This window comes from Panulirus ornatus, chromosome 45, assembly GCF_036320965.1.
Source record: "Panulirus ornatus isolate Po-2019 chromosome 45, ASM3632096v1, whole genome shotgun sequence".
Lineage (NCBI taxonomy): Eukaryota > Metazoa > Arthropoda > Malacostraca > Decapoda > Palinuridae > Panulirus > Panulirus ornatus.
Window position 1 is genome coordinate 3,571,325 of NC_092268.1, and position 144,179 is coordinate 3,715,503.

The 144,179-nt window shown below is 38.9% G+C and overlaps 6 protein-coding genes across 9 annotated transcripts in view; 5 read left to right on the forward strand and 1 right to left on the reverse strand.

Moving 5' to 3' along the window:
* The window catches only part of LOC139762828 (organic cation transporter protein-like), an 11,348-nt gene extending 336 nt beyond the window's left edge, over nt 1–11,012 (forward strand). Inside the window, exons 2-13 of one of the 2 annotated variants that reach the window (XM_071687981.1) lie at nt 24–116; nt 1,377–1,518; nt 1,998–2,091; nt 2,824–2,927; nt 3,125–3,279; nt 3,686–3,854; nt 4,922–5,060; nt 5,454–5,542; nt 6,284–6,543; nt 8,533–8,717; nt 9,486–9,640; nt 10,516–11,012. In XM_071687981.1, the coding sequence (XP_071544082.1) occupies nt 35–116; nt 1,377–1,518; nt 1,998–2,091; nt 2,824–2,927; nt 3,125–3,279; nt 3,686–3,854; nt 4,922–5,060; nt 5,454–5,542; nt 6,284–6,543; nt 8,533–8,717; nt 9,486–9,640; nt 10,516–10,621 (1,680 nt within the window). In that variant the 5' untranslated portion in view covers nt 24–34 and the 3' untranslated portion in view covers nt 10,622–11,012. Of the gene's footprint in view, nt 117–1,376; nt 1,519–1,997; nt 2,092–2,823; nt 2,928–3,124; nt 3,280–3,685; nt 3,855–4,921; nt 5,061–5,453; nt 5,543–6,283; nt 6,544–8,532; nt 8,718–9,485; nt 9,641–10,515 lie in introns of both variants that reach the window. The other variant, XM_071687980.1, reaches the window with a different exon arrangement.
* A 5,250-nt stretch (nt 11,013–16,262) lies between these two features.
* Nucleotides 16,263–29,465, forward strand: LOC139763011 (glutamate receptor U1-like). Of its 2 annotated transcripts, none has more exons than XM_071688547.1 (12): nt 16,263–16,385; nt 19,760–20,307; nt 20,492–20,637; nt 21,116–21,209; nt 21,509–21,661; nt 22,426–22,573; nt 23,275–23,426; nt 25,023–25,174; nt 25,850–26,159; nt 26,279–26,437; nt 27,356–27,505; nt 28,164–29,465. In XM_071688547.1, exons 1-12 carry the CDS (start codon nt 16,307–16,309, stop codon nt 28,323–28,325), a joined length of 2,253 nt encoding a protein of 750 aa, XP_071544648.1. In that variant the 5' UTR covers nt 16,263–16,306; the 3' UTR covers nt 28,326–29,465. The 2 variants fall into 2 exon arrangements, with proteins under 2 accessions (XP_071544648.1, XP_071544649.1); XM_071688548.1 differs by lacking the exon at nt 16,263–16,385 and adding an exon at nt 17,771–17,865.
* A 992-nt stretch (nt 29,466–30,457) lies between these two features.
* Nucleotides 30,458–65,666, forward strand: Tbc1d8-9 (TBC1 domain family member 8/9). Of its 2 annotated transcripts, none has more exons than XM_071687982.1 (24): nt 30,458–30,597; nt 31,648–31,820; nt 32,369–32,545; nt 32,682–32,778; nt 33,832–34,018; nt 35,744–35,820; nt 36,967–37,020; nt 37,573–37,656; nt 37,993–38,113; nt 38,940–39,157; nt 40,725–40,825; nt 41,595–41,707; nt 43,140–43,296; nt 44,523–44,726; nt 46,358–46,616; nt 47,422–47,537; nt 47,840–47,967; nt 50,330–50,518; nt 51,916–52,113; nt 54,384–54,555; nt 58,376–58,516; nt 60,794–60,970; nt 61,118–61,206; nt 64,472–65,666. In XM_071687982.1, exons 1-24 carry the CDS (start codon nt 30,554–30,556, stop codon nt 65,024–65,026), a joined length of 3,831 nt encoding a protein of 1,276 aa, XP_071544083.1. In that variant the 5' UTR covers nt 30,458–30,553; the 3' UTR covers nt 65,027–65,666. The 2 variants fall into 2 exon arrangements, with proteins under 2 accessions (XP_071544083.1, XP_071544084.1); XM_071687983.1 differs by having other exon boundaries at nt 58,379–58,516.
* A 12,715-nt stretch (nt 65,667–78,381) lies between these two features.
* LOC139762831 (N-acetylated-alpha-linked acidic dipeptidase 2-like) lies at nt 78,382–106,662 on the forward strand. Its single transcript, XM_071687985.1, has 18 exons — nt 78,382–78,548; nt 82,850–82,968; nt 84,201–84,302; nt 85,483–85,639; nt 86,228–86,348; nt 88,400–88,545; nt 89,759–89,948; nt 92,044–92,134; nt 92,388–92,572; nt 95,267–95,386; nt 98,232–98,314; nt 99,073–99,201; nt 100,092–100,171; nt 101,139–101,229; nt 101,886–102,144; nt 103,560–103,644; nt 104,001–104,093; nt 105,225–106,662. Exons 1-18 carry the CDS (start codon nt 78,543–78,545, stop codon nt 105,424–105,426), a joined length of 2,259 nt encoding a protein of 752 aa, XP_071544086.1. The 5' UTR covers nt 78,382–78,542; the 3' UTR covers nt 105,427–106,662.
* A 2,782-nt stretch (nt 106,663–109,444) lies between these two features.
* On the reverse strand, nt 109,445–132,142 carry LOC139762830 (transitional endoplasmic reticulum ATPase-like). The gene is given in 17 exon segments (XM_071687984.1): nt 109,445–110,477; nt 110,641–110,768; nt 110,771–110,795; nt 112,173–112,367; nt 113,027–113,140; nt 114,857–114,984; nt 115,776–115,872; nt 116,057–116,206; nt 116,393–116,586; nt 117,886–118,066; nt 119,678–119,784; nt 121,583–121,702; nt 122,463–122,604; nt 125,958–126,137; nt 127,599–127,733; nt 128,078–128,312; nt 132,013–132,142. Coding segments are annotated over 17 exon segments (2,382 nt in total). The 5' UTR covers nt 132,024–132,142; the 3' UTR covers nt 109,445–110,237.
* Nucleotides 132,143–133,591: 1,449 nt separating this feature from the next.
* Nucleotides 133,592–144,179, forward strand: part of Ublcp1 (Ubiquitin-like domain-containing C-terminal domain phosphatase 1) — a 10,658-nt gene continuing 70 nt past the window's right edge. Inside the window, exons 1-6 of the mRNA XM_071687986.1 lie at nt 133,592–133,991; nt 135,458–135,516; nt 136,971–137,108; nt 138,562–138,735; nt 140,017–140,175; nt 140,761–144,179. The exon at nt 140,761–144,179 is cut by the window's right edge and continues 70 nt beyond it. Of these exons, the coding sequence (XP_071544087.1) occupies nt 133,835–133,991; nt 135,458–135,516; nt 136,971–137,108; nt 138,562–138,735; nt 140,017–140,175; nt 140,761–141,027 (954 nt within the window). The 5' untranslated portion in view covers nt 133,592–133,834 and the 3' untranslated portion in view covers nt 141,028–144,179. The remainder of the gene's footprint in view (nt 133,992–135,457; nt 135,517–136,970; nt 137,109–138,561; nt 138,736–140,016; nt 140,176–140,760) is intronic.

The window sequence follows — 144,179 nt, forward strand, 5'->3', positions numbered from 1 at the left end:
CTCAAACAGCTCCTTCCTTACAGTTGGGGTCAACATGATCACGCAGCTAGACCAGGTCCTCACCCACCTGGGCACCGGAGCCTGGAATATCCTCACTTTCAGCCTTATTTGCTACAGTAAGTATACATGAGTGAGAGAGAGAGAGAGAGAGAGAGAGAGAGAGAGAGAGAGAGAGAGAGAGAGAGAGAGAGAGAGAGAGAGAGAGAGAGAGATGTGTACTAACTTACACCCACATCAGACGAGCTTCTGTCATGAGGTAGGCCCGTCCAGCGTGTAGTGTAGTGCACAGGGTAATCTTTAGTTGCGAAAAACGCGTCGTGCGAGTTGTCTACTGTCAGGTATACCGTGTGAGATGAAGAGATTGTGGGCGAGACAGATGGACTGGAACATGACAGCCACTGAAGTGCTGGCTTACTAAGCAGTCGTCTAATCCTTGCAATCATTGGGGCAGATGGCACAGGTGAATCTACCTCTGTGATGTGAGGCAGGATTTGCTGAGCCACGATGAAGCTAGTGATAATTAGCTGACGAACACCTAGGCCATACCTGACGTGACAACTCTACCGCATTGCCCATGTCATCAGCTCAGCCACGCCCTCCTCTCATGTGATGATAAGATAAACTAATTACCCTAGAAACCAATATGTTGTGCGTCTTTCATGCACCGTGACAAGTTGTAGCTTCTGTCTCACATTTAGGTTACTATCATATCAAACAAGGTAGTTATATTAAAGGTAATTACTGGTATAAGAAGTAAATCTACTCTACACTAACTAGCTTCCATAATTGATGTCTCAACCCACCCTCCTCCCACTCACGAAACAGCTTAGAGTAACTTAAAATTACCATGCACAAGCTTGCGCGCCACGTCGTAGTAAGCTGTGTGTAAACCTACACTCACACCAGACTTGTGGAAGGAAAGCTTTCTCCTCTCACGTGTGTTAACGATGATTAGCAGGAACCTCCTTATCTAGTCGTACACTGATGATGCCCACATTTTACCTTGAGATAAGGATAATATCTGAATCAGTCTATCGCATTTTTCGAAGTGGAAAGGCACATATTGCTTTACCTTCCAAATATGACCTGTGTTACTACAACTGAAATTCTGATTTTCTCCCACTGTTCATTACTCCATTTCTATTCTTGTATGTCATCTTCAGCTTCAGCTGACCCTCTCCTTCTGACTGGGGGCAGCGTATGTGGCTCATCCTTGCAGGTGATTATGACCGTATTACCTCAATACATATTTACGTCTCCACACAGTACTAGCCGGCCAGAGGGCACCACCAATGCTCGTTCGTCCATCTGATGTATGTCAGTGATGGCCATAAGAGCCGGCATATCATAACATGTGATCCACTTACTTGTTACAGATGCCTTTCTGCTGGTGCCCCATTCTCTGGGAGCGGCTTTCCTGGCACCCAGGGTGGACTTCGTGTGTCGGGATGCAGAGATCCTGGAGGTTACTGCCTCAGCCACAAGAAACAACCTTACCTCAGACAGTCTCGTCCTCCAGTAAGTTGTAGCTGAAGCCTTCAGCACCCGCGCTCCTGATCCACTCGAACCGTCAACTTATGGAAAGTTGGAAGTTCTTTGATATGTTCCAGGGTTTCCAGTTATGTTCCAGTGACCTGAAGATTTCTCATTGATCCATGTGTGTGTGTGTGTGTGTGTGTGTGTGTGTCAGTCTCGTGCTAACGTATGGGAAACTGTGTTATCTTGTAAGTAGGTCAAACCTCCCAAACATTATGCCACGTAGTGACCCTCACTGTACGACAAGTTAGTGTATTGTAAGATGGCTCGAAGGTGCTGCTACTTACAATGATCCTAGAAGTTTGGCTTCGTAACCCCATTGTAGGCAGGGCTTGTGTGCCTACTGCCCTCATTCTTCACTATTGTACTCCTCAAGATGCTAGTAGATTTATGGCGTTACACGTTCACCCAAAAGAAACAAAATCAATTACACTAACGACCGCCATTGTGCTCTTCTGCAGGGACCAGTGTAGCTACGTAGTCAACCAGACAACGGTGAAATGCACCACCTGGGACTTCGACAATTCCACCTTCGCGTCCACCGTCACCTCGGAGGTAAGGTGTGAGCAAGTTGGTCACATGTTCAATATCTAAGTGACAGAGGCAACATGTTGAGGAAATATATGTCGAGTCTCGACTGGCTTAGATGAAGACTTTCCTAAAGATAAATACAGTTGTTTTCTTCTTCTTTAAGAGAAATAGGACACAGTCGAAAATGGAAATAGTGATAGCTATATAACAGTGCTGTATGGGGAGTGTGGTAGCCTGGAGCAGGCCAGAATGTGTTATGTGGTTAGTGTGCAGTGGAGTACTGAGGTGCTGCTGTGAATGATGAAAACATGAGTGTCATAGGATGATAAGGGGAGGAGGAGGAGGAGAGATGTGGCTTGGAATACGTCAAAATAAAAACCATCATCTTGGCAAGTTTTTCTTTATGTTGAAGACTGTTTGATGACTACAGTCACTGACAGAAATCCACATGTCTGGGCCCTTGCTGGAATGACTGGGTGAGCGTGTCTGCTGGGTCTGTTTGATATGTTATCAGGTCGATTGTAGCCCAAGAGGGTATGATAACAGCTGAACTGGCTATCTGTGTTCGAATGTACATTATAACGAGACGAAATTATGGTAGTAAAATTATTTTTAAACTTTATATTAATTCAGACATGATAACTTCTACTTGATTTACTTTTTAGATAAGTTTACTCGTAGTGCTTGATGAACATAACCTGGAGTTGTTCTTCATGTTCATCATGAGTGAGTAATGTTCATGTCTCCCTCGTACAGTACCAGTTGGTGTGTGATAGAGAGTACCTGCGAGCATTGTACCAGAGTATCTACATGTTTGGTATATTTTCTGGTGCATTCTTCTCCAGTTATTCGTGTGATAAGTAAGTCTTTCTCTTGTACAGAATATGTTTCATTGTCTATATGTTATACTGCATGCACGACAGGTCCTATAATTGTCTATATTGCATCCCTTGGCTGTAGGATCGTCTGGTAGGATGTCTTAGGTCAAGCTAGGTTTCATCCTCATTATGAGATTCTAAAGTCATGATAAACATAAGTATATGTTCTCCTACTTCAGGTTTGGACGGAAGATCGTAATAGTGGTTGGCGTGTTGCTCTGTATAGTATTGACCCTTTCATCCTGCTGGCTACCAACTCTCTCGTTGATATTGATCTCTCGTTACTTCGTAGGAACCATCAACTCCTTAATCCACAGTGCTTCGTTCGTCATGGGTCAGTAACGCTATAATGGCGAGCATGTGACACACTTACGATCAAGTCTGCAATAACTTTATAACCGTCAAGTTAATATGTGTAGTTATTCCCAGGTGAGATATGTAACAAGGAAGCAATCCCAGCCATCATGTAACACTAGTGGTAAAGTAACATTAGTGGTAGAGTAACACTAGTGATAAAGTAACACTAGTGGTCATAGATACTTCATTTCCAGTGATCCATGTCAGTTTCTATGTTGTAATCCATAACATGATTATATTTACAACCCATTATGTTGTTCAGCTCCTCATTGTGTCTTCACTACAGATCGGATGGATGGTTGGTGGAGGAGGAGGCACGTGCGTGCGTGCGTGTTGAGAGATATGTCACGTGTTGTTGTTGTTATTGTTGTTGTTGTTTGCAGCGATGGAGCTGGCTGAGCCCCGGGTTAGAACAGTGCTGGGTTTCATAGTGGGCGTCATGTGGGCTTTGGGAATCCCTGCGTGGACGGGCCTGGCTTACCTCCTCCGTGAGTGGCGTCTACTGCAGTTCGTTGCCTCGTTACCCGGACTTCTGATGCTGCCGTTGATCATGTGAGCAACGGTGATGATCCTCCTGTTGTGGTAGTCAAATGACGACCCCGTTGTTGAGGTGTTAGTCTCCTGTTTATGAACGGGTTGTTAGGGACGCTCCGTCTCAGGTGTGTATGGTGTGCGACGAATGGCGTCTTTGATGTGTGATGATGCGTATTCTTCTCCTCTGTGTGTGCTCATCTTTCATGACCTCATGCACGATAGATAATCCCATATATCTATTGGTAAGTGCCTCATTCGATCGTTGCTGGTGTTTATTTGTTTCTCATCATTCTGATTATAGAAATAAGCATGACTTTCTTCACGAAGCAAACGCAACGCTATCTTCATCACACTTGATCAAGATTGTCATCTTAGTCGAAAATCACTTTAAAAGCCACTGGGATCTCGCCTACTTCCGCTGGTCCTCGAGTCTGTAAGTCATTCAGTGATGTGTTGATATCTTTGTTATCCACTCGACCTTCTACTGATAAATCATAGATAAAATGATCAATCTAAAACCCTTATCGCAAGGTCTCATTCTGATCTCGAAACCTTCACAAGAGCACGCCCGGTACGCCCCTTCCTTGAGCACGCCCGGTACGCCCCTTCCTAGAACACGCCCGGTACGCCCCTTCCTTAAGCACGCCCGGTACGCCCCTTCCTTGAGCACGCCCGTTACGCCCCTTCCTAGAACACGCCCGGTACGCCCCTTCCTTGAGCACGCCCGGTACGCCCCTTCCTTGAACACGCCCGGTACGCCCCTTGCGTATACACGCCCGGTACGCCCCTTGCGTATAATAATGTGGCTATTGACTCCAAAATCAAAATGACCTCAAATATCTCAAAAACTATCGTTCACATCACAAATATATGAGTTACTGGGGGTCATAGTTGACAGTTTTCATCCAGTAATGTAAACTTATGACTTAACATGACAGTTACAGCTGTAAACTTACATATGGAGGTTTACTGTACACTGGTGCAGGGGTCAGAGGTAAACCCAGTGTGGTACAGGGGTCAGAAGTGGTTGAGAGGTCAGGGGTGGTACAGGGGTCAGGACTAATGAGTGGTTTGTGGTCGTACAGGTTTATTGACGAGTCACCTAGATGGTTGATGGTACAAGGACGACATAGCGAGGCCCTGAAGGTACTCCGACGAGCCTCACGCTTGAACAAGGTCCCACTCCCTCCTGAGGACGAACTACTGCAGATGATGGCAAACATGGTGAGGAACAAGTAAATATATACACTACATACACACTCATCTGTTTACATGTTACTCCAGGACGCCTTTCAGAGCGACCTCATAATTAACCCCAGGACGCCTTTCCATGGGTTCCTTCAGCTCCAAGACTGTGCCAGGCAAATAACGGTTCACTCAGAAAGAGACCATCATTTCCCTGCTGCTGGAAGTAGCGCAGTCTTGGAGTACAGGATCCTATGGAGAGACGTCCCAGGTAGAGCAAGAACTCCTTACGTGTGTGTGAGAGAGAGAGAGATCCTAGTGTGACTCTAAACAAATATAGAGAATCTATATATATTGATGTCTATAATGAAATGCTATACTTAAGGTAATGATTCAGCCCCTCACCTCACTCTCCACCCACACCGCCACCAGGTTCCTCCTGAAGAAGGCGCTTCCTCCACCACCTCCACGGTAACATCCACTATTCTCAAGTCTCTGCGGGAAATCACGATTCTTGTGAGGTAGGTCATCAGTGAAGGGCGTGTGGCGTGACCTGATGACCCTACATATGACATCCAGGAACTCACATATATTGAGATTATACGTAGAGATGTTATGAATACGTCACATACAGAGGCTGTGGCGAGTTTTAGATCAACATAATGAGAATGTTTTATTCATGTTTGAATTATTGTTACACTAAAACTGACCATCGGTGTATTGACACCAGAACATGACCATTGTCACGTATAGACAACCCTTGACCTCTCACTGACCCTGATGCTTGACTACCCTTGACCTCTCACTGCCTCTCACCTCACATTACCCCCGACTTCTCTCTCTCTCTTGTTAAAAAAAAGATCATTCATCGTTCAAAACTTTTGCCATGAATGTAGTTCTTGCATAGTGACCATCATCCAGTTTTACATCAACACAACACAACCACAACACACCTGTACAGTAAGTAATGACCTCACATATGAACCCATCTCCACACACATGTCTCAGGTGCTTCCACTTCATCAACTTTGTTCATCAAAGAATTGTATCCACACGCATCCTGTCATCCACTTCATAACCTTCAACTGATCCACGCGATGACGTAAACCTGTTGACCATAACCTGACCCAACCACTGACCTACATACATCTCTCTGGTCACCACAGACCACAATAGTTATATATATAACCCTCATAACCCCATCGTACAGAAAGTTGTTGTAATACAACTACCTCACACAACTTCCTTACAACCCACGACAGAACGCCAAGACTACGTGCCATTACTGTGATCCTCTGTCTTGACTTCATCATCCTCGCCCTTGTGTACTACGGGCTGTCCCTAAGTGGTGGAAGCCTGAGTAACGACCCATTCGTCTACATGGTCCTAACTGGTCTGATGGAGATCCCTGCCTACACCTTAACCATCCCAATTGTCATGAGGTTTGGTCGACGACTGCCATCTGTCGTTAGCTTCATGACCAGTGGTTTCATGCTCATATTCATGGCCCTAACACCAGCAGGTGAGCAACGTCCCTATACTGCCTCCCTGGCGCTACACACACACACACACACACTACTGCCTCCCTGGCGCTACACACACACACACACACAGCACGTCCCTATACTGCCTCCCTGGCGCTACACACACACACACACACCACGTCCCTATACTGCCTCCCTGGCGCTACACACACACACACACACACACACACACACACACAGCACGTCCCTATACTGCCTCCCTGGCGCTACACACACACACACACACCACGTCCCTATACTGCCTCCCTGGCGCTACACACACACACACACAGCACGTCCCTATACTGCCTCCCTGGCGCTACACACACACACACACACCACGTCCCTATACTGCCTCCCTGGCGCTACACACACACACACACAGCACGTCCCTATACTGCCTCCCTGGCGCTACACACACACACACACACCACGTCCCTATACTGCCTCCCTGGCGCTACACACACACACACACAGCACGTCCCTATACTGCCTCCCTGGCGCTACACACACACACACACACCACGTCCCTATACTGCCTCCCTGGCGCTACACACACACACACAGCACGTCCCTATACTGCCTCCCTGGCGCTACACACACACACACACAGCACGTCCCTATACTGCCTCCCTGGCGCTACACACACACACACAGCACGTCCCTATACTGCCTCCCTGGCGCTACACACACACACACACACACACACACACACACAGCACGTCCCTATACTGCCTCCCTGGCGCTACACACACACACACAGCACGTCCCTATACTGCCTCCCTGGCGCTACACACACACACACACACACACACACACACAGCACGTCCCTATACTGCCTCCCTGGCGCTACACACACACACACAGCACGTCCCTATACTGCCTCCCTGGCGCTACACACACACACACACACACACACACACACACACAGCACGTCCCTATACTGCCTCCCTGGCGCTACACACACACACACACAGCACGTCCCTATACTGCCTCCCTGGCGCTACACACACACACACACAGCACGTCCCTATACTGCCTCCCTGGCGCTACACACACACACACACACACACACACACAGCACGTCCCTATACTGCCTCCCTGGCGCTACACACACACACACACAGCACGTCCCTATACTGCCTCCCTGGCGCTACACACACACACACACACACACACACACACACAGCACGTCCCTATACTGCCTCCCTGGCGCTACACACACACACACAGCACGTCCCTATACTGCCTCCCTGGCGCTACACACACACACACACACACACACACACACACACAGCACGTCCCTATACTGCCTCCCTGGCGCTACACACACACACACACAGCACGTCCCTATACTGCCTCCCTGGCGCTACACACACACACACACACACACACACACACACACACACACACACACACACTACTGCCTCCCTGGCGCTACACACACACACACACACACACACACACACACAGCACGTCTCTATACTGCCTCCCTGGCGTTACACACACACACACACACACACACACACAGCACGTCCCTATACTGCCTCCCTGGCGCTACACACACACACACACACCACGTCCCTATACTGCCTCCCTGGCGCTACACACACACACACACAGCACGTCCCTATACTGCCTCCCTGGCGCTACACACACACACACACAGCACGTCCCTATACTGCCTCCCTGGCGCTACACACACACACACACACACACACACACACACACACACACACACACACACAGTCTAATGTACCACCATCACAGGTCGTAACTACATCATTTGGTTCCTAGATCCTTAACTACACCAGCACGTGGGCTACCACTCCCCCGTTTTCATCATGTATGCATCACTACATCTGGTCGACATATACAATGAACCAGAATAACTTGACGTAGACATAAATGTGATATGTTAATAATGAAACAAATAACGAACCATTGAGGTTCAAATTGTCTATCAGTAATGTGATCGTGGTTGACAGCTTACGGCTGGGTTGTGATGACCTTCGCTATGGTGGGCAAGGTCACCATCTCTGCTGCCTTCCAGATCATCATCATCTACTGCAACGAACTCTATCCAACTGAGGTTCGAAGCCGGGGCTTCGGGACTTCATTTATGATGTCTCGCATCGGCTCCATTGTATCACCTTTTATCATTGACCTTCTGGTAAGTCCGCCTGCGGCATGATGTACTGAACACCCCACACTGTACCTGCCGCCTGCGGTATGTTGTAGTGAACACCCCACACTGTACCTGCCGCCTGCGGCATGACGTACTGAACACCCCACACTGTACCTGCCGCCTGCGGCATGATGTACTGAACACCCCACATTGTACCTGCCGCCTGCGGTATATTGTGCTGAACGCCCCACACTCTACCTGCCGCCTGCGGTATGTTGTACTGAACGCCCCACACTCTACCTGCCGCCTGCGGTATGTTGTAGTGAAGACCCTCTACTATACCTACCGCCTGCAGTACATTATAGTGAACACCCTCTACTGCACCTGCCGCCTGCGGTACATCTTATGATGTTATTAATTTTCAAACATGTCTGCGGCTTTCACTTAGGCGTGTCTCATACCCTGACAACGCATCTCATCTCTGTAGCTCTGGGATCTCCTGTGTTATCTAGTCTCCTTATCTCTGTAGCTGTGTGATCTAGTGTTATCTATCGTCCGTATTGATAGATAATGATCAGAAGATAACATTGTTTATGCCCTGCTGTTCATACCATGGTTAACTCTGCTCTGTTCAACGTCTGTTCCACGTCTGTTCAACGTCTGTTCCACGTCTGTTCCACGTCTGTTCAACGTCTGTTCCATGTTTTGTTATCTCTTCCATCTAAGGTTCTGTCACACATGAGACAAGACCAGATAGTAGCCTCGATGTATCATGTTGTTCACGTTTTCTTTATCATCCTTCCATGTGTGTAGGGGCGGAGGCATCCGTGGGTGCCCTCTGTACTCTTCGGTGTCGTCTCCTTGGTGGCAGGGGCGTCTACCCTGAACTTGCCAGAGACTAAGGGAACGACAATGATCGACACCATAGCCCAGTTCGAAGCCCCGAGTGAGAAGTCACCCTCCCGCAGGTCAGTGTCTCTTATCATCACCACTATCATTATGGAATTCACGTGACTCCTTCCTCTCTCAGGCAGCTCTTCCACAGGTCAGGTTGCGCTACAGGCAGGAGGAGGGTAATCCAGGACTCCTTCAGAGCAAGAAGTTCCTCAATTGTATTCTCTGTCTTCGTCTGATGTCGAAGGTAACACACTCCACCAAGGCGAAGTTCCTCATGTGTTCGACGCCCAGATCGCTAAAAGTAGTGTGTGTTTACCTGTTTGTACGTACGGGGAGGGGGTTGTACACTGGTGGGGCCCCATCTCTTGTACTGTACGAAGGGAGTTGTACACTTGTGGGGGCCCCATCTCTTGTACTGTACGGGGAGGGGGTTGTACACTGGTGAGGGCCCCATCTCTTGTACTGTACGGGGAGGGGGTTGTACACTGGTGGAGCCCCCATCTCTTGTACTGTACGGGGAGGGGGTTGTACATTGGTGGGGCCCCATCTCTTGTACTGTACGAGGAGGGAGTTGTACACTGGTGAGGGCCCCATCTCTTGTACTGTACGAAGGGAGTTGTACACTTGTGGGGGTCCCATCTCTTGTACTGTACGGGGAGGGGGTTGTACACTGGTGAGGGCCCCATCTCTTGTACTGTACGGAGAGGGAGTTGTACACTGGTGAGGGCCCCATCTCTTGTACTGTACGAAGGGAGTTGTACACTTGTGGGGGCCCCATCTCTTGTACTGTACGGGGAGGGGGTTGTACACTGGTGAGGGCCCCATCTTTTATACTCTACGGGGAGGGAATTGTACACTGGTGGGGCCCCTAATCAAGGCCATCCCTTTACATCGCCTTATACTCCACGAACCTGTCTCACTAATGCATTGTTTACCTCGTCCACAGTTACTGGCTGAACATCAAACGTAAAATGTCTCGCGTCCATTCGAAGTCTGGATACGTCAGCAAAGACAATTCCCCTACATGTGATTCTCTAAAAGGTGATCACTGACGACACTGCGACAGTGAGCAGTGTCAGATCCTCCCTGCTGGTCAGCAGGCCCGATACAGTGAGCAGTGCCAGATCCTCCCTGCTGGTCAGCAGGCCCGATACAGTGAGCAGTGCATCCCCCTGTGTGTCGCTCACAGACAAGAGCCTTCAAAAGAGGGCGACCAGGACGGTAGTAATTCTCCCCTCCTGTATAATCACTCTCTGAAAGAAGGAATACAGGGAGCCATTACTCGTAACCCACAACCCACAACCATGTTATACTCATATACGTATATGTTCGAGGTTTGAGGTGATGTTATGATTTTGTTATAGTTATTAGAAGTTGTGTTTGGTAAATGTATCATCTGACCCGATATTTTCTACGAGATATTAAACCAACGTCAAATATTTACATTTCTTGTCTTTGATTTACCTTCCCATCCCTCTATATATGATATTATCCCTCCATATATGATATATGATCTTCTGGATATTATATCTATATTTCATGTATGTTTTAACTATAAATCGAAATGACATAGATTTCTGAACACCTCAGTCCATGACGCGGGAAATGGCGATCAGGTATAATAACAAATAGTAATGATAATATGAATAATAATGAGAGAGAGGAGAGAGAGAGAGAGAGAGAGAGAGAGGTTTAATGAAGCAATGTTTAGAATCATTATTCCAATTCTCAGTCTTCTGTTTAAGCTTAAACAACCTTAATGACCACCTGAGACCCCGAGGTCATTATACCCAAACAATCGAACCATCGTAGTGAAGATAATTGACATTATTATCTGACTGGCCAGAAAAAAAAAAAATTATATGTTACTTGAAATGATTTTACGAATTTGGATCTGAATTTTTGAAAGTCAAGTTATCATAAGTCACAAAATTTCCAATTCTGATAAATTCCAATTCCAAATAAGTAATAATTAGCAAGCACAACTCTCACAACATACAACACATCTGGTTATATTCTTTCATTTTATTTCTGTGTGATAAATAAATGCAGATTCTCAACATGAAAATGAGGTAATATAAGGGAAAATGACACACACACACACACACACACACACACTGAATTAAATGCCTGACTACTCAAATGCCTTGTTCATAACCAAGTCACGTTCTTATGTCCCATCCAACATCAAGTTCCTCACCTTTGCGTTGTCTTTTATAATCTTTATACAACTTCCTTTGTTGCTATGTGACCCCTACCTTACCTCCTGTACCTTAGCCATCCGGGCCTCCTCATCCTCCTGCTAATATTTCTATCATAGTTGCTCTACGACCACTTGGGGTCGTCTTCCTCACCTCGTATACACCTTCACGTACATGTATCAGACAGAGAGAAAATGAGATGACATATATCTCGGCCCTGACTTCACTATATCTGACGCTGGTGTGGTTCTTAGGGCAGTGTTGGTGTGTGTATATATTATCATAACCCATGTTGTTGCTAACTGTATCTTGCCGTCTTGGTTGTCACTGCCTTACCTCGGCCTCCAACAGAGTCCTGTATCTACCAGGTTAATGCTGTATCTACCAGGTTAATGCTACATCTACCAGGTTAGTACTGTATCTACCAGTTAGTACTGTATCTACCAGGTTAGTCCTGTAGCTACCAGGTTAGTACTGTATCTACCAGGTTAATGCTGTATCTACCAGGTTAATGCTACATCTACCAGGTTAGTACTGTATCTACCAGGTTAATGCTGTATCTACCAGTTAGTACTGTATCTACCAGTTAGTACTGTATCTACCAGTTAGTACTGTATCTACCAGTTAGTACTGTATCTACCAGGTTAATGCTGTATCTACCAGTTAGTACTGTATCTACCAGGTTAGTCCTGTATCTACCAGGTTAGTCCTGTATCTACCAGGTTAATGCTACATCTACCAGGTTAGTACTGTATCTACCAGTTAGTACTGTATCTACCAGGTTAATGCTACATCTACCAGGTTAGTACTGTATCTACCAGTTAGTACTGTATCTACCAGGTTAGTCCTGTATCTACCAGGTTAATGCTGTATCTACCAGTTAGTACTGTATCTACCAGGTTAATGCTGTATCTACCAGTTAGTACTGTATCTACCAGGTTAATGCTGTATCTACCAGGTTAGTACTGTATCTACCAGTTAGTACTGTATCTACCAGGTTAGTACTGTATCTACCAGGTTAATGCTACATCTACCAGGTTAGTCCTGTATCTACCAGGTTAGTCCTGTATCTACCAGGTTAGTCCTGTAGCTACCAGGTTAGTACTGTATCTACCAGGTTAATGCTACATCTACCAGGTTAGTCCTGTATCTACCAGGTTAGTACTGTATCTACCAGGTTAATGCTGTATCTACCAGGTTAATGCTGTATCTACCAGGTTAGTACTGTATCTACCAGTTAGTACTGTATCTACCAGGTTAATGCTACATCTACCAGGTTAGTCCTGTAGCTACCAGGTTAGTACTGTATCTACCAGTTAGTACTGTATCTACCAGGTTAATGCTGTATCTACCAGGTTAGTCCTGTATCTACCAGGTTAATGCTGTATCTACCAGGTTAATGCTGTATCTACCAGGTTAATGCTACATCTACCAGGTTAGTCCTGTATCTACCAGGTTAGTACTGTATCTACCAGGTTAGTCCTGTAGCTACCAGGTTAGTACTGTATCTACCAGTTAGTACTGTATCTACCAGTTAGTACTGTATCTACCAGTTAGTACTGTATCTACCAGGTTAATGCTGTATCTACCAGGTTAATGCTGTATCTACCAGTTAGTACTGTATCTACCAGGTTAATGCTACATCTACCAGGTTAGTCCTGTATCTACCAGGTTAGTCCTGTATCTACCAGGTTAATGCTACATCTACCAGGTTAGTCCTGTATCTACCAGGTTAATGCTACATCTACCAGGTTAGTCCTGTATCTACCAGGTTAGTCCTGTATCTACCAGGTTAGTCCTGTATCTACCAGGTTAATGCTACATCTACCAGGTTAGTCCTGTATCTACCAGGTTAGTCCTGTAGCTACCAGGTTAGTACTGTATCTACCAGTTAGTACTGTATCTACCAGGTTAGTCCTGTATCTACCAGGTTAGTCCTGTATCTACCAGGTTAGTCCTGTAGCTACCAGGTTAATGCTACATCTACCAGGTTAGTCCTGTAGCTACCAGGTTAGTACTGTATCTACCAGGTTAATGCTGTATCTACCAGGTTAGTCCTGTAGCTACCAGGTTAGTACTGTATCTACCAGGTTAGTCCTGTATCTACCAGGTTAGTCCTGTATCTACCAGGTTAGTCCTGTATCTACCAGGTTAGTCCTGTATCTACCAGGTTAATGCTACATCTACCAGGTTAGTACTGTATCTACCAGTTAGTACTGTATCTACCAGTTAGTACTGTATCTACCAGGTTAGTCCTGTATCTACCAGGTTAGTCCTGTATCTACCAGGTTAATGCTACATCTACCAGGTTAGTCCTGTATCTACCAGGTTAGTCCTGTATCTACCAGGTTAATGCTGTATCTACCAGTTAGTACTGTATCTACCAGGTTAATGCTACATCTACCAGGTTAGTCCTGTATCTACCAGGTTAGTCCTGTATCTACCAGGTTAATGCTACATCTACCAGGTTAGTCCTGTATCTACCAGGTTAGTACTGTATCTACCAGTTAGTACTGTATCTACCAGGTTAATGCTACATCTACCAGGTTAGTCCTGTAGCTACCAGGTTAGTACTGTATCTACCAGTTAGTACTGTATCTACAGGTTAGTACTGTATCTACCAGGTTAATGCTACATCTACCAGGTTAGTCCTGTATCTACCAGGTTAATGCTGTATCTACCAGGTTAGTCCTGTAGCTACCAGGTTAATGCTACATCTACCAGGTTAGTACTGTATCTACCAGGTTAGTCCTGTAGCTACCAGGTTAGTACTGTATCTACCAGGTTAGTACTGTATCTACCAGGTTAATGCTGTATCTACCAGGTTAATGCTGTATCTACCAGGTTAATGCTACATCTACCAGGTTAGTCCTGTATCTACCAGGTTAATGCTGTATCTACCAGGTTAATGCTGTATCTACCAGGTTAATGCTGTATCTACCAGGTTAGTACTGTATCTACCAGGTTAATGCTACATCTACCAGGTTAGTACTGTATCTACCAGGTTAGTACAGTAGCTACCTTAAGTGGTCGAACAAAGTGTGGAAATTATCATCTGTTACGTGGATAATGTAATTGTCGATTTTATCAACAAGTGTGTGTGTGTGTGTGTGTGTGTGTGTGTGTGTGTGTGTGTGTGTGTTGGCTAGACGAGAGGGATGTACGTATTCTAATCATAGATTGTCTATACTGTAGCACTAATGATAATTTGGTTATCTTGAGTTATATAAACTTTACCTTGTAGTGCAATTAACTTAGTGATAATATTCTATGAATCGAGAGTCATTCATTTATGTCAGTTTTATATCAATCAAGCAGCAGTCATATGAAACTGTCATGCTAACTGTATCATCCATGACATATGACAGTGTCAACATGTCATGCTCATTGGCTGAGGAAAAGACGTAGTTTATAACTTTATCACTAAGTTCAAAAGTTCATTCTGTTCAGCCGACATTTCACTGCCAGAAATACTGATTGAAGTGAACTGGAAATTTGGATCTAAAGTTCTGTAATTTACGAGAATATCATTAAGAAGAAGGTCATGAATTGAACTTTATACAACCGTTTAATTCAGGTGAAGTTGGTGTAATTAATGATACACCTGGAAAGTCAAGTGTTAATTGTTAAGTGTATGTCTATGATGTTAGGCTGGGGGATAGTGGGCAATTATCCCCAGCCAGGCCTCGACTCTGGGGTAGTGAAGTTACTGGGGCAAGCACCCCAGACAAGACCTGGGGGAGATCAACTTGAGACAATATATGTACACTAAGTGTAGGATCCTGGGGTTGCTGGGTCCATGATGGACTTATACAGTGTCATGGCTTCTTGCTCCTGTAGGTGAATCTATTGAACACCTGACCCCCCTCAGCTCGTGTTCACAAGTGAGGAACCTCATGTACCCCCATCCCAGGAGAAGGGGAATGTACTTGGAAGACTGTGGCACACGGATGGACTGCCATGGATATGTATATATATATGAATATTATTCAAACGACATTCCCTCACATCTCCACAATATTATTCTTTCATTCAGTTTCTAGCCAAACGTATCATTATGTCTTGGATTAATTTTCCTAATGGACTCTCACTAAGTTATCTTTTCTGCCAGACGTGTTATCTTATCATCAAGATAACCTATCGTCCCGTCGCATGTCTGTGGAAAACTGGTGAACTGGGAAATCTAGAACCTCCAAATTGTTACTGCTCCCTCCAGCTGGTGTGCATGACCCACTGCCTTCCCTCTTCCCTCCAGCTGGTGTGCATGACCCACTGCCTTCCCTCCTCCCTCCAGCTGGTGTGCATGACCCACTGCCAGCCCTCTTCCCTCCAGCTGGTGTGCATGACCCACTGCCAGCCCTCCTCCCTCTTCCCTCCAGCTGGTGTGCATGACCCACTGCCCTCCCTCCTCCCTCCAGCTGGTGTGCATGACCCACTGCCAGCCCTCCTCCCTCACCTTATCATGATGGTTGTAGCATCTCGTCCTCCCACAGGTACTTCACATCATGGACGACCTAATTACTTTCCTGACGACCTATGGAGCGTCACACCTACCGACAAACGCTTCCCATTTTCATGCCGTCAGCGAGCGACCCCACGAGCGAGGAAAATCGAGGTGTGTGTTGGTCGCTGGTGTAACCATCGCAGAATATATCTGTTCTCATTACTGACATCTGCAATGTTGGGATGTGCGTGGTGTATGATCCTAGTGGTTGTAACTTGTATGTGTTGTATGATCCTAGTGGTTGTAACTTGTATGTGTTGTATGATCCTAGTGGTTGTAATTTGTATGGAAGTGGTCATCACAGTGTATGGTGTATTGCTATGTAGGTCAGGCCTGATCCTGTATAATTTCTATCAGTAGAAGTCATGTCGACCGTGTCAGTTTGAGTCATTGATAACTAATCCACTTTTTGGACGACTGTCACTCTGGCGGAAAAGGTGTGGTTGGTCACTTGCCACAGGCAGTGTGGTTGGTCACTTGCCACAGGCAGTGTGGTTGGTCACTTGCCACAGGCAGTGTGGTTGGTCACTTGCCACAGGCAGTGTGGTTGGTCACTTGCCACAGGTAGTCCAAGTTTCTTTCTTGAGAAGATCGTCTCATGTCGCCTCCCTCAGTGTTTGTTGGTAAATAAAGTGGCTCCAACAGTGCCACCAGTGGTGCGTGTGTCGCCCACCTACACTGAACACACCCCCACCCATGTACACACGGGGGGGGGGGGGCCCTCGGATCATCTTGAACACCTGAACTGGTGGTTCAAGGTCATTCGTGTGGTTGACATAACGAATGGTCGTAATGGTAGTTGATAGGTCGCCTCCACACGTGACCCTCAGACACATTGTTGTCACTGACACCCTCAGCCACCTACCCTCAGCCATTAGCCTCAGCCACTAGCCTCAGCCATTACCCTCAGCCACTAGCCTCAGCCACCAGCTTCCCTGCATGTAGTAACAGCATGGTCACACAGCTGGACCAGCCCCTCAGCCTCCTGGTGTGAGGAGGTAAATAATATAAACAATCTAATATCCTAAGATTCAATGAAATATAAACAAAAAATATTTTGACACATTTTAAAGTTTTGTATAAACAATGAAGAATTGGAATATTTTTTCGTAAAAGGTTCAGTAAACACAGAATTTGGGGCTTTAGTGAAATAACTAAAGTCGTCATTTATGTGTATTATCAAGTGTCATCATATGTACTAAGCCATCTTGTGATAGATCAAATAGAAATAAAGATAACTGAATAAAGATGACCCACCATGGTGTTAATTGACTACAAGTGAACAATTGGTGATTCTTTTAAGCTAATGAAATTCACGAAGTTTATAGGAACGGCGAACTTGACTATGTACTTAACATGTACAACCAGAGCAGTAAGAATATTTCATGGTTGACATTAAAGGGTTTTGATGTGATTGGCTCGACAAGAGGGGGTAATTCCTGTACTGGTAACACTGTCTGTAGCATGTATGAGGTACTAGTGCGGGTGTGGCAAGACTGGCTCGTCATAATAACACTTGCGGTGATTACCTGAACAGTGAACCACTCACTGCTTCCTCCCTCTCTCTCTCTCATACAGCAACTGGACACTGGTAAGTGAACACATATATCCAGTGATATCTTCATGAACTACATCACATACTGACATACATATATACATGTTGAGTTCTGTTCTTACGTAGAATCAAACGACTGTTTTCAACATTTCCTCCTTTTCTCAAACAAGATAGAAATCATTTGTGGGTAAGATGGGGTCAGATAACTTCACTATACTTTCCACAATGTAGTAACTTGTCTTCATACATCCAGTGACCCGACCTTTAACTGTATGGTTCATACACCCGTTCGACATCTACATGGTTCATACACCCAGTGACCCCTCCTCATCTACATGGTTCATGCCCCAGTGAAGCTAATACGTCGTCAAATTATACATCATTTTGGACTAATAGATATATAGACAGATAGACAGAGAGATAGATTCTCGATTTTTGAGTCACTGAAGCCGCCTCGACCCATCACCAGCTGATCATAGTCGGGTTTAGTGTTTCGAATCGTTTCGTTATCTTCCAGAACTATGATTAAGTCTGCGTCAGAATTACACCCTCCCACCCTCCCTTGCCAGGTTCCTGTGTTAGTTATATTTACTATATCATTATGGCTATGACCGCCTCTCCTTCCTTCCATGTCTGTATGTTCTCATCGTCTCAATATACATTTGTGTCTCACGTATGATATTCAACTTTCGTTTTCTTCCTCTTCTTCCTCTTCCTCCTCGCACTTGATAATGAGTCATCTCTCAGTCATGGTTGATATGGTTGAATTACCTCTGTGATAACACTCTCTACAATTATCTCGCCGGCTTCGCTATGAGTACATTTAAGAATGTACAGTGTGGAGCTGGTTGATGAAATGGTACCTAGTTTAGGTTAAGGTATTATATGTTAATGATATGGTATTGAATTGGACTTTCATATGCACGTGATATCATGGCTAACAAATACAGACGCGTCTTATCTATATTTCATCCCATACACTAGTTGTTTTAATGTTTTGGTTTCTTGTACGCAAATTTCTATATGATTTCTAGTTTTCCTCTGTTCTGAGTCTTGCCATGTAGAAGCAATCGTCTCCTCATATAATTTACGTCATGACACAAGATTTACTCTGTTCAACCCATTTACATCCATTTACATTTACTGTAAGTTATCTCGGGTTGATTTACGTTTCTGTCTTTCGAAAATTGCTTTCATCTTCACTGAGTTTGATCTGGAACTTTACCTGGGCAAAATAACTAGACTATAGTGAAAACATGTCACAAAAGTCTCTGGAAATTCAATTTTGTTTTATAATCAAAACGTAAATATATACGAAAGAAGGAGAAAAGCATTGATGCCTCTTAATTTCTCGTTCTTCTGTTAAACTTTCTAAAGTTACCAACTGGACGTCCTTATAGTTTTGTTGTATCTCTTGGCGCCTGAGGAAAATAGTAGAACTTTTCTCGAGTGGTATATCTTTCTTGCATTTTGTTAAACTTCAACTCCATATTGTAGGAAGAATTGTAAGATCTGATATTCGATCCTACGTGGATGTCAGTTCACGTATGCTGGAAATACCTACAATATAGGGTTCCAAACGATCAACTCTGGCCATAATGGTCGTTCACTCATTTAACACAAGCAACATGAGACGGGAGGGGGATATGTCGTACAGTATGAGACAGGATGTTGCAGTGTGAGACTGGATGGGACAGTATGAGACAGGATGTTGCAGTATGAGAGAGGATGGGACAGTATGAGACAGGATGTTACTGTATATTGATACATATAACTCAGCCCCTTCACCATAACTCATGGGTCTGACGAATGGGTCAGTGACTTCACCCTTATGGGTCAGGTCAAAGGTCAGGTCGTCATTCCTAATGGTCGTGATGAAGGGTCGTACTGTGGTGGTGTTTGTGAGGTTAACGAAGAATGTATACACCAGGTTTCAGCTGGAGTTGGTCTGAGGTGAGACTGGAACACGTGATGGTGACGCAGCTGGTGATGATGATGGTGACCCTGACCTGGGCAGCTGGTGCGTGGGGCTGGGCTGTGACCCGTGACACATCCTGCGTGACACGACCCACTGATGGGTCCACTGTGGCCGACCCAGACCAAGAAGGTTGTCTGATGGTTGTTGACAACAAGAGGACATTATACAACAACCTGAGTGATCCTCACTCAGGACGTGAAGTGGTTTATGCTCATCAGGACGAAGCAGATGGCAGCGTAGAGGAGAAGGTCTTCGTGGGTCCGCCAACACGAGAAATGTGGAGGCTGAAGCGACCCGGAGGTGAGTCTAGCCAGAGGAAGATGTGGTCCGGTCCAACAGCTTCTGTGAGGGTGAGGAGCGAGGCGAGGTGGTTGAGCCAGGTGATGGTGAGTGTAGTACGGCGGGAGATGAAGCAGTGTGACCTGGTTGTGGCTTATGATGATGGCTACAGGGACCTGGTTGTGGTGGAAGACCTCCTCCAGCTGCCCAACCCTCGACAGGTGAGTGTGGACAGCAGGGGTTCATCTGTCCTGTTTCTTACATCATGAGAGACTCGATATGTAGTGTTGATTGGGCTGATCTGCCACCAAATACCCACTCTGATTGTGTTGACGAGTATTGGAGAGTAGATACTGCTCCTCCTCAACCTCATTAACGTAAGTATACAGGTAGTGTACTCATCAGGTGGTGAACGTGAGGACGACCGACGACCTGCTGTGGGTCGTGTGGGTGTCGTTGGGTTGTCGTGCTTACCTGTTTCTCTTAGACGACCCAGGACCACTCCTCACCTTCGTCAACATACATGACGACCACTGGCATTACCATGGCAGGTGAGGGAGCTGTGGTTTCGGTGCATTACACATGACAGGTAGAGAATGAATGTGAGTAGATGTGGCCTTTCTTCGTGTGTGATCAACTATGAAAAAAATATGTATATATTCTTCTACATATAGGCTCAGCGTTTAAGGTAGGCATATACTGAAACCTAAGATTTTATTCCATTGCTTTATATGAGTTAGAAATAAAAAAGTTTATCTCATTCTGGTCACTTATCATCACCCCTGATTTACATGTCTGTGTAGCAACTGTGACACACACAAGAGTATTATCCAACTAAACGTTTTCTTTTCAGGAATAACTCTGACACTGGTGTAAAGGAAGAAATTATGCAGTTCTTAACCTATTGAGTTTTCCAGTGACCTAGCAGTAACTGTGGAACAGTTCTTTGAATATTCACACATCATTTTGATGTTCACATCTTATGGAGAGTATGCACATTAATTCATATTTTATCGATACCTTCCTCAGGTACGTATTTGTAGGACTCAATATACAACAGCTGGAGGATCTAGCTGTATCTAAAAAAGGCAAGAAGACCGAGCATTTAGTGGGAGCAGTTAAGGTAACTATTGCACACTAGCGTTAGTTTTATGTTTTGACAAAAACCATAGTCTACCAAAAAGTTTTTCGTTTTTTATGAAGTCTTATTAAGAGAAAACGAGTTTATTTAAGCATAAACCTAAGTAGATTGAATAAATTCCGCGCAACAAAATGCCTCAAGAAATAGATTTAATATTATGGAATCGCAGTGTCAGTAAACAGTAGAAGAGTTCTACAATAAGTAGTTGGCTTCATACTTATAGATAAGGAGGAGGTTTGTGAATGAGCCAGTCTTACAGTAGTGCACGTTACTGCCTACAGTCTAGCAACGAAGGGGAGTGGTTTTTCTACATGAACCTGCTGTACTGGGGTCGAGGAATTGAGCGCATCGCTACATGGCGGCGAGACAAGTTCACCTCACAAGTTGACCTCTTCCCTGACAAGCTGTCTGACCTCCGGGGAGCCGTTCTTAAGGTAAACTGTCTGTGGTAATACCACGGTGACCTTCACAACCCAAGTATATGGCAAGTTATTATAATGCCTACAACATATTTCTCACGGCCATTGACTTTAATGAATAGATTTTGTGAATAAAAGTTCTTAATACAATACACTCAACAGTAAGACCTGCAATGTAAATCACATTGATTAGAATTGACTAATCTTTGTTATGATAATGTGTCAGTTGTCCAAGTGAGCTGCAGTCAACATAACCTCGACCAGTGGTAAACATCTGGCTGCTGCTTCCCACGGTTTCTTTGAGATCCGCAAAACGAGGATTGACCGTTATAACACATTTCTTCTGTACAATGATAATGTTCACTTATCTCATTTTTTGTCTTTCTCTCTTCATAGAACCTTTCCATCTTTAAGAGCGGCGTCTACCCATGTCTGAAAATGAAAATAATCCTTTTTTCTTTTCTTTACATCTATTACTTTGCATCCGAGATGGTCCTGAGTGTAGCTATGTTGACAATCCTTTATATAGAGAATGAATACTGGGGAATGTTTGTTATTGTGTTGGAGAAGGTAGATTGGACATGTTGTGATACTTGACCTGGTCTTGACCTGGTTTCGGAGGTCCCAAGTCCTGACTTGACCTGGTATCTGTGGTATTTCCCCGAGTTCTGACCTGCCCCCGTTGTCTGGTACCTTCCAGGTCTGACCTGACCTGACCTGGTGTCTGTTTTTCATTCCCATTTCCTGATGTGAACCTTGTGTCTGTGTTACCCCCACAGGTCCTGACCTTCGTGTGGGAGCCAAGTATCTTCTACTTCAGGACAGAAAACGGGACGCTCCTCTTCCGCTATGGTGTTGACATTGACCTGACCAAGACCTTGTCTCACGTCCTCAACTTCACTATACAGTTTGAGGAACCGCCCAACGGTAAAAGGCTCATGACCCCCGTCCTGGACACGTACCATACACAGCCACAATAACCTAACCTAACCTAACCTAATTATAGACACATTATAGCTGCTGATAGATTTGATAGTTTTCAGTATATCTTAAGATATTTCCCCATGATGTTGTCACACACACACACACACACACACACACACACACACACACACACACACACAGACACACACGTCAACAAACTGGCTAATCATAACCATATGATCATCATGTACCAGCCATGTGTATATGATCACAAGGTTTCCACAACAGTTGTGATTAAACTATTTATGTTACGATCACAGAAGGTCACACACTGATGGAGATCAAGAAAAAAAATATAAGACATAATGAAGAACAAATAACACAACTCGACTTTATAATGTTATAATTTCTTAGACTCACGCACCACATTTTCCATTCACAATATGTATCAAATCCTTGTTCTGTTCAGAGAGAGCCCAGCCCTCGGGCAAGGTTGTAGAACCAGGAAAAGCAAATTTAGAATCTCCAGTGATTGTGAATTTAGTAGTGAAGCAATAGCAGTAAAGTAACAGTAACAATAACAGTAAAGTAACAGTAGTAAAAGTGGTAGTGACAATGTTGTTGTTGTGTGTGTGTGTGTGTGTGTAGGTCATACCATGTAGGCTTGACCTGTGTTACCCAACACCTCTGAACCTTGACCTCAGACGAGCGATGGGGCAGACTGACAGAGAACGGGAGCTTCACTGGCCTCCTGGGTCAGGTCAACCGGAGCCAAGCTGACGTGGGGGTTGCCAACCTTTATGTGCCACAGCGACAGGTCAACATCATCGAATACTCAGCACCTTACGACACAGAGGTAAGACCATGTTTATGTTTACTTACGACACAGAGGTAAGACCATGTTTATGTTTACTTACGACACAGAGGTAAGACCATGTTTATGTTTACTTACGACACAGAGGTAAGACCATGTTTATGTTTACTTACGACACAGAGGTAAGACCATGTTTATGTTTACTTACGACACAGAGGTAAGACTATGTTTATGTTTACTTACGACACAGAGGTAAGACCATGTTTATGTTTACTTACGACACAGAGGTAAGACCATGTTTATGTTTACTTACGACACAGAGGTAAGACCATGTTTATGTTTACTTACGACACAGAGGTAAGACCATGTTTATGTTTACTTACGACACAGAGGTAAGACTATGTTTATGTTTACTTACGACACAGAGGTAAGACCATGTTTATGTTTACTTACGACACAGAGGTAAGACCATGTTTATGTTTACTTACGACACAGAGGTAAGACCATGTTTATGTTTACTTACGACACAGAGGTAAGACCATGTTTATGTTTACTTACGACACAGAGGTAAGACCATGTTTATGTTTACTTACGACACAGAGGTAAGACCATGTTTATGTTTACTTACGACACAGAGGTAAGACTATGTTTATGTTTACTTACGACACAGAGGTAAGACCATGTTTATGTTTACTTACGACACAGAGGTAAGACCATGTTTATGTTTACTTACGACACAGAGGTAAGACCATGTTTATGTTTACTTACGACACAGAGGTAAGACTATGTTTATGTTTACTTACGACACAGAGGTAAGACCATGTTTATGTTTACTTACGACACAGAGGTAAGACCATGTTTATGTTTACTTACGACACAGAGGTAAGACCATGTTTATGTTTACTTACGACACAGAGGTAAGACCATGTTTATGTTTACTTACGACACAGAGGTAAGACCATGTTTATGTTTACTTACGACACAGAGGTAAGACCATGTTTATGTTTACTTACGACACAGAGGTAAGACCATGTTTATGTTTACTTACGACACAGAGGTAAGACCATGTTTATGTTTACTTACGACATAGAGGTAAGACCATGTTTATGTTTACTTACGACACAGAGGTAAGACCATGTTTATGTTTACTTACGACACAGAGGTAAGACCATGTTTATGTTTACTTACGACACAGAGGTAAGACCATGTTTATGTTTACTTACGACACAGAGGTAAGACCATGTTTATGTTTACTTACGACACAGAGGTAAGACCATGTTTATATTTACTCTGAGGGTCTGTCTGTGTCCAGCCAGGCCTGTTGTATGGTTGGTGTTGCCAGTGTTGTACGGTGGAATGGAACTCGTCATGGTTCTGGGTGTGGTACCCCTCTTGTATTATCACTTTTCACAGGAAGGAATATAAGGAGGCAAAAGCGGGTTCACCCAGTCAGAGGGTTGCCCACTATGGCGGATCAGGCGAGCAGGTGTTGACGCTGTATATCAGAGCAGTGTGGGTCCTCACATTCCCGTCAGAGCAGTGTGGGTCCCCACATTCCCGTCAGAGCAGTGTGGGTCCCCACATTCCCGTCAGAGCAGTGTGGGTCCTCACATTCCCGTCCCGTTTTCTTGGACACAGTCAAGTTGTTTCCTGGTGAGGTCGGAGCCGCCCCTGCCCAGGTGGCAAGCCCTGGCCTTCCCCTTCCAGAAGTGGACGTGGCTGGCTATCCTGGCGTGTCTGGTCACATCCGGGCCACTCCTCTACCTGCTGGTCCTGGCAGCAGCCACCTGGTGAGTCTTCCAGACACCTGCACTCTTGTGGTTGACTGCTTACATCCTCGAGACACTTCAATAGATCAGTGTTATCTAATGTCAACCTCTGATATGATATAGGGTAGTGGTGAAGTGATATGGGGTAGTGGTGAGGTGATATGGGGTAGTGGAGATGATATGGGGTAGTGGTGTGGTGATATGGGGTAGTGGTGAGGTGATATGGGGTAGTGGAGATGATATGGGGTAGTGGAGAGATGATATGAGGTAGTGGAGATGATATGAGGTAGTGGAGAGATGATATGAGGTAGTGGAGATGATATGAGGTAGTGGAGAGACTGAAGTCTCGCCTCTGTCTCGTCCTTCCTCAAAATATCTCTCGAGGACGTAACATGTCAACCACAAGACCAGTTTTACGTCTTGAGTGACAGTTCTTCTGTAACACTACAGTCACAATCATACAGGGTTGTTACATACAGTCACAATCATACAGAGTTGTTCCATACAGTCACAATCATACAGGGTTGTTTCATACAGTCACAATCATACAGGGTTGTTTCATACAGTCACAATCATACAGGGTTGTTTCATACTAACACCAACAGAGTAAGTACTTGCTGGTGTTGTAAGTACAACATTGTCTCACTCACATCTTCCTACATCTACTAACGTGACCTTCTTAACCCCGCCCCTCAGTGGTCAGGAACTGGTCAGGTTACAGACGCTGACCTCCACCTGCTACTACACCTTCGCAATGCACTTCAGCGAACCACAGATCCAAGTCCCGCAGATGACCAGCACTCGTGTGTTCGTCATGTTCCTGTGGTTGTACACTATGATCCTAACCATCGCCTACTCCACTAACCTGACAGCTTTCATGGTGGTGAGTAAACAGCCAGCCACCATCAACACCATCAAGGAACTCCATGACTCTGACCTCACTGTAGTCGAGATTGGAACCTTCTATGAACACCAGTTAGCTTCAGCCAGCGACCCATACCTCCAGGTCAGACGCTCACATCACCCAGACATCAACCATCATTGTTGTGGTCTTAACTACAGTGTAAAAAAATGGTAATAAATGACTTGTGTTAGTGTGATTAATACATAGTGGCCATCTTACAGGGCCTTACCAAGAAGTTCGCAAGGTACAAAACACCAGAGGAAATATTCTCACTTATTCTGGAGGGCAAAGTGGCATACTTACACAACCGGGGTTACCAGGAGTTCGTCAAGGCCAACAAGTTGAGCAGCAGGGGCGTGTCCAGGGTCAGGATCATGAAGGTTAGTCTAGCGGCAACACGGGGTCATGATGGCCAGGTGTAGAGCAACACAGGGTCATGATGACCAGGTGTAGGGCAACACAGGGTCATGATGGCCAGCTGTAGGGCAACACAGGGTCATGATGGCCAACTGCAGGGCAACACAGGGTCATGATGGCCAGCTGTAGGGCAACACAGGGTCATGATGGCCAGGTGCAGGGCAACACAGGGTCATGATGGCCAGCTGTAGGGCAACACAGGGTCATGATGACCAGCTGTAGGGCAACACAGGGTCATGATGAATAGTTGCAGGGCAACACAGGGTCATGATGACCAGCTGTAGGGCAACACAGGGTCATGATGGCCAGCTGCAGGGCAACACAGGGTCATAATGACCAGCTGTAGGGCAACACAGGGGTCATGATGGCCAGCTGCATGGCAACACAGGGTCATGATGACCAGGTGTAGGGCAACACAGGGTCATGAATGTCGAGACATCAAAACAAGTTACTCAAACCAAACCCACATACGGGGATGAATTAGTACATAATGGAGTATTGATCACTTCCTACACTTATCATTAATCATTATGACCAAACAAAGACTTAAATTCGACTGTAATGTGTTTAACGATGAAACGGGAATGACTGGGAAGTACAGAGATTTACGCAAACTTGTAATTTGTGAAGGAATGGCTGAGTGTATAGATAATATCTTGTATAGATCGTATATTTTCTTGTCTTCCACACTAAACATCATGTTATCCTCACATCTCCTCCTCACTTCGTTTGGCAGTTGTTCATCTAGATTAATTTTCAGCTACAGTACAGGAACGAGACCAGTTTATACCTTCTGTAGTGACGTGATGAGGAGGGATGTGAGTCGACCAATGTCAGCGTTGCCACAAAAGTGATGTTAATCAGTACCAGTGATCCCACAGGAGTGCTTCGCGCCCTACAACATCGCCATGGGTTTGCAGCGTCACTCACCCCTCAAGCGGAGGTTCGACCAGGTCATCGGATGGATCCAACAGAGCGGTATGATCAGGCACTTCTTCATCCAGTCCCTCAGACGAGCAGCTTCCACCAAGGTAAGAGACTCCATAGTTTTCGTAACGATAGAGTCCCCATCCAGCCAGTGTTACAGCGGCCCACGTCTGCTGAGGTGAGTAGGAGAGGCTGGAGACAGTGGCCCACGTCTGCTGAGGTGAGTAGAGAGGCTGGAGACAGTGGCCCACGTCTGCTGAGTATGAGAGGCTGGAGATAGTGGCCCGCGTCTGCTGAGTGTGAGAGCCTGGAGACAGTGGCCCACGTCTGCTGAGGTGAGTACAAGAGGCTGGAGACAGTGGCCAACGTCTGCTGAGGTGAGTATGAGAGCCTGGAGACAGTGGCCCACGTCTGCTGAGGTGAGTATGAGAGCCTGGAGACAGTGGCCCACGTCTGCTGAGGTGAGTATGAGAGCCTGGAGACAGTGGCCCACGTCTGCTGAGTGTGAGAGGCTGGAGACAGTGGCCCACGTCTGCTGAGTGTGAGAGGCTGGAGACAGTGGCCCACGTCTGCTGAGGTGAGAGTGAGAGGCTGAAGACAGTGGCCCACGTCTGCTGAGGTGAGAGTGAGAGGCTGAAGACAGTGGCCCACGTCTGCTGAGGTGAGTACAAGAGGCCATTCATGTTATGTATGAGGCTGGGTGTCATACATGATATACGATGTATAAATGTATGCTGAGTTCAGTTTGTTTACCTGGTCCAGGAGTACAGTGGTGATGCTGGTGACGTAATGATGAGTCTGGCAGGTGAGGGTGGAGTGATGGCCCTCACCTTACACCACCTGCAGGGTATCTTCCTCGTCCTCGTCATCTTCTGGATCATCTCACTCATCGTCTTCTTGATGGAGAAAACCTTCTCTAAATGATCAAACAGCAGCGTCCAGACGTGCACTCCAGCCCGCACAATGTTGTCACACACACACACACACACACACACACACGGCCATTAAGTAATATTAATGTTGTATGAGGAGGTTTTCCGCATTCTGTGACTCAGGTGTGAGACATGGCTCTCTGCATCATCTTCCGCCATTATTCCATGCCTGAATAATTCAATATTTTCGATACTTATGTATGATACTTAAAGATATTCTCTATGTAATATAATAAATGTTGGAGTTCTGTTTCATTTCACAGAAAATCAACTTCGCAAAACCTATTGTCAAACATGATGTGACTGGCTTGATTTGATATCTGAATATTTCTGGCTCAATACTACATCTTTTATATATATGCCTTTATTGATGTAAATACCTACATGCTCTCATACACACATGAAAGTACATATGATAGTTTTAAGTAAATACTGACACAATTTACAAATTTACTTTAGTTAACTATAAATCTAAACCATTTTCTTTTATGCATATTAACAGAAAATGTATTTTTTGAGCGGTACACTATAGTTGATAGAATTGTCACTAAATGTTTTAGAATCCAATTGCTTGATTATCTAAAAATGTCTTATAGATTGCAACCTATTTTCCAAATGGCTATGCAGGTTTTTATTGTAACATATATTTATTTATGAACAGTTGAATAACGATTTTTTTGCCTTATATCCTAATCCATGTATCGTCTAACTTGTTAGCGAAATATTGTTGTCATTTGCCTTTGGCCGTCCGTCAGGGACTGCAGATGGAGTTCTGCCTCCACCTCAACCTGTTAATATGCTAAAAAGACAACAGGCAGACTAGAAGAGATGACTGGATAACCCAGTAGACTAATGGAATGTAACAAGCTATTAACGAAACATTCTCGATATTTGACTTTGTGCGAAGCAAATTTTCAAAAAGATTTTTATCTAAGGTAAAATAGTTTCGTGTGTAATGCATTAGGAAACTCCTAATAACTTCAGAAAGCGAGATTGTTTAGTCTTGTCAGTTCACGTTGTACCAATGTTACATGACGTGTGGTCTTGGTACCTAATGAAGTAACGTCAGCTGGGTCAGGTCAGCACCAAATTCACCTTACAGCAGCTGGTATATGTTTTCATACTCTAGAGTTAACCTAGTCTATCTATATTGTCTTTTATTATCCAAAAACTTGTGTTATTCTTAAATCAAACTATAATGATATCCATTCTGTTGCTGCATCCACAAAGAGGATTAAAGGGTTGTAGTGTGAGTTAAGGATGGTTAAAGATCATACAGCTAGGGTAGTAGACGCCTAGTTCTGCTGTTACACCCGTAACAACTGTAACTAATGTGTGGAACTAGTTCTGCGTGGATCTATGGGCGTGTATGTCGCATCATGACTCTAGATGTTAGATCTGCAGTGCATCATGTACCCTAGCAACCCTGTGTTGCACTAGAGGAATATTTAAAGCCACCAGACAATAATCAGTGCTGTAAAGAGCCCATCAGTTATGTACTGTTGAACTGTATTTATAATACTCGTCCATTTTTCGTCATTTTCATAAAGCTCTGTGTTGTCTGTAATGTATGAGAACCTGATTTTCTCATAGTCTAACATACACATTTTAGCAAGAACCTACAATCTGAAGTAATCAATGATGATGATAATTACTCCATTAACATTCACAACAGATCTTGGGTAGTCGAGTGTAGTAACTGCAGCAGTTTTTGATAAGTTATTCTCTCATTTATTGGTAATCATTTTGGATTTATATGATTTCTGGTCACAACATACATCCGTCAAAATATTCTTACTTCTATAGCGCTTTGATTTTTTGTGAACGATAACTCAGCTGAACATATAATGTCATACTCATACACCATTATATATTACCGTACTACTAAAACATGCACTTATAGTTTAACAATCTGGGCAAACAGATAATTATCGTCATATCTGGGTCTAATTTACGATGCATACAAACAGTATGCTTTTTATAAGTTCCACATTATAAATATATATGATCTACAGCATCTAGTATTGAGAGAGGATTGTAAAATGAGTGTAAAATATGAGTTTGAGATTTTGGTTATTTGAAATTTGGCGGGGTTTGTTGATGGCAACGCCATCTGTCGGCAGGACTGGTAAACTTGATGTCAACAAAGTGAGCCTCCAGCTGATTGTGACGGTCAGGGCGAGCAAGATCGTGGCCACACTAATGATCACATAAACCAAAATGTGGGTGAAACCACAAGAAATCTTGGTGGCTGGAGGATTTTGGTAAGCTTCACTATTGATTAAATCTGTTAGATGAGAGAAAATGGCGGATAAGAACTGTATTTAGGCCACTGTTGTCCACCAGCGTCACCGAAGGTGGGAGGAGCCCCGACTGTGGTTCCTCACCAACCAGTAGTTAATACGCCTTTTAAGTCGTCTAATTCTATGGCGTCCTTGTTCTTATGCTAATTACCGGTGAATTATACTCAAGATGAGACCAGATATCGGGAGTTATAGAGAATATACAGCTATTGTTAGTAAATACAGTTACCTACGCCTAATTAATATTGTACACGTCATTGTTCACGTGCTTCCTGTGGTTGTTGTTGTTGTGAGTAAAGGTTGTTACTGAGGCTTGATCACCTGTGGTTATAGAGTAACTACACACTATGATAATGAAGGGTCCTGATCCTGACCATCACATTAGTATGATCATTATAAGCATTATATCGTATTAAAGAATTTAGCAATTAAGGGTCGTGATCCTAAGCATTATATCATTAGTATGGTAATTAGCGATCAGGATCCTGAGTATTATAATCTATTTGAGAGTATAATGATTAAGGATCATAAGCATTATAGTTCTCTAGAGTTGAATAAGGTGATAGTGGTGAGGGTTATGAATACCAAGGAAAATGTTAGTTTGACTTACGCTAATTTTGTATTTTCTGAATATGATGTACATTACTGAAAAAAAATCTACGTGCAGTTAAAAAGTTTGACAGTATTTCATAGCAAAGCATTTTATGAAATGAAAAAAATGAAGTAAGATTATGAAATACATTCCTACCTTTCCTCAGTATTAGCTGTAATACAACTAGTTAAACAAGTCCAACTGTAGTTTGATATTTCAGTATTAAGTCAGAATGGTAGTATAGGGTTTCCCTACACAGCTACTATTCATGCTCTGCAATCTTCCTTCGCAAAACTTCAAACTAATTAGGTTCTTTTTAAGCAAGTTAACGCTACTGTGCTTGGCAATTGAATTTTGGCAAATTTTCCAAAAATTATATCTTATAGTTTTTTATTCATTTTTCTTTTTTCCTCCTATAGGGATACGGAGGTAGCCAACACATACTTCTTCCTGCAGCAGCGAAAGGGATCTGGAAATGCAGCATCGCGAGGTCTGACAGGGTTGCTAGTGGGAACGCTTGACTCAGTGTTTGACACCAAGCCGCCTCCATATCGAATTTTACACCAGACACCTACCTCAGAATTATATTATAGTAAGAGTAATAAAAAACCAGAGCGAGCTTTTAGGTGGTGTGGGTAGATATGGTTCAACTTTAAACATTGTATAGTAATGAAATATGGGCCTTTGATTATTTCTTTAAAGTCCATCTAAAGTAAGATTAAAGTCAGGTATTATGAAGGAAGAGTTAATGATATTACAGAGTGGTCAGTGTTTACAAGGAGGAATACTAAAGTAACATGAACATACTAAGGAAATGGATGTGGATAGAATGCTGAAGATTATATTTCTAAGTGAGGTTAGTGGCAGAGAAATTGGGTAAGGTGAAATGACAGTATGAGGGAAACTAAAAGAGATGGGTGTCTTGACTGCAGAATCTATAAAAATCTACATGAATTATAGTGTGAGGAGAAGCAGGCACATAAACCTAAAGATCATGCTCTGTGATGGGAGAAGATATATAAAGTATTGATGTTAATTTGTGTAGGTAGATGAAAATCATAATGTAATTTTTCTGAATTTTGGTAAAATTTCATGAGGAGTACTCACAGACTTAATTTCATGATACCTTATATGTTTTAGTTGTAGCTGTGTCTCTGAAGAAGGATGAAATAGATGAGAACTGGGCTTGGTTAGAACGTAACCTAATGTCCATTTTGGCTACGTTTGACAAGGATGAAGATGTCACCGATTTTGTGCGGTGCAAAATTGAGTCTCTTGTTGCCAATTCCATCGTTGCAGATCCATATAGTACACCGGGTAATTATAGTTGGTGGTTGAATTATGAGTTGATAATGAAACTTGTAAATGATATTGGTGTTCTGGTACACAAGATTAACTTTAGATGAGACTTTTATTTATGTTAATCTCACTTATTATCATTTTTATTTCTCAGATCCAGATTCAGAAACATTCAAAGCAATCTCTTTCAAGTTCAAGAAGTTGTTCAATATGCCAGAAGGAGAAAAGCTTGTAAATTACTACTCCTGCAGGTTGGATATATCCCTCAGCATTCTTGTCCAATATTCTTATTAATTTTCTTAGCTTTTGTTAGTTATTTGCAAATGAATTGTATTGTTCAAAAATTTGATTTCTCATGCACATGGTATTTTAAAGTTTCAGTTGTATGACTGCTAATGAAAGAATTTTCAAATTTCACGTCTTCAGGGACTGTCTTGAGGCATTACAGTTGAACCTATAGGTGCCAGATGTGTAGGACTGATCCATAGCAAGAGTATTTTAGAGAAGATATCCATGAAGCATGTCACCCAGTAGCTGTGAAAATTTAAAGTATCAAATGTGTCCCCAGCGAATTTGGCATACTTGCCCTTTACCATCCTGTAGACTTCTTGTGACCTGGGTTTAAGCAAAGTCCTTGCAAATTCCTTTGGCAAGATATACAATTTTTGTATGGCTGAATGGAATGTAAGTTGACTAACCAATGAATGTACATGCATGAAAGTGGTAGCAATTTTTAGGGGGATAATTAAGACATAGTAACTTTGTGCAAAACTGAAACAAAATGCAATAGAAATTTTTGTCAAGAATGGACTAAGTGACATAAGAAGAGGCTTTTTAACTCGTACTAATAGCAACTACAAGGAAGGTCTAGGAATTTTGAAGAATGATTAGTGCTTTGAATGGGTAGTTGACTGCAGATTTGTTAGCTTTTAGTTATCATTTCAAAGATTGAGTGGGATTTAGTTTATTATGTCAGTAGTTGGTTTGTACCATGGTTTTTGGAGAGGACTTGAAACAGCATTCCAGAAAATAGACCCTGACAAGTTGCATATTTCCTGAATGAAGTGATTCTATGTGCCCTTAGTAACTGAATTATAATTTTTGTTAATTTGAGGTTACCCTTTTCATTTGATGTGACTGTGCATGTTATTTCGCTGATTTGTTAAGTAGAGGTAATTTGTTGAATAATTCCGTTATCCCAGCTCTAAACACATGTATTCAATGAAGAAATGCTTGACAGAAGTTCCTTACTAACACAAAAGGCTTATGACTAGTCTATTGCTACCCCTTTGCCTTCCTTGCAGTTACTGGCACAACCGTCTACCAAGACAGGGCTGGCTCTACTTAAGTGTCAACTACCTTTGCTTCTACTCCTTCCTCCTGGGTAAAGAAACTTGTGTCATTGTGCGGTGGAGAAATGTGACGCTGCTTGACTGTACCAATGCCCTCATCTTTCCGGACAGTATAAGAGTTTCAACCAGGGACCATGAGGTATTTTTTTTGTTACTTGGTTGAGAATAGCAATTTATATGCCATCAGTTTGTAAACAGGTTTTACAGAAATCTGGGCAACCTAATTTTGACTTGAGGAAGCAATCTTAAGAGACTTTGTCATACATTAAAGCCTCATGAAACTGGATGTTACTTAGCTAGGTTAGGACTTTGTAAGAATGGCTCCATAAACAGAATAGGCATTAGAAAGATTACCCAAACAGTGATTACCATAAATGAATATGCTGTTTTGTTGCTTAAGATGGAATACTTCTCGCAATTGTTCTGATGCATTTGTGCACAACCATTTTCCCCCTATTATATTGTACTAAATGGCCCCAAAATAAAAGCAATATCATTTAGTGTAACCAGAGCGTTCCTTTTTTTGCACAATAGAATTCTTCTACACGTGCTTTTCATTTTCCTGCAGTGTAATTTTGCAACACTCTTTTGCAATCAGGCACTTTTAGTAGCAGTTATTTATTATCATCATTGTCTGACTCTTGTGATATCAAGCATAATTGGTTTTTAAGATGAGAGTGAAATTAGGTATTGCTTATATGAGATAAATTTGCCAAAGCATGGATGCAATGTGGACAGAATCCAACTGACTAGCTTTTGCTTAGGGCCCTATAAGTTGCTATATACTGTATTCACAAAAAAATCCTAAGGAACTGCATAAGGTTGTTGGTGGCACCTTGGTCGATGAAATGGGTACCTGGCAAGGGTGTGTGATGTCCCCCTAGTTGTTTAGTTTGTTAATGGATAGGTTGGTTAGGGAGGTAAGTGCAAGAGTTTTGCAGAGAAGGGTGAGTATGCAGTCTGTTGGGAATGAGAGGGACTGGGAAGTGAGTCAGTTGTTGTTCGCCGATGATACAGCTCTGGTGGCTGATTCGAGTGAGAAACTTCATAAGTTGGTGACTGAATTTAGGAAAGTGTGTGAAAGGAGAAAGTCAAGAGTAAATGTGAGTAAGAGCAAGGTTATTAGATTCAGTAGGGTTGAGGGACAAGTAGATGGGGATTTAATTTTTAATGGAGAAAAATTGGAGGAAGTGAAGTGTTATAGATATCTAGGAGTGGACTTAGCAGCAAATGGAAACATGGAAGTGAGTCACAGTGTGAGAGAGGGGACGAAGGTTCATTGAGTGATAAAGAATGTGTGGAAGGAGAGAACATTATCTTGGAGAGCAAAAATGTGTGTTTGAGGGAACAGTAGTTCCAACAATGTTATATGGTTGCGAGGCATGAGCTGTAGATAGGGTTGTGCAGAGGAGGGTGGCTGTATTGGAAATGAAATGTTTAAGGACAATATGTGGTGTAAGGTAGTTTGATTGAGTAAATAATGAAAGGGTAAGAGAGATGTGTGGAAATAATATGTATAGGATTAAGCAATGTGAACATCTATGGAAAATAACAAGATTGCTTGAGTATGTGTCGTAGAGAAAAGCTAGTATGGTAGAGTGATATGCTGTTCTAGTAATGCCTAGAAGAGATGTTGCATGACTCCCTCTTTATTAAGTGGGAATCAGTAGATTTAAAGTTGAAAGAATTAAGAAATAGCTGATCTTTTCTGGGAAAACTGAAATTTAATTGAAATGGTTGGAGAATTTTCATGGCCACTTAAGTTTTGAAACATCAAATGTGGTACAGAATGATGGTTTTAAGTCATGGGCTGACTTCATATGAAAATAATACTTTGTAATAATGGGTTGATTTTTTTTTACAGCATTATTTTTCCATGTTGCTGAGGAAGAAGGAGACATATGAACTGATGGAGCAACTTGCTAATATGGCCATGAAACAGTAAGTGACTTGGTATAAAAGATTTTTTTTTAAGTTCTTATACTTATAGTTTTTTCTCTCATTTTTCAATTATAATGATCGACACTTTAATGCATGTAGGGCAACACTGTGCCATCATGATACATCCATACCTTTACTACATATTTGATGCTTGTGTGGCATCATAATAAATCACTATCTATCCCTCTTATTGGATGCCACTGTAGCATCAAAATGAAAATATTACAAGAAATTATTGCAAAAATATTACAATGCCAGATTTGGTATGAAAGATGATGTAGGGCTCATACGTTATATGGATGCTCAGATCGTGTACAGAGAAGCATCAGTTTTCTGCTGACCGTTGTTGTTACATGATCTTAGATATTTCACTTATTCTTGCAAAATTGTATGGTAACTACAGTATCATTATCTATATGTATTTTTTAGCTCAATTCTCTTCATTAGGCTTGTAGCTAATTTATGAACAAATAGTGATAATTACATGGATGGGCAGAGCTTACATAGGAGCCTCAGTTTCTTTCTGATTGTTGCAGGATGAACATAGCTGCTTCACTAATACTCGCAGAATCATGGTGAAGCTGTCATTATTTTTTCTGCTGTTTCATTTAATAGGATTACAAGTAATTCATGAAAATGATAATTCATATTATGTGGTTTACAAAAATAATGTACAATAGTATTAGAATCATTGCAATATCTTTTTACTTCATAGTTTTCTACACTAAGTCTTGACCTAACTCATATAATAATTCAGAAAATCATAAACATAAAAAGGGAAAATGGGTTTAATGTTTAACTGATTAGTCATATCCTTCTACTGATTTTGAGTGCTATCATTGATCTACATAGACAATATATATTCACAGTACACAGATTTTATGTGTGCAGCATGCAGATATGGAAAGATTTTGTTTCATGTGAATGTGTCTGAAAGGATCAATTTAAAAAGGATGGACAGGAAGATACTCTTTGGATAGGTCAGTTTTTGGAAGAAAGCTTGCATGTGTTCATTCTCATTAAAATGCTTTTCGTTCATTTCTTCCTGGGTTGTTTTAGTCGTTTATGACATTTAACATATATTGTAATACCATTAAAAGTACAAGTGAAAGCGCTGTGTGTTAACCTTGTATCACAATGTTTCAGGTTGATAAATGATGAAGAATTCTCAGAAGATAAAGACTTGCTAACCAAAGTCAGGTAAGCTAAAGAGCGCTAGTAGAATAAGAATATCACACAGTGATAGGTTATTTGATTGTTATTGATTTTTTTCAGTAAAATGCTAAATAGAGGTTTAGAATAATGATAAACTGCAGTATTCATAATCCATGGGAATAATGCAGAGAGATGTTATGGGGCACAAACATTCAACTAATCAGCAGGTGTAATATGTGCTCCAGAAGCCCTCATCGAGTGTTTTGAGTATTGCCAATAAGTGTTTTATAAATGTGATGGTACGATCATGATCAGCAACCAAAACATCTGCATGCATCTCTTACAGTAAGGTTGGGAAGGAAACAAAACATAATACAGATTGTTATATGAATACAACACAAATATTTTTTGCTTGGTGTTGCAAGCATTAATGTTAGGTTTATAGCAGTTGATGATGATTAATTACCAAAATGATAAAAGATCATGTATGCTCAGCACTATGAAATGAAAACCATAATACTATACAGTGTATCTTTTCACTCTCAAGCTGAATTATGAAGGTAAACATCATCGCGATGATGATTTTATCTATTACAGCAAGAAAGTGCCCAAGAAGCCATCTTTCCTGAAGCGTGATCTGGATGCCAGAGCCCATTCAGACATGTACCGCAGCAAATTTAGGTATATTCTTTACAGTTATTTTCGTCTTTTCCATAGACTTTTGTTTTCATCTTAATAGTGAGGTAGCATAGCAAGATTAAGTTGTTCTCAGTTGCCTTTTATGACATGCAGGAATTATATGAGGGATGTTGTTTTACCTCTGCCCCCATTAGTAAAAACTCGTAATGATTCTACTTAATTATTTATTAATTCTTTCTTGGCATTGCAACAAACTGTTGTTCTTTGTCTCTTCTTTTAGATGTGCTTGTATAAACATATTTCTGTACATCCTTAAGACACCATTAATTATTTTATGAATCACTTTTTTCTACTTATTACCCATATATCTCTTCTCAGATTACCCCTGAGTGAGAAGCTGGATGGTTCAACAACCTGTTCTATGTGGGCCCCATACAAAAAGGCTTATATTAGTGGCACACTTTTCATCTCTCTCAACTATATCTGTTTTGACAGCAAGGTAATAGTTGTTTTTTACTGTTAATCGATTGACCTTTATATTCAGTAACTTGAGGTGTCAGCTAAGAACCCGTATTGTAGTTGTTACTGTCTCTCCTCTTTTATGAGAATACAAGCAAATTCTCATGTATCACAATATTCAGCATTGCTTCCAACTCCATAAACCAGTAATGCATTCCCAGTACTGATCTTTTATAGCAAAAGTGTTGAAATGAAGATAAGTTTCCATGGTAAGAGGGGTTTTACATTTCATCTCCCTCTGTCAGACTTGGTATTCCCAATTTTGGACATTTTAGAAAAGTAAAAGCATCCAAAAGATGTACATTTAATGCATATAAAACCATTTAGACATTATGTAGATAAATGATACTCATCAGCACAAACTCTAGTTTTTAGCATTAGTTGATGATATACAATGAGTGTCGAGCACTAAAGGGTGGTGGTGGGTGATTGGCTGGTAATGATAACATCACATTGAGCAGAAAAGCTGATTCCTCTGTTGGTCTTTTAATGTTGTCAGTGTTCCTCTTGATTAACTCTTTGCTGAACATGAGCACTTGTCAGAGTGATTGTTTTTAAAAAAAAAAAAAAAATTTCTTGAACACTGTATATACAAAAAACTGTATGCTGGGAACCATACAGCTGGGGATAATCTTCATTCATGTTGAAACAAAGTATTTCTTTAATCCCAAGTTCATGTTTAACTTGGAAGTTATAAAGAAGATTTGAATTGAGAGATCTTTAAAAGAAAGAATTTAGACTTAAGCTGAAAAAAGTTTATTATGTTTAGAGGTTGAACTTTTCCTAAAGCATTTATTTCCATTTAGATTACCAACCTTGTAAGTGTTGTGTGTCCACTACGAGATGTTCAGAGTGTGGAGCGTGTTGACAGTGTTAAGGGCAACATTATGGTGAAGAATGCTCTTTTCATCTGCACTACACAGGCAAGCTCTTCGAACACACTCCTCTTCATTGATGTAGGGGATCGGGATTTTGTCATCAATAAGCTATCAGAGATGTTAGGGAAGAGTATACCCACAAAGAAGTAAGTGCACATTTATTATTACCATTAGAAATATTTATGATGAATTATGGCTTTTATTTTCCAACTTTATCGCTTATTTACAGTGAAAGACTCAAAAAAAAACTGTTTATGACTTAGGCAGGATTTGCAGAGAAATGGCCAGTTAAGTATAATAAGCTTAGAAATATGCCTTGGAGAGTTAAGAGAGGAAAAAGGGACTAAGGTAGTTTAAAAAAGACGTAGGTTAGGAAATATAAGACAACAGTTAAGCTCAGTGGGAATAGTAGTAGGAAGGTTGAATTTGAAAGTAGAGTCACAGAAGCAACAAAAATCAGAGGTGCTCATAAAGCTCTGGTGTTTAGGAAAAAATTTTAGGAAGAGTGTGCAAGAAGCTTGCATAAAGGGTCCAAGTTAATTTAGGAAGAGTAGAAATGGACATTATGTATAGTATAGTTCAAAATAGGAAAAAGGACAGAGTGAAGATGTGAGAAGGATATCTGGTGTTAAAAGCTCATGGATAGAATTCTTTTAGTATGTCAATCCCATGTAGAACCTGTGGCAAATGCATTAGTCAAGAAAATTATTAGTGCTACAAAAGAAAGTACATAAAGGATATATAGACTGAAGATACAGTAGAAATAATGAGATACTATAGAAACATTCTGAATACGGAGGTAGTATGAATGCTGGTGGTGGTGTCACATGAAGAATCATTTTAGTGTGCAAAGTGACAGTATGAAGGTTGTGCATGAGTGATTTTAAGGGTTGTATGTACCGAATCCATCCAATGGCATTAACAGTGGAGTTGATTAAGGTAGACAGACAACCAGCCAACCACCATCCCCCAGGCTAAAAAAAAAAAGATTTACCCCACCTCATACTTCATCAACCTTTACTCTCAGGTACACCTTCCCCCAATAGACACAACATTGACAAATCACATTTTCACTGTCATGCAACCACCATCCCCAGCAACTTTTGCACAGAAGACACTGAGCACCTACACTGCAGTGACCCTGAACTAACCCCACTAACACATATCACATCACTTCTTGACCTTTAATCCCTTTGTCTAGTTTTCTGGGCACTATTGGTGCCCTATAGACGAAGGTTCTGGTAGGAAGTTATAGCACGATAGTAGATATACGTAGAGAAGTTAATGATTCATGTTTGAGACGGTTATTAGTATGCACATAGGAAAACCATAGGTTAGATGATGAGGGTATTGTTAACCAAGAAGGGGATGTTATATAGATTAATAGATATTTGGTAAAATATTGGAATTATGCCAAGCATAAGGGAAGATCAAAGGTGAGGCTGAAGAATGATAGAGGGATACTTTGGCAGGAAACATGATGCTGTTGATAGATAGGCATAGATTATAAGGTATTTGGCTCTCACAGATATTTAGAGATGACTTAGAATTGATCACCCTGCCATAAATAGAAGAAAGTTTGAATGATACAAAAATTGATTTTGATAGAATTATTATTCAGTTTGCTTTGTGAAAAAGTACTTCTACTCTGGAGGTGAAGTACCCTTCCTAACCATAAGTAGATAAGTATCAGGAAAATTGTCTCGCCATCAGCACTCTCCCAGACAACATGGTCCTTGGTAATGCCAGGTATGGCAGCCGCTCCAACTCTGTCTGCGATGATAAGAGTGAAGACATCAGCCTCAGTAGCTTAAGTAAGTTCATGCTTAATTTCTTAATGCATGTCACCTTAAAGTTTCTGGATGAATGATGCCTATAGGATAAGGAACTCTTAAATACATATTTTACCATTGCTTAATGATACTTAATTGATCAACTTTCTTAGGCAAGTTACCACTTTTGGAAATGGAAAATGCTGAGAACAGGGTCGAGAAATGACGTGTTTAAGATCTGAATTGAAATGGGAAGGTTTTGGTAGGCATGAGCATTAGGTAGAAGCATTAGATAGAAGTAACAGGCAGGAACATTAGGCAGGAGCACCAGGTAGAAGTAGTCACTGAAACATTAGGTATGAGCCTGTGCAAACACTATGCTAGAATTGCCCTATGCCAGTGACCTGTTAAGGGTGAGGCACTAAAGGCGAAGAGGTAGCACTGGAGTTTGGACACTAGCTATGGAGACTGTTGCTGTGGCCACCCCCTTGAGGAAGTTCCATTTGGGAATAGGTGTCAGAGATACGGATAGATAGAGAGGTAGATAAAAGGATAAGGGTTATTTTAGTGAACTTTCCAGAGATTATGTTATTATAAGGATATTCAGAATGGGTTCTCATGAGTGTAACAGGGAAAAGCTTCTATAGAATGTAGATAGATGAATAGACCACTGGAATGCTTCTTTAGTATATAATTGCATTGTAGCATAATTTGTCCCTGTATGCATATCCTAGCCAGTAAAAGCATTTATCATTTTTCTTTAAACTGCAAAAAAATATCAAATATTTTAAACACAATTCATTCTTTTCAGGTATAGGCAGTGCATCAGACAACACCTGGTCACTTGCTACAGAAACTCCAGAAGCTGAAACCACAACAGTGCCCTTAAGAGCCCTCTGCACTGGGCTTGAGGAGGATGTGGAAGTTAGTGTTAATGTTAGAAGACTTTCCCAGTGTACAGCAGGATGATGTGCAAGACTTCATTAATGTCATCATCTCTTTTTCTGTCTTCATTTGGAACCTCCTTTCATGCTAATATTCCCATACTTCATAATATCTTCCTTAGGGCTAATGAAATTAGCAGAATTTTAGGTGTTGGAAAAATTAGGAGCCATTTTGACAGCCACAACAATTTGAAACTAGTAAAGTCATAAACATGTAGACCTTTGCTCAAAACTGAGGCTGCCACTTAAATGAGGGTGTACCAAGCAACCCCAGTGGTTGATCCTCCAACTTGACTCTCTATGCTTAGGGATTTATTTTTTTTCAGATAACATGTTCAGAAATGCTATGTATGGTCTCTTGGTATGTTCAAATATGATATTTGGCTATCATTATCACCCTCATCATTTTCATCTGATACCCTCAAAATCTTGTTTATTTAACCCCTCTACTGCAGCAGATATTTCCATTCATGTGTGCAATTATCATAGCATTTTAAGAACATAGTTTTGACACAGGGAATCATAAGAGCCAGTCTCCATGTGGATCATATGATGGATGGAGCAGTAAAGGGTTTAAACTGCATGGTAGCTTAAATGAGCACACACTACATGTATCTGTCTTACATCTTTTTGGGTAACTGAGCTTTGAGGATTTTTTCCTGATTTAATCAGAATATTGGCTTTTGTATGATGGTGCTGCTGACATATAAAGCTTAATTACCATGTCAGAGAACAAAACAAATTTAGAGAGTGGTGGGAAATGTAAAACATTGTTTGACTCGGTGACAGTGCCGAAGGTATTGAATCTTCCTCAAATATCATTAAGATGACTTGCAATGATCTCTTAATATGTTCTGTTACGATAATTGGCTACTTTAGCTGTCCTCGTCAATTTATCCCTACTGTCAGGAGTGCAGCTTGAATCCTCCCATCCTCTTGAGGAACTGGACTTCAAACTCCACTTGAGCACAAATATGAATTCAAAGAATGTTGGAAAAGATAAAGCCATAGGTGATAGCTTTCTCACCAACAACGTTTCATGTGGTGATAACACAAAAAAGGGTCAATAATCCAAGATGAGGCTGATTACATCTTTTGTTCAGGCAAACCCAAAGCAAAAAAATTCTCCGCTGGATGTTTTGAATTTACAGATGAATCTTTAAATTCCAAGTGAAATAGGTAACCAGAAAGATTGTTATACAAGGCTTCTTTGGACATGTCCAATATTCAAGTGAATAATCTAGTTAGAAATTATTTACAAGTGTTGTTTGCTTATTGTTAGTAAATATGAATGCAAGAATTCTATGTGTACTGTTAATTGATGTAGATTGTTTGTTTTGCTGAATATTTTTGTCTGACAGGTCCAAGAACATTTTCAAAGTCTATTTCTCATAGCTGTGCTTTGTAACCAGGAAGAAGAACATGAACAAAGAAAAGAATTCCTTTGGGAGCGACATTGGAGTGAGTATGGACGAGGAGTCACCATGTACCGTACAATAGAAACTCTTCGTTTAGTCTTAGAAGGACTGCCAGATACTGTCAGGAGAGAAGTGTGGATGATATTTTCAGGTTAGTATATGATAAGACAATGACTTGTTTGCTAACGTCTTACATTTTGCGTTTTGCAGTGCAATTTGTCGCAGTAGTTCTTTTTTGAACAAAATGATCATATGCCTTCCCAAGATTGCACAAAATATGGAGGAACCACTTTATATGGATATTTGTTGTTGCATTAAAGCTTTAGATTATGAAATTTGATTTTTTATACAAATGAGCAGATTTTAAGTAGAACATTAAATGATGCTTTTGCACTCCAAGAATAATGGTTTTTGAAAAATGTTATATATGCTTCCAAGCTCCCTTAAATCTTCTATTGTCACATTTCATTGTCATCAAAGTAGGTACCAGAACTTTGTAAATGGCTCCATTGTCAGAGGAACCCTTTAATGCTTCAGTACTAAAAAAAGCGTATCACCTTTCTAATGAATTGAATAAAGTGTTTATTATCAAAGCTAATTCAGGAAAGAAAACCTTACAAACACTTTGATTTATTCCTAAACTTTTCTTATTTAGCAGAGAACTTTTTTAGTTTATATCTGCATTTAGTAGCATTATTTTCATTATTCAAGCATGTAAAAATCATACTGGGTTGCTCCTCTTCTCATCCAAGTAGTGTTACAAAAGAGGAAAGTGTTTGACTGCCATTTCCCTGAAATTTTACATTTAGTAAGGCATTTTTTATCATATTTTCTTATCATTCTTTTCATGTTTTCTTAAGTATTGATTTTTTATAGGTGTATATTGTTTAGCTTGTACTTGTTACTCAGATATTTCTATTTCTGATACTTTTTGGTTTCAGATTTCCATACTTTTAGCTTTCCATTTCCCCTTGCTTACATGTTGCTATGGCATCTCTTATGAGTGTACACTTTTCTTTGTCAGCAGTGGAATTATTGCTTCATTGCTGTAACTGCAAATCTAGCATGCATTTTTATTTTCATAACATTTGTAGAATGTTGTTGGATTGTGACAGTTGAAGGTGTGAAGATGGTTAGCCAAGATTTCGAGGAAGATCTGCTTTAAGCGCAGAAGAGGTGTAAAGCTGTAGATAGATGGATTGCCATAGGTGTTAAGTAACAAAATAGTTGTGATATGTAGTTGTTACTTGTATGTAAGTAGAGAAATGATTGTAAGGACTGCATGTTTTGTAACGTAAACAGTATACATTGTTGTACTTGTTCAATCAGCACAACAAACTGTATTTAAATGATTTAGTAAGAAGTATCCTCTGACAGGTGCCATAAATGATCAAGCCATAAACCCTGGCTACTATGAGCAAGCAGTCATTGCTGGATTAAAACGTGGAGGTCCTGCAAATGATGAGATTGAGAGAGATTTACATCGGTCCCTCCCAGAACATCCTGCGTTCCAAAGTGAGATGGGAATATCAGCTCTGAGACGTGTTCTCTGTGCTTATGCTTGGAGGAACCCTGCCATTGGTTAGTCACAGGTTTTTATTTAGTGTTTTGAAGTTTATCCAGGAATAGTGGGTGGCATGCTGTGTACATTTTCTGTCTTAAAATGATCGCCCTTCCATAAGAAATGGATGCTCTGGAAACTTTCTAAATTATTTAATTTTTTATTATCTGGAGATATATGGGTGGCATGCTGTGTACATTTTCTGTCTTAAAATGATCGCCCTTCCATAAGAAATGGATGCTCTGGAAACTTTCTAAATTATTTCATTTTTTATTATCTGGAAATATATGTTGGATAATACAGATAGATACTGATTACCATTGAGCTTGCAAGTCAGTTTCACTCTTGATGAGCTGGCTAGACTTGTAAATGTTTGAGTTGCTAGCCCAAAACAGAAATTTGGCTTAAAACTAATAGTTTAGCCTTTTCTTTTATCCATTCTCATTGCATAGGCAGTTATTTGTTTCACAATCAGCCAAAATTATACAACTAAGTCTAATTGCATAGCTCAGATTAATAATCACATACATTCATTACTTTGGCTACTTTCTCTGTTCCTTCATTTTGAAAGTAATACAGGAAGAGAGGACTTTCAGCCACCCGCTCCCACCCCTCTTAGTTGCCTCCTACAAGATTCAGGGAATATGTAGGCAATGCTCATTCTCCCACATCCCGTGTCACATGCACACCTATCACCCTCCCACATGTTCAGACAGTGATCACTCAAAATGAAAAGTGTTTTCATTCCATCCTTCCATCTCTAATGTGGTCTCTCCTTCTCCTTGTTCCCTCTACTTCTAACACGTATCAACCTCTCCTCAGTCATTCTTTCCTTAGTCCAAACCATTTCTGCACATTGACATAAGCTCTCTTTCACATTCTTTATTACCACACCTCTCTCTTACACTTTTATTACTTATTTGATCAGTCCATCTCACACCACATATTGTTCTCAAATATATTTCCAATCATCCACACTGCTCTGCACATCCTCATCCATAGCTCATTGCCTAGCATCCATATAACATTGTTGAAACCACTATACCCTCAGACATACCCATTTTTGCCATCCCACCTAATGACCTCTCTTTCCACACATTCTTTAATGATCCCAGACCCTTTATGCCCTCATCCACCCTATGACTTGCTTCTGTGTCCATGGTTCCATTTGCCACCATGTCCACTCTCTAATTTCTCTCCATTAATACTTGCACCCTATCTAACCCTATCCACCCCTACCTTGAATGCAATAACCTTGCTTTTATCCAGTTTCCCCTAAACTTCCTCCACTCATACACTCTTCCAAACTTAATCGCGAGCTTCTGTAGTTTCTCCCTTGAATCTGCCATCAACAAACAACTACTGACTCAGTTCCCAGGCCTCCTCATCCCCTGCAGATTGTATATTTACCCATCTTTCCAAGACTTGTCTTTACCTCTCTCACCATCCCATCCATAAACAAATTAAACGATGATGGTGACGTCACACATCCATACTGCAGACTTTGCTTTACTCTCCACTTTTCCTACTCGTACACATGCTTTACACCCTTGATATATATGAAATGATATAGTTGATAATTGGATAGATCATTTATGAATGTTTAATTCAGTTGTGTTAAGTTCATGTATTGTGATTCTTCTCCCATTAGGTTATTGCCAAGCCATGAACATTGTAGCATCAGTTCTCCTCGTATATTGTAATGAGGAGGAATCCTTCTGGCTCCTGGCAGCTTTGAGTGAAAGACTTCTCCCTGACTACTACAACACTAGAATTGTTGGAGCGCTTGTGGATCAGGGTGTACTAGAAGACCTTATTTTGGATCATATGCCTGGTCTACACACCAAACTGTCAGAGTTGGGCATCATCTCCCTCATCTCCTTGTCGTGGTTCCTCACTCTATTTCTCAGGTAAGTCTTATTTTTAAGGCTTATATCTCTTTCAATGTCTGTTCCATATCTTCACACACATTTGAATTGATTACTGATTATCATATCTATCTTGATTTCTCATCGGATTTAGGTGTGGATTTTATCCCATCCCTGTCCTTCCCTTCACTGTTTTGGGTAGGCATCTTCTTTCTCATTTTTTTCCCATTTCCTCTCATTCTAAGATAAACATTGGCTCTCATTATATTTTCATGGTTTCTTATACACTTTTTAATCAACCATAAACTTGTCTGTTTCTTGTGTCTTCAGGATTCGCTGTCTCAGCAAAAATCTAGACTATCCCAGTCGTTTTCCTTATAAATTCCCCATTATTACAATTCTCCCATCTCTAAGGAGTGCATTCCATGCTTCTGCCCACACAGTCCTGATTGTATGCACATTGTCCCCAGGATAATAGATTCATTGGAAAACTCAGTGGGGGTTTCTTTGCTAATTGACTCAGATAATTGGTACTTCATCATGTGTAAGCTTTATTTACAGAAGTGATTCACTACACATTTTTTTCATGATGGAAGTGAGAAAAGACAGACTTTAGGAGAATTTAGCAACCTAACCTAATTTTTTCCATTTATGTACTGATGCTGATTTGCACAGATTCACTGTGCACTTATTTTTCCAAGAAATCCTTTCACAATACTGGGAGAAGACATATAGCTTTTACATTTGTGTTTACCAGTTTACTTTGAGTTCAAGAAATTTTTCATACAGCTTTAATTGATTTACTGATTTTGAGAATTATTAATATATCTCGATTTTTTCCTTACAGTGTGATGACATTTGAAGCTGCAGTGCATGTTGTAGATTGTTTCTTCTATGATGGTGCTCGGGTAGTGTTTATGGTTGCATTAGCTATACTTGATGCCAACAAGGAAACATTAGAAAGTAAGTTAACAGTCATTCCCCCTCATGATTTTAATAATGGAAAAGATTTTAGGGATCAAAGTTTGATTGATGTAAAACGAATTTTATAGATGGAAATTTCATTAGTATAATTAAAGTGTATTTACAAATTTTTCAGGATTGTAAGATAATAGATTGAGTATTAAGGAAGATTTTAAGATAATAGATTGAGTGTTAAGGAGAAATATACATTCTGTGGACTTAATGGAGAGAATGGCTTTTCTAGCTTAAAGTTTAGGAAAGAGATCCTCAGCCTCAAAGTCTTGTTTCTGTTTTCTTATTAGATTGTGGTGATGAGGGGGAAGCCATGATGGTTCTTGCTGACTATCTTGCATCCATAACTACCCCCAAGTGTCGTTACGGCAAACGTAAGTCGAGCATCTGTGAAGACAAGCAGTCAGAATCTCCTGAGGTGAGGATATCAAATGCTTTGAGAAAACATGTTAACATACACCATGTATTGTTGGGATAGGGACATCCAAAATAGGGATACCATGTATATGAAAAGTGCAACGTAGGGATATCTTATTTAAGTAAAAAGGACTGAGTAGGTCTTGTTGATAAATGAAGAAGACTGTAAAGTATTGATATTGTGGCTTGATACAGGTTTCTTTTTATCAGTTTCTTAACCCTTTCATTAAGAGGAATCACACTTATGACAAGAAGTAGTGTGCTGTGGTGAGCCACGAATGTGGCTTAACACAACACACTATTCTAAACCTCCATGTCCTCATTTAGATTCCAAGCTGATGTGATGTTCCACATCTTATCCATAGATGTGACCTGTAACCTAGGGATGCAACTAGAAATATTCATTACAGTCACCCATAAACCATCAAAGAAAGTTTAACTGCATCATCGTTGCAGGAAGCTAGATATATGCAACAACCATTATACTCATTTAAATAAAATCTCGTGTTATTGTTTATGTTTTGAGTGAAAACTAAATTATTTTTCATTTATTTATGTATAGTGTATGTGTATGTGTATAAAATCTAAAAAAAAATACATAGATGTAAAAGTATGCAAATGATACATATGGGATATGTGGAATCACACCTGGTAAAAAACAAAAATTATGTACTCTAGGTGTATGTGGAATGGCATCATGCTTAGAGGAAAACATATTCCTCATATATGAGAATCTTTGCCACCATTCAGGACCTACCCTGTCCATACAATACACCCTCCCACATCAATATAAAAGAAAGTATACTTCTTTTTTGGTTTTTCATTGATATATGATATAGAGATATTCTGTCAGGGAAAGAAATTTATTAGAATTTTAATTGTTTTGTGTACAAGACAACTACTCAGAGAGAATGCACAAGAAAAAGAAATAATGGTTCCTAGGTCAAATTTACTGAAATTCTGTTATCTGTTTAGTTACTCTGATGTATATGGGGAACAGCATTTAGATAGTGAATGTATAGTCAAGTATCAAAAGTCTTCAGTATGAATTCATACAAACACTTAGTTAGATATTTGAATAGATAAGAAAAACATGATTGCTATAGAGTGTGCAAATGAGGCCGCCTCTTGTTTGCTCCTGTTGCTACCTTGCTAAGGTAAAAAGGCTGTTTATCAAGATTAAGATGCCAGTTAGCCTGTTATACCTGTGACTGAACAGGCCTGTTGAAGATAACCTATCCCTTGACCATGGGTCTTTGTTACCTTTATACTTTATCCCGTTTGTGCAGTTGTGGTCTATGTTGAACCTCCTCCAAACACTTTGTAGACTTTTCCTTATTGACATTCTTTCCACTCATATGATACCTCTCTTTTGCCATTCTCTTCTCTCTACTTTTACCATACCCACATTCTTCTTGTGTACCTCTTATGGTTCCCTTATCCCTTTTTTCTTTTTCGTTGTATCCCCCTTACATCCATGCCATTATTGTACAGTATAATGATATTTGATTTTTTTTACTATGGTTTGATTGTGGATAGAACAAGGGATGTGCATATATTTTAATTATTTAACTTGTCATAACAGAATCTAGTACACTCTTGAGGGCACCTCCCTAATGGATGCAATAGTGATGAGAAAATCAGCTAGTTATATATTGAATGTCAAAGAAAAGAACTATTTCAGGACTGCTCTTGTTGACATTTTATTAGCAAAAGACCATTTGCCACGTATAGAGAATGGGAGTGCAAGTAAAATCTCCTTATTCTCTTGTTACGTACCACCTGAAAAGTCAGTCTCATTTAATTCCTGGAAGCATTTCCAAGAGAAAAGTTAAGGAGCTACCTTCTTTTACACTGATGTTTTTCCTTGGCGGCCATAGGTAGACCACAACACCACTTAGTTGACTGTGTTACATGGTCATGCTAAAATACTATCATTATTTACCTGTTTCCTCAGTAACTATTGTTTTTCCTTACCTCTTCCAGTTTGGTGCTTCTTGCTTTTCCTTGCCTCTTCCAGTTTGGTGCTTCTTGCTTTTCCTTATCTCTTCCATTTACTCGTTTCTTTCTTTCCTGCTGCTTCTTTCCCCTTTGTGTATATTTCTTGATGTAATCACTATTTGTTTCATATTGTCATCTTTATTCATAATAGTTTTGTCTATGTTATTTACATAATGGCTAAAACTGTGGAAAATTTCTCTGTAAAAGGTTTTGTTGGTTATTGTATGGTTTCTGATAAAGTATTTGGAGAATATTTTGCATGTTTCATCTTTTTATCTTTTTGATATTGGAAGTACTCATGACATGACACAGTATTTCTATGTGTTGAGAATCTCTGTTGTAAAATCATTCCATATTTGCAGGTCTTGGTTAATATCACTGACATTATTGAGTCTGCATACCGTGGCTTTGGGTTCATCACTAATGTTGCCATTGAGCGACTTCGGGTGAAGCATCGATTAAGAGTTGTACAGACACTAGAAGATACAGTTATGAGGAACACTCTGCGCACTGTTGGCCCTGACTGCATTTTATCTGAGGAAGACCTGAAGGTTACTATTTTACATATTGCTTAAACATCATTCATATATGATAGAATAAAGTAAATTAAGAGGTTATTGTATTTTTTTTCAAAGAATAATGATAGATTTCTCAGAACTTGCAGCTGTAGCCATTAAGATGTATTTTTCCTCTCTCTCTCTCTCTCCCTTCGTCCTTGAGAACAGATGACTGAGCCTCAAAGGAAAATCTTTGATCGACTCCCTTTGTTCATAGTTTGAGAAAGTGAATGCAAGAGAAGAAGATTTCCAACCCCTCCCCCCTGCCCCCTTTCTGGTGGCAGTTATGAATTTTATTGCATTATATGTTGCAAATTTTGTAATTCATTTTATCTACATCACAGTGTAAATCCTTTATATAATAAGAGTTTTAATATGAGCAGCAAGAAGATTAAACATTTAGTTTTTGTCGTGTGTCCTCTCATGCATGTAGAGCTGGATATAGGATAGTAATTCTTCCCCAGATGCAATGTGTACCAACTGTTTGCATACAATGTGCCAGGATTTTTAGATCCTGCCATCCATATGGGACATGTAAAACCAAGTCCTATATAGATAAAGAATTACAAAACTAAGTTCACAGTAACATATCTAAATAATATAAAAGTTCAGATGTTATGAAGACTCAAAATATTTGAGGAAGAATATGTCTGTATCCCCTTGCTTTGAGTTTAAAAATGCCTGGATGATGTAAAAAAAAAAAGTGTTTTTGAGACATCCCTCAAGAATTCATTGCTTGAACCACTTTTGGCAAGGCACAATTTACTGTTTGAAATAAAATTTGAGATACTAGTCTTGTGAGTGAGAAGGAGAGAGCTCAGAATTTCAAGGTTAAACTTTGTGAAAATGTTTAAGAGAAAACTGAAAAGCGTGAAAAGAATAACTAAAAGAGTGTAATAGCATGAAGTAGGTGAGAATAGGATAAAAGGGAGACCAAAGGTGAGGTTGAAGAAAAGAGGTAAGAGTATTTATGTGAAAGAGGAGATATAGCAAAGGTAATTATTGAGGACTGTGAAGTATCTATAATGATGGGAGATGAATGGAAGTTTGTGTGAAAGGGGTGATGATAAAAGTATTGTGGAGAACTGCAAAGCATCTGTATTGATGAGAGGTGAGCGAGTATTTATGTGAAAGCGGAGATCGTAAAGGTAATTGGGGAAACTGTTGGACTCATGCCAATATTCCTTCAAACCCATATGACCCATTGAACATAGATAAATGGATGATGAACACCAGCGAGATAGCTGAATTAGTTTACTGTAAAGAGGCTACAATTCCTGTAAAGCTTAAAGTCTTTTGTGTGTGTTTTGTATTTTATTGTACATAGGTAAACAAGAAAAGATTAATAGATTTGAACATATGCAAACAATCATTCTTGAATCTGTTTTCAGGAGCTTGTCGTTTATGTCCAAGGAGAGCAGATTTTAGGAGGAAAGGACAAAGAAATTCGCCAGCGCAACAATTCAGGAAATCCTCTAACACGGGAAGGTTATGCTCTAGGATATGAAACATTTCGCCAACTTTTCCTGGCTGTTTCGCCATGGGGCCAGGGTGACAGGGCTGAGTGTCTTGTGACAAGCACATTTAATGTAAGCTATTCTTTAGGTTTATTTCATCGTTGGACTAAATTTGTAATCATGAAAATAATCTTAAGCAGTGATTTTTCTGTAGATTTTCATTTTAAACCTATGAGTACTTGATATGTTTGTGACTATGTTATCAGAGTTCTTGTTTAGGTGATTGAAAAGGTCAAAGACAGAATACAAAGGTGGTTATAGATATATGGAGAGAATGGATTTAGATAGTCACATCTGTACATATGAAAGAAGTAGATTTGACTACACCATATGGAAGGAGTGATGTTGGAGCTAGGTTGGTGAGATACAGTACAGAAAAATGTTTGTGAATTGGGAGGGATAGTCTCATTCAATTAATCTGCAGAAATTGTTTGTGAATTGGGAGGGATAGTCTCATTCAATAAATCTGCAGAAATGTTGAAATCAAACTATGTGAAGGAAGTTTTACATGATTAATTGTTTTCATTTTGTGAGGATTTACACAGGATTTAGGCTAGTAGATTGTATAAGAACAGCTTTATAGTAAACAGTTTCTGAATCACCCATATTGGTTTCCTTAAAATGGAAGTATATTATAGAATATTATAGATACAGATAAACAGGACATATTTGTCTTGAGATAGGGAATAGATATTCTAGGCTGGTGAAGTAAAGTGATAATGAAAAGGGATAAAAAGTTTAGATACTTTTTTCATAGCAGTTTAGCACCAGGAACAGATGAAAAAGTGCCTCATTTGCTCATAATGCACCGAAACTAGAGCCCCTCTCCTCTGCGAAGCTGCTCGGACCTTTTCATGGGTTCCTCTGTGTAATTCATAACATATTGCCCCTGTATGCCACATTGCTTCAAATCAGTTCATCCCATGCACATGTCTCACCCTCCTGCATGTTCATGCCAAGTAACTAAAAGCCACTTTCACCCCATCCTTCGATCTCTGCTTAAGTGTTCCCTTCCTTCTTGCTACCCCCACTTCATACAACTATACCCTCTTAGTCAGTTTCCCCTACCTATCGTCTCCATCTGTCCAAACCACTTCAGTGCACCCCATTCTTTTACACCATCATTGCATTCGCAATCATCCTCTCTCACACAACTTATAGTCCTCAGGCATTTCATTTCAGTCACATCACCCTTATCTGTCCTTCTTTGTTTATGACCCATGACTCACACCCATATAACACCACTAAGACAATATTACCATCAAACATATTCATCATTGCCAACACAGATATTGAACTTTCTCTCCATGCATTCCTTAATTCACCCAGGACCTTTGCCCCTTTACCCACCCAATGATTCACTTCAGCTCCATAGTTCCAGCTGCCACCAACTCCTATATTGCTTCCAGCACGATCTTCAAATAACTCATAACACACACTACCTTTCCACCACACGCACTATATAATGCATAATCATTTGCTAAACCATCACCCAGTGCAAACAGGTTTTGAACATTTCTTGTACAACAAATCTGGAATGATCTGGGAAATATTGCCAGATAATAGTTGTCCATCATTTTTTGCAAACAACAGCGGCAACAGTGTATTAGCTAAGGATTATTCTACCTCTTTTTTAGTTCACTAGAGCATGCAATGATTCAGGATTGTCAGTTATTATTTCCAAAGCTTTAATAAAACAAGAGGATAAAACACATCCTCCAAACCTTTTATCAGAATACAAAAATATTTCTGTAAAAATTCATGTTTTCACCATGAAGAGTACTATTTCATCTTTAACTCCAGAAAAGGTCAGTGTTACTGATTTTTATCTCTCTCTGAGTTTTTGCATTAATTGACTAGTCAAGTAACAAATATTTTCTTTCCTGAATTTCATATGATTGCTTCTTTGTTTTTAAGTCAAAAATCTACACAACATTTTCTTGTATTCATGACATTTTTTTGACAGAAAGATACATTGCACCTGGACAAGGATAGAACTTGTGTTTTCAGATTTATCTGTCCTTTATATATTCTTGAATAACTTTGTGTTTAACAGGCCAATTATGAGAGTAGCTATAGCAACCCAAGCTTGGTCAAGCTCTACTCTAAAGGGATAACTATTAGTTCTACAGGGCTGCTTGTGTTCTGATTGATCAATCCTGGATTTTTTGCTCTTGTTAGGCAGACTCCTGGCAGATGCAGGAAATAGTTAGCTTGTTTTAGTACCTCAGCATCTTTTGATGGTTGTCTGACTTATTACAAATAGGCAGAAGTCTCTTTAGTTGATTCCTGTTAACACTCAGTGTTTGACATAATGAAAAAGATTTTTTCTTTTTTTGCAGATGCTGGATGTTGATGGGTCACATGTGCTAAGCTTTCGTTCTGTGGCATGGCTGTTTGGTGTTCTCTGTAGTAATGACTTTGCTCGTAAGCTACGGCTGTTCTACTACCTACATTTGGCCTTCCCCCCAAGCTTGGATGAAGTAGATAAACCAATCAGAGATGAACAGAATTGTAAGAAGAAATGAGTTTTTGATATTGCTTGTTTTTCTTGCGATGTTGGACTTTCAGTTAAATACCATAATAGAAATGATGATTTTCATACTGAGTTTCAAAATCAGATATTTAATTAAATTTTCAAGTTCTACTAGTTTTATTAGCATTTGTTTGTCAACCCTCTAAAGTTGGTTACTCCACATGTTTGTTTGGCCTCAGTACCCTATCTTTTACTCTTTCAACCACTGTCACTTGCTTCCAGCATATAACCACAACCCTTCTGGTTGCTTCATCCTTCATTCACTTGCTGAACTTTTCATCCACTCACAGGGAAGAATTTCTTATTTTCTTGTACTCGACTAGCCATTCTTCTGTATGGCCATTTATGACTATACCACTAATGACATACCTTACCACCCTCATTGTTAATAATTTTCTACCATTGTTTTAAGTAGATCAGTGAAAAGTCACCCACCTCTCAGAGTTCTCATAGCTTCTGTTTTTCCATTCTGGCTGAAAATACCAACTTTACATTAGATTTTGTATCCTCACCACCTTCTGTCCCTCCAGCCATACTTTACTTAAATTCTCTTTTTTTGCACACGGTACATGATGTCTTCCTTCTCATTCTATCATTGACTTGATGCATTCTGATTCTAATGCTTTTCTGGGATTGTGAATGTGCTAGTTGGATGTCCAAGTCGGTAAGAAAATATGGTTGGTACAAAGGAAAATGGATGATACTCTACGTGTGACTTCCAGAGCAACAGTAAGCATTCCAGGCAGTATTTTATGCCTGAAGGCGTGTATCGACCAGCAGGAGTCATGCTCATGTGAATCCGCTGGGTGTACCTTTCTTTGGAAGGTAGGATTTGTTTTTGCATTACTAGTCTGTGGTTAGTTCACATAGTAACAGAAGCACAGAGCTGAATAACAATCATAGAATGTGGGCATTACACCTCACTTGTTTCAGGATGTGGTCAGGTTTTAAGTACACAAGGGGTAAATCTGCTTTGGGTATATAGTATGTGAGAGATCAAGCGTAGAGGATGTGGAGACACATTTTGGTCTACAGCAGTAGGCATTCTAAAAACAGGATGTGGCTGAAACTTCTCAACCTCTGAATTCTATTACATATGAAAGGACAAACAAGTTTTGTTGGCAACAGGTTACTTTCAGTTCTTTAAGTTATGTGACATAGTAAATTGAATTATTTATCTTGGCATTCATCTGTATGAGCTATGCTTATTTTATATCCCAGGGGTGCTTTTAGCAATAGGGCTTGGAAAGACATATGTTGCATAAACAGTGCTTATAGTTTCAATAGTGATAACATTATTTATTTTTGAGTGGTTATAGGTGTGTAGTATTTTGTTTGCCACATAGACCAAGGTGATATAGTTGTGATGGGTTTTGTAGTCTAAGCATGAGAGAAAATCTGATCCTCGAACTAAAAATGATATGTGGGCTGTGAGCCTTTATTCAAGTCTAGTAGAAGGACAGCAAGTGTTTCCTGAAGAAAAACATTGGGATGGAATCAAGGACTCTAGTAGAGGTGTATTTATTGACTCAGAAGAATGCTGTGGCTTTATAGGTACCTGGTGTACCTGTTAGCAACAATTTGTGCTATCTGTTGCTTCACTTGGATAAATGGAATTTAAAGAGGAATAAACAATTACCATGAACACATTGAAGTAATAAATTTTTCTTTGTTTTCTTTCATAAATGTTTGCTATTTTCTGCATTAGTGAGGTAGTGCCAGAAATATATGAAGAAATGGCCTCATTTGCTGTCATCTAATATGTGTCTTTCATGTGAAATGCACCAAAATCAAACCCCCCTGTCCACTCTCAGGCCCCACAGACCTTTATGTGGTCTTTAGGAAGAATAAGTAATTCATTAGAGTTAAGGAATGGCCCCACAGACCTTTCTATAGGCTTTAGTAAGAGTAAATAATTCATTAGAGTTAATAAATAAGTTATCCCTGGCAAGAAAGACTACTACCCATGTATACCCTGCATGTCATAGGTGAATAAAATGGATGGAAGCAGGAGGCTGGTTATCCTTCCCTCCTGTATTATACCTTTCCAAATAAGGAACAGAGAAAGGATCCAAGCAAGAAATTTTCCTATGTTGTTCATCTGTTCCTAATGATGCCATGCTGAGGCAGGTAATGGCAAACAAATATGAATAGAATTTTTGAGTGAGTAGAAAGAAGGACTGCTTAAAAGAACAATTATCTTTGAATGGAATGAAGTGAAGTGAAAGTTCAAAATCTGTCTTGGTGGAGGTATAGTTTGTTATTCAGGTAAAAATAATGAGAAAAGATTTGATTTAGAATTTGGATGATGGCAAATGTCTGTGATTTAGGTTATTAAAAACTAAGTTAAAGTTTTGTTTCAAAAAGATGATTGGAGTAATTGCATTTGCATGCAATGACAGGGAAGATAGTGCATTATCACTGGAGCCATCTTGTGGCAGGAATCCTGGTTGATGCTTTGGGTGTTGTATCATTATATATTTTCTGTAGTGTACTCCCAATTCTGCTTCAAGTTTCACCTAAATCATTATGGTTTTATATGCCTGTTGCTATTAGCCCATTCCCTTGCTGCCAAAAATAAATCTTGGCTTATATATGGATGTGTTGGAAATGAAACGTTTGAGGACAATAAGTGGTGTGAGGTGGTTTAATGAAGTAAGTAATGAATGGATAAGAGAGATGTGTGGCTGAGAGAGCAGACAAGAGTGTGTTGAAATGGTTTGGACATATGGAGAGAATGAGTGAGAAAAGATTGACAAAGAGGATATATGTGTCAGAGGTGGAGGGAACAAGGGGAAGCAGGAGGCCAAATTGTAGGTGGAAGGATTGAGTGAAAAATATTTTGAGCAATCGGGGCCTGAACATGCAGGAGGATGAGAGGCATGCAAGGAATAGAGTGAATTGGAACAGTATGGTGTACCGGGGCCGACGTGCTGTCAATGGACTGAACCAGGGTATGTGAAATGTCTGGGGTAAACCATGGAAAGGTCTATGGGACCTGCATGTGGATAGGGAGCTGTGATTTAGGTGCATTACACATGACAGCTAAAGACTGAGTGTGAATGAATGTGGCCTTTTTTGTCTGTTTTCTTGGCACTACCTTGCTGATGCAGGGAGTGGCAATGCTGTTTCCTGTGGGTAGGGGTGGTGCTGGGAATGGATGAAGGCAAGCAAGTATGAATATGTACTTGTGTATATATGTATATGTATGTATATGTGTATGTGTACGTGTATGTGCGTTTATGTATATATATGTGTGTATACAAGTGAATGGTTCGTTCTTTGTCTGATTCCTGGTGCTACCTAAATGACACGGGAAACAGCGATCAAGTATTAAAAAAGAATATATATGTATTAGTGTTTCAAAAGTTTTTGTTTATATTATGTTTATTTCTTCATGGTGACAAGTGTGTAAGGTAATTTTTAAGGTAATTTTTACCAGCAGCCCAGTGTAAGATAAGATGCTTCTCAAATATATATCAAGGAAACTTTCAGTTAACTGTTGTTAAAATATAATTCCGAAGTAAAGTAAATGACTTCCTTAAATGATAAAATTGTCAAAGTGCAATGAATGAGTTACTTTTTTATATTTACTGCTCAGAGGTATCAATTCATTATTACTGTTTTATTATTACTGTATTGCTTCCATTATGCTCCCATTCTCTGGAAGAATTAGTGAAAGACTCTAACTCTGATGTTCACATTTTTTGGGTAACAAAATCTTTATTATTCAGGTAAAGAAGTCTGATATTTTCTTAAGTGAGCTATGCTTTACCCTAAACATGTTGTCTAATCCAGTAGCTGAAGTAGAAGAAGAGGCAGCAGTTGAGGCAGAGGAATATTTTGATTGTCTAGATGATGGCCATGGCAAAGGCAAAGTGGATCTGGAAGTGCCAGATGATCATGATCCTGACACAGCTGTCACCCCTCCCCAAAAAGGTGTGTATAGTTTGTTTGCTTTAAAGTGTTTTTTCTTCCCATTTGTACTGCCCTTGATCATCTGTGGAAGCAACACTATAGTAGAACTGATCACTTAAGGATGCATCGTGATGGGGAAGACAATGAACTATTAGGATAGTAGAGGGGTATAATATTTATCACTAGATAGCTGGTACATAGGTTATCTTCCTATTACTGTTATTCTCTCGGTAGTGAGTCCTACTTGAATACATGTGTTCCACATATTCAGCTAGTCTTCAAACCAGCTGCTTTTCTCATTTCTTTTACATGTCTTACTACCTTACCTCTCCTTATTACTCCTGTCCTCTCTTTCATAGCTTCCTTGGCCTACTTAGGCAGGTTTACTTCTTCTCTCATTAACAGCTCTTCATTTTAATGTAAGCAAAAGGCCAAGTGGGGTAACAGGTGAGATGTTTTCCTAAGAATTTTAAAAACTTAGAATAGAGTAGGGACTAAGGAAATATATTGGTATGAATGAAGTCCCAATACAATCATAGAATTTTAAGATATCATTGATATTTCAAAAAGATTAATTTAAAGTGAGTTGATGTAAAGTGCACTTGAAAAAATTTCATGAGAGGACTCAAGGTAGAGAAACAGAAGGACAGAATGGAAAAGAAAATGGTTAGTGCTATGAAGGAATTTGGTAAAGTATTCAGACACCATTGTGTACCTGACTCCTGTGTTGTAGAGTAGAAGTACCCTTAAAGGATATGGTGTGAAAAACAAAACACTTAGATGACTTTCTGTTTTCTGACACACACAATTAATTTGTGGTTTTGTCCCAAGATTTCACAGTATGTATTAAAGGTGATCCAACGTAAAGATTACACGTGCACTTTGTCCCCATTAGAATGGGACATCTTAATGACATAGTGCTAGAAACAGTCAGTAGGGCCTTAAATGAAAATCCTCACCTGGCTTCATCCCTTGTTCCTTCTTTTGGAAAGAAAGAATACAGGAGGGGAGTATTTCCAGCTTGCATTCTGTATCTCCTATCCCCTGTTTTGTGATTATGATTAGGTACTTTCATGCATTTTGTTTAGGAGCTATGAATAAGATTGCGGTCAAAGTAGATGGATATAGTAATTATATCTATAGATGAAAGGTAAGCACAAAGGCTAAATTTAGAATAGAAATCCATTGGTTTGTTGATATAAAAGTAAGATTTTATAGTATAGGAGGTTAAGAAACTGATTGCAAAGTATGATGGAGATTATTTTCACTGGCCTTTCTCACTATATATGAGAGATGCATTATTAGGATTGGTTGCTAAGAGCATAATCATTCAAAATGAAGGTAGTTTTGCCCTATAAAAGGGAAGTTGCGTTCCAGACTCCCTCTGCCTGACTCAGTATTCCCAGTTTTGGACATTTTACATTTGGGTTGCTTTATTCTGCAGTAGCATGGTAGCACAACAAACAGGCCTTAGCATGGTAGCACCACAAACAGTTATCAGGATTATAGCACCATAAACAGGCATTAGTATGGTAGCACCACAAACAGGCAACTGAGCCTTTGAAGAAGAATTCTTTCGTAACTCCTTCCACTATTCTGACCTTTAGAAGGTAGTGATACAGGGAGATAGTGATAAAGGCCTTGAAGGCAATTTTGAGGCTGCCAAAGGTCATTTTCAAAAATGTTATGAATAACACTTAGTTTATGACAGCTTTAAGAATGCTAAGAAATGTATCATTAGTATCACATCAGTGTTCATTCAGTGATAATGTGTTTAAACAAACAGAATTCATGTTGTATCAAAATAAAACCATTTTTATAAAAGCTGTCTTTTTCTTGTACAGTGCAAGGTACCTCCAGCTAGTGTTTCCTTGTCCATTTTACTCGTTACTATCCTTATCTTCATACATGTTGTTCCTTGGAGGTGCCTTCACTTTTATCACATTTCCGTTCTTATTGAAAGTAAAGGAGAAAGAAAATGTTTCATATGTGATAGACACCTTTTTTCAGACCTTTTTTGAAGAATGATTGATGCTCTTAGATATTGGAGTAAACACAGATGTGATGTAACCATATATTGAAATAGGAAGGGATTGGTGAATCTACTTAGGTTGCATATTACATGGGACACACTACTAGTGGCAGCACATAAAACCCATGTGAGTTAAGAAGTTTGGTCTAATGTGCTGGGAGATGTCAAAATTTCTTAAGCTATTGATATTGAGGTTAAAGAATTAAATTGAATATTGCCTGTGGTTTGTTTTGTTATTCACATTATGCAACATTGATGATTTCTAGAATACTGTGATGGCCTCACCGGGTTAGCTACTATCCACACCCGTGACTACAGGTTATATGAACAACGGTTCTTGCCTACCATGACCCAAGACCAGTTTATCAATATGTGGCGCACAGTCTATAGTTTCTTCGCATTAGAAACTAATCAGGATATCTTCACATCTCTTTCCAGAGTTGGTGGGTATAATTGTTTTGTTGCTTTTCATAACTAGAGTATTTCATCCATTTGTTTCCTGAGCAAAGTAATGCTTTGAATGTTATAGATGATGATAAGTTTTCAAATCGTTAAAAGAAAAAGCTGATGATCATCTTTTTTTCTCCAAGGAACATTGCTTCTGCAAATTGGTGAAGTGGGGCGACGAGTCAAAGTGCATACTTCTAAATCGACCAGTGAGAGTGCAAGCGAACTGAGGGTAATTCTTAGTCTTCTTCAATTTTTCAAACTAACCATTTTTCCTTAATGATTGGGATACTGATATCTTCAAAACTAGACACAAAAACGAATACAGAATACAGATTTGAACATGGGAAGGCTTGACTGACTAAATGCATAGGCAGTTAGAGCTGTGTAATTATGGTCACTTTTGTCACCATACTTCCTCTATTCCTATATCAGGTTGTGGTCTCCATACCTTGGAAGTGGGCTTGGATATGCAGTTCCTGAATTTACTTACTGTATTGTATTTTTTTGGATCTACCTATATGACATATTTACAGAGAAAGCAGTAACATAGCTAAGCATATGCACTGTACTCGCATGCCCATGGTTTTTCTGTGTTCATCGTGAATCTGGTGACTTTTCTTAAGTATGATGAATATCATAATCATTGCAGCAATAAGTATCAATGCATACTTTTGTAAGCAACTCTTGCTAGCATGCTGTGAACTCTAAGTATATCTTCATAGAAAAATACTATAAAATTTGGGAGACAAAATTAACTCATTGATGTGAAAGGGTTGTTTAGTTACTCATATGTTCTGCCATCATAGACATCCTACATCATCTCAGCAAGGAGAAATCAAGCGACAGTGCGTCATCTTTTCTCCACTCTATATTTGCATTTGACTTCATCTCCCTTTGCTTCATTAGCTATCTTCTGAAGATACTGATGCTTGTATATAATGAGCTTTAGGCTAAAACTTGTGACCCCATATTTAGGTCATAACAAGCACAGACAATTGTAGTATGCTACAGAAGAAATGAAAGGATGATGCCTTCTAAAGTCTCTTGTAAACCACCACACCAGGGTTGTTTTCCCCACTTTCGGACAACTGTAATCATCAAACCTTGAAAAACCAGTCTGCTTAAGAGTTGCTTCCCTAAATGCCCTTTTTGAAGGAAAAAGATAATTTATTTGGTGTCCAAACATTCCAGACTAAGGTTACAGCATTGACCCCCAGAACCTCTGAATTGAAAATTTGAGAAAAAGTAAAATGGTAAGAGGGTGTTGGCCTCTGCAGCATAGAGATTAACCTGGGGATTCACATTTGATGACTGGATCCTGCTTAAAGCATTAGGTCCTGGTAATTATCATGAACAACATAGTTCACATCCTTATAGAACCTCTACCTAAATGCTGCAAACTTGGTTCAGGCAAAACTTTTCTTCAGTGCTGCTAAAGTAAGATATTCATTGTTTTCAAAAAAAAATGATAAAGGGCTGGCTTGGATCTTGTTAGGAAAACACTACAATTTGGCTTCAAATGCTCAAAAAGATGATATGTATAAAACATGGGACTATCATGTTTAGATTTTTCCAGTAAAATTTGTAGAAAAAGATTTATTAAAGAAAACTTAATAGGTGATCTTTTACATAGTTTGCCCATCCTCTTGGAAACGGTCTTAGGAGGCTTGCTTATTTAAGGCTTTTTTGAGATATTCTGGAGAGGCTGTTGTAACTGAGTCATTATGTTTAAGAGTTTTTTAGTCTGTCTCATTAGAAGAGTTTAGTCATTAACTCTATTGCCTCATTTAAGAGTTTTTTGCAGGAGCTTTTGGCTGTAATACTTAACATTGTTTCTAGATCTGTATGAAGTAGATTAAGATCCTCTCATTCCAAGATTACTTTGGTTTCTCATCTCAACCTAACTGGGAGATGTTGGAGGTCTAAGATCTGTATGAGCAACATTGCCACCAAAGTTTGAACATGTGAAGTGGTGAAAGGTTGACAAAAAGGATATATGTGTCAGAAAGGGAAAGAACAATGAGAATGGGGAGACCAAATTGGACATAGAGAAATGGAGTGAAAAAAGATTTTAAGCTATCGGGGCCTGAACTTGCAAGAGGGTGAAAGGCATGCACGAGGTAGAGTGAGTTGGAACAGTGTGGTATACTGGAGTGGACATGCTGTCAGTGGACTGAACCAGAGCATGTGAAGCATCCAGGATAAACCATGGAAAGTTTTTTGGGCCTAGTTGTGGATAGGGAGTTGTGGTTTCATTTCATCACACATGACACCCAGAGAATGGATGTGTCCTTTCTTCGTTTGTTCCTAGCTTTACCTTACTAACACGAAGAACAGCAGTGAAGTATATACATATTTGGTAAGATTAATCCAAACCTGAAGTTTCTTGTTTAGAATGAAAGACCTGAATTTAGGAATGAACCTTGTTTTCTAACAGACATGGAAATATTTCTTCAAAGGAATATTATTCTCTATATTCAGCCAAGTTATTCAAAGGTTTTGATGGTGTCACAGAAAATAATTTTATTCTTCAAGACTTCTTAACGCCTATATCAGCAAGTTAAATTCTTGTTAGGATCATGAAGTTTTCTCCGTTGCAAAACCAATACTGTACCGTGATGTAAGGATAGTAGCTCCCATCGTAGCTGTCTTAAGGAACCTCTTGTCAATTGAAGTTGATGAAAGGTGTTATTTGACATTAGAGAAGTACCTTTGTTCAGTGATACCTTTGTTGACCTTTCAATGTGTGGCTTTGAGTATGCACCTATCAGAAGAGGCTGAACCAGAACAGTGGTTGGTTATTATCAATGATGAGTCTTCTCTTAAGTTATCTCTGTTTTCTTAAGTTCCTCTTCATTGATGTGGGCATGCTCCTGGATGCCTGCAGGGTTCTGTTCATTCATGAAAGATGCAGATTTTCAAGGACCAATCTGTACTATAGACAAAGGTCCATGAGCATACATGTATTTTCCCTTCCTTTCCATCCCTTCTTTCCTTTTAGAAATACCATTCTTTGTCCCAAACAGTAACAGGCCAAAGACAGGCACCAGCAGTCAGTCATTGAAAGTGGGTGAGAGATTTTAAGATAGCACCTAACACATGCACCACAATACCACAGGCTTGTATGGAATGCTCTGTGGTTGTTGAGTTTTGTGAATGAGTATCTATCAGCTTTGCCATATGATGGTGAAAGTTCTATCATGCATACACCTTCATGAGGGGATAAAGTAGTGTTCTAACATCTCCCTCCACTGACAAGATGATGTCTCAGATGCTCAAAGTAAGAAGATGGTTTTTCAATTATCAAAGCCTTAATTAATGTCTGTTATTTCAAAATTAGATATGGTTTTATTTTAGAAATGTTTAATGAATAAGCATCATGGCACATATCAATGAAAATACATACTGTTGTGGAGTTGCAAAGGGGGGTTTATGCTAGTGTAAAACTGCTCATGCATTCACTATGTTCTCACAGTGTTCCATATCATTGACAGGCACATTCAGCTGGAGAGTTACCCTCAGATAATGAATCCAGTGCAGACAGGACAGCAGGTGATGCATTGTTACCAGAATGTTCAGTATCTCATGCATGTGTAACAACCTTAGCAGGGGAAGATGTGCCAACATCAGCAGAGGAAAAAAATTTGATACAATCAAGAGAAGATGAAAGTACCTGTATTTTGACTTGTGATGTAGAAGAAAGTAGTAAAGTATCAGGAGAGGAAACAGATGAAGATATTATGGATGACAAAAATGTAGAAAGTAAGGATCAATGCAGACAGGAACCATGTGAAGGTGAAAGTGATCTTGGTGATAATGATGATGGTTGTAAAGGCTCTAGGTGTGAGCGACAACATTCTTCCATATCCCAGCCATCAGCTCTGGAGTGGAGTATATCTTTTGAGCAGTTCCTGGCTAATGTGGCCAATGAGGAAAAGCTTGTGGCCTTCTTTGAAAGGCCAGTAAATGTTGCACAGGAAGTACAAAAGCTCAGAAGAAGACATGCTGTCAGTACTATCAGTAATGGGTCAGTTGCCTCCACACCTTAAGTGATTAGAAGTATATGATAAGTTAGTGTTGAAACAGGTAAGTGGGACAGTTCCAGACTGGATATTTTACCAGGTTAATTGAATACCTTTCTTTTCTTATACAAAGCTTTGCCTACACAGTGCATCAGTCGTGATAGTTGTCTTCATGCAGTTTGTCAAGCAATGTTGATTTTTTTTTTTTTAATTAGTAGCAACATTTTTTTCTTTTCATTTGTAGATTAGACATCATCATTTACTTCTCTGCAAATTTTACCAGCAATATGAATTACATCATTCCTATAGATATTCAGGTATTGCTTCATATCTATGAAAAATGGTTGTGATTGTGTCTTGTGGGTGCTACCGGCTTTGGCATCAGGTCATATGTTGATGTAGAGAAATTCTGTTTCTTGAACTGTTAACTGAAATGGAGATTGTGGAACTAATGTTTTTTCGTATCCAGGAAAACATGATAGAGACCCTTTAAAATTTTATTTGTCTGATTGTGTACAACCAAGTACTGTATAAGAAGACTAACCCTCTTACAGGAAAGAGATTGATATGAACTTGCTGATTGTGATTGCTTAATTTTCAATTGTGTTATGAACTGCAGCATGAATTATAATAGGGTTGTGATCATGCTAAAAAAAAACTGAAATTTTTTGTGACAGAAGTAAGGTATAGAAAGTGATAAAAACATAAGAAAATCCTAGCACAGTATAATCATGTCCACTAATGAATATCCATAAGCATTAAATTTCAGACACAGGCATGTATAGAAATGTGTTTGGAAAGAGTGAGCAGAAATTGTCAAGTTGGTCCTTAGATGTGGTGGGATATTTAGTTATGTATACTTTGCATACAACATTATTTAGTATATAAAGTTTCTCTCATTAAAAGCAGGTTAACATATACATAATCCACCACTCTATGATGAATTCAAACAAGGTTCATCTCTGAGAGAATACAAAAAAAACATCCTTTGTTATTGACATGATATTTAGTGTGCAGCTTTTTTACCTATTTATCATTTGTGTTGCAATGTTGAAAAGAAATTTTATCATTTACATACTACATGCAAAGGTGTTATTTTAAAAATCTAAATTAGTGATCATAAGCTATGTATAATTGTGATTATAGATAGGTTTTGAATGTTTAGATATGCTGTTTTATTGTTTCATAGGAGATTATATGATATTATCAGTTCAGCTCTAAAAGGGATATTCCAAAAGGTATCCATGCTATAGGTTTATGTAGAAATTGGTTGAATTTGTCTCTACAGACTCTATCTCTTTTTTATGCACTTGATCCATCTCATGTTGATGTGAAAAAGATGAAAATGAAAAATTAAAGCAATAGAAAAGGAAAATGTGGAAGAAATCATGGCTAAATTCCTGAATTTTAACCATACATTTGCAAAATTCAATTTCATCAAAGTTTCCGCATAGAATATTTTAAGAATTTTACCAAAGTGATCTGTCAACCAAGAATATCAAAGAAAGGGCATATTACAAGGCTTATCATGAAAGCTAACTTGATGTTGGTTTACATATTAGTTTTTATGAGATTTCGAATAGTATAGTTTCAAAGTTTGCTTGTTGCACTTAATCACAGGTCTTGTGTGTCTTTTATCTTAATTGTAATGGCTGAGTTAGTTTAACTGTGTATTCCCCACTGATTTTAATCTTATTACATAGATATTTTTTTACTGTATTTTTTATTTCTCTAGTGTATTATGCAAAAGTGCACTAATTAAGCATGATGTCATTTTCTGCATTCAGAAGTTAAAGGATTCTTGATAAACAATCTTTTCTAGCTGACACAGCTGAACCCTAATGTAAAAGTTCAGCTAATCCAATAAAATATCCATCGCTCCTAACAGCTTATGTGACATACCTTCATAGTCATATAAGTACAACAGGTAGCTGAAACACAATAAATGGTGGCATTTTCACTTGACATTCCTACTGGTCTGGAACTTTAAAATATTTTCTGCAGAGTTTGAAGCTAATGGCTTGGCTTTATCCTTAATAGCTGGTCACCACAGTTCTGTCATGTCTTTTCAAAGGAGAGATAGCCTCATGTAGCGAGTGTCCCTAATGTTCCTTAACTATGGCCTCGCTGGTATTTGGAGCCAATATTGCTTCTGTATCATATACCAGAGCAAAATCACCAGCATTGAACCTTTTCTATTTGGCACAAGGTTACCTTGTTTAAATTCATACGAATATCATTAACAGTGTAACTAAGCTCTGTACTTACCTTTGACTGTTTCTGCTTAATCACAATTTTTTGATAGGGTATACATTTGTAATGAAGGGCTTGGATGTTCATCAATAAAGGCAGGTGCTTGACTTCTAAGATCACCATATACAAGAGCTATTCATTTGTAGCATCAAGTTCCAAGTAATGTCTGCCAGCTTTCCTCACCTATAACTTTCTGGTACACACTTTCCACCTTTATCTTCATTGGTTTGTTGGTGTGGCAAAGACAGCCCTGTGATAGGAGGTGCAGTCACATCCAGTGATTTGATAAGTGACTAAGTAATCAGAGTGATGAGGGAAAATTAAGTTGATGGTAGAGCCAGAAATATAGATAAGGAAATTATCATGCATGTTCAAATCAGACTTTGCAGGAAGTTTTTTCAAATTCCATTCTTTTAGTTGCCATTTAAGATTACTGACTACTACCATATGGTCACAGTTATGCTGGAAATGCACAGTTTGTATTTTCTGTCAAATTCTGAATTTTATATGCATCTTGCAATTGAGTTCTCTCTGTTTATTACAGTTGAATGGAGTCTTAAGTATTGAAGGAAAAATTAGAGAACATCATTTCAGTAGGTTTCGTAGTCCTTATGCTTCTCTGCTTAGTCTTTCTTGCTGGTAACTCCTGGTCAGAAACACACCCCTCGCTCCTCCAGACTTCATGATATCTACTTATCTCAACTTGTGCTTTTAAATTGTTCACCATGAAAGATGGAAAGCTGATGATGACAGTTTTCAGTGTACTCTATATATCAGTAGTAAATTGAATACTGCTGTGTCAAACAAAAATCAATAGATTTGAGACGTTACTGAAGCATTGAGGTAGAAAACACATGAACTATCATAAAAGGTTAAAAGAACTTGAATTGTGTAATGTAAGGAAGAAGATAAAGATACATGACTGTATATTAATGGCAACAAATTGAAGGAATTGAAGGTAATGTGCATGAAGTAAAAACTAAGCGGTATGGAAGAAACAGAGTAGTTAAGTCAGCAGGGATACTTTGGGGCAAGCTAAAACATCAAGCAAAAATATATGAAAGCACAGTGAAAGCAAATTAGAGATCTTATAATTTTACTGCCAAGTGAAAAGAAGAAACCCTCTTGGATCACGAACAGAAACCTTCAAAAGAAGATTAGAAAAATGGATAAAAAATATCCTAAGCAAATCAAAGATTTAAATGATTCTGATATTAGAATTCAAGAGGAAGCTCACTTGGAAATTTGCTTTTCCATTGGCTTTCAGTATCATTATATCATTTGGAATGTCAGTTTAATGGCTTAACACATCTATCAGTCATTTCCTTGTTAATTTGTACCTGAGGTTTGCAGATTTTATTGGTCCCAAGGGGAATGACTAATGGAGGTGGCAAGATGAAGGATAACTAGAATTGGAGATTTTAAACTTTCATCTTTGCTCAGTTACAGTGGGTGATAAGGAATTTTGATTGTTTTTCAGTAGGGAAGTAGGACATAACCTAATATTAGTAAGTACCAGTTGTTATTTTCAGGATAAGATTAATCTGCAGTACGTTGTCCTATTTTAATAATTTTTTGAAGGAAATGAGATGTAATGTTATTAAGTGTCAGTAAGTAACAAAAACTGTTTTCAAGATGATTATTCTTAGGTAAGTTTTCAGTCTTAGTTATGGTATGTTATTCACCTTTTAATTCAATAGTACTGACATTGCCATGTCTTCCATACAAATTACTTGTCTTTTATTACAAGAAAAGACTCTGGATGGTCAACATGGATGTTTTTCAGTCAATGATCATATGTGATGTTTGTCATAATGTCTTACTCAGATAACTAAGTGCATAGCTTAGTATTTCTTTGCTTAATGTTATTATGACAATATTGCATACTGTTTAAGATATGTTACTTCTGAAACTGAACACTATAAGTAGCTGTTTATCCTAACTTGAAAGATTTAATGTCCAAGCTTGTTTATTTGTTTGTATGTTCTTCCTTTCAGTCATAAATGGAGAATGTTCTGAAATAGGTATTAATTGAAATGTTACATTATTATTATTATTATTATTATTATTATTATTATTATTATTATTATTATTATTATCATTATTAATATTATTATTGTTATTATTATCATTATTATTATTATTATTATTATTATTATTATTATTATTATTATTATTATTGTAATCATTATTATTAGTAGTAGTATTATTAATATTAGTATTATATTACCATGAAGTTTTCTTGATATTATGTTTCAGTTTAAGGAGCAAGGTACTGAACTTTAAGCCTAATCATGCACTTCTTTCTTACTTGGCTTTAGAACAGTGCATTAGAAAATGATTACACTCGGTAATGTTAAGGATTGTATATTGCTTTTTGCTGCATCCCACTTTTATAGGGTAGCACTTTCTAGGTAAGAAAGGTTCACTCGGTTTTGGGTTTAACTGGAAAATGTATCATTTTGCGTATCTCTTTTGAAAACACTGAAGTCTCGCCCAAGCCACAGGCATGAACACTAGTCATTCATATGTTTTATTGAAAAACGAGCATGCATGGTATGACAAACACTGCAGTGTGATGATGCACAAGTGATTTTGAATGGAATTTTCTGTCATTTTCAGAGTTGATTATACTCATCTCTTGTACACTGTAGTGGTTAACATTTCTCACCAAGGTAGTTGCTGCCCTACTGTGTAGACAGTATCCTAACAGGAAATTATATCTTTACAGTGATTATAAAGATAGACAAAACAGGCATGATTAGATTTTTGTGTAACTTTTCATTAGGAGCCTTCTTGTTCATTATCCTTCTCAGAATGTATTTTCTTGTCTTGTGTCAGGTGATTTCAGTTTTGATCCTGTTGTTTTAATTCTAGTCCTTCTAAAAGGGTTAAACTTGCTTAATTTATTGATGGTAGATGTTAAAGATTTTCACATAGAGCTTCCATATTTCAAGAGTTCTCATGAACTTCTACCACTGAGAAGATTGTGTAATCTCCTGTTTCAGAAACTGGTATGCCTATATGTAATTGTATTTTAGGGTACAAATGATTTATGTGTTTGTGTGTCTCTGTGTGTGTATGAAATATATTGTGATGTGAACATCACTTATTCCACCTGACAAAAGGTATTTAATATTTTCCTAAGAATGGTGTTTTGATAAGAAAGATCAGTATAATATTTCTTGAAATCTTTTCATATAAGGAGCCAAGAAAGATACACCTGTTGTACTATAGTTTTATCATGATTATCATTATTAATTTTACATAACTCTAAGGTTGTTTTTTTTTTTTATGTGGCTCCACCAGCTTCAAGGCTGCACTCCAAGTGGAAAGAGGATAAGGTTAACTCCTTTAGGGCAAGAAGGCCCATCTTCTGACAATGATGCAGCCTTGTTGGAGATAGCTTTTTACTCATGTGAGTTTCCTCTCACAGGTGAGGTCTGTAAACACATATCTTGAAAAAATAAGATTTTATATATAAATTATTTTTTTTGAAGAGGGTTGGATATTCAGGCTGAACCAAAGGATTTTGGTAAAGAAGTCCAGGGTCATGCATTCTCTGGATTTTTTTAGCAGTAGGAAATTTTGTATTTAAGATTTAAGAGATTTAGCATTAGAAGAAATAAAGAATGAAAATAAATCAGATTTATTTTATAGTTTATTTTGAAGAATTTATTCTCCATATCCTAGTTTTCAGCAGATTGATATTGACATTTTTCTATGATGATTTTTCGACAGCCTGCTTCACCTGTCAGTAAACTATAGGTACCTCTTTCATGCTTGACTTGGCTACTTTCCTTTCCTAATTATTATCTCACTGGTCTTATTGAAGATGGAAGGATGCTCCAATTTTTAGGTTGCCCTACATGTTATTATGGCAGATAGTGTAAAGACGTAAATTCTTGGCATATATCAATAATTTTATTTGAAATTCAAACTTTTTCCAGAGCTTTGATAAACAGACTGATTTCAGCAGAAATGTTGTCACAGAAAATATAGAGTGAACTAATTTGTTTCATAAAAAGCATGTACATGATGACACTAACTGTATATTGGTGGAATTTATTTTGCGGAATTATTTTCATAGATTGTTACTAGGTACTACCACTTACATGATCGCACTTCCCCTCATAACATTATTTGAAGGTTTTCATTCCATTCCTGTGGGACAAAGATATGAGTGTCTGATATTTTGATCGTTGGTTCAAGATTGTTTTAGGTTATTATTTCCATGTATCTGTATAGTTTTTCTCTAAATTGTATATGTTGAAAGCTTTAGACTTAGTGCATCAAAAGAAGTTGGTTGAAAGCCATCTATTTTGGCAGGGACAAAAGTGATAGTTTCCAAAACTGTGATTTCCATTTCAGTTCTATATTTAAAGCAACAATTATGTGACTGTTGTATTTTGTTGTGGATCAACCAGTCAACATTGATCATTTCTATCAATTTTCATATATTTTCTGTAATCAATTGCTGATGCAAGTTTGCAAAGAAAAAACTAAAATTTTTCTATAACAGTTTCAGGTGAAATCAGTAAGAGTCAGTATACCAATGCTAAGGTAAAATCACTCCCTTCCGCCCCAAGTGTGATTACCGCATGAATTTGTTTCATCTCTGATTTATCCTTCAGATTATTTCATTCTGTTGCAGTATACCACACTAGAACAGTCCTCAGTCGACTGTGTAATTAGTGGTTTTACAGGCCAAATAGGACCCTGCTATTGATACAATATTAGAATTCGGTGAGTTTGTGTACATTTGAAAGTGTTATGTTTAATTTGATTTTACTGTGACTTTTCCCTTTTTTTCAAAGCAGCTCTCTAAGCAACAAATATGTCCATAATTGCTTTGTGCCTATAGCAAACTTAAAGAGTATAACTTTAAACTGAAACTTTTGCCTTAATAGGATTAAGTTTTAGGGAAAACTGAAATACTGAAAAACATTTTTTTCTTTTTTATGGTAACATTAAGGATAATGAGTAGATAACAAAGAATGCTCAAACTTTATGTTACCACTAGTGTAAGTAGTGCATAATAATGCCAAAGACATTGAAATGATAATTAAGGTTGTACAACGAACATAATGAATGACAAGATTAGAGTAACATGAGTAGAGTTCATATATTACCCAAAAAGTAGGCAACCTTTGATGAGATTTATGTAGTGAGCTATTTGAATGAATCACTGACATTTTGGCTGTTATGAAATTCATTTAAGCTATGGTGTATATTGCTGCTTTCAAAACTGCTACTTCTACAGATACAATGACATATTTTTCATATTTAACAGCACACTCAGTTTTAAATGTATTTTCAATTGTTTTTATAGGTTCTCTGTGATTAGGTTATCTAAACTTGTACTCAAATGCCATGCTGCAGTTTTACAATCAAATGGTTATTAAGTTTATTTATAAGACTGGAATTTTGATAACATATTGTAGACAAATATCAGAGCATAAGTTGTAAAACACAGATATCAGACACAGAATACATGCCCTCCACACCAAATAACTGTGATAGATAATTATGTTGGTGATAATACCATATGAAAACATTCCTTGCTTTCCTCATTGCAGTTAGAAGGATTTCCCCTGCTTACAGATGCTGAAATTCACTAGATACTTGTGTCTTCTGATTGCAATATCCTTGTCATTGTTCCAAGATTCAAAATATGACCAATAACAAAATTAATAGTACAGCTTAGGTGTAATGCCCACAGGACCAGTGGTAGATTGATAGCTAGTTTAAATGACTTTTGTGATCATTTTTGTATTTGAAAAAAGTACTGTATTTAGTTTTGTTAAAAGTGATTCTTGCAGGTTTTTTTTTTTTCTTAATTTTCCAAAAGAAGGAACAGAGAAGGGGGCCAGGTGAGGATATTCCCTCAAAGGCCCAGTCCACTGTTCTTAACGCTACCTCGCTAATGCGGGAAATGGCGAATAGTATGAAAGAAAGAAAGAAAAGACTCTTGCAGGTCATTAAAATCCCCCTGGATCTGTTACCTGAGACATACTACATGCAATTTGACTGATATACTGTACTGGTGAATGTAATATCATGTATCTAGTGTGAAATTCTTGCCCAGTTGTACTGTATTTGTATTAAATGTAATAAAGAATAATTTTTCCACTGAATATTTAATTTTCTAAACAGCTTTGAGTATGTATTACAAAAAGGAAATATATTTATGTACTATATTTTCCCTTATAGTTGTATGATATGACAGTAAATGATATCATCTCTAAAAAGGTAGTGCTAATGACATATTCCATAAAAAAGCAGTATATTTGCAATTTGTCATATTAGAAATCTATTTATGTAAAATTTTCTTTAATTATTTTGACCAGATCTTTGGATTTTTGGTATCACTTGTGCATGTTGACACATACTCGCACAAGAACCTCTGTAGTGTAGCAGTTAACGTTACTGACTGTCACGCATGCAAGGCCACCTTCGATCAAACCTTCGTAGGTATGTAAATCAGAAGTGTTTTCATTTGATTATATATGACAATGAATGATATTATCATTATAGATAATAAGTCCTCATGCCATATCCTATAAAAAGAGTATTTTATGCATTTTATGATATAACCAATTTTATGTATGTAAAGCTTTTATGTATTTTGACCAGATCATTGGATTTCTTGATATCACACACACACCTCTGTAGTGTAATGGTTAATGTTACTGATTGTCACGTATCAAGGACTGCTTTGGATCAAACCCACAAAGGTTTGAATCGTGGTCGCAGCAGTACACCCAACGGTTCATCCTCTTTTAGGGGTTGGTCAACAGAATAAGTACCTAGCAAAGGCTAGGGTTGTGCTTGTGTGTGTGAGTGTGTTTGCATTCACACATAGGAGTAGATATGGTACATATATACAAAGGTATGAGACAAGTTAACACTATAGTAAAATTCTCTCCACATAAACAAATAGCAATCACACATATCTAAAAGTACCATACTAAAGTCCTTTAAGTCACGAACTTTTCATGATTCTTGGTTGCTGTATTCATACTGTACAAAGCATATCCCTGATTTACATTTCAGTCCATAGTACAGGGCACTTTTTAATTTGGGGGACACTAGGGATTTAGGGACCCAAGGACCAAGATATTTATCCCCCTTCTCCCTTGGCAGCTCTTTAAGAATGTAATGAAACTATATACAGTATAGAGAGTATAGGATATGTTATGATAATTACTGAAACTCTGTAACCTGCCAGGGGGAAATCATGAAAGCACTGTTAATCTATAGAAAGTTTTATCTTCTCGTTTTTAGGGTTTTTTTCAGGGAAATTCTGTTCCTTTCAAGTTTAGGGCATTTCTAGGTTATAAGGCCCTGGGATGATTTAAAGAAAGTTGTATTCCCTCTTTTTCAGGATTCTCTCAATTTTGGGGCCGTCCCAGGCTATTTGGCCCCAAGGTGATTTAAAGAAAGTTTGATTCTGTCATTTTAGAATCCACCCTTATTATTAAGCCCCAAGTTAATTCAAAGTTGGATACTCGGACTTTTAGAGCCATCCCAGGCTATCAGGTCTTGAGGTAATTAAAAAAAAATTTGGATCCTCCTCTTCAAGGCCCATCCAGGCTATTAGGACCTAGAGTAATTGAAAGTTTATCATTTTCAGGTCTTTCCTAAGCTATCAAGTCATGAGGTAATTTGAAGAAAGTCAGATCCTTTAATTTTGTGAGCCCTCCAGGCTATTGAACACTGAGGAAATTTAAAGAAAGGCTGATCCTTTCATACCCAGGTCCTTTCCTGACTACTGGGTCCCAGGATAATTTGAGAAAAGTTAGACCCTCTCATTTTAGGGGTTCTCTCAGGTAATTGGACCTTGATGTAATTCAAAGAACTCAGATGCTCTCATTTTCAGGGCTCTCCCAAGCTGTTGGACCCTTATATAATTCAATAAGTCAGATGTCTCATTTTTAGGGTCTCACAGGCTACCGGATCCTCTCAGGATCTTCCTATGCAATCAGACTCTGACAATTTAGAGTAAAGTCAGCTCCTCTCATTTTCAGGGCACTCCAGGGCTTTTGAACCCTGTGATGATTTAAGGAAAGACGGATCCTCATCTTTAGGGCCCACTCAGGCTATTGGGTCATGGGACAATGTAAGGAAAGCTGGTTCCTCATATTTTAGGGAGACCTTCCTGGCTGTCAGGCCCTGGGATAGTTTAAGGAAAGTCAGTTCTACTCATTTCCATGGCTCTCCTAGGCTCTTGGGCCCTGAGAAGATTTCAAAAAATAGACGGATCTTCTCATTTTCAGTGTCATCTCAGGTTATTGGGCTCTGAGATTATGTAAGGAAAGGCAGAGCCTCAATTTCAGGGTTCTTTCAAGCTATCAGGTTTTGGGATAATGTAAGAAAGGTTGCATTTTCTCATTTTTATGGCCCTCTTAGACTATCGGGTTGTAGGATGATTTAAATGGATGTCAGGCCTTGGGATAATTTAGAGAAAGTCGTATCCTCTCATTTTCGGGTCCCTTCCAGGCTATGGGGCACTTATGATTTTAAAAAAGTGGGATCCCCATGTTTTCAGAGCCCCAAACAATCGGACCATAGGGTCTAAACCTCCTCCACGAGCCAATAGATTTAATTTCTTTAATGTATCTTTAGTTATGAGGTTACTGATAGATTATTGTGGAGCTTTTATGACAAACATCATTGATGGCTGACTTCATTTGGTTTATGCTAACACGGAGTATTATTTGTTGTTGTAAAGGAATGAGTAATAATACGGAATTTTATATATGTGTGCCATTTTGTAGTTACTGGCTTGCAGCATGACGATAGCAGTAGATTGTTGAGCATGTTGAATGGTTTTTTGAAGTATGGTCCAGTGACCGAGATTACATAGTAGAAGAAAGGACATGATATTAATGGTGAAGAACATTTTGAAAATGTAGACGAAGTGTAAGACAAGATCATCATCTGAATCAAAATTGATGAGAATAGGAATAAGGTTAAAAAGAGGATTGGAAATTTTGTATACAAGCTATGAAATATTGATTTAACAGTGGCCGCGCAGTACGCGTTAGTTAATGAGGTTTGCTGAACTTTAGGATATCGTCAGTGGAAGTTTGATAAATATTAGTGAAAGGGAAATGGGGTCGGGTTATGATTATTTAGGGACAGACATAATAGGTTGGCGGGTGACCCATTGAGCCGACAATGTTTCACAGTTTGGCCCGTAAGTAAGAACAGTGTAATCTAAATAATTATTACGGTTTCCTGTTCAATGATATCAAAATAAATTAGCTTCCGAAAAGTCCTGAAAGCAGGTTTTTTTCCTATTGGCACGGAAAGTCGTTTCCTGTCATTTGTCGTCCTGTACGTCCGTGTAAAAGAAATAATTATTACATTTTATTTTTTTTATCGCTGTTTCCACGTAAATTATGTATTTTTCAATATTAAGGAAGTCTAGAATTGTGTTTGACAACGTTCTCATATGTAACTTAGCAATCCCAGTATTATCGTTGTTTTTCATGTTTTCTTCAAATATTAAGTTTTCTTGGTTACATATCTCTGAAATATTGTAAAGAAAGTTAAAGTTAGATATCTTAGACAAACCAAATTAAACACCGTTTTCTGTAATAACATCATACTGTTCCCATTTTCAATAATAGTGACTTCAACAAACGTCTGTATAGTAAAATCTCTGTAGCTCATCACGTTTTCATTATACAAAGTCTGATTATGTTACGTGATTACGTGAAGGTGCATAATGAGACTAATTGTATTCCCTCAGTGTAAAGGATAGGGGTAGGAAGGTCATTATGGACTAATCGAAAAGGAGAATATATCCACCAACGTAACTAATGTATAATCAAAGTGAATAAGGTTAACGTAAGAATGAGTAACTACAAAAATATTAATGATGGCCATGACTATGAATCACTGAGTTCAGTTTGACGTCTCTTCCAATAAGTTACCCTAAGTTGTGTCTGCTTCAGGGGACAATGGCAACTAGTATACGAGGAAGTTAGCTTTGATTGGTAGTTATCTGGACTCTTGTCCTAACAACTGTTAGGATCAGTAGAATTTCAAGAGACCACTTAAAGACACAGCCCTAACGAGATGAGACACCTGCCCTCCAGTATCTACCCTAAAGTCGCATTTTTCTTGGATTAAGATCTGATATAATATAAAATTTGCATCCTATATCCTGTTTCCTGATTCATATATTCATCTTCGTGACCTTGAATTATAACCATAGGACCACTTGGCCAGTTTTCCCACTTAGCATTAAAACAAGTCTGTTATGACAGAATACTTTTGCTTATACAAACTTGTATGATTGGCGAAATACCTGCACTATTTGGCAGATCTGAACTTATACTTGGATACTAGCCATAGATAGATGGATTAACGATTTTCACACGTAGTTATTCTGTAAGGCATTAATGTTACAGATCTGTTTTCTATATCTAGATACTTTAATTCCCTCAAGTTACCTGTGTTTCTGGATTTGATCCGTACTCGATCATGAATATGGTACCTTATTTAGGTAAAGGTCGCAGTAAGTTTGATGAATTACATCGTCATATCCAAATGTTTGGAATCCAATGGTTTGGGGCGAATCTTTATATATATCCACTATGTCTTGTTATGGAGGATACAGTTAAAGAAAGATGTCTCCCTCGCTGGTGTACATATGATGCCTGGCTCAGCTGGCATGGCTGAAACTCGCACCGTTGGCTCACAATCTGTACTCGATATTGTCAGATTGGTCATCTATAGGAGATAAACAGATGTTCATTCTTGATTATTAGGGCCATCTGTTGATGAGATTCATAATTAAACATGATGCTGATTATCATTACAGTTTTCTCTCTTACTTTTATTTGTATTTGGGCAACAGATGTTTCATGGAAATATCGGCTGCTGAAATGATAACGCCGACTTTGAAATGATAATTTATACCATACAACTCAAGATTTATCATTGATCAACCCACCTGTTACAGGTATTATATTCTTACCTTAAAATCTATATCAAGAAAGATTGTAATTCTTTTGATTTACATGAAATAAAATGTAGGTATATACATATAATCTAGCGCTATCTTGTAACCTTTGTCTCGGTCGTAGGTAAAGGCCGTGTGTAACATTGTGGTCATTCGGTCCCATGACGTAAAGGGGAGAGGACGCACCTCCTGGAAATCTCCTTCAATTCCTACAATTCCTCGTAGTTCTCTCATCCGTGTCACTTCTCAAGTCAACCAGGTGCCACGGCGACGTACCCTTCCGGCTCTGGGTTTTGATAGATCGCCAACTGAATGAAGGTGAGCTTAAACAAAAAAAATGTTCTTTGAGAAAGTAGAAAAAATTTTGGTACTCCAAATGGAGACCTTCAAGTCGTAGCTTCATTATGTGACGACATGAGTACGTGACCAGAGGTCCCCTTACCTGGCCATTGTGATTATCGCCTTAAGGGCTCCTTGCCTTGTTTACACCACCTCTTGGCATGTACCCAGCCTACCAATTGGTTGTTTGGTGTTAGAATTGTACTGATATCCTCGTGTGTGTGTGTGTGTGTGTGTGTGTGTGTGTTCAGCACCAGACGTAGTTAAAGCATAACAAAATAAGAACATTACTGAACACCTTAAGCCATTGTTATCAACCAAGACAACTGTGGAATACGACAGGAATTCCCCTGTTTAGGGGGTTGGTTGTCGCTAACGACCCACAGATGACGATAGCATCACACACACTAACCATGTCATTTGGTACTTACATACTTTACTGACTGAAGTATACCTTGTTCACCCTATTTTTGTCATTTATATAATGTAGAAGAAATTGTAGAAGTGAATCTTTGCTTTATGATAACTGTTCCTACTGTTGCTTGTTTAAGAAATTCCATTTTTAAGGTTAGGAGTTCACTTAAGGTGATGACATAAGCAAATGACTTGTGGATTTCCATCAAATGGCTCATTACTAAATTGCCCTGAGGTGGTTTTATATGTTCATCATTACAATCTTGTAAGCATTGACAGTATTCCAAGGTTGTTGTTAGCAATGAGCCTCATGTTATTTACCAAGTTGATTATTGGATGGTATAATTTCATAAACTTATAGGTTGATTCAGCGCTTGCGTGTAATGATCCGTGTACGTGTGTGTGTGTGTGTGTATGTGTGCTTGCATGTAATGAGCCGTGCACGTGTGTGTGTACAGTGGGTGTACTGTAGCAGGGGTGAGGTATACCTACAGTGGGTGTACTGGTGCAGGGGTGAAGTATACCTACAGTGGGTGTACTATAGCAGGGGTGAGGTATACCTACAGTGGGTGTACTGTAGCAGGGGTGAGGTATACCTACAGTGGGTGTACTATAGCAGGGGTGAAGTATACCTACAGTGGGTGTACTATACCAGGGGTGAAGTATACCTACAGTGGGTGTACTATAGCAGAGGTGAAGTATACCTACAGTGGGTGTACTGTAGCAGGGGTGAGGTATACCTACAGTGGGTGTACTATACCAGGGGTGAAGTATACCTACAGTGGGTGTACTATAGCAGGGGTGAGGTATACCTACAGTGGGTGTACTATAGCAGGGGTGAAGTATACCTACAGTGGGTGTACTGTAGCAGGGGTGAGGTATACCTACAGTGGGTGTACTGTAGCAGGGATGAAGTATACCTACAGTGGGTGTACTGTAGCAGGGGTGAAGTATACCTACAGTGGGTGTACTATAGCAGGGGTGAGGTATACCTACAGTGGGTGTACTATAGCAGGGGTGAGGTATACCTACAGTGGGTGTACTATAGCAGGGGTGAGGTATACCTACAGTGGGTGTACTGTAGCAGAGGTGAGGTATACCTACAGTGGGTGTACTGTAGCAGAGGTGAAGTATACCTACAGTGGGTGTACTATAGCAGGGGTGAGGTATACCTACAGTGGGTGTACTGTAGCAGAGGTGAAGTATACCTACAGTGGGTGTACTGTAGCAGGGGTGAGGTATACCTACAGTGGGTGTACTATAGCAGGGGTGAGGTATACCTACAGTGGGTGTACTGTAGCAGGGGTGAAGTATACCTACAGTGGGTGTACTGTAGCAGGGGTGAAGTATACCTACAGTGGGTGTACTGTAGCAGGGGTGAGGTATACCTACAGTGGGTGTACTATAGCAGGGGTGAGGTATACCTACAGTGGGTGTACTGTAGCAGGGATGAAGTATACCTACAGTGGGTATTGATATTCAAATCATTAAACAGGTAATACTTAGTATTCAGTACACAGTGGTTAATAGTACAACAGCGTTGGACGACACACTTAAGACGTTAGTGAAAAGAGAGACCTGGATGCAACACAAGCAGGTGTTGTAAGATAAGAAGAAGACGACTCATTATAGCTCGTTAGGGAAAAGGAGATTGTAGGAGCGGCCTAACAACAATGTGAAAGATGGCCAAAAAAAAAAAATAATTGGCATAGTTACTTAGCAGACTCTGAGCCACAAACGTAGCTCCGGTCAACAAGCAATATGGAAACATCTTTTTTTTTTTTTTGGTCTTGTAAAAACTGGATTGTTATAACCTGGGGGCTAGAGAGCGGGAAGAGTTGTAAAGGCCACAGATGAGTGGGTTCTTCATGGTGATTCTCCCTTACTACTTCTCCTTCGCCAACTAGCATTAAGAATTACCCAATGATGGTGTCCTACTTGGGGAAATATAGAGGAAAATGATAGTTATTAGTTATTGCGTTGTACCTGGTGTTGTGCACCGGGGAAAAATCTTTCTTACTTTGTCCTTCATGTTACAAAATGGTTCATCCTTTGGTTGTAATGGGATGGTTGTTGTGTTTGTGTTGTGGGCTAGGGATGGAGCCAGTGGCGAAGGTAAAGATAACTAAAATTCTCATAGAATATTGTTCCTTTCTTTACGAGAGTGACATGAAATTGGTGTATTAGGCTAGGGTAGTTAAGTCTTTTGAACACCATCATAAGCTAATTCGTAATACTCTCTCTCTCTCTCTCTCTCTCTCTCTCTCTCTCTCTCTCTCTCTCTCTCTCTCTCTCTCTCTCTCTCTCTCTCTCTCTCTCTGTACATATGGCAGGTGTATATTGTTGGACAGTTTATGACCCCCAATAGTCGATGATCGTAAAGGCCAGATAACCATCTCATAAGCTTTAGCAAATGCATGTGAAATGAAAGCTAGATAACCTTGATCTCATATAAGCCTAACTTTCACAAGCATAAACATTTGCTGACTAAAACTAGTCTTCAAAGTAAGATAGAAATGACATGGGTGTGGAAGCTCACGTGTAGTACAGCTCGGTGGATGAATATCATTCCGGGAAATCGCACTGAGAAATGAGAATGTAGATGTTATTTACGTATATAAAGATATGTTTTATCTGGCTATATATTGTGGTGGGGGAAGGTGGGAGAACTAGTTAGCACGGCCTTGATCTGGGGGAGCTGGGAGAGGAGAGGGGGGAGTTGTGTGTGGGGGGGAGAGTATGACAATGTACCTAAGTCGAGTGTTTATTTAGAGTATTTTTATATCGTTAGATATAGATATATTGTTGGTTTACTGTTATGTTGTATACGTGAGGTGTTTGTAACATGGCCTATTAGTATGTACCTGGACATCATGGATCATGTCTTCCTCTCTTTCATGTCTGTGCCTCCTTCTCCCTCACTGTTTTATCCCCATCTCTCTCTCTCTCTCTCTCTCTCTCTCTCTCTCTCTCTCTCTCTCTCTCTCTCTCTCTCTCTCTCTCTCTCTCTCTCTCTCTCTCTCTCTAACATTGCTTACACCATCATTTCATATTCACATTTCACTCATTAATACCCAATACTGTTGTCTTTATGCTCCCGTCTGTGTGGTCAGTGTGTTTGTTGGCTTCCCAGGTGGCATGTTGTCACTGTAGATCACCATGTTATGGTGTCACATGTTGTGGTGGCAGTGTAGGTTATCATGTTATGATGGTGTTTCAGATGGTGTCACAACATGTTGTGGTGGCAGTGTAGGTTATCATGTTATGATGGTGTTTCAGATGGTGTCACAACATGTTGTGGTGGCAGTGTAGGTTATCATGTTATGATGGTGTTTCAGATGGTGTCACAACATGTTGTGGTGGCAGTGTAGGTTATCATGTTATGATGGTGTTTCAGATGGTGTCACAACATGTTGTGGTGGCAGTGTAGGTTATCATGTTATGATGGTGTTTCAGATGGTGTCACAACATGTTGTGGTGGCAGTGTAAGTTATCATGTTATGATGGTGTTTCAGATGGTGTCATATGTTGTGGTGGCAGTGTAAGTTATCATGTTATGATGGTGTTTCAGATGGTGTCACAACATGTTGTGGTGGCAGTGTAAGTTATCATGTTATGATGGTGTTTCAGATGGTGTCACAACATGTTGTGGTGGCAGTGTAGATTACCATGTCATGATGGTGTTTCAGATGGTGTCACAACATGTTGTGGTGGCAGTGTAGATTACCATGTCATGATGGTGTTTCAGATGGTGTCACAACATGTTGTGGTGGCAGTGTAGGTTATCATGTTATGATGGTGTTTCAGATGGTGTCACAACATGTCGTGGTGGCAGTGTAGATTACCATGTCATGATGGTGTTTCAGATGGTGTCACAACATGTTGTGGTGGCAGCGTTGGCAGCGGCATTTGGGCTTCTGATTGGTGGTCTGATTGGACACTTTGGCACCCAGACCATCACCAGCCAAGACCAGGAAAAAATCAGGTCAGTTTTGGTCATTTGTTCTACACCAGAATTACTTGTAAAGTCACCTAGGAGTCATTTTATAACATTTAAGCCAAACTCTGAATAGTAATTGTCAATGTATGAGCCAAATTTCTCGAGTCCTTATGACCTGGGGTCAGTCCAGGTCACATGGTGTACTGCCAATCACCAGTTCTTATTTCAAGTCACTTTTTTCTCTTGCTTCATGTACACAATTACTCACACTCGCATTTTGTTTTCTATTTCCCCACTTTTTCACATCAATGTTAAAGTGACCTCCTTGATGTTCGTGTGTTCATGATGAACATTTGTTGTCGGAACAGTTGTAGAAATGTTTGTTATTATTGATGCTGTTGTTACTATTATTATACAGCCTGAGAACCCCTGTTATGAGGGTCCCACAGCCACTAGATAACCCTCTAAGCGGGATAGAAACTCGATACGACTACCCTGAGAGCAGGACAAACAGCTGGGTTGGCTGTGGGCCGACTGCCACAGGCCTATGAAATTCGTAGGTGATGCTGTAGCCAGTAGAAGTCAAAGTTCAAACTTGTTAGGTCTCCAGGTGGGGGGATTTCCCTTGGGGATCTGTACATGGATGAGTTGCATGAAGAGAGTTAGTTAAGTTACATGTGGGTTTAGTTCAGGATAGATATACCTGATGAAGCAAAAGGTTTGGTGAGAAAATTTGATAAAAGCAACTGGAAACCAGAAATTCACGACACTGTAGGAAAATATTCCTGTTTGACACATTCCGCATCCCCACAGTGACTAGCATTTGCCCCTTCCTCTCCGGACTGGTTTACCACATTGTCCCAATTCATTTATATAGGTATATATATGTATATATTATGGTAATGATAGTTATAATGATTTAAGATAATGGTAACAGTAGTAGTATTAGTAGAAGCAATCCTTATTATAACCAGTCAGCATTTGATTCCAGCCTAAATTCTGTTCCTTAACTAGTATGCATTCATTATGAGCCAGTGATAGTTGCAGAATCACTATGTATTGTCAGGCAATATTGCCAGTATACCAGTGAACATCACTCTCTGGTTGGTATCCTTGTATCACTGACCAGTGACTGTCAGTCAATGAAAAGTGTCCCTGTTTCAAAGACCTGTGACTTTCAGTCAACGGTACAGTGATCGTGTTACGATCACCTGTGACTGTCATTCGACAATATGTCCCTTTATACCTCTGACCACCACCATGGTTCCTACCCTCAGCATGATGGAGAAGCTGGTGGCTGACAAGTGGGTTCAGGAGGAGCATCTTAACCAGCGAATTATCGACCTTGTCAACACGGACAACCTCAGGAACAACCTCAAGTAAGGAAATAGTCCCAATTGTTTCTCCTGCATTGCTCATCTTACTCAAAATTTTTAGTCTACATTTTACGTTGTTATATATTATTCATTTATATTTATTATACTTTGTCGGTGTCTCCCGCGTTAGCAAGGTAGCGCAAGGAAACAGACAAAAGAATGGCCCTACCCACCCACATACACATGTATATACATACACGTCCACACACGCACATATACATACCTATACATCTCAATGTATACATATATATATATATACATACACAGACATATACATATATACACATGTACATAATTCATACTTTCTGCCCTTATTCATTCCCGTCGCCACCCCGCCACACATGAAATGACAACCCCCTCCCCCCACATGTAAGCGAGGTAACGCTAGGAAAAGACAACAAGGGCCACACATTCGTTCACACCCAGTCTCTAGCTGTCATGCAATAATGCACCGAAACCACAGCTCCCTTTCCACATCCAGGCCCCACAAAACTTTCCATGGTTTACCCCAGACGCTTCACATGCCCTGGTTCAATCCATTGACAGCACGTCGACCCCGGTATACCACATCATTCCAATTCACACTGTCATCATGGTAGCATTTTATACACAGAGTTCAGATAATGAAACCTGTCTGAACACAGTATGTAAACTCTCCAATCCCAAGGTGTGAACTGACCTTCCAATCATGAGGTGTAGATTAGCATTACAGGGTCTGCATTTACATTACAAGGTGTAAACTAACTAAACTATCCAATCACAGGGTGTAAACTAACATTACAAGGTTTAGATTATCCTTTCACAGGGTGTGGACTAAAATTGCAAGATTTAGACTTTTCAATAACATGATGTATAATATGACAAGAAGTAGATTACATGACAATATATGTAAAGTAGCAGTACAAAGTAGTAAATTACAAAGGTATAAGTCATGAGCACATGATTGTTTGTTGGTGTGGTGGTATATGTTACAGTTTTTGTAGCCACTGTCGGTGTGGCAGTAGTGTTAGCTGTTACAAGTGTTGTAGCCATGTTGTGGGTGGTGAGGCAGTTGTTGTGGTAGATGTTTCAAGTGTTACAGATGTAGATGTTGCCCAAGTTGCTTTCATATAGTACTTGATGGAGTACTGTTGTCATAAAAGCTCTTGTGATGTGACTCATAGTGGATGTTATTGTGTTGTAGGGAGCTGACAAGGAAGCCTCACCTAGCAGGGACCCCAAGGGATGATGAGCTAGCAAGATTGGTGCAGGAGAGGTTCCTGCAGGCAGGCTTTGACACAGCTGACCTCGTCCCTTACAACCTTCTGCTCTCCCGACCTGACTTCAACAATCCCAACCTGGTAAGTGTCTTCCCAAACACACCACAACTTGACCAGTACTTCCCCATACACACCCAACCTTGTGAGTGTCTACCCATACACACTGCACCCTAGAAGTGTCTTTCCCACTTACCACAAACTGGTGACTGTCCCCCCTTATACACCACAACCTGGTTATTGTCTCCACAACAAACACCATAAAAGTACCAAATGTGAACCATATTTTTAAGTTCAGAACTCTATTGAAAATATCATAAATGTGATACAGTAATAGCATGAGAAGTGGAAAGTACCATTAGCACTTTTGATAAAGATTATCATCACCATGTGATCTTTGTCAATTGCCCTCCTGTGAGTGTACAGTCACTGTAGATGATTTTGGAGGTTTTGTCTTGTTGAAAGTAAGTAAACTCTTCAGTCACACCACCTATTTCTGCATGGAGACAGCCCAGGCTGTCATGTATCAGTACACTTTAATTTTGCTGTTTATGATGTTGAATTATATAGGTTCAAAACTTTTCATTTGTTAATCATATGTAATTGAAAAGCTTGGCTTTTTAAACAGTATGTAAGAGTGAAGTGAGGATGATAATGATTCATTGGCTGCAGGTGACACTGCAAGATGGCACAGGAACCATTGTTTTCACAAGCGCCTACAGTGAGAAGCCTCTCCAGGCTGATGATGATGACCCAAATTTTGTTCATGCCTTCAGTGGCTACGCCCCTGCAGGTGGGTGTCAGTACCAGCTGGCAAAGGTGGGTTTCAGTACCAGCTGGGGCAAGCTGGTACTAATATTAGCTTGGACAGGGAGGTATCAGTACCATTTGGGGCAGGTGGATACCAGTTGGGGTAAGTGACTGTCAGTACATTTATTATTAAATGCACCTATTATCCCTAGGGGTAGGGGAGAAAGAATACTTCCCACGTATTCCCTGCGTGTCGTAGAAGGCGACTAAAAGGGGAGGGAGCGGGTGGCTGGAAATCCTCCCCTCTAGTTTTTTTCAATTTTCCAAAAGAAGGAACAGAGAAGGGGGCCAGGTGAGGATATTCCCTCGAAGGCCCAGTCCTCTGTTCTTAACGCTACCTCGCTATCGCGGGAAATGGCGAACAGTACGAAAGAAAGAAAGACCTAGAAAGGTAGTTTTCTATTATGATAAGAACATGGGAAGAGTATATGACCATTAGCTGTCCATCTGTGACACCGGTGACAAGTTGTCTTTGTAGTGCTACTGGCTAACCCTTCCCACACAGCATACGGAACTGTGTCAAGTCCCTTTACTACTGCTAGCTTACCCCTCCCACATAACACAGGGAGCATCATGTCAAGCCCCAGTACTCCTGCTTGCATACCCCTCCCACTTAGCATAAGGAACTTCATGATAAGCTCCACTACTACAGCTGGCTCACCCCATCCTTGTAGTACAGGAAACCTCACATCAAGCTGTAGTACCACTGTTAACTAGCTCCTCCCCACATAGCATAGGGATCCATGAGTCAGGGTCCAGTAATACTGCCGAGTCACTCCTCCTACAAGCTCTAGTACTGCTACTGGCATGCCCTTCCATAGCTCCAGTATTACTGCAGATGTTCCCATCCTGTGTAGCTTAGGGAACCTCATGTCAGTCTCCAGTACCACTTCTGGCTTGCCTTTCCCACAGCTAGCATAGGAAACTTCACTTGAAGATCAAATACTACTGCAGGCTCATATCAAGCTCATGCATTACTGCTGGCTCACCACATCCACATAGCAGAGGGAACTATGCATCAGGCTCTGGTACTGGCACTGTTACTAAGTCGCCACTCCCACATAGCATAGGGAGTAACTTGTAAGTATCAGGTACCAATCCTGTTGCCAATTCACCACCCCCACATAGAACAGGGAATGACTTGTCAGGATCGTTACTACTCCTGTTGCTGACGCTGTGCCACATGGCATAGGGAACCATATGTCAGGCTCTCATATTGTTAGAGCTTTTGGCTCAACACTCATATGTAGCATGTAGAACCACGTGTCAGGCTCCAATTCTGGTATTGCTGCTGGCTCACCGCTAATTAAGAAGGCACTAAATGATGCAGATGTAAGTTTCCTCCAGTGTTAGAGTTGTCATGTGATGCTGTATTTGTATTTTTGGATGAGGTTGCTGTGAATCCTCCAAGGAGTATACCAAGACTTTGGATAGTGGGCTAGCTGTTCTTGTATCAGCACAGATGTTGTAAGGGACCATTGTCTTATGACATCTGCTAATGGCTGAAGTTAGTGACTGAGACTGTTTCACCTCAAGATTTCCAGTGCAGGTGTAAATGATTTGACATGTGAAAAATATGCATCTAATAGATGGTAGACTAGGATGAGAGACCTTCAGCAATAGTTTTTCACTTCATGCTGTACATATTGTTGTTCAATACAGTTTAATGAAAATATGATTTTTACAATTGAAAATTAATTTATGTCTAACATGCCAGTTAGTACAGTTGGTACATAAGAGGAGGATTTCCATCCCTCTAGCTCCCACCCTCTCTTTGTTACCTTCTGTGACATGCTAGAGACATCACTCCTTCAAGCAGGAAAGCATGCATTTTTTCTGTTTTATTTTTAACAAGAAAACACCATCAAAGGTGTGCACAGATTTTACTTAGATTTGTTGACAGCAGATAAATTTAACCTGGAGATATTTGATAGACTTTTTTTACTCTTTTGGATCCCTCCCACTCCCAGAATGTAGCGTGGATAACTTGTAAAATATGTCATACAGTAGATGATTGGAATCCCACATTTTCAGGTGATGTGTCATCAGCTAAGGGTATGGGTGTCATATATGTTAACTATGGCCGTGTGGAGGACTTTGACAAGCTGGAAGAGTTTGGTGTTAATGTTTCAGGATCCATCGTCATCGCTCGTTATGGGAAGATCTTCAGAGGCAACAAGGTAAGTTAAGTACTTCTCCAGCTCCTTGTGTATCTCAGTTAAGAATGCTTTTTCCTTTTAGCTTAATAATATCAGCAAATGATTGAATGAAGTACTCTGTAGTTGTGGGCTACATTTTGGAAATGTTTGTAATCAAGAGGTTAGTCTGTTATGATAATTAGATATCTTGAGAGACTTATCATATATGCATAACAGAATTAAGTTTTGATAATGAAAGTCTGTATGTGATGATGTTACAGAACTAGGGTACGGGATTCCTTCTTTTAATAATTATTTGTCACTTACGGCATGAGCAAGATAAGACCAGGAACAGATAAAGTAAGGCCCTACTTTCTTACATCCATTTTCTATCAATCATGTGCAGTGCACTAGATCCACAGAACTGTCTACAGCCGGGCCACACAGACACTCCATGGTTTCATGTGGCCACATCTTATGAAATGATATAGGATAATAATCATAAAAGTTTTCAAAATAGTGTAGATAAATTGTCTGGTGGGAGTAAAGGTTGCCACTTTTCAGTGCAGACAGACGTACAGTATTTCATTCTAGGGATAAAAGCAAAATACTGCATACATATACAAAGCATTCGGAAAATGCATTTGCAGAGATTCAAAATGAGAAGAACCTTGGAGTTATATTTGTAAGTGCAATCTGAAAACTGCTAAGCACAATTTGAATGCCTTTAAAAAAAAAGCAGTATTAGGATACATCACTAGAAAACTGCATTACATGACATAAGAAACCCCAATGGCATAACAACTCTCTGAAGAGATCTCATTTTGAGTATAGTCTAGTTCTAGATTATTAAAAGGACTAAGATGGGCTTAGATGAATGAAGAAAAAGGCAGTAATATTAATATCAGGGCTTATGTGGAAATGTGAAAACTCATATTCGGAAAGGAACTAAAACTTCCAATTACAAAAGCTAATGTTGTGACTGGTACAACAGAATCATTTAGAATACTAAAGCTTCAAGTGTCCTCACTTCTTATGTTCTTATGCTCAAATAGGATCATTGAACACTTGAATAACCTTCTATCAAATGTCACGAACATCAAAAGGATTGACTTGTTCAAGAAGATACAGGATGATCATTTAAGGTTGTAAGTTATCATTAAGTGACAGAAATGAAGAGCCTCAGTGTTATCAATAGGTAATCTCATTACAAGTCAGTAAGTCATCTCTTACCTTGGTTTGTGTTTTCTTACAGCTTGCGCATGCCCAAGAGCGTGGAGCAAAGGGAGTGATTCTGTTTTCGGACCCAGAGGATGTGGCACAAGAGGGTGTAGAGCCACAGAAGGTGTACCCCAACACGTGGTGGTTGCCAGGGTCAGGCATACAGCGAGGCACAACTTTCATGGGCGACGGAGACCCCCTCACCCCTGGTTGGCCCTCCACAGGTACCTCTAGATTAGAAACTGATTTGGTTATGCAAAAAAGACTTAGACACAGTTTGCAAATGAGAAGAAGTGAACCTCATTGAATTTCATGAAGCTAAATTTGAGCAAATAGGTTATGGGTCTAGGAAAAATCTACTAGTAGTGCCATAGAAAGGCCCAACAGGGAAATTGATAAAACGTGGGCCAAATCTAAAGGAATTAGGTGTCATCATAAATGAGAAACTAGATTTTAGAGAGCATATTGAGAAGCAAGCACTATTAAGTCAAGTGATGAGTGGTATGATTCTTATACCTTTCTCTACAAGAATTAGCAACCTAAAGATAAGAATATTTGATGTATATATTTTTTTTTTTTTTTTCATACTATTTGCCATTTCCCGCGTTAGCGAGGTAGCGTTAAGAACAGAGAACTGGGCCTTAGAGGGAATATCCTCACCTGACCCCGTTCTCTGTTCCTTCTTTTGGAAAATTAAAAAAAAAAAAAAAGAAAGGGGAGGATTTCCAGCCACCCGCTCCCTCCCCTTTTAGTCGCCTTCTACGACACACAGGGAATACGTGAGAAGTAAAAAGCAAAATTGAATATTGTTGACTTGTATGATCACTAACAAAACAATTTAAGAGATAAACATAATAGAGAGAACTCAGAAGCACTTCGCAAGCACAATCAGGGTGACAGAATATATGGACGTACTATGAAAGGCTGAAAGAACAGTACCTATATAGCTTAGAAAAGAGAAGAGAAAGATATATGATAATCTTTGCATGGCATCAAAATGGAAGTATAAAAGAAAATGTAGTAAACCTGAAACCCTTTTAACAGATTAGATACAGAATTATTAAGTCTTCAAGAATATCATGAAACACATTGAAAATGAATCAGACAAAAATATATGACATCCTAGCCAGGAAGCTAGAACGATTTTTCAGTATATTGTCAGGAGAAATAAGAAACATTCATGAAACAACTGTAGAAACATTTAAAAGAAAACTTGATGTACAGATGAAATCGGTCCCAGATGAAATAAGGAGTGATAATTATGTAATGCAGATGGCACCTGAAAAGAATAGTCTTGTATGTAAAGTAAGACCTGTAGTAAGTGTTTCACACTTTTTTTTTAATCAGAATGGAATCAGTTTACAAGAGAGCAAATCAAGAGATATGTAAGGATATGAAGGAAGTTTTTCCAGTATAGTAGGAGACAAGTGGATTGAGCTAAGAAGCTTAAGAATATTATATGATGGAAGAGATAGGTTCAAATGGGGCCCCATGATTATATAACTCTCCCCCTTTATGTAAGAATAGGTAATTATACAGATGCTCACAGGTACACAATCCAAAAACAGACAAGACTGACTTTCTGCAGGTAGAATTATTCAGTTTAGCTTGTAAAATGAAGAAGAATAACTTAGATAAAGGCATATCTTAAGTGGCCTCATATTTGAAACCTCCAGGGTATACACTTTTATGTTTGAGACCTTGGTTTGCACTCCTATTTCTGGAACCTCTTAGATACCATGGTGTATACTTCTATATTTAGTACCTGTAGATAGATGTTTTGGTTACTATTCCTATTTAGAACCTTTGGCTGGTTACCTTGGTGTACAGTCCCATGCTTGAAACCTTTGTGCAAATGTTTTTGTGTACAGTACCATGTTTGAAACATTTGGTGTATGCTAGTATGTATGAATATATTATTTTGTTTGAATTTTTTACAATGTATGAAGCATAATACTAGGTTATTTTTTTTCACATTCACCATTTCCTGTGCTAGCAAGGTAGCATCAAGAAGAGGTGACTGAGTCTTAGAGGAAAAATTTTCACTTGGTCCTCTTCTCTGTTCCTTCTTTTGGAAAGTAGAAACAAGAGGATAGGATCCCCCCTTCCCCACACACACACACACACACACACACACACACACACACACACACACCTTTTAGTTGCCTTCTCCGAAACGCAGGGAATAAATCCCCAGGGTTAGATCTTCCTGTATTTCATCATATTATGTAGGCTATTAAGTCAACTCAAAGCACATATATTCCATTTGAATGTAATAATGTCAGTAGAGTTCCCTTCACATATTCATTCATTTTTCAGAACATGCCTACAGGTTGAAGGTGGAGGAGGCTGACCTGCCCAAGATCCCCTGTCAACCCATTGGCTATGACGATGCAAAGGTCATTCTTGAGTAAGTGTGTATTTATGTATTTGTGTGGATTAAAAAATGCCCCACAAGTTGAAATTACATTATTTGATAATCTCTGTCTTTCTTTTGTTACATCAAATTCATCTGAAGTGTAATAAAAACATTTATCTTGATGAAATCTTATCAGCACCCACAAAAGGTTATACAGTTTGGCCTTTATAGAAAATTAAGGATCTTTTGATAACCAATTACAAATGTTATCTATTCAGTCAATGTAGACTGTTTTCATTTGCAGGAAGATGGGTGGTAAAGCAGCCCCTGATGAATGGAAGGGAGGGATAACAGGCATTAACTATAACCTTGGCCCAGATTTCCTGCCTCAGTACTCTGAGTACACGCTCAGACTTCAAACGCACAACTCCCTGAATGTTTACAGGTCCTATAATGTCATTGGCATCATCAAGGGAAATGTGGAGCCTGGTGAGTCCCTAGTACTAATAGGTAATTGTGTGGCATGTGGAAACATGAGAAGAGGTAGTGAGAGGTGGAATAACAAAGTTATATTGGTATTGAGAAAGAAAAGGGTGGTGTATGAATTGTGCAAGGAAGGAATGGAAACTACTGAGAGATGCAGCAGGGGGATGAGAGAGGATGATTTGAATGTAAGTATGAATGGGGAGGACTTATGATAAGTAGAGTGCCTAAGGTGCACGGGAATGGACATGGCATTGGATTGAACTATGGGGACTGAAGTGAACCGTAGGGTGGAATAAGGGGCTAAGGTCTAGGGTGCATGGGTGAGTGTGTGCAAGGAGAGGCCTTGCAACATCTATATATGTATGTATACATTTTTCCTCAGGCGAAGTCATATATCTTCACTTACCTTTCATTTGTTATACGGCCATATCATCTGGACCATTTCACTGTGGATAGAAGAAAAGCCCCCTGCCCTCAGCATTGATGGAAAGACAAAGATATACAAACAAAAAATCCTCATTTTACTGTGGCACTGAATAGAATACTTATTCCTAATTACAGAAATCCAGAACGCATTTAAATCCACTTGATTATAACACACTGTGAGAAGAAAAAGGTGGCTTGACATCACCCCATCAGTTCTGCCATACATATTTGTGACACTGCATTTTTTTAGGTTTCTATTACATCAATGCAAGTATGAAGTCTGTTGGGGATGAGAGAGCTTGGGAAGTGAGTCAGTTGTTGTTCGCTGATGATACAGCGCTGGTGGCTGATTCATGTGAGAAACTGCAGAAGCTGGTGACTGAGTTTGGTAAAGTGTGTGGAAGAAGAAAGTTGAGAGTAAATGTGAATAAGAGCAAGGTTATTAGGTACAGTAGGGGTGAGGGTCAAGTCAATTGGGAGGTGAGTTTGAATGGGGAAAAACTGGAGGAAGTGAAGTGTTTTAGATATCTGGGAGTGGATCTGTCAGCGGATGGAACCATGGAAGCGGAAGTGGATCATAGGGTGGGGGAGGGGGCGAAAATTTTGGGAGCCTTGAAAAATGTGTGGAAGTCGAGAACATTATCTCGGAAAGCAAAAATGGGTATGTTTGAGGGAATAGTGGTTCCAACAATGTTGTATGGTTGCGAGGCGTGGGCTATGGATAGAGATGTGCGCAGGAGGATGGATGTGCTGGAAATGAGATGTTTGAGGACAATGTGTGGTGTGAGGTGGTTTGATCGAGTAAGTAACGTAAGGGTAAGAGAGATGTGTGGAAATAAAAAGAGCGTGGTTGAGAGAGCAGAAGAGGGTGTTTTGAAATGGTTTGGGCACATGGAGAGAATGAGTGAGGAGAGATTGACCAAGAGGATATGTGTGTCGGAGGTGGAGGGAACGAGGAGAAGAGGGAGACCAAATTGGAGGTGGAAAGATGGAGTGAAAAAGATTTTGTGTGATCGGGGCCTGAACATGCAGGAGGGTGAAAGGAGGGCAAGGAATAGAGTGAATTGGAGTCATGTGGTATACAGGGGTTGACGTGCTGTCAGTGGATTGAATCAAGGCATGTGAAGCGTCTGGGGTAAACCATGGAAAGCTGTGTAGGTATGTATATTTGCGTGTGTGGACGTGTGTATGTACATGTGTATGGGGGGGGGGGGTTGGGCCATTTCTTTCGTCTGTTTCCTTGCGCTACCTCGCAAACGCGGGAGACAGCGACAAAGTATAAAAAAAAAAAAAAAAAAAAAAAAATTACATCAATGCAATATTGTGTGTGTCGTTTCTTTTGTCAGCATATATTTTTATTTATAATTATCCCAGGACCGATTTCTATGAGAGTCTTGGTATTACCCAGGACCTTTGTCAAGACTCTTGCATCTAAAGCTTTGCTACTTCCAGTAGCAGGGTATTGTAGACTCCTTTAGAGTGAGAAATTCTTTGACAAGACTTTACTCCCAGGGATACAGTCTCACCAAAGGAAACTTTTCTTAGTTCATAAAGAAATCAGTTTTGAATGAAATTAATAAAATCTTTGATCAAACAATTCCATGTAAACTTCACTGGAGCCTACTCCCCTGGCATCTGGAGGGTAACAAAGCCCTGAATTCCATAGTTTTTATTCATATGGGTGAGGTTCACAGCCTCTTGCAATGTTCCATCACCATGCCAGCTAAATGGATACAATCTTAAAAGCACTAAGTTAAAAATATTAAGAATGGACAGAGGTCAGGTCTCACAGCACAGTGTGATATGGATGAAAGTTAGGACCCACAGCTAAAGAGTTAAAAGGTTTTCATCCATATCTTTAATTGTTCAATTTTCCTCTGTTCTGTTAATTGAAATTATTTTACATAAGTTACAATATCCACCTCAACCACTTGTATTTACTTTTAACCTCTCTGAGCGTAGGGAGGTGAGGGATTTGCAATCATACATTAGAATAGGTCCAAGCACCCTATCATGCAGGTATTTTGCAAGTGTTTACTTGTATACCTCACCTTTGTGAGAGCTCTTCAAACTTACCTTTCAGCTTCAACTTTCCCCATGCCGTCTTTACTTATCATCAGATGTAGATACTTAACCTTTGAAAACTTTTAAATTTTTTCCTCTCATCTTATTTAGATGTGTATCTTAAGTATCTGTGTTTTTGGATCTTAATTTAGAATTTTTACTATTTGCATACGCTTTGTGTATTGGTGATGATGGTGCCTTGGGTAGACCGGTATGTACTTGTGGGCAACCATCGTGATTCCTGGGGTTATGGTGCCTCAGATCCCTCCAGTGGCACTGCACAGCTCCTCGAGACTGCCCGAGTCTTTGGTCAGCTCATGAAAGAAGGTGTGCCAATTTTTATATTTTAATTATAATTATCATTATCATTCTTATTATCATCATTGTTGTTGTTAATATTATTTTATTAGGCAACCCTGAGAACCATAGATTTAGAGCTACATGCTGCATGCCCCTTTTATGTGAACTTCATTAACAAGGCTTCTCCATCCACTGATGACAATACATCAAAGGTGACTTCTCACTCATGATCTTACCACCTGCTGATGGAGTCTACCAACATCAGTATATATGATTTTTTTTTTTTCTTTTATCGCTGTCTCCCGCGTTTGCGAGGTAGCGCAAGGAAACAGACGAAAGAAATGGCCCAACCCCCCCCCCCCCATACACATGTACATACACACGTCCACACACGCAAATATACATACCTACACAGCTTTCCATGGTTTACCCCAGACGCTTCACATGCCTTGATTCAATCCACTGACAGCACGTCAACCCCTGTATACCACATCGCTCCAATTCACTCTATTCCTTGCCCTCCTTTCACCCTCCTGCATGTTCAGGCCCCGATCACACAAAATCTTTTTCACTCCATCTTTCCACCTCCAATTTGGTCTCCCTCTTCTCCTCGTTCCCTCCACCTCCGACACATATATCCTCTTGGTCAATCTTTCCTCACTCATTCTCTCCATGTGCCCAAACCATTTCAAAACACCCTCTTCTGCTCTCTCAACCACGCTCTTTTTATTTCCACACATCTCTCTTACCCTTACGTTACTTATTCGATCAAACCACCTCACACCACACATTGTCCTCAAACATCTCATTTCCAGCACATCCATCCTCCTGCGCACAACTCTATCCATAGCCCACGCCTCGCAACCATACAACATTGTTGGAACCACTATTCCTTCAAACATACCCATTTTTGCTTTCCGAGATAATGTTCTCGACTTCCACACATTTTTCAAGGCTCCCAAAATTTTCACCCCCTCCCCCACCCTATGATCCACTTCCGCTTCCATGGTTCCATCCGCTGACAGATCCACTCCCAGATATCTAAAACACTTCACTTCCTCCAGTTTTTCTCCATTCAAACTCACCTTCCAATTGACTTGACCCTCAACCCTACTGTACCTAATAACCTTGCTCTTATTCACATTTACTCTTAACTTTCTTCTTCCACACACTTTACCAAACTCCGTCACCAGCTTCTGCAGTTTCTCACATGAATCCGCCACCAGCGCTGTATCATCAGCGAACAACAACTGACTCACTTCCCAAGCTCTCTCATCCCCAACAGACTTCATACTTGCCCCTCTTTCCAAGACTCTTGCATTTACCTCCCTAACAACCCCATCCATAAACAAATTAAACAACCATGGAGACATCACACACCCCTGCCGCAAACCTACATTCACTGAGAACCAATCACTTTCCTCTCTTCCTACACGTACACATGCCTTACATCCTCGATAAAAACTTTTCACTGCTTCTAACAACTTGCCTCCCACACCATATATTCTTAATACCTTCCACAGAGCATCTCTATCAACTCTATCATATGCCTTCTCCAGATCCATAAATGCTACATACAAATCCATTTGCTTTTCTAAGTATTTCTCACATACATTCTTCAAAGCAAACACCTGATCCACACATCCTCTACCACTTCTGAAACCACACTGCTCTTCCCCAATCTGATGCTCTGTACATGCCTTCACCCTCTCAATCAATACCCTCCCATATAATTTACCAGGAATACTCAACAAACTTATACCTCTGTAATTTGAGCACTCACTCTTATCCCCTTTGCCTTTGTACAATGGCACTATGCATGCATTCCGCCAATCCTCAGGCACCTCACCATGAGTCATACATACATTAAATAACCTTACCAACCAGTCAACAATACAGTCACCCCCTTTTTTAATAAATTCCACTGCAATACCATCCAAACCTGCTGCCTTGCCGGCTTTCATCTTCCGCAAAGCTTTTACTACCTCTTCTCTGTTTACCAAATCATTTTCCCTAACCCTCTCACTTTGCACACCACCTCGACCAAAACATATATATGATGTAGACAAATATATACTTAAAGCACAAGAACATTATACATCATACATTATACATGACTGCTAGAGAGTGGATGTGAGTGAATGAGACCATTTCTTTGTCTCTTCCTAACACTACCTTAATAACACTAGTAATTGTGAACATATATGAAAAAAAGAATGTACTTGAAGCAGATTAAATTAGCTTTTGGCAATTCTGATACAAGGGATTGAGTCTTCGTGCAAGGGAATCTAAATGCTTTATAGAAAGCGACTTAGAGGTGCGGGAGCAGGTATTGCTTTCAAAAAAAGAAACAGAGTAAAGAGCCAAGCCAGGATTTTCCCCCTAGGGCTCTGTCATTTGTTCTTGACACCACCTTGCTCTGTGGGTAATGGTGAGCATGTATGAAAAAAATGGGTATGGGATGAAGTAGGAGAAACTGGAAGGAGGAGACCAAGAAGGAAATGGAAGTATGGAATGAGGGAGGCTTTTGGGGACTAGGATGTGAATGTTCAGGAGAGTAAGAGGTGTGTACACTGGATGAAATTAATTGGGTCAGTGTGGTATATCGGGTCTAGTGTACTGTCATTGGTGTGAACTATGACATAAAGTGATCACTGTAACCCATGGAGTGATCTTTGGTGCTAAGCTGTGGGTGAAAGAGTATGGTTCTTTATACGTTATACCTGACACTTAGAAAGTGGATATGTGCAAATTTAACATTGTTCAGTTGTTCCTGATGTTAACTCACTGATATGGGGAAGACAGTTAGCTACAAAAAGAAAAGTGTCGAATTCACAGTACATCATTATTATTACTGCTTACTCTCCACCAGGCTGGAGACCTCGACGGACATTGGTCTTCTGCAGTTGGGGAGCTGAGGAATATGCCTTGATTGGCTCCACTGAATGGGTTGAGGTAAGTTTTACAGGTAACATAAAAAAACATATCCACACTTGCAGAAGGGTGACCAAATCACAGCCTTTAAGTTTTTAATAAGATCAGGGAAGTGGACAATGGACACTCAGAGATGTAGTGACAGAGAATCCACAGGACATAACATGAAATTAAGTAAGAAACTTGTTAATAAGGTTGTAAAATACTTTTATTTCATAAGACTAGAATGGAACAGCTTAAATGAGGACATAACTAATATAGACATCATAGTTCCTAGACTTTTTTATTGATCATTTATGTACTAAAAATTTTAACTGCTGGTGACCCAACTGCAACCCTCAAAGCATTTATTGAGAAATTTTATGTCTTTGGCAATGCAAAGAACAGGTATTTAATAGTATTTAAAAAGAAGAAAACAAAAGGAAAATAAGAGCTGCTTTTAGAAGTAAACACATTCAAGAAAGTAGAGGTTGAAAAACATTAGAAGACAAACCAGCGTAAATTTGACATAACAGGAAAAGAGTAATGAGAAAAATACTCTCATTTCAAGTTCACTGTGGATTTAGAGAGCATATACTGCAGCATCAAGAACTAATGAATTGTGACCATAACCAAACATCAGCAGGAGCCTGTGACCTCTTTATTCTTCCTTTGCCTGAGCTACCATAACTAGCTAAAGCCAACTGGTTCATTTTCATACCATATTAGCTTTACATTATTAATTACTGATAATCCATATGTTTATAAAGTGTGTAATAATGAAAATTACTTCTCAACAGGAGCATGTGGATAAGTTGCAGGAACGATCAGTAATGTACTTGAACACAGACACTTGTGCTTCAGGCCCCATCTTTAATGCTCGAGCCAGCCCGCTCCTGAGGGACTCCATCCTCAAGATCTCAAAGCTGGTTAGTCAATAATATAATTTTTTCTTAACTATTTCTTCCTTACACATACACACATACTAGGGTACAGAGTGATATAGGATTTTTTGAGCCACATTCTTGTAATAGCACAATATTGTTGTTTACATTTGCCACTATTTGACTATTTTAGGGAAAAATCTAGAAATCCCTAGAATCCAAAATGATTTAAAAACATATGTAACTTCTGAAGCTCAGGACAGTGGAAATAATATGGAGTGTATCATAAACTTATTCAAAAGTGTTATACAACGTTTTCCATTGGAAAAGGTAAGTGCAGTACTTAGCAACCAGTTCTGACCACCAAAATTTCCACCACCGGAATCTTCCATCCAGGTGATCTGGTTGCTTCTGCTGCTCCCACTCAGCTAACCACTTTGTTTAGTTTAAATACTTTACTAAATCAATTATATCTTTAAAAATGGTTCTGTCCCACAGCACGGTAATGGTGTGTCTGAGCTTCCTAGAGGAGGTTTGTTATGCTCCAAGAAGCATAATACAGCACCAGCACACCAAGCCTCAATGGCCAAGGCTAACAATAAGTTCTCAGGTTTCCATTGTTAGCGTTACATACCCCAGTATCCTGTCTCCACTAGTGGCTGTTTGTCTATATTAAACATGTTACCTCCTTGTTTTATGTACTTAGGTATGTACAGTGGCACCTTAATGTATCCACGTACCATGTTTCACCCAATATGTATGTTGCATATTCTTTCCCTCACCTTGTGTCAGTGATAACTTTTCATGTCTTCCCCATATTATGTGGCTCACCCCTGCAATGGCTGTTTTGTTCACCCCTTCATCCATACACTGTTTGTAGTAGCACTTGAAGGCATTCTCATGCATCTCTCTAACTTGGTCTGTCTCCTCTGTAGGTTCCTGGTGTTCGAGATGGACCCACTTTATATGATGAGTGGGCTGCTTATCATGCTGTCAGAAACAAGACTACTCCTGAGTAAGTACAAGGAGAGAGTACCTACCTACCTACTCTTCCAAGGACTTAGTCATGTGCAAAATTAGACATACAGGTCTTTAGTTTTAGTAGAAACATATATCCTCCTTTGAGAATTGGTGATATGCCTATTTTGGGATTTCAGCTGCACTACTGTCATCTAGAAATCTATTTGATGTTCAGATATTCCTTATTGTATCTCTATTTGACATAGCATCTTTCTAAGTTACTTCAACATTAGGATGCCATCGTCACCAAATTGATCAGATAACTCATTATCAACTTTTTGTTTTTTGTTCTGTATATGACTTATTTTTTGATACATTAGCATCATTCTTTTTGCCTCAAGTCATGTTCATACTTTTCTCCAGCATTGATTTTTTTTACACTTGAAAATTATTATTTTTGATTCTTTTCCAGGTTTCAACAATTTTCATTTGTTCTTTATTACCTTTTCTGAGATTTTATTAGTTCCACATCAGCATTCCCAGTTTTTGTTTTGCAAACAGTTTTTTGAGAGATGTAGGGATAGAACAACCAGAGAACATGACATGAAATTAAGTAAGAAACTTGTTAAAAGGATGTAAAGAAATGCTTTTATAGTATGAGTGGTGGATGAATGGAACAGAGTGACCCGAGACACAGTTAATGCAGACAGCATACATAAAGTTAAGAGGTTGTATGATATGAGGGAGTGTGTAAGAAAGGGAGCCCCACAAGGGTAAAACTCCCTTGCCTTGCAGTACAAAGAGGTAATTGCTCATTTCTTTAGGAGAAAGTAACCCCCCCCTTCTTTCATGTCTTCTCTTTGTAAAGTTCATTATATCCTTATTTCCAAGACTGAATTTGTAAGTGTCTTTGGTTTCACTGCATAGGGAATATAGTGTTTATCTTCTTGAAACATTTTCATTATAGATCTACATTAATTAATGTTAGCAAATCATGACAAACAGAATTTTTCTTTTCCCAGGGTAAAGACCTTGGGCTCAGGAAGTGACTACGTTCCATTCTCCTTCTACTGTGGAATTCCATGTATGGATATATGGTTCAGAGTGGATAAGGTATCTCGAGAGCTCACCACTATTTAAAGTCACTATTGCTATTTCCTTTACTTATATAAACATAGCATATTTGGGACTTTCTCCTGAAACACAGTTTTAGATATAATGTTTTTTTATTTGTATTACTTGATTCTTTAGACAGTAGGATGTCTATCAATGTCAGATTTTTTCACTGGAAGCTGCTTTTTCATTTCAAATTCACATTACGGACCTGCCAGTCATATGCTTCACATCATGCAATAATTTTGATATGTTGTATGCTTGTGTCAGTGCCATATACTGTATTTAGTACAATTTTCATTTATATAATGCAGTGGCTATACTGTACTCTGACATGCAAGCTATATATACTCACCTCTTTTTGTATGTAAAGCAGTGTTACAAACCTAGAAAATATTAAAGTAGCACAGTGCCATAGATTTTAAAATAGACCCTCAAACCAGGCAGTCCTGTATACCATTTTTGCATCATTCTTAATTTTGATGGTCCATTACAATATATTGAAACTGTAAAGTATTAGCAAACTGTTACGCATGGAAGATAGGTTTATATTTTTTTAAAAAAATATGTAGGTTCTACCTCCTTTATGAATAGTCTATTAAACATTCATGTTAAAGCACATGTCCAAGCTCATACAAGTATTTTTCTTCCATTAGAACAAACACGACATCAGCACATACGCATCATACCATACGGGCTATGAGACTTTCTACATGATTGACAAGAACGTGGACCCTGGCTTCAGAATAATTCAGGGTTGCAGCAGAGTTGCCTCTCTCTTTCTTAAGTACTTTGCTGACTCTGCTATCATCCCTTACAGTCTAGAACATCTTCCCAGAACTATGAAGAAAGCACTTAAGAAATTGAAGGCTAATGGGAATGCCCAGAAGTTGCTGAACATCTATGACAAATTTCGTATGTGATTTTAATTTTAGTCCAAGTTCATATTGCTAGTTACTAGAGCAACTCTTTACTTATCATACTTCTCTCTGTGTTTTGGCACAATCTCATGGTTGGTACTCATTTTTTTATGTTTTCATCTATCTATCTATACCTATGAAGCCTGTTCCCTGCAGAAACCCACTCAAGGAGATTACCAAGGCAAAAGTTTCCATTACTAGTGAACTGCGTCTTAGCCTTTCAGTCCCTCACCCTTAACAGGCCATAGGTAGAAGGCAACTCCAGCACAATGTTTCCAGAGGCTCATACTTAAATGTTCATAATGACTACCATTACCTTTACCCAGTTTTCCAAGCTACGACTACCTAATGCTCCCACCTAACTTTCCTGCCTACTAATCACCTTAGTTAACTCTAGAATTACTAAGAATGAGTTGTGTGAGTTAAGTGTTTTCAGTTGTTATGTGTGACCGAGATTGTATGTTTGTGGATAGAATGCCAGCAGTCCACATGTTGATGAGGCAGAAAGAAAAGGCATCTACCTTGGTCAGGGGAATGCAGCTTGGCCACCACTCAAGTGTTGACTCACTGATACTCGAGCAGGTTTATGTATTGTAAGAAACTGATGGACTAAGAGGAAATGCCCTGGAATTAGAAACATCATACCAAAAAACAGAAGACATATAAATAAATATGTGTAAAAGTATATATATGTATGTATGTACATGTGTATATATGTATATGTCTGTGTGTGTATATATACATATGTATACGTTAAGATGTATAGGTATGTATATGTGTGTGTGGACGTGTATGCATATACATGTGTATGTGGATGGGTTGGGCCATTCTTTCGTCTGTTTCCTTGCGCTACCTCGCTAACGCGGGAGACAGCGACAAAGCAAAATAAATAAATAAAAAAATACTTTTTTCATATAAAGTAGTAGATGTCATGTTATTTCAGCTATTTCGAAATGCCATTATTTATGAGTGTAGATAGAAATCTTATAGAAAACTCATTAATCTTTTCATAATATGTTCAGAAAATACTGTCTGGAGACTTTGTGGTCAAATGGTGAATTATTGGATTTGAATAAAAAAAAATGATAGATAGGCATAGCACATTGCCAGACAGCAAAGTACCTTTGTGAAAATGAAAACCACATTATGGTTGCTGAAAACTGAATCATTGGCCTTGGTATGGGAGGTTCATGTCTACTGCACCTCTCTATTTGATGGACGTTGTTGTTCCTGGACTGTGAGAAAGTGGATTGAAGGGGAAGAGGGTACAGTCGTATGAGAATGTTCAAAATAATCACAATATTTGTCAGTGTCAGTTGTTTCTATCCTAGCAAGAAATTCTGTATCAGCATGTCCATGAACATGGTCAAGGTGGAAGTCAGAGCCACTAACTTCAACAACAAATTTCAGCTATCCTGGAGGAGTCCTTGGACAACTTCACTGATGTCGTAACTGTCTTTGCTCACAACCTGAAGACCATACAGGATGATCTCAAGTGAGTTGTTGGCGCTTTTACTAAGTATGGGTCTTCATATGAGAAACTTGATTTCCACTTTCTTCTACCTTGTCTTTGCAGTGCTGCCATTTAATTGAGAATATACTTCAATGTCTGTAATTTCTTTATACCTACATCCCATGTTACATTCATTTGTCCTCACTGCTTAAGCTACTATAGAAAACTATACCTTCATGAGCCTGATGGGGCTTGTAACTTTAATACCAAACTCTAGTTATTATAAAGATTAAATATTTTTTGGTATAAATTGAGCAGGCTTGGATGCAATTGGTTTAGATGATTGTCTTAAAACACATACATTGCTAACTTGCTAAGTCATTTAAAACTCATTACAGCCCTGTTACACTCCGTGCTATAAACGACCAGATAATGAAGTTGGAGCAAGCATTCATTCTACCTGAAGGTCTTCCAGGTCGACCAGATGTCAGGTAGGGGAATTATCCAAGGAAAGATCAACATCTTGTAAAAATATATATCATTATATATATTATTTTATATTTGATTGCCGTTTCCTGCCTCAGCAAGGTAGCACCAGGAAACAGACGGAAGAAAGACTCATCCACTCATTTACACGCATATATATGTACATGCACCATCCACTCATTTATGCACATATACGTGTACATGCACATTATCCCAGTTATACCATATACATACCGCTCACTTTAAAACCCTTGCATTTACCTCCCTCCACACTCTGTCCATAAACACATGAAACAGCTATGGTGACATCACACACTCTTGATATGGACAACTTTATTAGAAGCCACTAGCCCTCCTCTCATCCATCTCACACACACACCATACTCCACCATTAAGAATTCCTCACTACACGTAGTACCTTTACACCCACACCATAAATTCATAGCACATGCCACAAGGCCTCTCTGTTAACCCAGTCATTGAATTTCTCCAGATCCATAAATACCACAAACAGATCCTTATCTTTCTTCAGATATTTCTTATACAAATTCTTCAAAACAAACACCTGGTCCACACATCCTTTGCCATTCCAGTAGTCACACTACTTCTCCCCAGTCATATACTTTCAGCATACAACAATCTTCTCAATCACCAATCTCCTATACACTTTACATGTATATTCAGCTGACTTGCCCCATATTATTTAAACGTCAATTTTATTTCTCTGGGGGGGAGTTAGGGGGCTAGAAATTCTACCATCATGTGAGGTGTGGATGATAGAAAGACCACAGCAAGGATTTTTTTTTTTTTTTCTTTAAGGCTCTGTTCCTGAAGCTGCCTCACTAAGGCAGAAAATGTGCTCACAGAAAAAAATGGTAATTTAGTGAGGCAATCATAGAACCCCCTTTAGGGACTCCTATATCTTAAGAGGCTGCTTTTCACATGGAAGCAGGAGTAGACGGGCTTCTTTAGGGTTTGAAGGGTCTTGGGAAGATTACACTTTTTTTCCGTTACTTAATGATTATAAAGCCTTGTTAAAGGTGACTGTCCATTTTATTTTTGTTGTTACCACTTTCAGGTGTGTTGTCGAGTACAAAGTTGTGAAATACTGTATTAATTTAAGCATCATCTTGCAGGCATGCTGTGTTTGCCTCAAGTCAGTTTGACAGTTACTCCTCCTCAGGATTTCCTGGCATATCTGACCTGCTGTACAATATGGATAAACTCGACTCCACCGAGACAAAAATTAGAGAGAAGGAGATCAGAAGACATATCTCAGACCTCACCATCATTGTACAGAGGGCAACAAGTTTACTGAAGGAATTTCACTTCATCTAATGAATGACAGGAGTAAGTGCATCTCCAGTCCTCATTGTTATTTCTTTTGTGCCTAAGGAGTTCCTCCATCCCAGATCATTGGTTAACAGAGAGGTATCACGATACTGATGTGATATTTCCTTCTGGGTTTTTTGTAGACCCTTACCTGTTTCTCCAATTCTCTTTAGTATGTGCAGGTTCAGTTGCACAGTATCTTATGTGTGGATGAGACATATGGAATGTTGATTACAAATTACTGTAGAAGTCTGTTGTGGTATTTGTCTGTATTTTGTTATTGTAAAGCTGTTGCAAAATGGCTTTCTCCTAAAATGAAATGCAGTGGGTTTCCAGAGTGCCTTTATATATTCTTGTCAGACCATGTTGCATTTCATTTGGGAGTTGCTTTAGAAAGACCAAAAGAGTTGGATAATTTGCGCTCTGATCATGTTAAGTCAAGGTCATTGGCCAAAAAGGAAACTTGATTAGTAGGAATCTATATTGCAAATTTTTTATCATGACTGTAAAATTGTACCCAGATAATTACCACAGTAATGCCACAGCAGATAAACTAAATAATCAGTTAACCTTTGACAGTTGAGACATGAATTTTGATCACAGTAATATTATCGGAACACCTCCATTTATTGAGTGGTATGTCATAAAAATCCAGTCTGTGGTCCCAGAGTTGACTTAACCTTTGAGATATGTATTCAGGAAATGTAAAATGTACAAAGAACTCACAGGTATTGCTTTCATGTTGTACATTACACTTTTGTTGGCTGTGTATACTGTATAAGAGTTTATTAGATGTTAAATTATATCCAGAGAATGTCTATAAAGTTTTATCTATTTTTTTTGATATGCGCAAATCATATAGCTTAGAGATTCCACTGCTTGCGTATTGTGACTGTACAGGCAATATGAATACAGTGTTCTTGTCATTAGCCTGCATAAGCATCAGTGGCTCTTCTGGTAAGTGCTTACCTTGTTCCCACAAGAATGCCCGTCCTTGGGCTGATACCACATTTGAATCATTCATATTGTCTTAAACACACTTATCAAATCCAAAAAAGGTAAAATTGCCAAGGTAAGTTCTTGTTGTGTATTAGTGAAGAAAAGCACACTGTCATATGGATTGTAGCGTGACCACTTCCATGGTAGAGTGGGAGTTCATTGGCACCAATGTTTAGTGCAAAAGAGCAACTTCATGCTATAATTGATTGAATTTCTGTGTGAATATATTTTTCCCAACTGAGATTTTCCAAATTCCCTTATATTACCATTACTAGAAGAGTGTAATGTAAACATAAGGGATGCTGAAGTGTGCTGCAAAATTCTCATTTTGGTCTTGTCTGAACTAAACTATAAAACTATGACAATTTTGCTCTGTATGTGTGTTAGGAGGGAGTATTTGCTATTTGTTTTTGTAACTGAGGATCTTGCATCTAAAAGTTACTTTTTGTTTTACTAGTGGTGATATTAACATGAGAAGAATATCATTAAGATTATCTTAGAATGAGTAACATGACATTTGTTGAAATGCTACTTTTTGGTAGCAGGTTTTACTCAGCATGAAGGATAACATGATTTTAACAAAATTCTTGCCTCTCAAAAATTGGCCAAAATGCATTTTTCTTAACATTTTGAGACTCCGAATTATGTTAAAATTTTTGTCACACATACTAATAAGTATGTGAAGAAGCAGTAGTTAAAAAGTTACATTTAGGCTCTTTAGTCACATTATTCACAAATTATTTATGTAAATTATTCCAGTGTTAATAACATGCATAATTTGCTCAAAATTCAATTTTTAGACTCCAGATCCATATTCACCATTGGGAATAAGAATTATGACATTTTAATTAATATGTAAAGCACTCACAGTATTCAGCAAAATGCATTTTTAGTCATTGAGACGAGAAGTTGCATTTTGTTCAGAATCTCATTATAAGTGCTATTCGTTATGGTGAATGTGTTTTTTTAGAAAAATTGCATTTTGGTTAATTAGTAGTGATGTTAAAATTTTTCCTTGCGCTATGTCGCTAACGCGGGAGACAGCAGTTGATTATAATAATGAAAAACATTAATAATGATTAACATTTAAATAACTACATTCTTTTAGGGTTATTAACATGATTGATTTGCTATAATTCTACTTTTTGTCAGCAGATACTTATTCAGCATAAGAAATATGACATATGATGAGATTTTAAAGAAATTCTGGAGTTCCTCAAAACCTGGCCAAAATGCAAGGCTATAATCTTGCATTTTTTTGAAAATCTCATCATGTGCTACTAAGTATTGTAAATAAGAATCTTTTGTCAAAATGCTGCACTTAGGCTGATTGGCTATATGAAAAATGAATTTAAACATGCTAACATGAAGAATAACATCTATAATGAGATATTAATTAAAATCTTAAGCACTTGCAAAATTCAGCAAAGTACAAGGCATTAGTAATAAAGACCTTACATTTTTTGATATTTTATTGAGACTTAGATTTTCTTCAAAATCTCATTATAAGCATCTTGTCTTGGTGAATGAGGATCTTGCATCTAAAACTTGCAATTTGGTTTATTGTTACTGATTATAATACTTGGAGAATGATGTGTAGATTCTTCTAGGGTTAATAACGCAACTTATTTGTTGAAATTCAACTTTTTGGCAACAAATCCTTAGTCAGCATGAAGAATAGTACCTATGATGTGATTTTGTTAAAAATCTCGTGTGCTAATAAGTATTGGAAATAAGAACATGTAGTCAAAAAGTTGCATTTCTGTTATTTAGTCATGTTATTAACAAACAAATCCCAGTGTAGTTAAACGAGTGTCAATGATATGCATAATTTCATGAGACAGTATTTGGACTCCATGTTCAACATGAGAGGGTTACATCTGTGATCAGATTTTAATCAAAATCTGAACCATTTGCAATATGCAAGGTTAATCTATTTCTAAGTAATTTTTATCAGAATTTAGATTTTGTTCAATCTCACCACAGGTGCTGTTTGTGGTGAATGAATTTCTTGTATCTAAAAGTTGCATTTTGAGTTACTACTGCTGATATCAACACTTGGAGAATGTAGATTCATCTATGGTTTATAATGCGACATTTGTAATTTGACTTTTTGGCAGCAGATCCCTATTCAGCCTGAGGAATAGTAACCATGATGTGATTTTTAAACAATTTAAGGAGTCCTTCAAAAACTGGTCAAAATGCTTTTTTTTTTTTGTAAACTTCTTGAGTTCTTGGATTCCATTAAAAATCTCAACATAGGAGCTAATTCATATTGGGAATAAGAATCTGTCGTAAAAAAGTTGCATTTCTGCTAATTAGTCATGTTATTAACACATGAAGTCTAACTATAATTAACAAGTAGGAAAAAATGTACATTATTTTCATACTAGTTCATTGTTGCCCACATACTGAGGTAGCACCAGGAACAGATGAAGAATGGCCTTACTTGCTTGTCTCCATCCTCTAGCTGTCGTGCAAAATTCAATGAAACCAGAACCTTTTATCCACAGCCAGATGAAGAATGTGCAGGAGGGTGAGAGGTGTGCATGGGACATTGTGAACAAGTGATAGTGGCTAAATCATGGCATAAGGAACATTTACTGTTCCTTATGCCATGATTTAGCCACTATCACACGAGTTCACAATATCCCATGCACACCTCTCACCCTCCTGCACATTCATGACCCTGAATACTTAAACCCCTGAGTTTCCCCCTTCCTGCCACATAGCTTTATAATATCTTATGTTTCCTCTATTTCTGACTTGCATCCATCATACCATATTCAGCTCCCACTCCTAGTACCATAGCTCTTAACATTATCATTTCTAACAAGATCAACCTTCCTGACCCACATACTGTCAATTCACTACCAACACATCCTCAGTTATTCATTTAAAGGGAATTTGTTTCTAGAATTATACATTTTTCAGGTTTTCTATATTTAAATTCTACCAACATTAGTACAAGGTAATTCTTTAATATTTCTACAAACTTTCACAAGGAGGAATTAAAAGATATGTATTAAGACTTCTCTATTTACTGTGTAAGAAAAGTTAAGTTCATGTATTAACATTTACACATGGGGATATTATACACTCACCACATGCAGTGCTCCATACCAATAACCCCAGTACACAAAAAATACTTATCAGTGGAGCACTAGTTTGTATCAAAGGTGCAATCAGCATTCCTCACAGACATGTTGTATTGATTCATGTAAGAGTGCATTAAGACAAACTTAGAGCAACGCACTTATTAAATCATTAACATTCTAATATAAAAAATACTGAGGGAAGTTTTCCCTATGGAACAAATAAAGCTACTTAATGACTAAAAAGCAACAAATAACCTATCTGTTGCAGTGAGTTTCCCCAAGCTTGAAATACAAGTATCACTGCTACATGACATGTATCATCCTTATTACTTTCCCTTAGCTTCTACCCAAATTACTCCTTTACACTCTCCTTTATTCAGTCGAAGAGTAGTGGTTGCAGTTAGGACTGGTTCTCTTTCACATTTGTTCCAAGAGTAATAAGTTACATTGGCTGGAATCATTGCATCCTTCAGAACCAGAGGCATCTACTACTTACATAAAACTGGAATGAAGGAGCACAAATATTTTAAAATGTTGAATGAGATGTAAATTATATTCTTTCGATCTTCAACTAAAATCATTTTGTCAAAATCATGCTTCCTCTTGTTTCAACAATAACCTTGGTCTCTGAATGATCACACACACACCACTCAACGATGGCTGATTCAATCCCCAAGCAGTTCCTCCCCATCGTTTACACCTACAGGATAAGGAAGTGCTTTAAGAGTACAAGTCGTCATCATCGCCATCTGCACCAAAGTTTCCACCATGACTGCTACCTCCTTGGCCCTGCTGGTCTGGAAAACGGAAATTGGAACCAAAGCCTCTACTCTGTTGCAGTGTCTGGGCAAACATTTCATACTTGCGGATGTCATTGTCCGAGACTGAGCGGCGTGCATACTTCATAGCCTCCTCAAAATGATCACGAGTTATTTCTGGTACGGGATCTTCTTCCTCCATCTGTTAATATTAAAAAAAAATTTTGACATTAAACATATGATCCAAAGCAATATCTTACTACAACTAATTTAGAGACTAGTTTTAAAATCCACACAGTTATACAATAAACAATTCACCTGTTTATCTGGATCCATAACAGAACTGATAGTTTTAAAATACTTGCATCCATATTGTCTCCAGCAGCTCTTTCCCTTTCCCGTCGAATATCTGCTTCAATAGCCTGTCTAATTGCTAATTTGCAAGCCCGTTGGCAAATTTCCGTCAAATCAGCTCCAGAAAATCCATGAGATACTTGGCAAGGTACTCCAGGTCAACTCTCTGAAAAGCAAAATAAAATCTGGTTAGAAATTCTATTATACTTAATTGCTGTTTCCCATGTCAGCGAGGTAGAGCCAGGGAAAAAACAAAAGTAAAATATCTCAACAGTCTAAAGAATGTCGATACCTTAATTAAGCATAAGCATCTCAGCGGGATAAATTAAAGGCTTTGATCGATTTTTCCCCCTAAACATCTGCATAAGCAATACTTCTTGAAAGTAATCATCAGAATGTGACTGTATAAAGAAAATGTATTTTGCATAGATTGATTGCCATTTTCATACTATACACATTTCCCTCCCCCTGAATGTATTTTCTATAAATGAATTAAGAAATACACAATCTTTAACCACCACAAACTTTATATGTATGAGGTGTATTTCAATTTTTGAAAGCAAACATTATTTACACCATCCTTTGCCATGTTTACTGCCCAATACCTAAAGTACCCCTGCTTCCCCCTGCTTAAAAATATTTAAACCACTCTGTCTTGTTCCTTTCCTGCTAAACCTCAGTCTCTACTTTCACTCTCATGAACTTCTAACATCCTCCTGTCACACACACTAGTAAACTCAGGAACCAGCTTCCAAAAATCCTCTCGAGCTTGCCACCAGAGCCAAATAATTAATAAACAACCGACTCCAAGACCCTTTCAAGTAACTCCTACACCAACCCAAGTGTACTGTCCACCTACTCATCTCTCAAACACCCTTGCATTTACCTACCTAACTACCCTATCCATGTACATATTAAACAGCCATGGTGACATTACATACCCATCTTAAAACCACTATTCAACCTCCCTTTGTACTTCCATACATACGTTACCCTCTTGAAGAAACTCCTTACTGTATCTAGCAGCTTTCCTCCCACAACATATCCGTATGAAATTCTACAAGGCATCTGTCAACTCTTTTCATATACTCCAACAGATCTCTATAATCTGAATTTTCCCTTTTGAATAATCCTTACCAAAGACAATCAACATGTTTCTGCAATCTTAGCTTTCACTTTTGTCCTCACTTTTATGCAATGGAACTATACAGGTATTCTGCCAGTCCTCTACAGGTATTCTGCCAGTCCTCAGACACCTAACATCGTATCACACCAACACTGAAAACCCTGATTAACCAATCAACAACGTCACCCTCTTTCTTGAGAAACTCATCTGCAATCCCATCCACTTTTGCCATGCTTTCACCACCACCTCTCTTTTCACAATAACCATCCATCAGTGCTCTCACTTCACATACAACTTTGTCCCATAGAGGTCCTTTATCACCTATAAACCCAAACACAACCTGAATGAGATATACCCCTCTTAATATAAGGGCATAAAATTAAATATTGTAATGAAACAAAGGATAAAGCATCTTACCCTAGATACTGGGGATTTCCTTAAACAAGCCTTCAGGATCTGTACCCGTGACTTCTCATCAGGGAGGGGGATGTAGATCAACTGGTCCAAACGCCCAGGTCGTAGAATGGCTGAATCAATGATGTCGGGTCGATTGGTTGCACCAATAATGAAGACATTTTTTTTGGCTCCCATTCCATCCATTTCTGTTAGTACCTATAAAGACATAAATCACTTTATGCTACATTACATGCATCTGAAGTCTTAGTTGAAACATGTTGAACATGAAAATTTGAAAGAACCTGTACAAGTTTTGCCTTGCATATGGCTGACATCATTTAGGGCACACCATACCCATACCTCATGGTGGAAAAAAGTAATACTGCCAGTATGAAGTTTAACTGCTACCTATTCCGAAAACGACGCAGTACTCATATAAGTAGGTGCAGTACCCGTATAAATTTAAAGGGTGTGAAAAATGGACCTTATAAGGAAGTTGTGAGCAGGACATCAACTTAAAACTTCCTCTGAGGTTTAGAATAGAATACTGCTGCAATGCATGAAGTAAATCATATTCAGTAACACAAAAGATGGATTACTATGCCAATGAAGGCAAAATATTTTCCAGATGAAAGTGAAGCTACTACATTTTAGCAAGTGACTATTTGTGAGCAAGATAAAGTCTGATATATTTAAAGACTAAACAAAAATCATTCTGCTCTGAAAAAAGAAAATAATATATTGTACAGACAATTTTATCAAGAACTCGATGTCACTTTCTCCGATTTCACCACGGTAATTCACCAACATACCAGCTATTAATATAACCAAATGAACTTGTTTCCTTGTAATCGTGTAGAATTATCAAATGTTACCTGATTGATGACACGATCAGCTGCACCACCAGCATCACCTACAGAACCTCCTCGGGCCTTGGCAATGCTGTCTAACTCATCGAAGAATAACACACATGGGGCAGCAGCACGGGCCTGAAAGAGTAATCTAAGTCAGATCTAAATGAGCATCAAAAAGGAACTTCCAAATAATGTTCAATCTGTATACCAACCCTCTACACCCAAGACTGAGTGAATTGAAGCACTATGGGTTACAATGTCAATGGCCTGAACCAAGGCATTTGAAGCTGCAGGGGGAAAACCACAGAAAGGCCCATGGAGCCTAGTTGTAGTCAGGATGGAGTGTTGTCAGTGCATTACACATGACAGCCATAAAATAAATGTTAGTAAAAAAGCCATCTCTTCACCTGTTCCTGGTGATACCTTGCTCTCATGAGAAATGCATAAGTAGGTAAGAAAGGATAAAAGTATAATGAAATGACTCCTGAAAATCTTTCATAACCTTAACTCGATACATTTTACAAAATCTTTCCAATTATGAGTACCTTAGTCTGCCACCATTCCCAAAGCCCAATTTGGCTTACCACATTCAATTACAGTTACCCCTTCCTGGCCACAAGATTAAACTTTTTCAAACACCAAGATGGATGAATAAAAGATTTTGTGCAGAGTTTGATGAACGAAAAAAGTTCAAGATGTGGCCCCACGAGTGAAAAACTCCCTCCACACACTTTAAACAATAAATAATTACATACAGGTAATTAAAGGTAATTACACAAGTGCTAGACCACATAATCTGACTACTGTTTCTTGTGTTACAAAAAGTTTATGATATGGACAGACTTAATAACTACCTTAATCCAGGGGAATAAAAGAAAGGTGACTACACACAGTATCAAGTTAGCTGTCCAACTGATACAGTTGGGCAGATCAGGCATCCAGTAACATATACCATTTTCATTATCATTACATTTGATCAGCCTTTCCACGTCAGCGAGGTATCATACGGCAATGACTAAGTGAATGATGTAATGCACAAAGTAAATGACTAAAGCAAAGCACTGTGGTCTCAAGAGGCACAGGTGTAAAGGCCAGACATTTGCGATCAGGTAAGGGTGTGAGAAATACTTGAAAAAGAACTTTTATGTGGCAGTTATGGATAACAAAAAAATCATGAACAGAATGAGGGCATAAAAATCAGGTATGGTAAGCCAATGGATAGTCTGTGGGGATTTCACTGGATGGCAGACTCTCATTTTGGTACATAATAAACGACAGCTAGAACCTGGATGTGGCAAATGCTTGTTTGTCTGTTCATAATGCTTCATTCAAAATGGTGGGAAAAGCAAATATGTACCTTCTTTTGAACATGTCTGCAAGCAAGACTTCAAGGTGGTGGCACAGCCAAATTCACCACTTTACACACCATTCCCCCTCCCTTCCCTGCCTTTCATTATCATCCCTCCTTGAGAGGCTGGGTCTTATAAACCTAGGAGGACCAGGAAGGTGAATGATAACCTGACAAGATGGGTTTTTTTCAAAACCTCATCTTTCTGTAAGCTATCAGTCACTTTACTAAGTGGGCAACTCAGCCCTGTCAGTCTTGAAATCTTGTTTGTATATACATTTACTTGCTTCCAAGCAAGAACACAGGCCTTTTTTTCCTTGGACAATTTCACCTAATACTCTTTTGGTGTAAAAATCTTTACAGATTCTGTTACTTTAACAGTGATACATGCACAGCAATTGAACCAAACCAAGTATCATGCATACATATTGAGAATGTAAAGTATGATTCAAGTAAAAGCCTCTCTTTTGCAACCATCAGAAGAACGCATCACATCCACTGACCTTATCAAATACATCTCTCACATTAGCTTCTGATTCACCAAACCACATGGTGAGAAGTTCAGGACCCTTGATGGAAATGAAGTTAGCCTGGCATTCATTGGCAATAGCCTTTGCTAGGAGAGTCTTACCTGGGAAAGCAAATAAGTACAAAGCTGTATGATGTCACAATCTAAATTTTGTAATTCTACATTACAGCACTCACAACTTCTGCTCATGACAAGTTATAAAAGTGAACAATGTGAAAACCATACGATGATAAGGTGATGTATAGCTGTACAATTATAGCATGAGCAGGAGGTAAGTACATATCAAATGCATCTCTTGTATAGCTTACGGGACTGCACCAACAAAAATACTAAAATGTAAGGTATCCAAGCTATTATGATTCATTATAAGGAAACCACAAGAGAGGCATTTCATGAACTGTGTAGAGAAATCAGTTATAGAAGTATTTACTTAAAGTTTGGCATGCACAGTTGGCATAAGATCACACTGTGAAGCATAAGGGCTACCTACAGGTACGGCATTCATGACAAAAGTATTAGGAAACCAGGATATTCTGTACAGCTGGGCAGAGCAAAAACAATTCTCAGCACATTTACAGGTAGCTGTGAATGCTAGAAAACTAGACTGGTTAATAATTATTCCTAAAAAAAAAAAAAGATTATGGAGAAAGATGAATGAATATAATGGCTTAGAGAAAAAGATGGAACAGTATTCTGATGAGTGCAAAGTACAATTACAAGGTTACTGCATTACCCACAAGCTATAGACACACAAAATCCTCAGACATGATATTTAATGCTGCTCTTTGGTGTTTAACACAAAGTATGCAGAATTATAAAATTAATCTTCTTACAATGGCATATGTTCCTCTAAAAGAAACCAAAACGTATACTCAGCTCATATGACAACTTACCACATCCAGGAGGACCATAGAAAAGAACACCTTTGCTGGGAGTCATGCCAAACTTGAGGAATTTGTCAGGATGCTCCACAGGATACTGGACAAGTTCCTATCATAGGAGAATAATCAATTATATAATTTTAATAATTGTGTGTTTACCCTAACTTCCAAAAACTGTGAGATACTTTTTCATGTGAATTTATCAGTTATTTACATTCAACATTCAGTAAAAGCAATCTCAAGCTTATACTCCTGCAAATAGGTTTCAAACTTAAGCCTCATTCTAAACTAACCTGCAACTCTCTCTTAACATTTTCTAGTCCACCAATGTCATCCCAGGTGATGTTGGGTACCTCCACAACAGTTTCTCGGAGAGCTGATGGTGTGCTCTTACCCATGGCAAATCTAAAGTTCTCCATTGTTACTGCTAAGGAGTTAAGTACCTAAAAGAAGAGAAATATTAGTATCAACTTGCTGTACTCTTTGTCTGTGTCACACAATCCATGAGCCTTTACCCATCATTCTCAATTCATCATTTTTCATTACCCACCTAAAACACGTTTTTCAGAATAAATCCCCAGCAGCACTGTCAAACAGTAAATATATTGAAGAATTGCAGGCATTCTTACCTCAGCATCAATCTGGTCATCATCGAGATCAATGAGATCCATCTTTTCTCGAATCTGCTGAAGAGCAGCTTCTGAACAAAGCGCAGCCAAGTCAGCACCTACATGGCCATGAGTTTCTGCAGCTATTTGCTCCAAGTCTACATCATCCGACAACTTCATGTTTTTTGTGTGAATACGAAGTATTTCCAGACGACCTGAGAATATCAATGCTGTCTGCTATACAAAACAATCACAATCAAAAACCTAATAATATTGCTAACAAAATTTAACAAAAATCAACACCATTTCTTATCATCTGAAGCATGGTCATGCAACAAGCAAAAACAATGACCTCTAATAAATCATAATTGTCGTTCAGTTTATCTTCAAAAACGCTTTACAACATGGTACCACTTTAATAAATGTGCAGATGATATCAAATGTCAGCACAAAGAGTAAGAGCTGCATCAATAATCACAAAGATACATAAATGGAGAGAAAGGTCAAAGTAGGGGAATCACTATTTAGAAATTACAAAATAGCAATATCTGAAGGAAAGTGTAAAGCCTATGAACATCCCTATGGTTTGAGACTGTTATAATCCATTTGTAACTACATATCTGTACTGTACTGGGAGGGAGTTTTATACTCATAAGGCCCAATCTCTTGAACATTTTCAACTATCATACAAATTCAAATATTTGTATTTGCAGTCTGCATTAACCATATCTTCACGCATTCTTTTCCATTCATCCACCATTCTTATACTATAAAAGTATTTCTTAACTTTCTTTTTCACAAATTTCTTACTTAATATCATGCTATATCCACAACTTGCTCTATCCCTACATCTCTTAATGAACTGCTCACTGTCTAAGTCATCTATCAGTTTTAAAAATTACAAGGCTATGAACAGGTCTATTTATTTTGATAATATATTCATTGCCCTCCTCCAGATATTTTCTGTGTGACAGGTCTCTTTATTTTAATAATATATTTGTTGCCCTGCCCCAGACATTTTCTATTAGCTCTTTGTGCTTCTATAGATGCAGTGATCAAACTCGAGGCATATTTTAGTTCTGGCCTTATGTAGGATACAAATAGCTTGCTAAATATGAAGACAGCTATTTTCAATGTATACCTAAACACTCACTGTACTTTCAGTTTTCTGTTTAGATGTGCAAGTGATTTAGCAGGACACCCTGATAAACCATTCATTCCTTATATACTTTCAAGTCCAGAGAAGAACCATCAGTGGACGACAAGCAACTGATCTACTTCTCTCATGAAGGTACTTCTATGAACAACCAAAGCCAAAAAATAAACTACTGATAACTAACTGAAGTGAAGATAAGTCTAGTTTATCAAAGGGTGTAATCTTACTTCACATTTTGTCTTGTCCTAACACCAACTCATTGTTGGAAATGGCAAACAAATATGAAAAGTAGTTAAGTACTAAAATATGCAGCCTTGTGAGATGAAAAAATCTTTATAGAAAATTACAATCACATTACCTGTTGTGTCTGGGATACTGATGTCAACTTCTCGGTCAAAACGACCAAAGCGCCTTAGAGCAGGATCGACAGAGTTTGGTCGATTAGTGGCAGCCATAACAATAACATGTGAGCGCTGTTTCAGACCATCCATTAATGTCAACAACTGTGAAACTATGCGTCGCTCAACTTCTCCATGTGTCTGCAAAATACTACAATATTAATCAAATTCTTCTACAATTTTTGAAGGCAATATCCATTACTCTGAAAACAAGCCTCCCTTTTCATCAGCAGCAATGCCTTGAGCAATATACATGCATGTTATCAAACCAATTACATCTGCTAAGTAAATCATTCTTTCATATAAACAAAATTAATTCTGAATTTTAGGTTTATTACAGTAATTGTGTAGACCAATGAGATGAATGGATGAACTAAAAATAAAGTAGGGATGGGAAAGTACAGAGTCCTGGGTGAAAACGACTAAGAAGGATACATGGAATACTGGGACAGCTAGAGGCTGAGTGTGGACGAATATGGATTTTGTTGTCCTTTCCTAGCGCTACCTCACATGCACACAGGGAGAGTGGGGTGTCATTTCATGTTTGGCAGGGTGGTGGCAGGAATGGATGAAGGCAGCAAGTATGAATATGAACATGTGTGAAATATATTTATTTATATTTTATTATACTTTGTCGCTGTCTCCCGCGTTTGCGAGGTAGCGCAAGGAAACAGACGTGTGTGGGCGTTTATGTATCTACATGTGTATGTGGGTGGGTTGGGCCATTCTTTCATCTGTTTCCTTGCACTACCTCGCTAATGCGGGAGACAGCGACAAAGTATAATGAAAAAAAATAATAAACATGGAATATGGGTAGCAAAGATTGAATTACGTACATGAATACTTTCAAAACAAAAAGAATATCCACAATATATACACTAAAACTGAGTTTCAAAATTTGTCACCAGCACTGCAACATAGTTACTGGAAGTGAAATAAGAGCAGGAAGAAGTGTTATTTGGAAACTATTAAAACCATCTGTATCAAGTTTCAGGGTTGAACATGGAATTTTCTTGAAGTTATGATTCAGGTTTTGTTACAGAATAAACCTTGTTTTAAGAGGCACAACACAAAATTTTGAGTAAATTAAGGGTTTTGAGTTATTCTGACCCTAAATGCCTCTCCAGCCTTTGCCAAGATAGTAACAAGAACAGACGACAGCCTCATCTATAAACGCCTAAACTATTGCTGTCATGTATAATGTACTGATAATTGATCCCATCATTCCCAGCAAGATCCAAAAACTATTCAGATTCAGAAGTTCACCATGAAAGCTTCACATACTCATGGCAGCATAGTGCCTCCCATACACCAATGATCTAATTCACTCTCTCCCCATGCAAGCCTTTCACCCACCTGTATGATCAGGCCCCAATACTTCATAACCTCCTTCACTCCACCCTTCCATCACTCTCAATCTCCAATTATAAAAGCACACTGAACCAATGGAATAGCTTTGTATAGAACAAAATAAATCAAGTCCTGGCAAAAACACAAACTAAACCAGTCAAAATTTTTTTGTAATGTAGAACCCAATAAAAGAAGCCCTGATCTGTGAATTCACACCTATCATTACACAGGAAAAAAGGGGTTATTATTTCAAATTGTATGACATCTTGAGCATATTTGAGGCCTCAGTGGAAGAAAACCAATAACATCATTTTATCTGACATTAATATGGCAAAATAAAGCTTAAAATAGTTTCTAGTGTTGTGAATAATACCAATAACTTATTATGGCCTATTCTCATACCTTTTCACGTTTTGGAGCAATGGCATCAATTTCATCTATGAAAATAATAGCTGGAGAATTTTTTTCTGCTTCTTCAAATGCTTTTCGAAGATTACTTTCAGATTCACCTGAAAAACAAAAGCTAGTTAAAACCTATAAGTACATTTTGAAGGTATATAGTCAAACCTATAGGCAGATAACATATTTTACAAACGCAAAAATTTTTCTTGGGACCAACAATAAAAAAAAAATTATATTTGACTTCCAATCTCGAGACATAAGCAGATTTCCATTCAAATCTCCCAAAGAGACATACTTATTAATTCTGAATACATTCATACGATTTGTAACAGTATAGGTTCTGGTAGCACAGAGGAATATGTGAAACAGCTTAAGTGAACATGTCTGAAGGCATAGTAGTCCTAACAATATTGTATGAATACTAGGCATGTGCTACAAATGAGAATCTGCAAATAGGGTGGATATGTTGAAAATGAAATAGCTGAGGACAATATGGAGTTGTGAGGTGGTTTGACAGAGTACTAAGAAAAGAACCAAAGAAGGTGTGCTAAAATGGTCTGGACACATGAAGAGAATGAGTGAGGAGAGGCTGACAAAGTGGATATGTGTATCAGAAGTTGAGGGGACAAGATTGGCAACAATAACCTTGAGATATAGGGATGGAGTGAAAAAGACTTTGAGTGCCTGGGTGAAAGTCATGCATGGGATAGAGTGAAATGGGGCAATGTAATATGCAGAAGGCGACATGTTGTCAATGGACAGAACCAGGGAACATGAAGCAGCCAGGCGAAATCACAGAAAGATCTGTGGGGCCTGGTTGAAGACAGTGGGCTGTAGTTTTGGTGCATTACACATGAATTTGGGGAACCAAATAAAGGAAGACCTAATCTGTGTAAAGCAAACCTATCATTACACACAAAATAAAAGATTATATTTCAAAGTTAAAGTAGTTTTGAGTCCTCACAGGAAGAAAACCATGCTCCTCCTATCCCACAGCTTTAATTATCAAATATACACAAGCCACTACAGCTCCATTCTATCTTCCATGCTCCTACAAACCAATGACTGGAATTTCAACACCATGCAATAAAAACAAGTGAATGGGGACCTTTCTTCATCTGCTCCTGGCACTACCTCGCTAATGTGGGAAATGGCAAAGGGAACAAGCATGAAAGGTATAGACACATAGACAGAACTTTCGTTTCATATTTGTTTGCCATTTCCCAAGTTTGCAACATAGTGCCAAGAACAGACAAAGAAACTGTCTTAATTTGCTCTCATCCATTCTCAAGCTGTCATGTGCATAGCACCAAAAGCACGGCCCTTGCATAATTACCCAAAACTATTTCTAATGCAGTCTAGCTTTAATATGTCTAGCATCCACTTCTTTGCAACATTACTAAACCCCTTTGATATGAACCACTTCATAACCGATGATCAACCCCAAGTAAACATGAGAAACTTCACACTTCAGGAACCTAAAACTATAAAAATATGACAAACACTAAATGACTGCCCTCCCAACCCAATTGTAAAATTCACTCCAGACATAAACCCTTCAGATATTACACTTAAGCATGTATGTTCTCCTTTCTCATCTGCATTCTGGACATCATCAATCTCTCCAAAAATTACATGCATCAATCTGACATTGTGCAAGTCCTCTCATGCCCTAGATGCAACTTCTATACTGAAGACTCACAAAACTTACCCCTTAACTGTGCAGTGCTCACTTAATAGACATAAACATCACACTCCTTCATCTGTAGTTTTGCCCAGTGGATGAAGAGTTGGATTGACTTTGGGCTGACTATCTAGCCCAGGATTCAGCCACGAGCCTTTGATATTCAGGATCTAAAGCACATGCATGTACGTGTATTTATGTGACTAAGCATTTCCACCCACCTGCTAATTTGGACATAATTTCTGGACCATTAATCAGGAAGAAAAATGCCCCAGTCTCATTTGCAACAGCACGGGCAATCAGAGTCTTTCCAGTGCCTGGTGGGCCATACAACAATATCCCTGTGGAAAAACATACATTACAATTATATAGCAAATGAACTCCAACCCTCACTAATAAACCAATGGCAAAATTACTATAAAGACAAATTCTTAACTCAATACCCAGCAACTAATGGAGGGGGCTTCCAAATGAAGCAACCTATTAGTTATTCAGATAAATACACCAAAAAAATATAAGGAGCTACCAACTTATACATAACCATATATGATTGCATGCTAGAACTGCATGCAATTTTCTAAGTATCAATTATGTTTAACTCCTTGAAAATACTATATTATGATCTATCCATACCTCTGATATCCTTTCCCTCCAAGAACTCTCATTAAGGGATGGCCATTGGAATCAGTCTCCACTTGTCCTTACATGCCACCCTCACATACACCATTCCACACATTCTTTCCCATTTCTCTCCCTCTTGTACTCTTCCACTCTGTTTTCCCATGTCACAGTTGGTCATCCTCTCATCAACCCCTTTAATCATACTATGATAAGACTCCTTGTGAACTCCCCAACTTGCCTTCTCTACGCAAGCCCAAAACATCTCAGACTAATATATTTCACCAACTCAGAAATAATATACTACCTATCATCTTGAACTCCTCTCCCAATTACATAACTTGCATTTGGTGAACACAAAAACCTTTGAGGAAATAATTCTTGCTAAATACCAAAAGTAAATAAACATATATTACAGTTTTACAACCAGCTCAAAAATAAAAGATAAGTATATCAGAAAAGGAGAAAACTGGTACAACTTACCTCGGGGAGGCTTAACACCAATGGCTTTGAAGAGCGATGGATGGCGCAAAGGCAACTCTACCATCTCCTTAATTTGCGCTAACTGTTTTCTGCACCCACCAATGTCATCATAACCCACTTCATTTAACTGCTCCTCCTCCTCCTTAAATTTAAAACAAAACATTTTTTCAAGTAAAATACTTCAGACTATATACAGAAAAATTTAATTGCATAATAACCCAAGACTACTTTTAATAACATATGGTTGCGAGGCGTGGGCTATGGATAGAGTTGTGCGCAGGAGGATGGATGTGCTGGAAATGAGATGTTTGAGGACAATGTGTGGTGTGAGGTGGTTTGATCGAGTAAGTAACGTAAGGGTAAGAGAGATGTGTGGAAATAAAAAGAGCGTGGTTGAGAGAGCAGAAGAGGGTGTTTTGAAATGGTTTGGGCACATGGAGAGAATGAGTGAGGAAAGATTGACCAAGAGGATATATGTGTCGGAGGTGGAGGGAACGAGGAGAAGAGGGAGACCAAACTGGAGGTGGAAAGATGGAGTGAAAAAGAATTTGTGTGATCGGGGCCTGAACATGCAGGAGGGTGAAAGGAGGGCAAGGAATAGAGTGAATTGGAGCGATGTGGTATACCGGGGTTGACGTGCTGTCAGTGGATTGAATCAAGGCATGTGAAGCGTCTGGGGTAAACCATGGAAAGCTGAGTAGGTATGTATATTTGCGTGTGTGGACGTATGTATATATATGTGTATGGGGGTGGGTTGGGCCATTTCTTTCGTCTGTTTCCTTGCGCTACCTCGCAAACGCGGGAGACAGCGAAAAAAAAAAAAAACTATTTCGCATTACTATTTCTAATTGCATCAGGCCAAGCATCTCATGAACTTATCAGTAACTTTATGTGTTACAAGTCTCCCATAAATGTCAAATCACTGATACTACTATATACATTCCAGCATCAGAACACTTCAACAAAAGGATCTTCATGGAACAAAGAATTTTGCATGTTGGATGTTGCAAAGATAATCAAAGCTGCTTCTTCATGCCAGAATATATGAAACTATACTGAAGGTAAGTTGACCAACTCCTCCTAAATCATTCATTGAGGTTGAGAACAGCAATGCGTCTACTTAAACTGATGCAGACTAAACAGGGAATTTTGAAAGAGTGGAAGAAAAAGTTTGGACATGACTGCATACAAGCACAAAATGTCACTGATGACATATGAAAAAAAAAAAAAAAGAGGAAAAAGTTTCAAGGTGACTGCCAATTAGCTCACCTGTCTTGCATGGCACAAGACTACAAAATAGTTGACTGCATCAGTAAAACTAAACCATCCTCACCTAGCCATAAACAATATCAATTAACTCAAATTCCAAACAAATTAGATTCAGCACTGGAGTGGGCTGGATATGCAGCTGTCTTTCCCAATCTACTATGCAACAAATCATAAATCAAACTCATTTTTCATCAATTCTATCGAGATGAAAAAGGGAAGGTTAGCTCATGCATATCCTTAAGCCGTAACAAACCTTAAGTTTATAAACACAGAATTCAATCCTTACATAAGAGCTTCTTACATTTCCATTTCATATATCAAGCTGATTCACTGAGAACCAAGATCAATTGTACAAACTAACACTAATTGCACCAACTATCAAATCATTCCTAAAAATTCTTTATCTGAAATATGCCTAACCTTAAGTATTGCTCTCATTCCATAAATCTACTCCTGTGATCTATCTCTTTTCAATAACTCTTCAACTGTAGTGGCATATTTCTTCTTGACCAACCTATTACATGACATGCTAGCCATACAGGGGAGAAGGGGTCATAGTATCCGAGCCTCAACTCCTCATTTTTTAAAATCCCACCATGTCAAATGTTTAGCAAAAACCCTCATCCTCACTTCAACATGGTTGCAAAATACACTACATGCATTTTGCCTTTCTTATGAGGTCACTGCTGTCCAATTCAGGATTTTTTAAAGTTCTTAAAAAGTTAAAAAGGGTTAAATGGCCCTGCTGCTGAGAAGAGGGGGAGTTAATTATTTTCCCCAAGGCCCATGTTATATGTCACACTCCTGGCCACATGTTCTAAATATATATTTATCTTATTTTATTATACTTAGTCGTGTCTCCCGCGTTAGTGAGGTAGCACAAGGAAACAGACAAAAGAATGGCCCAACCCACCCAAATACACATGTATATACATAAACGCCCACACACGCACATATACATACCTATGCATTTCAACATATACATAAACAGACATGCACATATATACACATGTACATATTCATACTTGCAATCTTCATCCATTCCCGTCACCATCCCGCCACACATGAAAGACAGCACCCAATTCCCCCCCCAACGCATACGAGGTAGCGCTAGGAATAGACAACAAAGGCCACATTTGTTCACACTCAGTCTCTAGCTGTCGTGTGTAATGCACAAAAACTACAGCTCCCTTTCCACACCCAGGCCCCACAAAACTTTCCATGGTTTACCCCTGACGCTACACATGCCCTGATTCAATAACAACTAAATAACTACATCCTTAAATACCTCGTCATAAATTTTTCTATCAATTTCCTCAAACTGTGTCCTTACATTTTCACCGTTTCATTTAACCATCCTCCAAATTTGAAACATAAGTGCATTTTGTCACCACTGCTGTCATTTCTCAACTAAGAGGTAAGACCTATCAGCATCTTGTAAACACCTACTTGTTGTGATCACTATTTGTGTGTTTCTGGAAGAGTATGTTACACATACGTTGCCCCTTCTCTTTACCTGTAAACATGTACCATGTCTTGACTCCTATGTGAACAGACACACAATGAAGACAGAGTGACTATAAAGCTGTCCACCATGGAGAAGTGAGAGTACGGGGCATGATAACAGCCTTCGAGTCTCTCAATCAGCATATTGATACCGATATGGAATAGTTCAAGAGATGCAGCAAATGAGTAACCAGAGGCCATAAAAACCTGGATAAACATTTTTTAGTAAGGATGTAAAGAAGTACTGGTCTTTCAACTCAAGCATATAACCTCAATTTGTACAACCATACATATGAATAAAATCTTTCTAACTGATCAAGCAATTCTCTAATTATTCCAATAATATAATATGTTTGTCTGCAGAGACATTCACTCATTCACACAATCAACATAAGTTTCTCTGGCCTCATCTGAAATACCTAACTTTCAGCATTTCATTAACCAAATACAATCAACTGCTTCACATTCTAGTTCCTCTTACTTTCAGCTATCATACTACAGATACAGGTTTCCATCACCCTATCTCTTAAATACATCCTCCAATCCCACCATAACAGAAGACGCTTTCAACCTTGTCACTATCCACGGATTTCTTTACAAAACACATCTTCAGTCTTTGACAACCCATAATTCAGTTTGAAAAGTTTCATATATCACAGAAGAAAGCAATGGAAATGTATAAAGAAAAGCAAACAAGATATCTTGCACATATCCACCCACCTCTCGCTTTACTGGTTCACCCTCACAGTAAATAACAGTGTCCTGAGATACAATGCAGTATGGAGCTGGATCAGTCTCAACCACTTTGAACTCAACTGCTCTCATGCCTCCACGTACAAGAAACAGGTCACCTTTATGAATGGGTCGGTAAGCCTCTAAAAAGTACGGTTTAAGAAACACCTGAAAAAGAATAATCAATGCATTACAGTGTGTAACTTACATATGCTTTTTAACATACTGATGCAACTATCTGTTACAACTACCCCCTTGCAATCAAAATAATGGTGGCACAATCAGAACATCCATAAGATTCCTATATGAGCAAATCTAACATCAATGCTTGAAATGTATTCCTGGAGAATTCTTTACTATAATCTAGTTATCACACACAAACAATAATCAGCTGCTTCAATATATGAATAACTAAGGAAAAATTGACCCAATATGTAATCTATAAGACAATAACTCAGTGAATCCAATTGGAACAATCTCAGTATATGCATGCACCTAAATTCATAAGAAACCTGCATGTGCACAAAACCATAAGGCATACTAAGTTTAATCAAAATCAACTTAAAATTTTCCTAAGCATAAAAAAGCTCTGCCACCTAATCATTAGGCAGCATTTTCAATAACCTTTCGATGATTTCTAATTTTCACATCAATTACAATTGTCAAATAAAAGAAATATTTTCCAATACAAAATAATAATTGAGGGGGGTCACCAGACTTCACCTGCAAGCGGTTACATCATGAATGGAAAGTAACCATCAGCAAGGATGTATCATCAAAGGATGAAAAGAAATGTAGTCTGGCTGAGGTTCTTCTCATTTCAAAGGAGACCATTTTCTGTTCAACATGCTCCTGATGATTTATTTCAGCCCCTAAGGTTCTATCTAATGCCAAATCAACTCCCTGGTACCTAAAATACTCCAATTCCTCCCCTTCACCCTTGCACTCAACCCAACCTGTCTTGTACTCGATCCAACCTGTCTCGTCCCCACCCCCTTCTGCACCTCACTACCTCACATTTCATTCACAGTAAGTCTCACCTTCCTACTTTCACACACACTCCTACAATCTGTCACCAAGTTCTGGTGTTTCTTCCAGAAGTCTGCCACCATAGACCTATCTACATATAAAAACTAATTCCCCTCTAATGCCCATCAACCCCATCCCATGAACAGATCAAACATTGATGGTGATGTCACACACCTTTGATGAAGACCCACCTCCACTGAGGACTGCTCATCCTTCTCTCTCCCTGCATGCACAAATACTTTACTCGACCAGCAAAAACCTCCTCATTACATTCAACATCTTTCTATTTATGCCATATGTATGAAGCGCCTTCCACAACCCTATCAGAGGTTTTCTACACAACCATAAATGTTATATAAAACTCATTATTTTCATGCCTTTCTCACACAAATTCTACACAGCAAACCCCTGGTCCGTATACCTTCTGCCTTTCCTGAAACCACAATACTCCTAAGTCAGATGATCTATAAACCATACTTGATATAATCAATGAGCATACCTCTGTAATTCAAATATTTATTCTTGTCCAGCTTGCATTCTGCCAAAAACTTACGACAATATAATGCAATCAAAATGCAGCATCTGATCACCAGCACTAACCTCAAAGATGTTACCCGTCAAACCTTCCACAGTGTCATCAATTGGGAGGACATGTATTCTCTTGCCATATTTCACATCTGGGCATGGCTGGATGGCTACAATATCACCCAATCGAATGCGTAGATTGTTTCTCACCTGAAAAGTTTCCTTTGTTCAGATCAACAATGAATACAACTGTGAAAAATGCACTCACACCTTACTCACTTCCTATGTTAAAAATTATAAAAAATCCTGTGACAAACCTGATCACCTTGCACTTAGGCTGAAATGAAGATACTCTGCAAAGAGTATCCTTCATCTATCATTTACATAATAAACAATAAATACACATATGACACAAAGATTTAAAAATGACAATGAAAACCTTAGCCATATCTTACATAAACATAATATGTCATATCTACAATTTACCAAAACTGTTTTTATGTGTTGGGATATAACTAAATCAAAAAGCTGGGAATCTCAAAGGAACCACTTACAACACGGTTCATGCGAATTTTGTCATCTGACATGGTATCATCAGAAAGCACAATACAGACTGTCTGCTTGCGCTTTTTGCCCTTGATCAGCACTGTGTCTCCACGGAAGAGCTGAAGTTCATCCATCTTAGCCTGGCTAAGTGCAACCACTGAATTATCATCATTAACTGCATCTTCCACAATGAGGCGGTTGGGCTTTTTCTTCTCTTTAAGTATAGCTGTGGCCAAGTCCTCCCTAGAAAAAAAAATGCACACTATAAATTTACACAATAACAAAAATACTCGAAAAACATGGTATAAGAAAGTTACCTCATGAATTACCAAAGAGCAAAATTCAAAACTAAAATATTTCACTTATTTCATAATTACAAAATCGTATATTTCTATTATTCTTTATTATACTTGATCGCCATTTCCTGCTTCTATGTAAGTACTTATGATGAGATTTTGCAAACTCTCTTCACAGATACGGTATTCCCTGTAGGCTTTCACATTGCTCAATTGTTTTATGAGGGTATCTATGTTTGTTCACTATTCTGTATTGTTTTCCTTCACTTCACCAATGCTGGAGCTGAAATTGATCCCCAGTGAAATTGTTTGGGGAAGCCAAGTGAAAGACTTCATCTATGCCTCTTTGTAGCTTTCTAAATTTACTTCACTTTCTCTGATGTTGTCTGCATAACATTGTACTGTACTTAATTCTAACTCTGTCTACATCACATGTTATCATAAAAAGACGGGAAGCTGGTACCGAGACCGTTCTTCAAGGCACACGATTAAATATCAGAATTGAACCAAATGTTGGTATTTCCAACTCTGCTTGTTAAAACACTTTTTCATACAGTACATTCTCCAACTATGGACGGTCTAATTACAGTTTTCCTATTTTCTTTACCCATAAAATCAATTTGGAGCTCTTTCCAATACTTTTATTACTTTCTGCAAAACTGGTAGTCTACAAACAAATCCTGCAATTTTTTGTCAGCATTTAAATCTTTTCCTCAAGCTCAACTATCCTCTCCTCACTTGCTACTGTTCTCTTTATCTTTTCCCCATTCTTTAGTTTTATCCAGTTTAGTCTGAAGGTATCTTCTATCTAATTACTCTTAAGTTTCGTTTAATTGGCATGGAACCCTCAGTTATTCTATTTTGCTCTCAATGCTGCTCTGTGGATGTTGTGGGGGGGTTGTGGACAACAAAATGGTTTGTGAACCACAGTGAAACAGCTTATGAGATAGTATGAAAACACTATGATTATAATTTTTCTGATAAGAATCAACTCTCCTTACGCTACTTGATTATTGACTTCTGATAACTTCACCAGGCAACTACCTTGTGTTAGACACGGGAAATTTGTAAAGGAAGAATGAATCCCAAACCCAGTAAATCCACTAGTCCCTCATTTTCCAATCTTACGTAAACCCAACAAACTAGGAAAGCCTCTGAAAATCTGGAAAAAAAGTACTTTGAATGATTAAATACAATATATCTTCTGAAGATACAACCAGACCAAAGTTAATTCAGTGCAACCTAAGGTAGCCCAGCCCAGCTCATACTAATGCTCTAACATCATTTAGTTGGACAAAGGGATACACCAACTGACGGGAACTCTTACAATATTTGTAAAAGTTAAAGAATTGACTGAAAAACTCACAAAATTCCAGTCAAAGAATTTTGATTAAACCAATATTGGGTCACATGGCGAATTGTAGCTGAAAAAAAACCATGATATAAAAGTCTTATTCATACTTATTGTTTCATTAATAAAGCAAAAATTTGCATAAATCCCTAACAATTCAAACAAAATGAAGGCTCTGTACTGCCTCCTACACTTTTACTCCTTTTTCATCAATGATTTCCTTTCTTCCACAAGTAACCAAATATACTAATGCCTCGACACTGCATTCATCCACATCCTACAGTCCCGTTCCTTCTTCTCTCACTCGATCTGCTTCTCATCCTTGAACCTCCTCCTCCATAAACTCACACTTGAACATGATATCTAAGATGGATAAAGGTAGAATTTACTTATAGTTTAAGTTTGAAGCAGAACCTTTTTTTTTTTGTACAAGGGATAACTAACAAAAAATACAAAGTAGGTTTAATTGATGTATGAAATCAATTCTTCAGTGGAAGAGACATATCTGCATTACGTCCAGGTTTACAGAAGGAAGACCTTTCTAAGTTAATATTACTCAGGTCAAATAATAATATATACAAGTTTAGGTCGAGTCCAGGTCGAAGGATCAGGTATGGGTCATGGCAGGATCAGGTGTGAGTCCAGGTCAAAGGATCAGATATAAGACATGGTAGGATCAGGTATGAGTCCAGGTCAAAGGATCAGGTATGAGTCATGGTAGGATCAGGTATGTGTCCAGGTCGAAGGATCAGGTATAAGTCATGGTAGGATCAGGTATGAGTCCAGGTCAAAGCTTCAGGTATAAGACATGGTAGGATCAGGTATGAGTCCAGGTCGAAAGATCAGGTATGAGTCATGGTAGGATCAGGTATGAGTCCAGGTAGAAGGATCAGGTATGGGTCATGGTAGGATCAGGTATGAGTCTAGGTCAAAGGATCAGGTATGAGTCCAGGTCGAAGGATCAGGTATGAGTCATGGTAGGATCAGGTATGAGTCCAGGTTGAAGGATCAAGTATGAGTCATGGTAGGATCAGGTATGAGTCCAGGTCAAAGGATCAGGTATAAGACATGGTAGGATCAGGTATGAGTCCAGGTCGAAAGATCAGGTATGAGTCATGGTAGGATCAGGTATGGGTCATGGTAGGATCAGGTATGAGTCCAGGTCGAAGGATCAGGTATAAGACATGGTAAGATCAGGTATAAGACATAGAAGGATCAGGTATGGGACATGGTAGGATCAGGCATGGTATATGGTAGGATCAGGCATGGTACATGGTAGGATCAGGTATGAGTCCAGGTCGAAGTATCAGGTATAAAACATGGTAGGATCAGGTATGGGTCCAGGTCGAAGGATCAGGCACGGTACATGGTAGGATCAGGTATGAGTCCAGGTCGAAGGATCAGGTATAAGATATGGAAGGATCAGGCATGGTACATGGTAGGATCTGGTATGAGACATGGAAGGATCAGGTATAAGACATGATAGGATCAGGCATGGGACATGGTAGGATCAGGTATGAGTCCAGGTCGAAGGATCAGGTATAAGACATGGAAGGATCAGGCATGGTACATGGTAGGATCAGGTATGAGACATGGAAGGATCAGGTATAAGACATGATAGGATCAGGCATGGGACATGGTAGGATCAGGTATGAGTCCAGGTCGAAGGATCAGGTATGAGACATGGAAGGATCAGGCATGGGTCATGGTAGGATCAGGTATGAGTCATGGTTGGACGTCCCAAGTTTGGGACACGTTGTGTCCCATGGTCAACAATCAGCTGAGTGGACCCCATTCTCTGTCATGCCTTTGTTTCCTGTAAACATCGCCTCCTTACCCATAATACACATCATTATCGCCCTAATTGCTCTCAACCAGTGAGCTCGGCTCGTCAAGAACAGGCAGACGAGGCCATTACGGCCGATGGGGCAATTAAAATGACGTAATTGAGCTGAGGAAGATACATGGGTGGGTGACCCAAGCCCCAGGTAGTGACGGAGCAAAATTGAAGGCAGGACGCTGCCATGCCTCACCCTCCCTTCTATTGCCTTACTCTACCTCTCAATCACCCAGGAGGCCATCATTCATGCAGGTTAGGTCACGGATGCGTATTAATGGCGGGGAAAGGCAGGAAAATACGATATTCGACGCATTTGTTACGAAAACTGACCGAAGCCACGGGGGCGCAAGGAGAACCGGTACTTAATTCACATCAAACACTCTCCTATACACATTTAACCCCTAGGGTAACCATTATTTCAGGTCCTCAGACAACTTATGAGCCAAATAAACCTACTGTTCAGCCATGGTGTGTGTTTATTACGAATTTAGTCCCAAAGATCACCAATAATGTTCACCCTTTGCCTGACGACCGCAAACTGGCTTGACGTGGAATTCGATTCGCTGATTCGTCGCCACTGTCGCCGCCGCCATTGGCTGACCCAACACCCGCCAAATTCAAATCCGCCATCACGCCATCCCGGCAAAACTTCACATATTTCCAAACTCCTGTGAGACATTAACCATCTTACATTGACTAAACACATTCATGAGACTGTCCGTGTTAAGCTGGAAGACTCACCTTCGTGTATTATCTTATGTTTATGAGGATTTAGGGGTAAGAAATTTGAGGTTGTCACCTGGCTAGCATGACTTGCACGCACACACAGCTTTACGCAATGTAATTACTAATAATGCCAAGATCATGTCAATGACTCTCTTTTCATGCCAAGCTTTCTATCATTTGCATACCTCTACGTATCATTCTCGCTATAAAACCGGCACTATCTCTATTAAGGTACTCCTTACATAATGACTATATCATATAATGTATTCGTAACTTAGACATAAGTCGTCATCAACATGACAATTATTGCAGTAAAACAATATTGAAGAACAAAATTCATGATAAGATGACAGTGAGATAGCTTCACCAGGGTTTGAAGCACATTATATACGCAATTTGTCAATATCTTTCCCCATGAGCATTGTGACAGCTGTATGCAGATGATACCATTCTATTGACAAACAGAATCAGAAAAGCAAAGCCAAGTAGATCCAAATTCTTAATGTGATGAGAAGATTTATAATAGATGTATTACGCAAAGAATCACTGATGTAATAGTGGTAGTCACGCCAAGATTCATAAATGTATGAATCATGCGTGGCCTTGTATGAAACCATGAAGGAACTTTTAATAGATGTATGGGTATGAAACCTTTGTTCTCTTATATGATGATATGTAAATAATCAAGACGTAAGTCATGAATGATATGTATATAAAATATAATACATTTTCTTGGAAATCTTTCTCTTATATTGGATCAAAGTTTGCAGGAAGAGATTTAAAAATATTGGTATTAGTCATTTGCAATCGCACTCTGCAACAAGATGTACGTGTTTGGTACAACATAAAAAGTGCAAGTATTTTTGATAATCTTGTAGATATAAGTATAAGCATACTTAAAATACGGAAAAGCAAAAAAATTGCAAAACAAAATTATTTTCAGAACCATGACAAATTTTGGCCTCACACTTCCTCACAATGATTATAGATATGTTCACCATCTGATACAAGATGCACATTGAAGTAGCTTTATCATTATGGGGTAAATATCTTTATCTCAAATATCGAATCTCAGATTTGGAGTAGAATACACCCTATTGTGTTGTTGTTAGTGCGTGTGGTTAATGTGAGGTTCGGTACAAAGTAAGTATACCTAAATCAAACCCAAATTACGTAAACATAATTCATCTTGGTCCGACTTACTTTCATAATTCAACCTAACTATATCTAACTTAATTAAACTTAATCTTAATCAGACTATAAGGTGTATCACGTAAACTGAGTGTCCAGGTAACTATTGATGACCCAGGCACCGCGCCGTGACGTCACTAGTAAACATCAGGAGAGTCGCCGTATGTTGTCAACAGTTACCATCAGACACCGCGTTACCTACACGTGCTTCTATGACACTCATCCTGGCACGAGGAAGTAATCACGAGATTTTCCAGCATAAGATAAACAACTAGACGAGATTAGGAGAAAAGTCAGTCTTGAGAACCTTATTAGTCGACTATTTGAGAATAACGAATAGGGTGGAGCATTGTTTGTTCCCATGAACATGAAGTCCATCACTGTCAAGTGGAATGGGAAGGAGTACGAAATAGAGGTGGATGAAGCTGTGATGACAGTAAAGGACTTCAAAGATGCCATTGAAAAGCAGACCTGTGTTAAACCTCATCGGCAAAAACTGCTTAATCTGAAGTTAAAAGGTGAGTGGGGTCAAGAGGGCCCTCCATGTCAAGCTGTCAGGTTGACAACAAATTGAATGTCAGACACCAGTTTATAGGCGACACTCTCTTACCCTTGAAAGAGGAGTGAAACTGTATTGCTGTGGTAGTGTAGTGTGTATAGCTACAGAACAGGGTGAGTGGTACAGCACGATTAGGATCTAGTAATATTCTACGGTGGTACAGAGATTGAATGGTAGAATTCGGAAGGTCAATGGGTAAAAGTGGGTTTTCATTAATGTAAAAGCAGGGAAAAACTGTAGAAATCAACATCCTTTGAGAATCCTAACACCCAATAATCGAAATTTGCCATACTTGTGAATTACCGTACATGATGCGTGAAGTTAATGGTCATTGTTTACGTCCACACACTGACTGTCTAGCATTTTAACAGACAGCAAAAGTTTAAAACAGCCAATAGTCACTTGTAAGCATACAACATTTTAAACGATGTAAATTTGAGTGTTAAAGATTTGGAGGAGGTAAAGTGTCTTAGACCACCTGGAATTGGACATGGCAGAGAGTAGAACCATGCGAGCTAAACTGAGTCTTAGGGTGGGGGGAGGGCTAAGGTTGTGATTAGAAAATGGACATGTTTGATGTTGTTTGGATGCAACGCATGGGCCCAGATGAATGAACGTTTTTGAAATTTAACGTTTGAGGACAGTATTATGTGTGAGGAGGGTTGATCAAGTAAGAAATTAAAGGGTAAGAGAGAGGTGTGGTAGCAAGGAGTATGGTTGATGGAGCTGAAGAAGGTGTGCTAAAATGGTTTGGACATATGGAGAGGATGAGCGAGGAGAGGTTGACAGAGAGAGTACATTTCAGAATTAAGAAAGCCGAGTTACAGAGAAAGGCTAGAAGCCTTTTAATTTGCCTGCCATGGAAGAGGAAAGAATTTAGGGTAACCTAATCATAACCTTTAAAAGATTTTAAACCAGATTGATGATGTAGTTAGCTAACAGATCTTCAACAAGATGTGTAGGAATAGGGCAACCAGACGATGTAACTTGACATGAAGCAAGAAACTTGTCAGAAAATATGTAAGGAAGTACTTTATATTATAAAACTGGTAGATGAATGGAATAAAGTGAAAGAGAATCTGGTGAATGTGGACAGCTTAGAGAAGCTTAAAAGGTTGTACAACTTTAGATACTGTTCAGAAGATAGTGTAAGTTTTTGCAGTAAATTCTGTTATAACAGAGCCTTTTCCCAGGCCATGAATTTCAGTGAAATATACTCTCATAATCATAGACTTATTTCCCTTTCCTGAATACTTACTTTAGGTGAAATTTTGCCAAGAGGCAGAGCTACCATATAGTTAGGAAAATTTAGTTATAAAGAATGAAGCATGTTAGTTAAGTGTTGAGAAGTGTTTTGTGTGAGATAAGAGATTGTGTGAGAGGTTTCTAGATATATACAGAATGTAAAATTCGATCTTTCCATAGGTAAAACTCCAGATGATGATGCAAAGATGGGGGCAATCAACTTACGACCAGGAACTAAGGTAAAGTGGTTACAGAGCATTCTGTAAAAAAATAAATTTAAGTACACTTTTCACTGTGCTGTTTAACTGATGTATTTGAAAAAATTTTATATTCATTAGATATGAGTAAGTATATGTAGCTACTCTACACAAATACATGGCCAGGACCATATTATTTAATTTGATGTACACATCAGTGTAAAACTACTGTTACAGTTAAGTTGCACCATTCAGCAATTTGATGTTTTATGATAATTTGGACTGTATTGGGGGAAGGGGTTACACTCATGGGGCCCTTGCTCTTGAACATTGTCTGCTATTGTACAACCTTTTAAACCCCTGTTAGCTTTTATTTTTTCATTGAAGGCTCCAGTTGCAGATGAAGGTCCACATCAAGGCTGTGCTGAAATGGTTTGGACATATTGAGAAAATGAGTCTGGTGAGGTTGACAAAGAGGATACGACATGTTGAAAATGAGTCAGGAGAAGTTGACAAAGAGGATATGACATATGGAGAAAATGAGTCAGGAGCGGTTGACAAAGAGGTCACGTATGTCAGAAATGGTGGAGAAAGGAAAACAGGAGACTAAATTGGAGATGGAAGGATAGAGTGGAAAAGATTGTGAGTGACTGGGGCCTGAATGTGCTGTAGGGTGAAAGGCTTACATGAAATAGAGTGAACTGGAGTGATGTAATATTTGGGGGCTTACATGTTGTCAGTAGAGTGAATCTATAATAGAGCCTGGTTGTGGACCAGGGGCTGTGGTTTGTATGCATTACACATGACAGCTAGAGAATGGATGTGAGTGAATGGGGCCATCACTTTGTTCCTGGTGCTACCTCGTTAATGCAAGAAATAGCAAACAAGAATGAAAGAAAGAAGAAACAAAAATTTCCCTGAACCTAGTGACTGATGACCAGCAACTGGATGAATATCCTCAATAAGAATGAGAATTTTATATGTATTCCAGTATATGCACATATTACTTGGTTTGGAACTAACTTTGAGTTATGTTAGGTAAGGGTACCTTAGTTATGCCACAATTCATGAGGATAAGAACCTATAAACCAACTACAAATAGCCTTTGTCAATATCATGCTTGTTTGCAATTAAAGAATATATAATACAGCAAAAGAAGATTGGAGGATAAATGTATTGGAAATGAAATGTTTGAGGACATAATATCGTAAATGGAGGATTGGTCATGCAAGGAATAACTTTGCAAGAGAGAAGTGTGTTATTAAGTAAGTGGAGTATGATTGAAACAGCTGCACAGAATATGCAGAGTTGGTTTGGACATTTGGAGAAGATAGTGGGCTGTAAGAAGAGGAGGGGATGTCAACATATGTGTTTTTATGTTCTCTTAATAAGATGCTAAATATATCTGGTGAAATTTTGAGTTAGTGTATAATGCCTCCAGTTTTATGTAGACAATATTTGTATTCTGGATGGAGTACCAGTTTAAAGTCTTTCAGATAATGATGATGGGTTCCTTAGAGGCTAGTGTTGAAGAAGCACAGCGTATCCCAGATGATCTACCACCAGTTATAAATGACCTTGATATTGAGGAGGAGGAAGTTGCTATTGAGAATCGCTCAGAATATCTACAGAAGGTAAGCCCCCACCAGCTTTTTTCTGCTTACATAATTTGGAAATGGACTAATGCTTCAAGTCTTTACACAGCTTAAGCATTTCTGTTTTTCTGATTATAAATAAACGATTACTGCTGCTAAGCTAAATGTCTTGTGCTGTTTTTCATTAATACTAATGAAAATCAAGGGATTTTGATTTTTTTATAAAGTGTGTCTGAGATAGTATTACAGTGTTTGTCATTCTTGTAATCCAAAATATTACATTTAATCTGAAATGTGTATAATATTGTATTTATAATTAGTAGAAGCATCAGCTAAAAACTGTTAGTGGAAATTAGGTATAATTATAAGCCTTTAACATATGATGAACCTGTCCATGACAATGACTCCCAGATTTCCTCACCATTTGTACCTGCATCCAAACACTTATTTTTACTTAAAAAATTACTTATTCTTTGTAATAGCTTCCTCGCTATATTTCCTCATCAGTTCACATAGTCTTTGACAGAGTATCCCTGTTAGCACTTTAATGTGTACATTCATTTTGATATGTATTATTTAGAGTATAACATATACTCTTCACAAGTATATGAGAGGAGACAGATCTATGCAAAGGCATGGCATTTAATGTAAATACTTTAGTTGAGTAGACAGAATGTTTGAAAGATCACAAGTCATTGAGTTTGAGGCTGAGATTTCTTTTGGTGATAGAGGTTTCTTTTGGTGATAGACAGTTAAGGAGAGAAAAATTTCATCCATGAAGAGATGACATTGGTGAATATTACCTTTTGAAAGACCCTGTGATAGTTCTCTTGTATGTTGTATGATTACCATTTATATAGTTCCATGACTTGATTCTAATATAGAATTCCAGAGACAAAGAGAAGAAAAGTCCAGGTAAAGTAAGAACCCCATGTTTCATGCAATTTAAAAGATAAAACGATGTGGAAGATTGGGTAATATCAGTAAAAGGGAAGGAGACAGCTTGAACTGATAAGAAGCTGAGATTAAGGAAACTACTATAATCTGTAATTTAAAAGATAAAACAATGAGGAAGATTGAGTAATATTAGTAAAAGGTAAGGAGACATATTGAAATGATAAGAAGTTGAGATCAAGGAATTACTATAATCAGGGTGAGAACTTGTTTACCTTTTTTATGTCGGTTAGTCAATTGTTTTATCTTTGCATATTCTAACTACACCGTACATACTATGATGTCAGTACTTGATCAACTGCAACAAACATCCACCGTTTTTAAAACTGTGTGCCAAATTCTCTACTACATTCGCTCCTGCTGCTTCCATCTCCCTCCTTCCTTGCTACGAATACTTCACTCTTATTGCTCCTCTCACTACTCCCTCCTCCCCTGCTGTGCTCACAAATATTGAGCTTTGGAATAACATTCATCAGTAATCCATGAATCATGAATATATTAATGTGAAACAACCTAATTTCTTTACATTGTATTACAGGTTGAAAAGAGAGTAAAGGAATATGAAGTTAAGATTTTGAATGAGATGCGTCCAGGGAAGAAGTTGCTAGTTTTGGATATAGACTACACCTTGTTTGATCATCGCTCAACAGCGGAGACAGGAGCAGAGCTCATGAGGCCATTCCTCCATGAGTTTCTCACCTCTGCATACAAAGTAAGAGCAGAGCATTGCTGTGCCTAATAGACACAAACTTAAGGCAAGAATTTATTATCATACTGGTACATAACAGAGACTCACTCCACAATATTGCAGTATCCAATACTTTTTTATTCTCATTCTTGTTTGTCATTTCCTGCATTAGCAAGGTAGCACCAGGAACGGACAAAGGCCTAAGTCACTCACAACCATTTCCTTGCTCTCATGTGTATTGCACTGAAACGACAGCCTCCTATCTACAACTAGGCCCACAGACCTTTCCATGGTGTTCCTAGGCTGCTTTATATGCCCTGCTTCAGTCCATTGATAGCCTTTTGCCCCTTATATACCACAGCACTCCAGTTCACTCTGTACCTTGCACACCTTTCACCCTCCTGCATGATCAGGCCCTGAACACTCAAAACCTTTTTCACTCCATCCATCCATCTCCAGTTTGGTTTCCTCATTCTCCTTGTCCCCTCCACTTTTGACATATATCATCTTCTTTCAAATCCTCTTTGTCAACCTCTCCTCACTCATTCCCTCCATATGCCCAAACCATTTCAGCACACACTCTTTGGCTTTCTCAATCACTCTCTTATCATTGCCACACCTCTCTCTTACCCATTTATTAATGTCTTTATCAAACCATCTCACATGCATTGTCCTCAGACATTTCATTTTCAATACCTCCACTCTCTTCTGCACATTCTCATCTGTAGATCATGCCTTGCATCCATACAACATAACTGGGACAACTCTACCATTAAGCATAGCCATTTTCACTCTTACAGGTAATGACCTCTCTTTTCACATATTCCTCATTGCTTCCAGAACCATGACTCACTTCCATTTCCATGGTTCCATTCACTGCCATATCCGCTCCCAGGAATCAAAAACACCACTTTCTCCATATTCTTCCCATTAAAATTCACACCCCAACTAACTTGACCCTATACACTACTAAACCCTAGCATTGGAGGGAGAGATATGGAGAGAATGTTTGGAATGGTGTACATGAGTGAGGCTTATATATGTAAAGACTGGGATAAGTGGAGACTTTTGCCATGGTCATCCCTTTGATAGGAGTTTCTTGAAACAACGAGTGTCAGAGATAGACCAGTGATACAGATGCTTTATGGCCTGAGTGAAGTGGATGACTTCATTTAATCAGGGACAGGCATGCCTTTATGATATCATCCTGTAGCATGTTGTGTCATAAACTTGTAATGGAGGTAGATTTAGCAGCTTCATTACAGTAAAATGGATTCACTAGCTCTTCTGTTCATATTCTCTCAGAACTATGACATTGTGATCTGGTCTGCTACAAGCATGAAATGGATTGAAGAGAAAATGAAGCTGCTTGGAGTGTCAACTCACCCTGACTATAGGATTGCCTTTTACCTTGATTCCCTGGCAATGATCACCATAGAAACACAGAAGTATGGAGTCATTGAGGTAAATACTACATGCTTTCACTAAATTGGTCTATATTACATTATTAGGAATTTTGATACCGAGAAATATCTAGAAGTTATTTAAGGATTAAATGATAGTGTTACCTTAAAGAGATTTTGAATGATATAAGGATATGTAGGTAGGTTTTATAGCAAGCCTGAAGAATAGGTTACAAAAGATAGATGTAAATTTTTGCATGTAAGAACAAGTCACAGATATGGAGAAGTCTGTTTGCTGTAATGAGGTTTTTGTGTTTTTTGTATTATATTTCATACTTTGTATTAGATTTTGTATTATATGAAGTTTGGGTACCTATAGCTTTGAGGTTGCACTGTATAATGGAGGAGGGTAAGGTTGGGCTCTCTGGAAAGGCCTCTAATGAGGCTGTACTCCTTTTCCATCCATGACAGTACAACTTCATTAAATTTAGGATACTTCTTATTGTCATGGAAATCCATAAATGATGTAAACATGTGTCTAATACATTTCACAGAAAGCAGGAATTAATAGATTCATATAGTCATCTTCTTTTGTTATTGATAGTTCATGAATGTTTTTATATGAATAATTTATTTTCTTCCTCAGGTGAAACCTTTGGGAGTTATATGGGGAAAATATGAACACTACAAGCAAGAAAACACAATTATGTTTGATGACCTACGCCGAAATTTTCTCATGAACCCACAGAATGGCCTTAAGATCCGAGCTTTCCGCCAGGCACACCAAAACCGAGCTACTGACCGTGAATTATTGCGCTTAGCATCATACTTGGAGGATATTGCTCAAGTTTCTGATATTTCTGCTCTAAATCACAGCAAATGGGAACAGTATCGTAAGGGTGGTTATTATTGACCAGCAGCATTTAAAAGTTAAAGCACTCAGGCTAGTGTTACTCTGCAAGGATGAACACAGGTACTGCTTTGCCTTGCCTCTGCCACTTTTAAGTTTACCTTTGTTCATCCAGTATTCGTATTTAGACCAAAGGAAAAATGAATCAATAAATAGGCTATGCCTACTGTTAAAATGCACTCAGAAGTGGCATATTTTCTGCTAAGCTTATGATAGCAGAGACATTACCCTCAGTTACTGCACCTAAAATTCCACTTAGAGGTTATTGCTTAGGTTTCAGATATTTTTAAAGTAAACCATGGCAAATGAAAACAATATATTAGGGGGTATTACAATCGATATACAATACTGAATATGTAAGAGTGGTCACTCAGGCTAATGATGCTATGTGGGGAGGATTACAGGTGCTGATCTGCTTTTCTTATGCTCCAATAACTCTTCCAAGTTTTGCTGTAGTTCACCATGTAACTGTATAAGGAATAAGGATTATCTGTCACATTTCAGTCAGTAGGTGTACCTACTTATGGCTGTTCAAAAAAAAAGTAGAACTGCTGTCACTTTTCAACTTTGCTTACAGAATCTCTTAGTATCATATATAGACCACAGTCCATAAACTTGATTTAGCTGTTAACAGAATGTAATTGTAGATAACAGTTTCACACTTGTTTCTCACATATGAAATATTGCATGTGTCCTGTAAAAGGTTTAAAAACCAGATCACGATTGTGTACTTTTTTTTTTTTTTTTATAACTGAAAAGCACATTATCTTATAAAATTTATCATAAGATGAAACAGTAGAATGGAAGCCTTTGCTCACTTAACATTATGAGAATTATGTGGCTGCATGCCAAGATATGCCTAATATATACTGGAATGGAAACAAGAGATAGAAAGACCTCCCTGTTGGAAAATCCCATGTGTATGATACTGTCTGACCAAAATAAAACCAAATGTATTATATGATATGAGAAGTGAATTATTACTTTTGTAACATGGGCAAAAGAAAATCAGTATGATGGTAAGGGAAGAGTAAAGTGATGACACATTTTATATGATAGAGTACATTACTGTACTGTGTTTAGTGTAAATATAAAACTGTTTTGGATTAACAGACTGATTAATAACTTTACCTGAACATCTTTTGCAATATAAAGTAGAAGGTTAGCCCAAAAATAGATCCTCTTCTCTGCTCAGTCACTGTTTGTTTTTTATAGTACTGTAACTTGTTCTGTATTATATTTTAAGTGAATGTAGCACATTACCATATTATGATAGGTTATGCACACTACTACATTTTTTATGGTAATATTTATATCACTGTATTTAGGAGTTGTGGAGCACACTGCCAAGTTTTATAAAGATGTAGAGTTTTATTCAAAATTAATGCATGTGATGAATTATCTGTAAAAAGAGTAGAGTGATGTTTTTAGTTAAGGAAAGCATATGACTGTATTTTTGGTAAAATATAGTGTCCCAGTTGTGAAAGAAACCGAATTACCTTTAAGAAGTGCAGATCTGTAAGTTAGACTAGTTGTGGATTTGTTTACAAAAAGAAAAGTTTCATTGGAGGAATTAGAATGCTTACAGCAGTGATCCCCAACTTGTAGTTCACGGGTGCCACAGCACCTGCAGAGCCATTTATGTATCCTGCAAGCTACAAGGAGTCCTATGAAAATAATTTACAATATGAGACTTTTCATCAGACCTACGAGGATGTTATTAAACACTATTTCATTTTAATAAAATTATAACTTAAAAGAGAGAGAGAGAATATATGCTCTAAATCAGTCCTGAAGGGCATACTGACGTGTATTAAACCAGTTCATTCAGCGTCTGCAAGGACAAATGAAAACTTCGAAGATGATGAGTTAAGAAAATGCCTTCATTTTGTGAATTAAAATTAGACATTATTGGCTGTACCACCAGGAGTACAGTCTCATCAAAAACTTATGGAATTAGCTTAGCCTTGGGCTGCAGGAGCCTTTAGAAAGATCCTGAGTAACACCAGGACTCTCATGGGAATGGGTCGTAGGTAAATTTAAAAAAAGATAAACTAAAATTGTAGATACCATGGATGAAAAAGGGTATCTTCCAGTACTTTGCTAGGCTGTAGAAAATATTGAATTCTAAAGATTCGTAGTGTTATGGTTTTCTGACTCTTTGTAGTGATTTGCCAGCAACCCCATCATTCATAAACCATTTATGCACAATTAGTGAGATGAGATTTTAGATAGGGCATGTTTACAATATTACTGAGCTGGAGAGAGAAATAATTGATATGCAAACTACCTTACACTTTAAAGGTTTTTTTTTTTTATCATGTCAAAGAACAGTTGGTGACTGTATTAAGTGAAGTAAAGAAAATATATGAATGAAAATATAGAAATTTAGACTGAAAAATTGGTGGAAACTTCTACTTAATTACATTTATATATATGGCCCTTACCCAAGAAAAATTTGGGGATCACAGGCTTACAGAATAATAGTGACAGCAAAACATTGCTGCTTGATTTCAGTTGTATAGATGCAATACTGCAAACTTTTAGTTTAGTATAAAAATATTTGTTTCCATGGCACAGAGGTAATTTTTTAAACCTAGAAGTTTTGAAACCCATGTTTTTTCCAAGACTAGGCAGCTTCGACTAGATAACATATGGTGAACAGAGCCAGTTCTTCAAGTCCCATGACTGATCTGCCATCTTTTACTTGGGGATTTTCACCTTATAGCAGAGAGCGCAGATTATAAGTTTTACCAGAACATCATCATAAACCTGAAAATTTTTTCTCTGCATAAACTGCTTATATTTAGCATCTTTCAAGACCTTACTGAATTAGGTTTTAATAAGGCAGCTGGCTTAATGAACAATAGGTTAAATGTCTGTATACAAAGGAATCCAGGACTTGCATGTGGCACTGTCCCTGGCTTAAACAGACCTTTAGTTTTGAGTGAAAATTACTTTTTGGTAGGTGAAATGATATATATGAAATACCATATTCATTTCTTACTACAGGTCACTGCAATGAAGGCTTTCCTAAATGGATATATTCCCCTCTTTAAAACCCAAGTAGCACTAGGGTAATTAATTTTTATATTTTACAGTTGAACATCTCAAATCCAGCAACCTTGGGGCTAACCAGTTGTTGGATTTCAGAA

What these genes read in the sequence shown, in the direction of transcription:
- LOC139763011 (XM_071688547.1), top strand. Translation starts at nt 16,307, where the DNA reads ATGGAGCGTCACACCTACCGACAAACGCTTCCCATTTTCATGCCGTCA. An exon ending in AGCTGCCCAACCCTCGACAG is followed by an intron (nt 20,308 to 20,491) that starts GTGAGTGTGGAC and finishes TGTACTCATCAG; the next exon opens with GTGGTGAACGTGAGGACGAC. An exon ending in CCAGCGACCCATACCTCCAG is followed by an intron (nt 26,160 to 26,278) that starts GTCAGACGCTCA and finishes GCCATCTTACAG; the next exon opens with GGCCTTACCAAGAAGTTCGC.
- Tbc1d8-9 (XM_071687982.1), top strand. Translation starts at nt 30,554, where the DNA reads ATGTGGGTGAAACCACAAGAAATCTTGGTGGCTGGAGGATTTTG. An exon ending in TTGGTGGCTGGAGGATTTTG is followed by an intron (nt 30,598 to 31,647) that starts GTAAGCTTCACT and finishes TTCCTCCTATAG; the next exon opens with GGATACGGAGGTAGCCAACA. An exon ending in ATGTACCGCAGCAAATTTAG is followed by an intron (nt 37,657 to 37,992) that starts GTATATTCTTTA and finishes ATCTCTTCTCAG; the next exon opens with ATTACCCCTGAGTGAGAAGC.
- LOC139762831 (XM_071687985.1), top strand. An exon ending in CAGTGGCTACGCCCCTGCAG is followed by an intron (nt 86,349 to 88,399) that starts GTGGGTGTCAGT and finishes CCACATTTTCAG; the next exon opens with GTGATGTGTCATCAGCTAAG. An exon ending in CCAGGTCGACCAGATGTCAG is followed by an intron (nt 104,094 to 105,224) that starts GTAGGGGAATTA and finishes ATCATCTTGCAG; the next exon opens with GCATGCTGTGTTTGCCTCAA.